General features: G+C 45.9%; 11 protein-coding genes and 1 long non-coding RNA gene across 34 annotated transcripts in view; 8 read left to right on the top strand and 4 right to left on the bottom strand.

The window, feature by feature from the left end:
* rab3gap1 (RAB3 GTPase activating protein subunit 1) overlaps positions 1–977 on the top strand; it is a 30,880-nt gene extending 29,903 nt beyond the window's left edge. For all 3 annotated transcript variants that reach the window (XM_086220937.1, XM_086220938.1, XM_086220936.1), the window contains one exon: positions 1–977. This exon is cut by the window's left edge and continues 201 nt beyond it. In XM_086220937.1, coding sequence (XP_086077063.1) covers positions 1–45 — 45 coding nt within the window. In that variant the 3' untranslated portion in view covers positions 46–977.
* On the bottom strand, positions 581–7,579 carry LOC147252580 (uncharacterized). The gene is made up of 3 exons (XR_015118773.1): positions 6,889–7,579; positions 1,670–1,941; positions 581–1,378 (listed from the first exon to the last, which is right to left on the bottom strand). It is a non-coding gene; the product is annotated as an uncharacterized LOC147252580 (long non-coding RNA).
* On the top strand, positions 6,374–7,739 carry LOC147252579 (trace amine-associated receptor 13c-like). 3 transcript variants are annotated; one of them, XM_086220944.1, is made up of 2 exons: positions 6,374–6,452; positions 6,925–7,739. In XM_086220944.1, the coding sequence occupies exons 1-2, from the start codon at positions 6,374–6,376 to the stop codon at positions 7,737–7,739; spliced, it is 894 nt and encodes a 297-aa protein (XP_086077070.1). The 3 variants fall into 3 exon arrangements, with proteins under 3 accessions (XP_086077070.1, XP_086077069.1, XP_086077068.1); XM_086220943.1 differs by having other exon boundaries at positions 6,374–6,549; positions 6,926–7,739; XM_086220942.1 differs by having other exon boundaries at positions 6,377–6,582; positions 6,926–7,739.
* A 17,850-nt stretch (positions 7,740–25,589) lies between these two features.
* Positions 25,590–27,310, top strand: LOC147252578 (trace amine-associated receptor 13c-like). 2 transcript variants are annotated; one of them, XM_086219361.1, is made up of 2 exons: positions 25,590–26,096; positions 26,498–27,310. In XM_086219361.1, the coding sequence occupies exons 1-2, from the start codon at positions 26,007–26,009 to the stop codon at positions 27,308–27,310; spliced, it is 903 nt and encodes a 300-aa protein (XP_086075487.1). In that variant the 5' UTR covers positions 25,590–26,006. The 2 variants fall into 2 exon arrangements, with proteins under 2 accessions (XP_086075487.1, XP_086075486.1); XM_086219360.1 differs by having other exon boundaries at positions 25,590–26,182; positions 26,494–27,310.
* A 4,385-nt stretch (positions 27,311–31,695) lies between these two features.
* LOC147252577 (trace amine-associated receptor 13c-like) lies at positions 31,696–33,041 on the top strand. Of its 6 annotated transcripts, XM_086219354.1 has the most exons (3): positions 31,711–31,891; positions 32,018–32,034; positions 32,229–33,041. In XM_086219354.1, exons 1-3 carry the CDS (start codon positions 31,711–31,713, stop codon positions 33,039–33,041), a joined length of 1,011 nt encoding a protein of 336 aa, XP_086075480.1. The 6 variants fall into 6 exon arrangements, with proteins under 6 accessions (XP_086075483.1, XP_086075480.1, XP_086075482.1 ...); XM_086219357.1 differs by lacking the exon at positions 32,018–32,034 and having other exon boundaries at positions 31,696–31,883; positions 32,225–33,041; XM_086219356.1 differs by lacking the exon at positions 32,018–32,034 and having other exon boundaries at positions 31,711–31,797.
* A 2,566-nt stretch (positions 33,042–35,607) lies between these two features.
* eef1akmt1 (EEF1A lysine methyltransferase 1) lies at positions 35,608–44,729 on the top strand. Of its 2 annotated transcripts, XM_086220934.1 has the most exons (5): positions 35,608–35,759; positions 35,915–36,108; positions 36,309–36,391; positions 36,862–37,151; positions 37,824–44,729. In XM_086220934.1, exons 2-5 carry the CDS (start codon positions 35,965–35,967, stop codon positions 37,955–37,957), a joined length of 651 nt encoding a protein of 216 aa, XP_086077060.1. In that variant the 5' UTR covers positions 35,608–35,759; positions 35,915–35,964; the 3' UTR covers positions 37,958–44,729. The 2 variants fall into 2 exon arrangements, with proteins under 2 accessions (XP_086077060.1, XP_086077059.1); XM_086220933.1 differs by having other exon boundaries at positions 35,613–36,108.
* il17d (interleukin 17d) lies at positions 39,267–41,325 on the bottom strand. Its single transcript, XM_086220935.1, has 2 exons — positions 41,018–41,325; positions 39,267–40,319 (listed from the first exon to the last, which is right to left on the bottom strand). Exons 1-2 carry the CDS (start codon positions 41,323–41,325, stop codon positions 40,004–40,006), a joined length of 624 nt encoding a protein of 207 aa, XP_086077061.1. The 3' UTR covers positions 39,267–40,003.
* Positions 42,501–63,321, bottom strand: ift88 (intraflagellar transport 88 homolog). Of its 6 annotated transcripts, XM_086220926.1 has the most exons (26): positions 63,159–63,321; positions 62,233–62,295; positions 61,839–61,898; positions 61,440–61,493; positions 60,638–60,701; positions 60,424–60,493; positions 59,773–59,863; positions 59,263–59,367; positions 58,538–58,640; positions 57,654–58,000; positions 57,184–57,254; positions 56,983–57,069; positions 56,442–56,541; positions 54,492–54,578; positions 54,133–54,319; positions 53,244–53,352; positions 52,955–53,105; positions 52,737–52,852; positions 51,611–51,663; positions 51,108–51,173; positions 50,895–51,001; positions 46,562–46,625; positions 46,305–46,352; positions 45,551–45,577; positions 42,839–42,940; positions 42,501–42,637 (listed from the first exon to the last, which is right to left on the bottom strand). In XM_086220926.1, the coding sequence occupies exons 1-26, from the start codon at positions 63,237–63,239 to the stop codon at positions 42,516–42,518; spliced, it is 2,535 nt and encodes an 844-aa protein (XP_086077052.1). In that variant the 5' UTR covers positions 63,240–63,321; the 3' UTR covers positions 42,501–42,515. The 6 variants fall into 6 exon arrangements, with proteins under 6 accessions (XP_086077052.1, XP_086077053.1, XP_086077054.1 ...); XM_086220927.1 differs by lacking the exon at positions 45,551–45,577; XM_086220928.1 differs by lacking the exon at positions 46,305–46,352.
* A 315-nt stretch (positions 63,322–63,636) lies between these two features.
* cryl1 (crystallin, lambda 1) lies at positions 63,637–89,762 on the top strand. The gene is made up of 9 exons (XM_086219353.1): positions 63,637–63,771; positions 64,697–64,804; positions 66,541–66,667; positions 69,406–69,567; positions 70,350–70,445; positions 70,652–70,750; positions 83,738–83,846; positions 86,795–86,901; positions 89,316–89,762. Exons 1-9 carry the CDS (start codon positions 63,746–63,748, stop codon positions 89,418–89,420), a joined length of 939 nt encoding a protein of 312 aa, XP_086075479.1. The 5' UTR covers positions 63,637–63,745; the 3' UTR covers positions 89,421–89,762.
* A 2,032-nt stretch (positions 89,763–91,794) lies between these two features.
* gjb8 (gap junction protein beta 8) lies at positions 91,795–96,055 on the top strand. Its single transcript, XM_086220925.1, has 2 exons — positions 91,795–91,971; positions 92,771–96,055. Exon 2 carries the CDS (start codon positions 92,804–92,806, stop codon positions 93,599–93,601), a length of 798 nt encoding a protein of 265 aa, XP_086077051.1. The 5' UTR covers positions 91,795–91,971; positions 92,771–92,803; the 3' UTR covers positions 93,602–96,055.
* A 317-nt stretch (positions 96,056–96,372) lies between these two features.
* Positions 96,373–102,877, top strand: gja3 (gap junction protein, alpha 3). Of its 2 annotated transcripts, none has more exons than XM_086220924.1 (3): positions 96,373–96,774; positions 97,368–97,429; positions 98,776–102,877. In XM_086220924.1, exon 3 carries the CDS (start codon positions 98,811–98,813, stop codon positions 100,215–100,217), a length of 1,407 nt encoding a protein of 468 aa, XP_086077050.1. In that variant the 5' UTR covers positions 96,373–96,774; positions 97,368–97,429; positions 98,776–98,810; the 3' UTR covers positions 100,218–102,877. The 2 variants fall into 2 exon arrangements, with proteins under 2 accessions (XP_086077050.1, XP_086077049.1); XM_086220923.1 differs by having other exon boundaries at positions 96,373–96,861.
* Positions 102,878–115,683: 12,806 nt separating this feature from the next.
* Positions 115,684–139,654, bottom strand: part of zmym2 (zinc finger, MYM-type 2) — a 28,987-nt gene continuing 5,016 nt past the window's right edge. For 4 of the 6 annotated variants that reach the window (XM_086220919.1, XM_086220921.1, XM_086220922.1 and 1 more), the window contains exons 2-25: positions 135,022–135,708; positions 133,885–134,053; positions 132,958–133,109; positions 132,205–132,353; positions 131,549–131,711; positions 130,159–130,371; positions 129,369–129,519; positions 127,884–127,999; positions 127,249–127,371; positions 126,915–127,065; positions 126,477–126,649; positions 126,210–126,375; positions 126,046–126,074; positions 125,745–125,886; positions 125,488–125,609; positions 125,122–125,272; positions 124,765–124,908; positions 123,033–123,157; positions 122,751–122,943; positions 122,485–122,636; positions 120,667–120,781; positions 119,944–120,186; positions 119,262–119,406; positions 115,684–118,340 (exon numbers count right to left, since the gene is read on the bottom strand). In XM_086220919.1, the coding sequence (XP_086077045.1) occupies positions 118,115–118,340; positions 119,262–119,406; positions 119,944–120,186; positions 120,667–120,781; positions 122,485–122,636; positions 122,751–122,943; positions 123,033–123,157; positions 124,765–124,908; positions 125,122–125,272; positions 125,488–125,609; positions 125,745–125,886; positions 126,046–126,074; positions 126,210–126,375; positions 126,477–126,649; positions 126,915–127,065; positions 127,249–127,371; positions 127,884–127,999; positions 129,369–129,519; positions 130,159–130,371; positions 131,549–131,711; positions 132,205–132,353; positions 132,958–133,109; positions 133,885–134,053; positions 135,022–135,708 (4,200 nt within the window). In that variant the 3' untranslated portion in view covers positions 115,684–118,114. The remainder of the gene's footprint in view (positions 118,341–119,261; positions 119,407–119,943; positions 120,187–120,666; positions 120,782–122,484; positions 122,637–122,750; positions 122,944–123,032; positions 123,158–124,764; positions 124,909–125,121; positions 125,273–125,487; positions 125,610–125,744; positions 125,887–126,045; positions 126,075–126,209; positions 126,376–126,476; positions 126,650–126,914; positions 127,066–127,248; positions 127,372–127,883; positions 128,000–129,368; positions 129,520–130,158; positions 130,372–131,548; positions 131,712–132,204; positions 132,354–132,957; positions 133,110–133,884; positions 134,054–135,021; positions 135,709–139,654) is intronic. The other 2 variants (XR_015118771.1, XR_015118770.1) reach the window with 2 other exon arrangements.

Raw genomic sequence — 139,654 nt, 5'->3', positions numbered from 1 at the left:
TTCAGGCTGGTGGGGGCCTTCTCTTCAGACACATCCTTCTTTTAAGACCAAGCCAACAGTTGCTTCATCTGAAACTGTGTTCTTTTTGACAGTTACTTTCCTTTTTTGCATCCAGAACAGGAAGTGTCTCATTAAGAAGCTTCAGCTTTGTTAGTGCTTCATATGTCAGGTTTTTGTTGTGGCACAAATGCTTGTGTATGATTTAGGCATTTCTGGATCGGCTCCGTTGCATCCTTATGAGACGTCTCCCCGATGGACCACACACCTCTACCTGCATCTGCTTGTCACTCACCTGTGTGTTGTTCTTGACGATATTCCAAGCAGATGTGCGTCAGCACCATGTTGTTCTCCGGAAACACAGACAGTAACAACGACATGTAGGAATTCCAACTGACTTCCGACCTGTGACACCACGAAGCTACGGTGCTGTAGTGTGTGTTTATAGTTCCAATAATTTGCATTATAGGAGAGTTTTTAATGACGTAATATAAAGTGTCTTCATTGGGAATTAAATGAGCACAAAGAAAAATGTCACCTGGGATCATTTATACTCTATTTCAATAGAATTTATTCACTGTCATACAACTGTTAGTTCAGACCAAATGATTTGTTTGGACAAGAGGACTCCCAGGAGTGTCGATGAACAACGTCACTGATGTTCAGCTCCTCGCATCACTCTGCCTCCCTGATGTTCTAATGATTGTGAAGCAGCTAATCATTAGCAGCCGTGCTATGTCTGTGCTACATCGCTAGCTTCCATTGTAAAAACCAGGAATAACATTTGAAACGCAGTATAAACGGTCTTCAGAAGGAGAAGGACAGAAGCCCGGAGACATCAGCTGACTAATTAGAGAGGAGCAGAGATGGCGCTCGCCCGCTGCCACGCGCTGAGTGAGCTGGTGTGCTTGTTTGTGTTGCTCTGCGACTGTCCAGTTGCATAAGTATTTGTGTTAATAAATGATCATTAAACAATTCAATTGTTGTTGATGAGTGTCAATTAATTAAACAACATTGATCGATCTGTAGATTACGAGCCACCCCACAGTGGAGGAGGTGGTCCTCTGGATGTCAGTCAGACTGTGGTGATCTTTGGCTCTTTGCCGTCTCAGCATCACAACCCTGCAGATACCGAGCACAACAGCACCCCCAGTGTGGCGCTGCTGAATTACACAACAGTTGTACTGCAGTTCACTATCACGTCAGTAGTTAGTTCTGAATGGCTGATGTCACCAGATGAGTTATTCCAGTCGTGTGGATGTAGAGCACAACGTCACTGGGGTGCTCAACTCCTCGCATCACTCCGCTTCACCGATGTTCTGACAACTGAGAAGCAGCCCACCAGTTGCAGCTGCTCACGTCAGCTGGCATCGCTGGCGTCCTGTGGAACACAGCAAAATAAATGATTTAAAAACAAAAATCAAAATGTTTATGATTGTCAACTAAGAAATGGTGCTAGTAGAACTGATAAGAGCAGCATCACGCTGGAGGTTGTGCAGTTGGACTGAATATCAGTTCCGCTGGGATGTGGTCATCCGCCTGTGCGACATCGCTGAACTGCTTTTGCAACTTTTGAGTCGCTCATTAAATAATTTCAATGTTAATCATTACAATTAAGCTGTAATATCAACTCTGCAGGGCGGCACGGTGGAGCAGTGGTCAGCACTGTCACCTCACAGCAAGAAGGTTCTGGGTTCCAGTCCTGCCTCGGGCACAGGGTCTTTCTGGGTGAGTCTCCATGTTCTCCCTGTTCCTGCTGGGTTCTCTCTGGTACTCCAGCTTCCTCCACAGTCCAAAGACATCAAGAGGGACCAGGTTAATCCAGACTCTAAATTGACCGTAGGCGTGGCTGGGAGAGCCAATGGTTGTCTGTCTCTATGTGCTGGCCCTGCCATGGACGGGTGACCCGTCCAGGGTGAACCCCACCTCTCGCCCATAGCCACCCTTAACAGGAGTAAGCAGAAGAAAATGGATGGATGGATCAGCTCTGCAGTACAGATCGTCTTTCCTCATAGTCATTTATTTACTATTTAATCTTAGATGGTGGTGAATTATTTTAATGAGTATTTTAGTATCTCTGGAGCTTCATGTCAAATGATTTAAATCTGGATATACAGCAAAATGTTACTTGTTTTGTTTATAACGGCTTAATTTAACGCCATAACAGTTAATACGTGTATTTTCTTTGGACTTCCAAACCTTCCCTTCATCATTTGAATTATTAAAATGTGGGCGGCATGGCTCAGGGGTAGAGTGGCTTTTGCAACCAAAGGGTCGCTGGTTCGATCCCCGACCTCGGTGACCATGTCGAAGTGTCCTTGAGCAAGATACTGGACCCATAATTGCTCCTGATGAGCCTTGCATGGCAGCCTCCACCATCAGTGTGTCAGTGTGTGTGTGAACAGGTGAATGAGACGACACTGTAAAGAGCTTTGAGTACCGCTAAGGTAGAAAAGCGCTCTATAAAATTGAGTCCATTTACCATTTTAAAATCTAACGTTGCAGAACAATAAATCGAACACACCGTTTCACTGGCACTGTTTAGGGAGTGAAACGAGATGCAGAAGTGCAGTAGCGTAGATTGAGTTACAGAGGCGTCCCCACCACCACCATCACCACCACTGGGAAACAGCCACAGTGAGTTAGCTGCAGCTAAAGCTAACACCAACTAGCAGCTGAGCTTGGCACTGATAGAAACAGCATGAGGTTTCAGAGGCAATTCCGAAACAACTGATGAGGTCACGTGTTGTTAAAGATGATGTCATGTTAGCTAACAGGTTTTCAAGCTAACTGACGGTGACTGGTTTTGAATGCGAGTTTTAAAAGGAAGCTCTTGTCCCCTTTGTGTAATGCTACTGAATCTTTTTGTGGTACGCAATAGCGGAGCATACCGGCCGACTTATATCCTGAGTGTACTGTCTATAATGTATATTATAAAGTATGCTTTATGAGCTGCAGTCAATTGCTTTCCACTCAATGAACTCTTTCACCCACTTGCTGTACCCTCCTTCCTCAGCACCCATAAAATACACCAGTACAGCTGGAGAACAGTCTCAGAATTGTATTGGAGGTCTGCTGTGTGTGAGGTGAAGAGGAGAGGGGAAGAGCACAGCCCCCTGTGGTTCTCCTGTGCTGCTGGTCACTGAGGGGGCGTCAACACTGCCCCCCAATCTGAAAATTTTTTTGTTTGCCATTCTAGTATTGAGTGATGGATGGGCTGGATGGTGCTGAATGTGAAAACAAAGCCTAAACTGCTGGACAATCCTGTTCACCATCAGCCTGGACGTCATTCCAACGTGGGCCTGTTTTTCTTTGGTTATTTCTAGCCACAGCCTCACATGTTGCTCCTCTCATGAAGATAACCATGTCAGTTAGAAGAAAATATAATTCCAAAACATGATTCTACAACCTGTTCACAGACTTGATTAGCTGAATGGGAGATTGTTATAGATTGTTATAGATAGATATGTTATAGATTGTTGTGAATACTAACAGGATGGTGGTGCTCCAGTAGGGTATTTATAGTTAATTAGAATAATTAAAGTTTTAATATGTACACTTTCATAGCAAAGAGGAAAGTAGATTTCTCTCCACTTCACAGTCTCTCAAAGTGTTGAGTCTCTCTGTGGAATCCTCTTCACACCTGCAGGAATTATTTATAACATTCCCCAACCCAAAGGCGCAAGGAAGCAACCCTTTCATCCACTGGGTTGAACCCCAACGTACAGTCAGAGATTCTGGGGGCTATCAGAAAGCCCAGCCCGACCCTCCACCTCCCTCCTGGAGCAACTCCAGCAAAGTAGGAAGTCTGGCCCCTCTCAAGGACTTGAGTTCTGGAACCAGAGCTATGTGTCAAGGTGAGGCCGACTATATCTAGCCAGTAACGCTCAACCTCTTCCATCAACTTCGGCACCTTCCCCGCCAGGGAGGTGACATTCCATGTCCCAAAAGCCAGCTTCCTTTGCCCCTGCCCCTGCCTTTGTCTGCTGCCCAATCCACAATGCACCAGACCTTTCCGGTTCCTCCTGCGGGTGGTGGGCCCATGGGGGAACAAGCTCATGCATCCATGGGTCCAGGGTGCCCCTGGGAACACGGTCATAAGCCTTCTCCAAATCCACCAAACACATGTGGACTGGTTGGGCAAACTCCCATGCCCCGTCCAGCACCCTAGCGAGGGTGAAGAGCTGATCCATGGCCGAGACAAAAACCACACTTCTCCTGCTAAATCTGAGGTTTAACTATCGCCCGACCCTCCTCTCCAGTACCCTGGTGTAGACCTTTCCAGGAAGGCTGATAGTTGGAACACACCCTCTGGTTCCCTTCCTTAATGATGGGGACCACCACCCCAGTCTGCCACTCCAAAGGCACCGCTGCCGATGTCCACGCCATGTTGCAGAGACGTGTAAGCCTCGACAGCCCCACAACATCCAGAGCCTTGAGATACCCAGGGCAGATCTCATCCACCCCTGGAACTCTGCCAAAGTTGTTAGCTGCCTCTGCAACTTCTCCTCCGGAGATTGGACGACCCCCCCCCCCCCCCCCCGAACTCTGTCTCCTCCACTGTAAACAGTGTTGGCGAGATGCTGCCTTCTCCAAACTCTTCCCACGCCCAGGTTTTTGCCTTGGTGACCATTTTGGCTGCCTATGGAGACCAAGAGGCCAGCCATGCCCTGTCAGCCTCCTTCTTCAGTCTGAGGGCTCCCCTCACCTCTGGTGTCCACCAGCAGGTTCGGGGATTACCGCCGTGACCGGCTCCAGCATCCTTACGGCCACAGCTCTCAACAGCCTCCTCGACAATGGCGGAGCAGAACATGGCCCATTTGGACTCAATGTCCCCCACTGCCCCCAGGATGTGGTCAAAGCTCTGCCAGAGGTAGGAGTTGAATATTATCCTGACAGGCGTTCCCAGCAAATCCTCAGTACTCGTTTGGGCCTGCCAGGCCTGCACGGTGTCTTCCCCTGCCATCTGATCCAACTCACCACCAGATGGTGATCAGTTGACAGCTCAAGTCCTCTCTTCACCCGAGTGTCCAGAACATGTGGTTGCAGGTCAGATGATACAACTATAAAATCGATCATAGACCTATGACCTAGGATGTCCTGGTGCCATGTGCACCGGTGGGCATCCTCATGTTTGAACATGGTGTTCGTTATGGCCAAACTGCAACTTGTACAGAAGTCCAATAACTGCCCACCCCTCAGGTTCAGGTCAGGCCTGCCGTTCCTGCCATTCCTCCCAGTCACGCCCCTTCAGGTCATGTTGTCATTGCCCATGTGAGCGTTGAAGTCCGCCAATAGGACAATGTTGTCCAGTCAGGGCACCATCCAGCACCCTTCCCCAGGACTCCAAAAACGGTGGGTATTCTGAACTGCTTTTTGGCGCAAAAGGAGAGAGTCCAATCCCTCTCAAGGACTTGGATTCTGGACCCGGAGCTTTGTGTTGAGGTGAGGCCAACTATATCTAGCCGGTTATGCTAAATCTCTTCCACCAGCTCTGGCTCCTTCCCCACCAGAGAGGTAACGTTCCATGTCCCAAAAGCCAGCTTCCATGCCTGGGGAACAGACAGCCAAGGTCTGCTGCCCAAACTACAAAGCACCAGACTCTGTTGAACCGTTCTTTGTCTGGCCCTTCCCCTAGGACCAGTCTGCCTTGGGTTACCCTACCAGGGGCAAAATACCCCCGAGGTATTGTTCACTCAAACTCCTCCACCACGATAAGGTGATGGTTCCAGGAGGAGAACTAATAACTGTTTCCAACCTGAAATTTAATAATAGTTGCCTACCTATTTTAAAAGTAGGTTACCTCAAACGTAGCGCCTAATTTCAGTGATGATTTATTGCTGGTCCCATGGTTAAATAAGCACTGCAGCTCTTTTGGGCTGGGGTTAGTACCGCTACCCCTGCCATACCCATGAACGTAACAAACCCTAAAAAACATATTGTTACGTTTGTGGAAGGCTAGTTTTTATTACAGTTGTGGGAGATTTACTATGTTTCAGGAACTATTATATTAAAAAGTATAGATTTATGTTAGGTTGATGGGTTAGTATGTTTATGGGAAGTTATTACATTTTCACTATCTGTTTCGATTACTTGTGACGGGAAATAATAAGGAATAAATGGACTTCCTTTCACACAGTTTTCTGTCTACAGTGAAAATAGAGCATGGAGAAAAATAAGAGGAGCTCAAGAGCGAAAGAGGGAGGGGCGGTCGTGAAGGTGATGAAGATGATGAAGATGTAATTTGAGAGGTGAGGGAGGGCGGACAGCACAACAGCTAGACTGAGAGAAGAGAGGAGCAGGAAGATGATAAGGGGGGAGGTATAAGGGTTCCAAATCAGTGTTGCTGAGAGCTGCGCCTCTCCTCAGATCGCTGATGATGGACGTCCAGGACAAAGCAGAACTCTGCTTTCCAGAACACCTCAACACTTCCTGCAGGAAGCCGACCACAACGTCATTGTCTGAAACTGTTCTTCTGAGTTTTCTGCTGATTATCTCTCTGCTCACGGTGGTTCTCAACCTGCTGGTCATCATCTCAGTCTCCTACTTCAGGCACAGATGCATTATTAAATACACACACCATCAGCTAAACTTATGTTAAGAACTGAGCTATTATGAGCTTTTTCTATGTAATGTTGTATCTTGTCATGCTAGATTCATGTTTTAATTTATCAACACAGAATAGATATCAAATTTCTGACACTTACACTGGAGAGAGAAGAGCAGTCCTGTCTCCCTTCAGGCAGTGATCCGTCTGCACTGGAACCTTGCGACTAGTATTTATTTACTGTCTCATTTAATCATATATAACTAGATGTGGCAGATCAGAAAACTCTCAGTGGGATTTTTACAATATCTGCTTGGAATGTGTTGTCATTTAGATGGACTTACTGAATTCATGGTTGTTTTATTTTTTTTCTTCTTCCAGGCAGCTCCACACTCCCTCCAACATCCTCCTCCTCTCTCTGGCTGTCTCAGACTTCCTCGTGGGCCTCCTGCTGATCCCGGGAGAAATGCTACAGATTACAGTTTGCTGGATTTTTGGTGATCTTGCATGTATTCTGTATAATTATGTGTCCTTCATCATTACATCTGCATCAGTAGGAGACATGGTGCTGATATCAATGGACCGTTATGTGGCTATTTGTCATCCTCTGCATTACACCAGCAGAGTCACTTTAAAGAGAGTTAAAATTTGTGTTTGTCTGTGTTGGCTCTTCTCCTTCCTTTACTGCAGTATTCTTGTTACGGGTGATCTGACTCATCCAGAAAACTATAATTCCTGCTATGGCGAGTGTTTGATTGTCATTGATAGTATTTCAGGCATTGTTGACCTCATCCTTACCTTCATTGTTCCCATTCTTATCATCATAACTCTGTATATGAGAGTGTTCATGGTGGCTGTGTCTCAGGCCCATGCCATGCGCTCTCACACTGCAGCTGTCAAACTCCAGGCTTCTGTCTCTCTAACAACTAAGAAGGCTGAGTTGAAAGCAGCCAGGACTCTTGGTATTGTGTTAGCTGTGTTTGTGATATGTTTCTGTCCATATTATTGTGTGTCTCTAGCAGGAGATGATTTGCTCAATGCTTCATCTGCTTATGTGATCCATGTGTTCTATTTCAACTCCTGTTTGAACCCTGTCATATATGCCTTGTTTTACCCCTGGTTCAGAAAAGCTATCAGACTCATTGTCACTCTTCAGATCCTTCAGCCGGGCTCCTGTCAGGCCAACATCCTGTAGATAGGCCGTGCTGTTACCACACAAAACGTTGACTGCACTTGCCACTGTTGGACATGTTGAGTTCTCCCCTGCTGTCAGAGAGGACAAAACAGGATTTTCATTTTCCATGGTGATATAGTATTTCTGAGATTGTATGTGTCTTGAAATCAGCCAATTTAACAACAGCTAACACCAAAAATAACAGAAAAAGTAATAATTATAAACAATTCGGCTAATGGGCAAGTTATTCGCATTTGCTTAATCAATGATTAAGTCCACACATTTTTTTTCTTTTTTTCACATTTCTGAAAATCAGATGTTTTGAGTACAGCTGGTTGACCTTGATTCCAGGTTTAAACTCTCGACAAATTATTCTTTGAAACCTGAATGGACTGAATGAAAGTTAACGTCAGAGACAGAGCCATCACATAACTATTCTCTTTTCCTCGGAAGTGTCCCTCCTGTCCTACTTGTTGCAGTGTCGGCTTATTCACCAGTTGTTGGCATGTTTCCTAATTACAAAACGATTTTCTGCTCACTTGTTTCATCTCCCTGATCAGCTCTCTGTGTAACTATCAACTCTGTAGCTGGAAGTCACTGCTGTATCCTTAACATTCGGTGGTTTTGGTGTTTGTGATCGTCTGCCTTTGGTTCAAATAAAGCCTCTTTAGTTTCTAACTTATCCTGCGCTTCGGTCCAGATTTTCTGTTGCGTTGGCCAAACTCAGTCTGTTGACATCCCTGCTTCAGCCACGGCCCAGAGAGAAACCACAGTTCTGCTGCCTGCTCTTCAAGAACTTGAAGACTTTATGATAATCATTTCTGATCATTTGAAAATGTTTTTCAATAGTTTCATTCACTGATTCAAGAGACAAATTGAACTTAATATCAGCAAATTCATTCAGCAATTGTCCTTTTACTATAATTGTTGCATTTGTCCCAACACTTCAACACATTTTAATTCTTTGCTGTTCGACTTCGTATTCAGCAAATAAGGTAAATCATCTGCATTGAAAGAGGACGTTTCCGAGCTTCGTTGTGTGAGTCTCAAGGTTTCTCTCAGTGTTAGAAACCTCTCTTCAGAGATTTAAACTTAGACTTTGTGCCTACGATGTCCTCAAACAAAGGTTTTTGGCCGCTGGTCTATACGCAAACTTTTTCCTTGCAGTTTTGATATTTATGGCCTGGAAGACCCCAGGAAATACAGTAGGTTATGTAACACAGAAAGACCGCACAGGTTCAAATTATAGACTGGGAGAGATGCACTCCCAGCACAATTTTCTTACAACAAAAACAAAAACACACAAGCTCGCAATTTTAAAGCTTCAGAGTCTCACTCTTGTATTATATCACCAGACACAGAGTTGAGAATTAAAGCTGGTCAGACTGGCGAGGAGGAAAGAGTAGGTGGTCAATGAAATACCACAACAAATCATATTGCAATCACCCAGTGTGTGAGGGAACTTCAGGAGTAGGGGATGGATGGCCCCTTACGAAGGGGCAATGTCTCTACTGAAGGAGTAAGAGCCTGGTTTGCGTTGCCAGCAGTAAGTCAGACTTGTTCCCAGTGAGGGTTGGACTCTGCAAAGTCTGACTTTTATGACCGGTTCTGTTCATAACTTTTATGGACAGAATTTCTAGGTGCAGGCGGGTGGTGGAGGGGGTCAAGTTTGGTGACGGAAGGATGTCATCTCTGCCTTTTGTGGATGCCATGGTCCTCTTAGCTCCATCAAATCACCTCCAGCTCTTGCTGGGACAGTTCCCTGCCGAATTTGAAGTGGCTGGGATGAGAATCAGCACCTCCGAGTCCAAGGCCATGATCCTCAGCCGGAAAAGGGTGACCTGCCCACTCTGGGTCGGGGGGGGGGGTCCTACCTCAGGTGGAGGAGTTTAAGTATCATGGGGTCTTGTTCACAAGTGAGGGTAAGATGGAGCGGGAGGTTAACAGGCAGATTGGGGCAGCATCCGTAGTGATGCAGGTGCTAAACCAGTCCGTTGTGGTGAAGAGGGAGCTTAGCCAGAAGGCGAAGCTCTCCATTTACTGGTCAATCTACGTTCCAGCCCTCACCTATAGCATGGGCTTTGAGTAGTGACCAAAAGAACAAGGTCGTGAATACAAGCAGCCGAAATCAGTTTCCTCCACAGGGTGGCGGGGAGAGACAGGGTGAGAAGCTCAGTCATTCAGGAGGGACTCAGAGCAGAGCCACTGCTCCTCCATGTCGAGAGGAGTCAGTTGAGGTGGTTCAGGCATCTGGTGAGGATGCCTCCAGGACACCTCCTTTGGGAGGTTTTTCAGGCTTGTCCAACCAAGAAGAGGCCTCAGGGCTGACCAAGGACACACTGGAGGGATTATTTCTCTCGGCTGCCCTGGGAGCACCTCAGGATTCCCAAGAAAAGCTGGTGGAAGTGGCTGGGGAGAGGAAAGTCTGGGTTTCCTTGCTGAGGCTGCTCCCCCCGTGACTGGGACCCGGATAAGCGGAGGAAGCTGAGACAAGAATGCCCTTGGTGCTCTATAAATGTGATAGAGTACCATTATAATTGTTATCATTATTATCATGAGAACTAAGGTTGTGCTGAGAGTACCAAGATGTTGGTACTTTAGAGTCAGATGCATGCCCAGAACTTCCTTTGACGCAGCAAATTTAAATCACAGTTGTAAATTCTGTCCACAAAAAATGTTTGTTACTGACTAGAAGGGCAAAGCAGGTTCCTTTAGTGAATTAAAACTGGTGAAGATGAGCTGGAAACTTGGATGAAACAAGTATGTCTGCGAGTGATGAGTATGCAATAGATCAGGGGTGGGGAACCATGTGCCATGGAGGGCCGTGTGTATGCAGGTTTTCCTTCCAACCCAACACTTCAACAGGTGATTCCACTGATTAACACACCTTCAGCCACAGAAGAGTGTTAATCAGTGGAATCACCTGTTGAAGTCTTGGGTTGGAAGGAAAACCTGCATGGGCTGCACGGTGGTGCAGTGGTTAGCACTGTGGCCTCACAGCAAAAAGGTTCCGGGTTCGAGTCCCGCCTCGGGCACGGGATCTTTCTGTGTGGAGTTTGCATGTTCTCCCTGTGTCTGCGTGGGTTCTCTCTGGTACTCTGGCTTCCTCCCACAGTCCAAAAACATGCAATTGGGGACTAGGCTGATTGAATACTCTAAATTGACCGTAGGTATGAATGTGAGTGTGAATGGTTGTTCCTCTCTGTATGTTGGCCCTGCGATGGACTGGCGACCTGTCCAGGGTGAACCCCGCCTCTCGCCCGTTGACGCTGGGATCGGCTCCAGCCCCCCCGCGACCCTTAATGTGTAGGAATAAGCGGAAGATGACGATGGATGGAAAACCTGCATACACACAGCCCTCCATGGAACATGGTTCTCCACCCCTGCAAAAGATCAACAAAGCAGGTGCTTCTGTTAAAGCGGGAACCACTGCATCATCTGAAGGTCCACAGTCACACTGTCAGTTCATTGAGATATGAATACAAAAAAACTAGACCTGTCAGTCGATTAAAAAAATTAATCTGATTAATCGCATGGTTGTCCATAATTAACTCACAATAAATCACATATTTTTTTATCTGCTCTAAATCTTCCTTAAACTGATATTTTTTATTGTTTTAATTAACATATCAACATGGGAGTGGGCAAATAGTTGCTTTCTGCAAATGCAGCATGTTTATTAGTGTTGGAGCAACGCACTGTCCAGAAGTACAAACAAAACAAAGGATCCATCCATCCATCCATCGTGGGGGGGGGGGGGGGGGGTATGGAGCCTATCCCAGCATCTACGGGCGAGAGGCGGGGTTCACCCTGGACAGGTCGCCAGTCCATGGCAGGGCCAACACATAGAGACAGACAACCATTCACACTCACATTCATACCTACGGTCAGTTTAGAGTCTGGATTAACCTGGTCCCCTCTTGATGTCTTTGGACTGTGGAGGAAGCCGGAGTACCAGAGAGAACCCAGCAGGAACAGGGAGAACATGGAGACTCACCCAAAGAGATCCCATGCCAGAGCCAGGACTCGAATCTGGAACCTTCTTGCTGTGAGGCGACAGTGCTGACCACTGCAACAACGTGCAGCCCCAAAACAAAAGATACACAGGGTAAAATTTTTTTTAAAAAAATGATAAACTCAAGTCCAACAAATATAATAGCAATGATTACTAGTACTAACTGAAGTACTTGAACTATTAAGCCATTAACACAAAAGGATGACCCTTATGCATTGCATCAAACTGTGATGCACAGAATAAATTGAATTAAATAAAAACAATGAATAAAGTGCACGTTAAACAGGGGGCAGTGCAACACAGAACAGGATTCAAAAGACAAAGTGGGGCTATTGCGTGGTGGACGCCTCCAATGGCCTCCGTCGTGCCAAACAATCCAGCGTGGAGCGGAGGGCTCTCTGCATCAGCTGTGTGCTTAGCGGACAAGTGATACTTAAGACTGCTGATACTCCGGTGGAGGACTTTGAAGTTGAACTCTCCATTAAAAACTAACGTATTCTGTTAGTCCTACTTTAACGCTCATCTGCTCTCAGTTTTGTTTTTTTGTTTTGTTTTGTTTACAAGCTGCAACCGGCTGCATCTTGCGTGTGCGTTGAGTGGTGCGTTCACTTCTGGTTTTCTGCAAACTATGGCATGGTCAAAGGATAAAAAAGAACCGTGTGCGTTAATCACGATAAAAAAAATTATCGCCAAAAAAAAGGGACGTTGGATTTACTTGTTAATAACGCGTTAACACTGACACCTATAAAAAAAAAAACACATCATCTGGCCTGCAAATAAACAACACTCAGATTTTGTATCTGTCTGACCCGGCTCGACCACCTGTCTTGTAGCATTCGTGTTTCTGCAGGTTTTCCCACTCGGTGACGTACCCGCCTACAAACCAACTCTGGTCATTGGAAGTTCCACTTTGAGGAACAGGAAGTTAATGACACCAGTGACCACAGTTGACTGTCCTCCAGGGGCCAGGGTGGGAGACGTCGAGTCAAACCTAAAACCACTGGCTAAAAGTAATGGCAAATACAGAAAAACTGTAATGTACTGTTTCTGGGTGAGGACTGCTGATGACATTTAGGTTCTTGAAGGGCTGTCCCTTTTCATGAGGGGAGATGTTTTCAACCCCTTCCCCTTTTCCTCTAAAAATGAGAAATAAGATTGGAACTACATCTTCTCAAGTTGTAGATTTTGTTCACTGCTAAAAGAAAATCCTAAAATCCAAGAACACGATGAAGGTGGCAAGTTTTCATATCAGACTGAACAAGTGTCACTTCCATTTGTTCCCTGTTGGTGATGCAACTTTTGCCGCTGTGGCTGTAATCAAACTCACTCTCCTCCCCTGATGTGTAATTAGACAACAGTGTTTTGCAACCTCCAGCTTCTCCTAATGGCCACTTACCAAATCTCTCTTCACACCTGCATGAATTAGTGTCAGACAAAAAGACTGCAACCTCTGAACCACACTTGCAATCAAAGGTGTGAAGAAAACAAACTTCCAAACACACGATGCAGCCGCTACACGTCAGCATGTGATGCAATCATTAATCATCGCTTCACCGAGTCTTTTTTTACAATTAAACATTTTATGAGTTTGCAAGGTCTTTTATTTCACCATCAGTGGCTGCTGATAGATTATAATTCCATACTGTTAAGAAATAAATTTTAAAATGTGTTCATCATATTTATAAGCAGCAAATCCCCAGTAATGGCTACAATCCATGAAGTCAAACTGCTGGTGAACTTAGATTGTTTTTATGTAAGGAATGATAAGCATTTGCTCTCTTTAAGTTAATAATCTAAATAGGTTTATAAATAATAATTTAAATAACTGGTTTTTAAGTACGTAAAAGATGTTGAGGTCAGAAAACTGTGCCTGAGTGAGGAACCTCTCTGCTCATCCATCTGTTAATCTTTTAATCGTCCTATTTTTTAAGCAGTGTCATTATAGATACTCTTGTTCGTATGTTCTGTTAGCGATTAGTTTGGTTCTGTTCACTGCTAAATTCTGGTACTATCTGATTCTGTTTTATATTTCAGCATTTTGGAACCGTTTTGACTGTTGCAAATTCTAATTCAGGATATTATCATTTAAATTTAGATAAAAGTTATTGTGGTATGTTATATATGCCGTCTATGTAAATGTTAATGTTTTTATGCTTATCTGTTGTATCTGTTGTAGAGCTAGCCAGCTCCCATCAGCTGGAGAGGACTGCCCTCGCTTAGCTCCTAACTTAGTACCTAGCTTTGCTCCTTGCTTAGTTCCTAATTTAGTTCCTAGCTTAGCTCCGAATTTAGTTCCTACCTTAGCTCCTAATTTAGTACCTAGCTTTAGTCCCTACTGTCCGACCAGAGCACTCCGCTCCCAGAATGCAGGTCTTTTAGTGATTCCCAGTATCAATAAAAACAGACTGGGAGGTAGAGCCTTTAGTTACCAGGCTCCTCTACTGTGGAACCAGCATCTCTCCATGGGTCAGAGAGGCAGACACTTTAACTACGTTTAAGTCCAGGCTTAAGACCTTCCTCTATGACAGAGCCTTCAGTTAGGACTGGTTCAGGTAGCTCTGAACCATTGATAGCTATGCTGCTACAGGCTTAGACTGCTGGGGGACACATCAGGTTACATGGAGCCCTTCCCTCCTCTCCTCTCCTCTCCCCCTCTCTCCTCCTCTCCTCCCTGCACATTTTTGGAACTGTCATTACCATTACTTGTTGCACTTTGTAGTTTGGCCTTGGTGTCTCGCAGTCTCTCTGTGTTTCCACAGATCCACCAGAGCCCCAACCGCCGCCTGCATCGCCCCTCTTATTCCCTGCTGTTACACCGGCCTGCGCTCCCCTTCCATGAACCAGTCTACCATCCAGTCCCCCATCAAGCTGGCTTGCTCTCCCTGCCTCCCCTACCAGAAGCTTCCTTCTTCAGCTGTTATTAACATTTCCATGTTTCTCACATTCTGCATTGTAAACTGTTTTCTTGTCTGTAACAACATCGACTGCACGTCTGTCCTCCTGGTGAGGGATCCTCCTCTGTTGCTCACCCTGAGGTTTGTCAGATTTTTCCCTGTTAAAAGGGTTTCTATGGAGTTTTTCCTCAGTCGATGTGAGGGTCTAAGGACAGAGGACGTTGTTATGATGCCATGTGAAGCCCTTTGAGACAAACTGTTTGTGAAAACGGGCTCTACAAATAAAATTGCCTTGCCTTGCCTTGCCTTTGCTCCTTGCTTAGTTCCTAGTTTAGCTCCTAATTTAGTTCCTATCTTAGCTCCTAACTTAGTACCTAGCCTTGCTCCTAGTTTAGCTCCTAATTTAGTTCCTAGCTTAGCTCCTAATTTAGTTCCTAGTTTAGCTCCTAACTTAGTTCCTCACTTTGCTCCTAGTTTAGCTCCTAATTTAGCTCCTAGCTTAGCTCCTAATTTAGTTCCTAGCTTAGCTCCTAGGTTAGTACCTAGCTTTGCTCCTTGCTTAGTTCCTAGCTTAGCTCCTAGCTTAGTACCTAGCTTAGCTCCTACCTTAGTTCCTAGTTTAGTTCCTGGCTTACCTCTGACTGGCTTTCCCCCCAGCAGCTCCCGAGCAGCCAGGAAACCAGGGCACGAATGATGGAAATATAAACATTTGATCCAGCGATCAAAGCTGTGAACTACGGAAGCGTATTGCATTCACTTGGGGAAAAAAAGCTCCGTTTTTCAGGGTATTTTTTTCCCCCTGTTTTTCTGAGTAATTTATTTTTTTCTGTTTTTCTGAGTAATATTTTTCTGTTTTTCTGACAAATTTTCCCCCGTTTTTCTGTCTAACTTTTTCTGTTTTTTGTGTTTTTTTTTTTTTTTAAAGCCCTGTTTTCGTTTTTTTCTGAATTATCGCGATACTTCGAAATCCCGCGAGAAAACCCTGCAAGAGACTCCCGGTGAATGTATGGTAACTCAGGCTACTGCCCCGCCTTAGCTGCACACCGTGTGGATCCAATATTTTCAGCAGCCTCCTGATCGTCTCTTGGGTCACCACGTTGCCTGCCTGAATGCATTTCAAATGCATCAGCTTGTATCCATGGAGCATGCCATATATGTCCAACTGATCCTGGAGAAACATCGCTATGTCGAGGAGATCTGAATGAGCTTTCCTTCTGAACAACGGCAAAGTCCTCAGGTGCCTGTGCAAAGTGGACAAACTAATGGTAATAAAATCCATGTGACTTAAAGACAGAACTAACCCCCAGTGTCTTAAACCCAGGTCTCCCGGAAGAGCTCCTGGAAGAGCTGGTTGAAGTGGCTGGGGAGAGGGCAGTCTGGGCTTCCTTGCTGAGACTGCTGCCCCCGCGACCCGGACCCACCGGATAAAGAGGAGGACGACAAAGACGAAGACGAAGAAACCCAAAAAATAAATTACTCAGAAAAACCGGAGGTTTTTTTCCCCCCAAGTGAATGCGATACGCTTCCATAGTGAACACACCTTTAGTAGTGATTTGTTCTTGTTTTGTGGCATCGTTGGATCTGGTTCTTCTTCTTCTTGCAGATCTCAGTCTTTATTTGGCAGCCATATTTTGTTCTTTGTTTCCTGACAGATGTGCTGGATTTCTCTCCTTACTAATTTTTTAATGTCCTTGTTAAACCACGGTTTATCATTTTTGTAGTGTTTGACTTGTTTGAGTGGTATGCACAGGTCCGCACAGTAGTTGACGTATGACATCTCTGCATTGGTGACGTCGTGGAGGTGGCCTGCAGGGTGGAAAACATCCCAGTTGTTGAAACAACCCCAAAGTTCTTCGATGGCTTCAGGGGGCCAGGACCAGACAAGTTTTGTTGGTGCCTTTTACTTTTGCCTGTCTTGTGAATTAGCAGCAGCATTGCGTGGTCTGTGCCTAGAGGAGCCCTCAGGAAAGCACGGAGAGCCTCTTTGATGGTGGTGTAGCAGCGGGCCAGCGTGTATGACAGCGCAGTGTGATGGTGCAGAATTACAGTGCAGTATAATAGTGCTGCATAATAGGGCAGTATTTTTGTGCAGTATTATAGTGCAGTATAATACTTCAGTATAAGAGCACAATGTTACAGTGCAGTATGAGAGCGCAGTATGATAGTTCAGTATAATAGTTCAGTTTAATAGTTCGGTATAATAGTTCAGTATAATAGTTCAGTTTAATAGTTCAGTATAATAGTTCAGTTTAATAGTTCGGTATAATAGTTCAGTTTAATAGTTCGGTATAATAGTTCAGTTTAATAGTTCGGTATAATAGTTCAGTTTAATAGTTCGGTTTAATAGTTCGGTATGATAGTTCAGTTTAATAGTTCAGTTTAATAGTTCAGTTTAATAGTTCGGTATAATAGTTCGGTATAATAGTTCGGTTTAATAGTTCGGTATGATAGTTCGGTGTAATAGTTCAGTTTAATAGTTCGGTTTAATAGTTCGGTATGATAGTTCAGTTTAATAGTTCGGTTTAATAGTTCGGTATAATAGTTCGGTATAATAGTTCAGTATAATAGTTCGGTTTAATAGTTCGGTATCATAGTTCAGTTTAATAGTTCGGTTTAATAGTTCGGTATAATAGTTCAGTTTAATAGTTCGGTTTAATAGTTCGGTATGATAGTTCAGTTTAATAGTTCGGTTTAATAGTTCGGTATGATAGTTCAGTTTAATAGTTCGGTTTAATAGTTCGGTTTAATAGTTCAGTTTAATAGTTCGGTATAATAGTTCAGTATAATAGTTCGGTATAATAGTTCGGTTTAATAGTTCAGTTTAATAGTTCGGTATAATAGTTCGGTATAACAGTTCGGTATAAGGCAAGGCAATTTTATTTGTAGAGCCCGTTTTCACCAACAGTTGCCCTCAGACCCTCACATCGACTGAGGAAAAACTCCATAGAAAACCCTTTTAACAGGGAAAAATCTGAGAAACTATTATACTGAACTATTATACCGAACTATTAAACCGAACTATTAAACCGAACTATTAAACTGAACTATCATACCGAACTATTAAACCGAACTATTAAACTGAACTATTATACCGAACTATTAAACCGAACTATTAAACTGAACTATGATACCGAACTATTAAACCGAACTATTATACTGAACTATTATACCGAACTATTAAACCGAACTATTAAACTGAACTATGATACCGAACTATTAAACCGAACTATTATACTGAACTATGATACCGAACTATTAAACCGAACTATTATACTGAACTATTATACCGAACTATTATACCGAACTATTAAACCGAACTATTAAACTGAACTATCATACCGAACTATTAAACCGAACTATTATACCGAACTATTATACCGAACTATTAAACTGAACTATTAAACTGAACTATTAAACTGAACTATCATACCGAACTATTAAACCGAACTATTAAACTGAACTATTATACCGAACTATTATACCGAACTATTATACCGAACTATTATACTGAACTATTATACCGAACTATTAAACTGAACTATTATACTGAACTATCATACTGCGCTCTCATACTGCACTGTAACATTGTGCTCTTATACTGAAGTATTATACTGCACTATAATACTGCACAAAAATACTGCCCTATTATGCAGCACTATTATACTGCACTGTAATTCTGCACCATCACACTGCGCTGTCATACACGCTGGCCCGCTGCTACACCACCATCAAAGAGGCTCTCCGTGCTTTCCTGAGGGCTCCTCTAGGCACAGACCACGCAATGCTGCTGCTAATTCACAAGACAGGCAAAAGTAAAAGGCACCAACAAAACTTGTCTGGTCCTGGCCCCCTGAAGCCATCGAAGAACTTTGGGGTTGTTTCAACAACTGGGATGTTTTCCACCCTGCAGGCCACCTCCACGACGTCACCAATGCAGAGATGTCATACGTCAACTACTGTGCGGACCTGTGCATACCACTCAAACAAGTCAAACACTACAAAAATGATAAACCGTGGTTTAACAAGGACATTAAAAAATTAGTAAGGAGAGAAATCCAGCACATCTGTCAGGAAACAAAGAACAAAATATGGCTGCCAAATAAAGACTGAGATCTGCAAGAAGAAGAAGAACCAGATCCAACGATGCCACAAAACAAGAACAAATCACTACTAAAGGTGTGTTCACTATGGAAGCGTATCGCATTCACTTGGGGGGAAAAAAACCTCCGGTTTTTCTGAGTAATTTATTTTTTGGGTTTCTTCGTCTTCGTCTTTGTCGTCCTCCTCTTTATCCGGTGGGTCCGGGTCGCGGGGGCAGCAGTCTCAGCAAGGAAGCCCAGACTGCCCTCTCCCCAGCCACTTCAACCAGCTCTTCCAGGAGCTCTTCCGGGAGACCTGGGTTTAAGACACTGGGGGTTAGTTCTGTCTTTAAGTCACATGGATTTTATTACCATTAGTTTGTCCACTTTGCACAGGCACCTGAGGACTTTGCCGTTGTTCAGAAGGAAAGCTCATTCAGATCTCCTCGACATAGCGATGTTTCTCCAGGATCAGTTGGACATATATGGCATGCTCCATGGATACAAGCTGATGCATTTGAAATGCATTCAGGCAGGCAACGTGGTGACCCAAGAGACGATCAGGAGGCTGCTGAAAATATTGGATCCACACGGTGTGCAGCTAAGGCGGGGCAGTAGCCTGAGTTACCATACATTCACCGGGAGTCTCTTGCAGGGTTTTCTCGCGGGATTTCGAAGTATCGCGATAATTCAGAAAAAAACGAAAACAGGGCTTAAAAAAAAAAAAAAAACACAAAAAACAGAAAAAGTTAGACAGAAAAACGGGGGAAAATTTGTCAGAAAAACAGAAAAATATTACTCAGAAAAACAGAAAAAAATAAATTACTCAGAAAAACAGGGGGAAAAAAATACCCTGAAAAACGGAGCTTTTTTTCCCCAAGTGAATGCAATACGCTTCCGTAGTTCACAGCTTTGATCGCTGGATCAAATGTTTATATTTCCATCATTCGTGCCCTGGTTTCCTGGCTGCTCGGGAGCTGCTGGGGGGAAAGCCAGTCAGAGGTAAGCCAGGAACTAAACTAAGAACTAAGGTAGGAGCTAAGCTAGGTACTAAGCTAGGAGCTAAGCTAGGAACTAAGCAAGGAGCAAAGCTAGGTACTAACCTAGGAGCTAAGCTAGGAACTAAATTAGGAGCTAAGCTAGGAGCTAAATTAGGAGCTAAACTAGGAGCAAAGTGAGGAACTAAGTTAGGAGCTAAACTAGGAACTAAATTAGGAGCTAAGCTAGGAACTAAATTAGGAGCTAAACTAGGAGCAAGGCTAGGTACTAAGTTAGGAGCTAAGATAGGAACTAAATTAGGAGCTAAACTAGGAACTAAGCAAGGAGCAAAGGCAAGGCAAGGCAAGGCAATTTTATTTGTAGAGCCCGTTTTCACAAACAGTTTGTCTCAAAGGGCTTCACATGGCATCATAACAACGTCCTCTGTCCTTAGACCCTCACATCGACTGAGGAAAAACTCCATAGAAACCCTTTTAACAGGGAAAAATCTGACAAACCTCAGGGTGAGCAACAGAGGAGGATCCCTCACCCAGGAGGACAGACGTGCAGTCGATGTTGTTACAGACAAGAAAACAGTTTACAATGCAGAATGTGAGAAACATGGAAATGTTAATAACAGCTGAAGAAGGAAGCTTCTGGAAGGGGAGGCAGGGAGAGCAAGCCAGCTTGATGGGGGACTGGATGGTAGACTGGTTCATGGAAGGGGAGCGCAGGCCAGTGTAACAGTAGGGAATAAGAGGGGCGATGCAGGCGGCGGTTGGGGCTCTGGTGGATCTGTGGAAACACAGAGAGACTGCGAGACACCAAGGCCAAACTACAAAGTGCAACAAGTAGTGGTAGTGACAGTTCCAAAAATGTGCAGGGAGGAGAGGAGGAGAGAGGGGGAGAGGAGAGGAGAGGAGGGAAGGGCTCCATGTAACCTGATGTGTCCCCCAGCAGTCTAAGCCTGTAGCAGCATAGCTATCAATGGTTCAGAGCTACCTGAACCAGTCCTAACTGAAGGCTCTGTCATAGAGGAAGGTCTTAAGCCTGGACTTAAACGTAGTTAAAGTGTCTGCCTCTCTGACCCATGGAGAGAGCTGGTTCCACAGTAGAGGAGCCCGGTAACTAAAGGCTCTACCTCCCAGTCTGTTTTTATTGATACTGGGAATCACTAAAAAACCTGCATTCTGGGAGCGGAGTGCTCTGGTCGGACAGTAGGGACCAATGAGCTCTTTCAAATAGGATGGAGCTTTATCATTGAGAGCCTTATAAGTTAGCAGAAGGACTTTGAAGTCGACTCTAGATCCTACAGGAAGCCAGTGGAGAGAAGCTAAAGTGGGAGAGATGTGTTCTCTCTTCTTAACTCCCGTCAAAACCCTCGCTGCAGCTTTCTGGACCAGCTGGAGACTCTTTAGGGAGTATTTAGGACATCCTGACAGGAGAGAGTTGCAGTAGTCCAGCCGAGAAGTGATAAATGCATGCACCAGTTTTTCAGCATCACTCTGGGAAAGGATATTCCTAATCTTAGCAATACTTCGCAGATGGAAGAAGGCGGTCCTGGTCACATGCTTTATGTGGGAGTTGAAGGAAAGGTCCTGGTCAAAAATGACCCCAAGGTTCCTTGCAGTTGTACTCTGAGTTAGGGTGATGCCATCTGGAGTAGTGATCCGATTCAAGAGCGTGTCCCTGAGGTGTTTAGGTCCAAAAATGATTACCTCAGTTTTATCTGAATTGAGCATTAAGAAGTTAGAAGACATCCAGGATTTAATGTCTTTCAGGCAGTCTTGCAGATGAGTAAGCTGGCTTGTGTCGTCTGGCTCCATCGACAAGTAAAGTTGTGTGTCATCTGCATAACAGTGGAAGTTGATCGAGTGCTTCCGTATTATGTCACCTAATGGGAGCATGTAAAGAGTGAAGAGAATCAGTCCTAAAACTGAACCCTGTGGTCCACCATATGTAACTCTGCTGTACTCAGAATGGTCATTATTAACATTAACAAACTGAAACCTATCTGATAAGTAGGACTTAAACCATTTTAGGGCAGTTCCTTTAATCCCAATTTCATGGTCTAGTCTCTGTCGCAGGATGCTGTGGTCGATGGTGTCAAATGCAGCACTGAGGTCCAAAAGGACAAGCACAGAGACAAGACCTCTGTCTGAAGCTATAAGAAGATCATTAGAGACTCTGACCAGTGCTGTTTCAGTGCTATGGTGTTCCCTGAATCCAGACTGGAAGGCTTCAAAGAGCTCGTTGCTGTGCAGATGTTCATGTAGCTGCTCCAGGACAACCTTCTCAAGGATCTTGGAGATGTAGGGGAGGTTGGATATTGGCCTATAGTTGGCTAACACATCTGGGTCAAGAGAAGGTTTTTTTAAGTAAAGGGTTGATGACAGCCACCTTAAAGGCCTGTGGCTCATAACCTGTGACTAAGGAAAGATTCATTTGATTTAATATAGAAGTGTTGACTAGAGGGAAGGCATCCTTAAGGAGGCTTGTTGGGATGGGATCCAGCAGACAAGTGGCTGACTTGGAGGAACCGACTGCAGAAGTTAATTCTGACAGGTCGATGGGGGAGAAGCTGTCCAAGTATGCACCAAGTCTGGGAGGTGCTTCTATGGGGACTGTAGTCTGTCCTCCATTACTGGCAATCTTCGTTCTAATATTCACAATCTTTTCAGTAAAGAAAGAAAGGAAGTCGTTACTGCTGAGAGTTGGGGGGATGCATGGCTCAACAGCTCTATGGTTCTTGGTGAGCCTGCCCACGGTGCTGAAGAGGAACCTGGGGTTGTTCTTATTCTTTTCTATCAGGGACGAGTAGTAAGCGCTTCTGCCATTACGGAGTTCTTTTTTATATATTAATAAACTCTCCTTCCAGGCTTGGCGGACTTCCTTATGCTGGCTGGAATGTGTCTTCCTTTCCAGTTGTCTGGTCTTCTGTTTTAAGCCGTGCAGCTCTGGGCTGTACCAGGGAACTATTCTTTTCTGGTTGATAACCTTCTTCTTCAGGGGAGCTATGGCATCAAGTGTCCTAAGGAGTGCTGCTGCAGTGCTGTCCACAAGATAGTCTACCTGCGAGGGGGTGAAGTCTACCTGCGAGGGGGTGAAATCAGCATAACTGCCCATTATATCACTACAAGATGTGGCAGCAAGCTCTGCTGGAATAAGCTCCTTAAATCTAGAAACAGCAGTGTCAGATAGACTTCTACTGAAGCGGGACTTTTTCCCAGGTAGGATATAATTTGTTAAAGTAAATTCAAATGTAATTAAGGAGTGATCAGACAAGACAGGGTTCTGAGGAAGAACTATGATCTTCTATCCAAAAGTGAGTACTAAATCAAGGATGTGATTAAAAGTGTGAGTGGGTTTGTTTAGTCTCTGACAGAAGCCAACAGAATCAAGAAGCGACTTAAACGCAGTGGCCAGAGAATCATCATTGACGTCCACATGGATGTTAAAGTCACCCACGACAATGACTTTGTCTGAGTTCAATGCCAAGTTAGACAGAAAGTCAGGGAATTCTTCTAAGAACTCAGAATAAGGTGCAGGAGGACGGTACACCACAGCTAGTAAGAGTGGTTTCTCTGCTTTCCGGTCTGGGTGGGAAAAGCTGACAATAAGGCTCTCAAATGAGTTAAATGAACTGTTAGGTCGAGGGTTAAGCACCAAATGTGACTGATAGATTGCAGCTACTCCTCCTCCTCTGCCAGTGGTGCGAGGTACATGGTAGTTAATGTAACCAGGAGGGGAAGATTCATTTAAACTAACATACTCATCTTGCTGTATAACAGCTTATAACAGTTCAGTATAACAGTTCAGTATGATAGTTCGGTATAATAGTTCAGTTTAATAGTTCGGTATAATAGTTCAGTTTAATAGTTCGGTATAATAGTTCAGTATTATAGCGCAGTATCAAAGTGCAGTATTTCAGCACACTATAATAGTGCAGAATATAGTGAAGTATTATAGTGCTGTATTATACCACAGTATGATAGTGCAGCATTACAATGCAGTATTACAGTGCAGTTTTACTGTGCAGGATTATGACTGGTGTCAGAGGTGGTCTTAACCTGGTCCTCCTCTGAATCCTGCTCCAGCTGTCGAATCTCCTCTGTGATTTGACTGGTTCACTCCCTGATCTCTCTCACTCACTCACCCACACACACACACACACACACACACACACACACACACACACACACACACACACACACACATGCCACTTATAGGGCAGTTTGTAAAACTTCCACAGAACTGAAGAGGCCTCTTGATTGCAGGAGGAACTGGAACAGTCCCACTGCTTATGACACAGCACTTGAGAGACACCAGCACCAGGAGGACTACTCGTGCCGCCATCTTGGAAATTAATTGTTAAACTCTGAACCTTGCTTGTTTTTTCACCTCACCTTCTGCCTCACCTTTTTGGATACCTCTGCCTGGTTTGACTGCTCACCTGTGCTCCGACCTCTGCCTGGAATATACTATGTTTTGCTGCCTTACCAATCTGAGTTGTGTGTTTGAGTCCTGCCTTTCTGCGTCCAAGTTCACGACAGTACCACTCAGCTGAATAACCATCAGTGCCTGGGGATTTGCCTCAGGTCTGCTCATTGCTGCTTGCAGTTTTTTTTGTTGTTGTTCTTATAGCATTGGCTGTTGGTTTTGCTTTTCATTGTGAGTGGGTGATGGGCCCTGCTACGGGTCCAGGGTCAGCACTGTTGCCTCCCACCACAAAGATTCTGAGTTTGAACACAGGGTCTTTCTGTGTGGAGTCTGCACTTATAAAACACATGTTTTATCCATCCATCCATCCATCCATTTTCTCCTGCTTATCCTGTTAAGAGTCACGGGGGGTGGAGCCTAACCCAGCAGCCTTCCCCCTGGACAGGTCACCAGTCCATGGCAGGGCCAACACATGTCGTGTCTTTAAGTGGTAGAAAAGATGAGACGTATTTGAGTCGCTGCTCACAACTTGTAGGCGGCATGTTTTGCAGATTAACGTTTTCCGGTCGGTGTCTGACTTTTTAAGACCAAACCAGCACCAAACCATGGAATTTCGGTTTCCTCTTTTTGGCACCAGCTCCTCTTTTGGTTCCGTTTCCGATCCATTCTCCACGTCTGCCATGTTGCATCCATGCTCGGCTTGCAGTGCTGTACCCTGGTACTGGCGGGTGATGTAAAATGGTACCGCAAAATAGGAGCGTTGCTTCAATTACATGAACCCGACCTGCATTTTCTACAGCGTTAGTGTGGCCTCAGAGCCAGACCAATACCCCAGATGTCAAAATGCAGATATAAATGACAGAGAGATATTTCGTACGGTCGACGTTTTTATATCGCATTACGATATATATTGTAATATCGCACAGCACTAGCGTGGCTGGGAGAGCCAATGGTGTCTGTCTCTATGTGTTGGCCCTGCCATGGACTGGTGACCTGTCCAGGGGGAAGGCTGCTGGGATAGGCTCCACCCCCCCACCCCCCGCGACCCTTAACAGGATAAGAGGTAGAAAATGGATGGATGGATGGATGGATGGATGGGTGAACATTATAAAATGTTAAAGGGATCATTCACGTGACAACACTTTTTCATTGAGTTAGTGACTCAGTTATAACTGAGGACATTACTGCAGATTATCTCTCCTTATTGGCCCTGATTGAAATCCCTCAGAACCCTGAGTCAGGTTTGGCTCATCGAGGGCAACAGTTCCCTTTATCCAGCTCTGGATGTTGGCCCACCTCAGCTGAGCATTCATGCTCTCTCACTGGCTCTCGTTCTCTGACAGGTCTGTGTCTGAATTCTTCAGGAGAATTATTTACAGTCATGACCCCGAATATTCGGGTTCGCCCAAGCCTTCAGGCTGACCCAGAATCTGAGTCCATCATTATGTCTTTGTTTCATTTTATTTTAATCGTTTTACCTTCAGGAGTCTGGTACAACAGTATTTTGCTCTGCTACGTGTGTTTACTGTGATCAAGAGACAGGTCCCCAGATACACCCCCCTCCACACACACACACACACACACACACACACACACACACACATGCAACTGAGTATAGTTCAACTCGACTGCTGCTTCATGGGAGGACACACATTTACGTATTTCATGAAATGTCATCATGATATTTTTCATTTTAGTTGCTTTGAAAGGAAAATGTGGTCAAACAGGAAGATGGAGGAGAGGCTGGAGATGACGGCAAGTGAAGGAGGAGGAACACCAGAGTCCAGCAGCCAGTGGGAGGAGTAAAGAGGATGTTGTGAGAGAGAGAGAAGTGAGTGGTCTGACTGGGTTGCTGAGAGCTGCACTTCTCCTCCGACCTCTGATGATGGACATCCAGGAAGAAGCAGAACTCTGCTTTCCAGAACTGCTCAACAATTCCTGCAGGAAGCCAATAACTTCGTGGACTAAAATGGTTCTTCTGAGTGTTCTGCTGCCTTTCATCTGTCTGCTCACTGTGGTTCTCAACCTGCTCGTCATCATCTCAGTCTCCCACTTTAGGCAGAGATACATTTCTCAGCAGATTCTACATCTTTGACATACATTCAATAAAAATGAATTGTTGTCCTTAAGCCAGTTCTGTGCAGTGTTGCGCTAAGCTAGTCTAGATTTGGATCTCAGCTTGCTGCTCATATTTTTGCAACTCAATAACTGTTCATCTTTGCAATCTTAACCAAGCAGCTTCTGATCTCATCTATCATGATGCTAACCGTAGTTCTGGCAGCTCAGAATCTCTCAGAAGTTATTTTTTGGGAATATCTTTTAGGGTTACAAGCTCTTGGTGATTAAATGACACGTTTCTCCTCCTGCAGGCAGCTCCACACACCCACCAACATCCTCCTCCTCTCTCTGGCTGTGTCTGACTTCCTGGTGGGCCTCCTGCTGATGCCAGGAGACACCTTCAGACAAACATCATGCTGGTATTTAGGTGATCAACTGTGTTCTCTGGGTAACTTCATATCTTTAAGTATCACCTCTGCTTCAATAGGACACATGGTGCTGATATCAGTGGACCGTTATGTGGCTATTTGTGACCCTTTGCATTACACCAGCAGAGTCACAGTGAGGAGAGTAAAAGGCTGTGTTTGTCTCTGTTGGCTCTGTTCTCTCTTTTACTCCAGCATCATTTTAAAAGCTGATCTGAAAACTGCAGAGGTGTATTTCTCCTGCCACGGACAGTGTGTTGTTTTCATCAACTACATCTCAGCGAGTGTTGACCTTGTTGTTTCCTTTTTCGGTCCTGTCACGATCATCATAATTCTTTACATGAGAGTGTTTGTGGTGGCTGTGTCTCAGGCCCGGGCCATGCGCTCTCATATGGCTGCTGTCAAACTCAACGTTCCAGTGTCTGTAACACCAAAGAAGTCAGAGTTAAAAGCGGCCCGGACGATTGCTGTTGTTCTGCTTGTGTTCCTCATAATGTTTTGTCCATATTATTGCGTGTCTCTGGCAGGGTACCACTTGCTCAATGACACATCTGCTGCTTATGCGCTGTCTGTGTTTCTTTTAAACTCCTGTTTCAACCCTCTGATCTACGCCCTGTTCTATCCCTGGTTTAGAAAAGCTATTAAACTCATCGTTACTCTTCAGATCCTGCAGCCGGGCTCTGATGAGGTCAACATATTATAATCTGAAACAATCATGTCTCGATGAGAGAGTGTGGCAAAGCCCCCTGACTGCATCGCCCACAGCAGCCGTAGATTAATGCTATGAATCCATGTGATGATTATTTTTAGATTCCAGTGATTCCACGTCACGTCAGCAGGGTCCTGACACCCTGATATCAGACACCAACCTCCTCACACATGAATTAGGATCAGAAACACTCTGCTTTAGTTATTATCAGATTTTTGTGTCTGCTTCCAGTTTTACATGATCTGGTTGAACCATGATTAACTTTCACAGACCCTGAACTCATCAGCTTCAGCTGGAACTCCCAAAGGTCTGAGAACCATGAACTGCCTTTATATGTGATTTCAAATGTTTGTGGTGATGCTGTTTTTAGTTTATTAGTGTCTCTTGTAGATGAAATATTAAAGTATTAAAAGCAATCCAGTGAAATGAGTTTTTTTGTGTGCAGTTGAAGAGAAGTGACTCTGTGTGTGTGTGTGTGTGTGTGTGTGTGTGTGTGTGTGTGTGTGTGTGTGTGTGTGTGTGTGGTCTGATCCTAGATTTGCCCCTGTGAGTCCAGATCAGACACTCATGTTGAATTATATACTGTCCCCCTCACTGAGGCGCCAGGCTTGATAAACCATTGTGTCCAGCCTGTTTCAGCATCGCTGGGAACGACTGATGAAGAGACTCACATGAACTGAACTGTTCCCTCTTCAAATGATGAATCTGCTTCAACTGAGAACAACAGGGAACATTTAATGATAACACAAATAATAAAGTGACAAACGATTACAAAGAAATTTGATGAATACATTTACAAGTAGAGCAGCACGGTGGAGCAGTGGTCAGCACCGTGGCCCCCCAGTAGAAAGGTTGTGGGTGGAGCCCCGGCTGGAGCACCGGGTCCTTCTGTGTGGAGTCTGCATGTTTGCCCTGTAGATTAAAACGCAAGGCAAGGCAATTTTATTTGTAGAGCCCGTTTTCACCAACAGTTTGTCTCAAAGGGCTTCACATGGCATCATAACAACATCCTCTGCCCTCAGACCCTCACATGGACTGAGGAGAAACTCCATAGAAAACCCTTTGAACAGGGAAAAATCTGAGAAACCTCAGGGTGAGGAGGGGAGGAGGATCCCTCACCAGGAGGGACAGACGTGCAGTCGATGTTGTTACAGACAAGAAAACAGTTTACAATACAAAATGTGGGAAACACGGAAATGTTAATAACAGCTGAAGAAGGAAGCTTCTGGAAGGGCAGGCAGGGAGAGCAAGCCAGCTTGATGGGGGACTGGATGGCAGACTGGTTCATGGAAGGGGAGCGCAGGCCAGTGTAACAGTAGGGAATAAGAGGGGGGGGGGGGGGGCGATGCAGGCGGCGGTTGGGGCTCTGGTGGATCTGTGGAAACACAGAGAGACTGCGAGACACCAAGGCCAAACTACAAAGTGCAACAAGTAATGGTAGTGACAGTTCCAAAAATGTGCAGGGAGGAGAGGAGGAGAGAGGGGGAGAGGAGAGGAGAGGAGAGGAGGGAAGGGCTCCATGTAACCTGATGTGTCCCCCAGCAGTCTAAGCCTGTAGCAGCATAGCTATCAATGGTTCAGAGCTACCTGAACCAGTCCTAACTGAAGGCTCTGTCATAGAGGAAGGTCTTAAGCCTGGACTTAAACGTAGTTAAGTGTCTGCCTCTCTGACCCATGGAGAGATGCTGGTTCCACAGTAGAGGACCCCGGTAACTAAAGGCTCTACCTCCCAGTCTGTTTTTATTGATACTGGGAATCACTAACAGACCTGCATTCTGGGAGCGGGGTGCTCTGGTGGGACAGTAGGGACTAATGAGCTCTTTCAAATAGGATGGAGCTTTATCATTGAGAGCCTTATAAGTCAGCAGAGGGATTTTGAAGTTAATTCTAGATCTGACAAAACAAGTGCTTAGAAGGAAAATAGATGTAAAATAAACCAGTATCTAAACTTTTAGAGTTGAAAATGTGAGCACGTGGTTGAAAACAGGGAGCGAAGGGAAAGGAGCTCCAGCCAGGGGAGGCGTGAGCCTGCGGCCCGGGTCTCATGTTCCTAACACCCGCTTTGATTGGGTGAATGCAGTCCAGCGTCCCTGCAGCACATGTGCGTTAGTGCCCCCTTGTGATGGACTTGTGTAACACACCTTCTGACTGTCTACCCAGCTCGCTCGGAGCAAGAAGTGACAATGACTTCTTTTCCTTTGTCTTTTCAAAAAGTTTGATGTTTGATTTATAATATATGTCATCAAAACTGAAAAATAAAATACTATCGAATCGTTGGATGAGATTGTCAAAGTTCTAATCTGAAATTAAATGAGTTCCATGGAGAAGGGATTTCTTTTCATCAGTAGATTAATTATCATACCATATTTAATGTGTACATCGTCCAGGTTCCACCCCTGCTGGACGAATCAACGTATTATCAGAAAATAATAAGACCAAAGGTCAGCTTTTCAAAACTGTACCTAAATTGTCCTGCAGTTCTGGAATGACTCACATCCCGACACTTGAGTGTCTTCAGATGTGAAACGTGGATCCTTTTGCCTCCAGTCTTGTCTGGAATGCTGCTGCTTAGCCGGCGCTCAGAAGTCTGCTCGTCAGCAGTTCTGCTGCTCTACAGTTCTGTAGATTCTACACGCACAGTGGGATTTCCCCTTGAACCCAATACGGTTTACTAGTTTGTGGAAAATCCCTGGCCACTCTGACCGTCCTCCACCTGCCACAGCGGGAGGAGCCTCAGAGTTGATGTCAGCACTCGGGTGACCTTTGCTGACCTCCAGAACAACGAGACTGTCTGGTCTCATGTGGATGCAGCTTAGTTGAGGTTTTGCAGTTTTGAAAAGGGACTGAGGTGATTATGATTGAAATGAATTTACCTTTGTTGGATATTACAGGAATAAGAAACATGCTCAAGCAAATATCTGCTGTTATCCTTTGTCTGGGAGTTGGACAAACCAGGTCAATCAAGCCTAGAGAGAACTGGACCTGGACAGAATGCAGAGCCTCTGAGGTTCTTCAAGACTCTGGAACTAGACAACTGTGAGCAGAGCAGCAGTTTTTCTTCTCGGTGTCCCAGAGCCCAGCTGCATCGTAGTGATGATGTCACAACAATGTTTTTTCAGAATATTGACTCTAAAAATGGACTTGTGTGAGGAAAGATAATATTAAATTGATTATGAATTGAATATAAATGTCTTTGGAGTTTATCTGTTGGGTTTGTTTTAATATTGGTGACTTTTTGATGTCGTTTATTTAATCTAATCTTGCTTATGAAGATGTGAGCCAGTGGTTCCTACCTGCATGGTTGAAGCTCTCCTTTCAGCTCAGCGTCTAGTTAGAATCTCCATCCATCCATCCATCCATCATCTACACTTATCCTGTTAAGGGTGGTGATGGGGGGTGGAGCCTATCCCAGAAGCCTTTGGGTGAGAGGTGAGGTTCACCGTGGACAGATCTCCACTCCTTCGCAGGGCCGGAAGTGAGGATTGTACCAGCGACTCTTCGGTTGCTAGACGGCCACGTGACCTCTGAACCAGTTATAATCTCATCCTGGTCATTTATTTTATTTAACAGGGTCAGGATATGATCATCATTTCGTAATAATAATTTCGTAATAATTTCAGTGTAGTCAGAAAAGATGGTGGAATATTAGCGGGGCTTCTGCTACACATCCTGCTACGTGTCCTTAGCAAACTTAGAACTTCCTGTTTACAGGCCAATGAGCTTGTGATTTCCATCATGACAGGAAGATGAGGATTTTGCTTCATATACAAACAAGCAGCTTTCCATGGGAGTGAATTTAGGCCCCGCCCATGAGGCTGTATCCAGTTTTCTTCATCCATCCATGTTTGAGTGACAGGAGCTTGCGTGCAGTGCATCCTGGTACATGTAGGCACTGAAAAAATGGCTGCGTGAAACTCTGTCTGTGGTGGTTATTGCTCCCACTGACCACAAGAACATCAACATTAATCAGACATCCAACAGACATAAGAACTGTCAAACTTTTCCTTTGGCCTGAAATGTTGCTTCTCGTGGTTTGCAACTGGTTTGAGTGGGGCACAGTACTGGGATCACACTAGCTCACCAGCAGCGGTAGCTCACCAACGCAAGAAGACCTATGACATCACCTTCTAGCACCATTTGTTTCTCTCTGACCATTTTAGGAAGGAGGAAGTGAAACCCTGAGGAGACACCAGGAACAAACATGAGGGAGGAGAAGAAGTGCAGTAGTGCAGGCTGGAGCGAGACAGAGACAGACGAAGGTGGGGGCGCGGGCGGGGATGGGGGGGGGGGGGGGGGGCTGAAGGAAGCGGCAGAGATAAAGAGAAGCCAAACCAGAGAGCTTTAGAGAAAAAGCTGCTGCCCTGGCTGCATGTTCTCTGCTCCTGTTGGGGATCATGGAGACCCAGGAGGGAGCAGAGCTCTGCTACCCTCAGCTCATCAACATCTCCTGCAGGAAGCCAACACTTCACTGGAGCGAAGGTGTTCTTCTGAACACGCTGCTGGCCTTCATCTCCCTGCTCACCGTGGCTCTCGACCTGCTCGTCATGATCTCAGTCTCCCACTTCAGGCAGATACGTTTCTCAGATTTAACCGTTTTGAAACTCGTTCTAAAACATGAAAAGCTGAACGTGCAAGAGAAATCCCCTGTCAGCTCGTCCTCAATAAGATGAACCGTTTCATGTTGCAGGATGAAGCTCACAGTTCTGCATTTTTACAGTGTTCTTGTTAAATAAGGCCAACAAGCCTGACATGTCATCATGGAGCTCTTCTCCCCTCAGTTGCCAGTGTTGGTGTTGTCTATAAACTTTGATCGGTTTGTTCAATAATCCTGGAGAACATTGATACTGTTTTTTTATTTCTGTCCATTAAGTCTTGTTGTTTTACTGATGTACGCTTCTCCTCCTGCAGGCAGCTGCACACTCCCACCAACATCCTCCTCCTGTCCCTGGCCGTCGCAGACTTTCTGGTGGGCCTCCTGCTGATGCCAGGAGAAATCTTTCTGAACACGGCCTGCTGGTCTCTCGGTGACTTCATGTGTTCTCTCTATAATTACATCTTCATCACCATTGTCTCTTCCTCAGTCGGACACATGGTGCTGATATCAGTGGACCGTTATGTGGCTATTTGTCATCCTCTTCATTACACCGCCAGAGTCACAGTGAGGAGAGCTCAAGTCTGTGTTTGTCTCTGTTGGCTCTGTTCGGTCCTCTACTGTGGTATTATTGCAAGTAATGATCTGAGTCACCCGGGCAAATACAGTTCCTGCTATGGAGAGTGTCTTTTTGTCATTGGTGTTGTCGCACAATTTATTGACCTTGTGGTGACCTTTATCCTTCCCCTCACTCTCATCATAACTCTGTATATGAGAGTGTTCATGGTGGCTGTGTCTCAGGCCCGGGCCATGCGCTCTCACACTGCAGCTGTCAAACTCAACGTCTCAGTGACCGTGACGACCAGGAAGTCGGAGCTGAAAGCAGCCAGGACTCTCGGTGTCCTTGTCGTGGTGTTTTTAATGTGCTTCTGCCCATTTTACTGTGCCTCACTAGCTGGAGATGAATTACTTAATTCTGCATCTGTAACTTACATGATTTGTCTTGTCAATTTCAACTCCTGTCTAAATCCCATAATCTACGCCTTGTTTTACCCCTGGTTCAGAAAATCTGCCAAACTCATAGTCACTCTCCAGATCCTCCAGCCTGGCTCCTGTCAGGCCAAAGTATTGTAGACCAATGCAGGAACGGACTGATCCATTTAACGTTCCATCCCTGATCTGAGAGATCCAGGCTGAGAACCTTGATATGAATGTGCTTTCATTTTCAGCATCGCGTCAGGACCCCAAACCCTTGGATTTTCATCTGCACTCCAAACGTTCTGACGGTGGAGTTTTTTTCTTCTATCACTGATGAGGTGGAGTTCATGTACTTGAGAAAATACACTAATACCATGTGGCTGCCCACACACACGCACACTCACTCACACACACACGCACACACACACACACACACTCACTCACTCACACACGCACACACACACACACACACACACACACACACACACACACGCACCCTATCTCCTGCCTTGACTTCCCCTCTGTTTAAGTTTCATTTTTATTTGAGGTTCCATCTGATATACGTGGTATTTCCTGTCTGTCTGTTCCTGCCATTTTATATACATGTGTATATATAATATTTATATATATGTGTGTGTGTTATAAAATGACACACACACACACACACACACATATATATATATATATATATATATATATATACTGTATATAAACATACACATGGCAAACACGCTGATTGTATCATAAACGTAAAACTGTGTTTTACATTTTATTTGAACAAAGCACAGGAACTCTCTCTGTTTAATAGTTAAAGTCAATCTAGAATTGTAGCCACCGACCTGAAAATAAATAGAATACATCCTGAACAAAGAGACAGCTTCAACATTTGCTTCATTCCATATTTGGTCCTGCACTCTTTAGCTTGACCACAGCAGTAGCGGTTGTACGAACGGTCAAACTCTTTGTCATTCATCTCACTGAAGGCTTGCAGGATTTTTCATAAACTAGAACGTTCACCTCTTTCCAGTCACAACAAATAGAAGCAAGAAGCAGTGAGAGGGATGTTTCTTGATAGCACAGGGCCACTGGCAGGTTTAGCCAACAGAAAAAAAGACCCAGACCAATACAGATGTGGTTGGTGGCTGGTTGTGTTCCCACCTCGTCCCAGTGTCACCTGCAGATACGGCACCAGGCTTCACTCAGCCGGCAGCTCTGATCTCGTCACACGGCGGCATGTGGCAGCGTCTTATCATTCCAGACTCTGATAGTGCAGCAGCACTCCCTGATACACAGGCTAAATATCATGAGCCTCACTCACTGTGTGTGTGTGTGTGTGTGTGGGGGGGGGGGGCTGCTTCACTGGCTCTCACTGTGGAGATTCTGGGGGACCAAGTTGTTCCACAATAGAGAAGAAAAAAGTAGATGAGCTGTAAAAAAGCAGATCTGTCACTGTGGGAGGCCCTGATGCTCAGGTTCCAGCCACCATGCAGTCCTGGAATAGTTGCTGACAAATCAAAGATCTTACTGCCTTCGCCATGACAGGAGGAGCTTGTCAGTGGAGGAGAGGGATGGATTGAAAGCACAACACGATCTAATCCCTGAGATTAACTTAAACTAGTGTCTCGACCCTGCTTCCAGCTGAATAACACAAAAACTCCATTGCATTCTGACATTTTCCTCTGTGGAGGAAATCCTTCTTATGTGTGGAGTTCTGTCTCACACGTCAGTTGTCAGAGGTGTGCATGTATGGACACGTTCATGCTGATCCTCCACTCAGCTCATCACATCTGAGAACACACGCTGAGAGCAGAGAACCTGAGAACAGACACTTGAGAACAGAGAACCTGAGAACAGACAACTTGAGAACAGAGAACCTGAGAACAGACAACTTGAGAACAGAGAACCTGAGAACAGAGAACCTGAGAACAGACACTTGAGAACAGAGAACCTGAGAACAGACACTTGAGAACAGAGAACCTGAGAACAGACACTTGAGAACAGAGAACCTGAGAACAGACAACTTGAGAACAGAGAACCTGAGAACAGACAACTTGAGAACAGAGAACCTGAGAACAGAGAACCTGAGAACAGACACTTGAGAACAGAGAACCTGAGAACAGACACTTGAGAACAGAGAACCTGAGAACAGACAACTTGAGAACAGAGAACCTGAGAACAGACAACTTGAGAACAGAGAACCTGAGAACAGAGAACAGAGAACCTGAGAACAGACAACTTGAGAACAGAGAACCTGAGAACAGACAACTTGAGAACAGAGAACCTGAGAACAGACAACTTGAGAACAGAGAACCTGAGAACAGAGAACAGAGAACCTGAGAACAGACAACTTGAGAACAGAGAACCTGAGAACAGAGAACAGAGAACCTGAGAATCTGAGAACAGAGAACCTGAGAACCACTCCCACTGCATCACACAGTCTGGTATGGAAACCTGCCATGATTAATATTTGTGTTAAAATGATGAACAATGATAAAATTTGCAGATTTATCTGTCATTTCCCTCTGTTCTTTGTTGAGGGTAAAACACCACATAAAAAGTACTAGCTTGGGTAACATTTTAACCACTGAAATAAAAGTTGCCCCAAATCGCAATGATTCCAAAGCCTTGAACATAAATGGATGTTCCACTGTATCACACGCTTTATACAAGTCGAGACGTTGGGGGGGGGGGGGGTACAGTGGTCTTGGATTGGCCGGTGTGACGTCATCACCGCGCGACATCTCACACGTCAACACTGCAAGCTGGAAGGAGCTCTCGCCGCCGGGTCCGTGTGGCTCGTGTTCTGGTTTCTTCTTCCTCGGTGATCTCGTTAACTGCAGCTTGTTGCTGCCCCTCCAGCGGCCTCGTGTCCAGGTAGCAAAGGGAGCATCCGGGCTCTGGACTCCTCACGTCTGCGCGGGGTTGATGAACGCTCCAGCCCCGCTGGGGTCATCTGGTCTCCGCCTCTCATTAGCGCGTGGAAACCTGCAGCCCTGAGCCCAGTGTCGCGTGGTCTTCCCTCCTTGCAGGCACCTGGCCCCCCTCCCTCCTGACCCCGGCCTCGTCTGACCTGGCAGCCATGAGTGACAGTGACGATGACGTCCCCACGCTGTCAGCTCACACGCTGGCTGCCCTGCAGGAGTTCTACAGCGAGACCAAGACTGGCCGTCATGGGGAGACCCTCCCGGACCAGTTCTCAGTGGGAGCAGTGGAGGAGGACTGGGTGAGCCCCCTGCTGGTCGTAGACCTCAGCGGCACGTCCGCTTGTTAGTGTGTGTTAGATGATGTTCCCAGAATCCAGAGAGACACAACCGTCCTGGACACTAACTTCCCTGTTGTTGTGTGTGTGTGTGTGTGTGTGTGTGTGTGTGTGTGTCCGTGTGTGTCCGTGTGTGTCCGTGTGTGTGTGTGTCCCTCCACCAGCGGATGAGCCAGTTCTGGTACAGTGATGAAACAGCAACAAGGTTAGCAGAGGAGGTCATACATGAAGCTGGAGCGGGAGGCAGGTAAACTACACGTGAGCATGCACACACACACACACACACACACCAGCTGTCTCACTGAGGTGTGTGTGTGTTGACCAGACCCCCACCACTCAGAGGCCAACCCTCCCTTTAGACCTAAACTGAAGGCTACGACTCAGTGTGGACGCCCCATCTCAGGAAGCGACCGCCGTCTCACTGCAGTGGAGGAAAACTCAAACTGGGCCTCTGAACCGTCCAGGTTCCTACTGGGTGGCGAATCCAAACACGTGTCCAGATGTTCTGCCTCATCTGTCTTTTGATTTCCTGTAGGGCTTCATTCTCATTGTCACCTGCCAAACAAGGCGGAGCCTGTTCTAGATGAGGGTATCTGTGGTCAGGTGGACGTCTCCTCCGTGATGACCTCACTCCTAGTGACTGAGGTCATTTAGAACCGCAGCTCCAGGTTTTCCCTCTGATGCCGTGTGAGAGTCTGTGTCTGTGTTGGCTCGCAGGGTAGCGTGTGTGAGCGCGCCCAGTGTGTACCAGAAGCTGAAGCAGGGACGGCTGGCCGGTTCCGACCAGGTGTCTGCTGTCGTGTTGGAGTACGACCGCCGCTTCGCTATCTACGGTGATGACTTCATCTTCTACGACTACAACGAGCCGCTGTCGTTCCCGGCCAGTGTGGCGCCTCAGAGCTTCGACATCGTCCTGGCTGACCCGCCCTACCTGTCCGAGGAGTGTCTGAGCAAAGTGGCCAAAACCATCAAGTACCTGACCAAAGGCAAAGTGCTCCTGTGTACAGGTGAGAGGGCGCCACATCCTCACCCACAGCGCGCGTCCTGGCTGGCGGCTCCAGCTACAGAGAACTACATCCAAATCCAGATCATGACTGAATTTTCTTTCTTTTTTTGTTTGGTTTATCCCCTTAAGTCCCTTTTTAGTTTTTCTTTACTTGTTTTAACTTCCACTCCACTTCCCCGGGTTGTTCTCCTCAGTCGTCCGTGCCCGGGTCAGCTCACCAAGCTGTGCTGCTCCAGCCTCTGTCCATCCAATCAAAACTAGTTCGTATTTTCCAGAAAATTGATCCAGACTGAGAATAACGTCAGGTATCTCAGCTTTCCAAACTGCCGCCACTAGGGGGTGCCAAGGAAGAAAAGAGGCCAAATTGTTTATCCCTGCACATGTAAAGGCTTTAGATTCTGTATCTGTGAGCTCGTCCTCCTGTGTGTTTGGATAAGAATGACGAATCCCGGCCAAAGCCAACTGCGTCCAGCACGCAGGCCAACGAGCCAGGTCACGGCTGGGCTTTGCTTCTGACTGGTTCAGATTATCGTCACCAGAGGACTGGAATTCCTCCTTCATCTCATGGATGCTGCCGCCAAGTTTTTAGCTTTAAATGTTAGCCACTGACCTGTTTGTCATTCCTCTGAGGAGTCTCTCAGGTGTGTGTGTGTGTGTGTGTGTGTGTGTGTAGGAGCCATCATGGAGAATCATGCCAAAGAGCATCTCGACATAAAAAAGTGCAGCTTCCTGCCGCAGCACAACAGAAACCTGTCCAATGAGTTCTGCTGCTTCGTCAACTATCCGTCCCGCCTGCTGACATGCTGAGGGACGACATCACGCCTTCCCGGGTGCTTCGCCGCTGCCCCAGTGTTGACGGATGAAGGGACGCCTGATGACATCATGAGTCATTTGTGTCAGTGCAGCTGACAGCTTCAGGGTCTTTCTGTTCTCATTTCACGTTCACCACCTAGAAAGCTTTTTTTTTCTGCTGTAGTTTTGGAGCAGCTTTGTCAAGTCCAACTGAACCTCTGAAGATGTCATAGTCAACCTAGCGGGTCTTTTAAATTAGGGTTTTGAGACTGGAAAGTCCCGGTTAGTGTTGGTGAGCAACACACCGGAGGTCCAAGTTGTCCTCGTGTCTTTTCTAGAAGATCCGTGTGGTTTTGATGTCACTTTGTGATTAAAGTGTGTCAAAACGACAAGTTCCTGAACCCAACAGACGGTGGCAGTGTTGATCAGCTTATTAGCTCTGAGGGTTTCTCTGCTCACTGTTGAGTTTCATTCATCTTGCTGGGGGGGCCTGGAGGATCCCTAGCTTCAGTCCACTTTTCAGCAGTCATCAACCTCAACAGAACCATTCAGGCCCGTTTAGTGCAGGTCCTGCAGGAGGTTCTGCACCAGCTACGCAAAATAGATTGGAATGGAGGGGTGGGCTGGTGGGGGTCGGCCCCCTCCCTGCCCCTCCGGCTCCACTGCTTCTGCTGACTTGCCTCAGCGTTAGCACACCTGCTTCACAGCTACGTTTCATTCACTTGTGAAATCTATTTCTTCTATGTCGTTGATGGTCTGGTCTCGCTCGACCCACATCATCGTCTGAGTTCGTTTGAGCGCTGCTGTGAGACACAAAGAAGCAGACAAGTTTCTCCTAAATCAACAAGTCCGGGGTTAATTTCAGCTTGGTTTCTCAACGCGGGCCCTGGGGTCCCCCAGCGGCCCCTCAGCTGCTTCTAGTCAGCTCAGTGAATCCACCAACATGATGATCGTCCTCTCAGATCAGACGTCCAACGCTGAGTCACCTGACAAAAATGAGACGGGGGATTGTGGTGCGGTGGATTTCAGTTATAAGAGAGCAAATTCCTCCAGCGAGGAAACTCAGCCAAACCCAAATGTCGCCAGGAGGTTGGTGCTGTGCAGCTTTGGTGCTCCTCAAAATGTCCTCAGCGGCCAAACGCTGCCGGTGCGTCGTGTAGGAATCGTCTCTGAGCTTCTACTTCAGCATCGAAGAATTCAGCTTTTTTTTTTTTTAATTTTCCAGAAACAGAGAACCTGCTACTCTGAAATGATACGCAGGAAGGAAGCAAACGTCATAAAAACAGCTCAGTAAATTCTGATTGTTTGAGAGCAGCAGGCCCGGCTCTCCGTTTGAGTGGAGGAGGAGGAGGAGGAGGAGGAAGAATCAACACAAGACACTCCAGAAAACTGAATGACACTCTTTATCTTTACTCTTCCTGCCCAAAGCTCTTAAATACGAACATTTACATGAAAGAGAGAAAACCTGAACAAATGAGCGGCAAAGGTGGAGTCGAGAGACGGATGGTGTGAGCCCAGAGCAACCCGGCGGAGCACCTGTGGCGCTCTCCCTCCATCGCCACGCCGTAGGATCCTCTGGAAGAAAGGCGTTCATCCCGAGTGGACTTGTAGACTCAATGACACCCTGAACCTGCTCTCACCCAACTGAGAGGCTGCTGGTCTCTCCCTCCGTTTGTCACACATCTGTTTGTACCTAACCCTCCGTATTTCTTCCTATTGTATCTCCACTGCAACACTTTTGCATCTCTCCCTCTCAGAAGTTGCTCTTCCTTCCTTTTTAGCAGGACAACATGAAACAAAGATGAAACACTTCCTCATAACTGGAGGTAAATAACCCACATTTCCGAGGCAGTTTCCTGTCCCTCTGTTCTGGGTTCACTCCAGTTGTTTGTTGGAATGGTTCGGTATCAGTGGTGTCACTCCTGGATCCCGCCTCAGGTCCAGAGATCAAACCCAGGATCTAATTCTACTTTCCAGGTCAGATCTCTTCATATTGTCGTTGAAGGCCAACTAAAGCCTCCAGCTGGAGGAAGCCAGCCTGAGCGCCGCAGTCCTGCTTCCTCACGCTCTCTTCCCCGCTGAGGTCCGCTGTCGGGCTTTGGGTCTCTCCAAGCTCTGGTTGCTTCTCCGGCCGTCCCGCTCTTTCTCCGTCCGCGGCACGCAGGTGCAGCCCACGGCAATGGAGACGTAGATCTCCATGTAGGAGTGGCGGCCGCCGACACAGGAGCCCGTCCTCCTCAGAATGACCGAGGGGGCGTAGACCGGGGCGCTGCGGTACTGGTCGCTCTCCTCCCCGAACGATCCCATCAGGCAGCCGTCGCACAGGCAGTAGGCCTCGGGGATGTAGCGGGGGTACCTGGCGGGGTCGTAGGAGATCCTGCAACGACGTATTAAACACGTGATGCGATTTTTACGATCACCACAGATTGAGGCAGGAGCTCGGAGGCGTGCGCCTCATCATCCGGTGCAGCGTCTGCAACAGGTCCCCAAGAGGAGACGTAAACCTGTTTACTGCAAAACAAGCTGTCAGGCAGTTCTTCCATCGTTAGTGATATTAGTATCAGTATTACGGCACTTAAGACTTCATTTCTAGCCGTTTTTGGATCACGTTTGGAGTCTCATGACATTAAAAACTTCAATCGACACTCGTTCATTCTTTTTCTCCTCGGTGTCGTTTTTTGTTGTCCTGCAGTCTGACGGTTCCGCTGCCGGGCTCCTCATCTCACCCGGTAGCCACAGGCTTTTGATGCTGCTTTAATTCTTAAACACAAAGAAAGAAACACCGACTTTTTGAAAAGTCCTTTCAATCAGAGAAAAGGTTTTATTTTGTATTCACATCTTGTATAATTGTTTGTCTTGGACCATGATGAGACACAGTTTGGCTGGATGCGTTCAATTCCAGTAAACATCATTAAAAAATAATGTTGAAGTGTTCCAATGAAAATAGTTATACTTTGGTCACGTGGTCTCCAGGTGTAAAATGTTTGAATTGTAACTGAAACACATTTTCTATCCAACACTCCCCCAAGTTGCCAGGTTCCATTTTCATATACTTCAGTGTCGGTGTGCCCTCACCTGTAGGCCCAGGGGGAGATGCTGCGCAGGTTCACGGGGAGGCGGGTCTTGCTGTCGCCCGGAGACCACGCGCTGGTCGGGCAGGTCAGGTTCAGTTTTTGCCGCGGCTCCAGCTGCAGGGCGTGATGGAAAGCACTCAGAACTCCGACCGAGAGTCGCCCGAACATTTGCTCCAGGATCTCCTCCGGTAGATCGAGGCAGGACCGCGTCCTGGTGGCCTTCTTCCGGACCCGGGCGGCCCCGGCCGCCCAGCCCAGCAGCAGCGCCAGGTGCAGCAGCAGAAGAGGGACGCGGATCCGACGCGGCATCGCTGCAAGTCCTGGTGCGTCAACTGTCCAGTGAAAAATGCTCTTGACCTGCGGGCAGCTGTTGTCCGCTTCGGCGGAGGGAGGACGGATAAATCCGGACTCAAGCGAGGTCCTGCTTTGGATTGCAGCTTTACTCCAGCAGGGTTCCGTCCTCTGTTATAAGGCAACGGAGTGGCGGGCCGGCGACACCGTGGCGGCGCAGGCGCTGCGCCAGCGGAGCTGAGTGAACATCTGGCGCCGCCGGGAGGAGCAGCGGCGGCAACTTACCGCAGAGCCGGAGCGTCAACACCTGCTGCTACCGGGGTCACGCTCACCAACACCAGCAGCTTCCAGAGGAATGTGACCCCGCGCGGCGAGGGCGAGATCCAGCAGGCAGAGTCGGACGGACCTGAAACGCTACCAGACCGACTGGTGAAAGTGACTTCGTCTCCTGGCGGATTGGGAGGGACTGGGAGGGACCGAGCGCTGCCTGCTGTCCTGCTGGCTGATGATCCCGAGTTACGTCCAACTGCTGCAGAGCTGCATTCTTGTGGAGCCTCGAACACGGAGACGAGGCTCTCTCTACCGGTCTGTGCGGGACCGTAGGCACCGCCGTCAGTCACTTCATTTTGTCCAGATTTATGTGTTCTTCCCAGCAGTTTAAAGGTGGGAATTCCAAATGAGAAACTCAAAAACCACGTGCTTTATCTGAGGCCTTTTATCTAAAATTTCAACCTCTTCTCCCCTTTCATAATAGTGAACAGAAGAAACAGGCAAATAGAAACAGAACCAAAAAAACGATCTGGAGTGACATAGGAAAGGTGAAGGGACCTGACAGGACCTGAAATGAACGGCTGCACAAGTCTGGTGCTTGGGGAGTTTCCAGAGAGCTTGCAGGCTCACACACAGGAACACAAACTGATGGTTTTTATTGTTTTGGCTCCGTCCTCCAGAGTTTGAGATGGAGAGGCGAGCGCGAGGTTGAAGAGCAGACTTGCTACGACCCACGGCGGAGGGCTTGAAGCCTGCCTCAGCCGCAGAATTCACAGTGTGTATGTCGAGGTTTACGATTTCAAGACACGGGATCGGATGTGGATGTAAACAGGCTTCCTTTCTGAAAGCGTGTGAAAGCTGGAGCAGAAGCAGCATCTCTGTGGCGAATCCTGGAGCCAGTAAGCGTTTGAGCAGACGCAGCCGTGAAGGCCGAGACGTCACTCTGGCAGCAGGTCGTCTCCCAACTCTTCATCTGCAAAGTCGTCTTCCTCCACTCGTTTCTTGGCTCCCGTCTTTGGTCTGTCCATCTGAGGTCCCAGGGGGTCGACATAGGAAGCATCTACACCAGAGGAGCGAGTTTTACACAGTATGGTGACTCGGTTAGTGGGTTAGCAATGACCATCGGTCTGATGCATTCATCTCATAACTAAAGATCAGACCGACTGATGAAGAGTCAATGACCTCTGAGAACACAGCAGACAGCAAGAGAACCTTTACATCAAGGGAACGATTAAAGAGAGGAGATCAAATGGCTTCTCACCGAGTTCCTTGGGGCTGCTGGCCTCGTAGGGCTCGTTGGCACCAGGAAGTGACCTCACCTTGGCGCTCAGCCCCTTCGTGCTGCTGCTGCTGTGGCCGCTATCTGCACCACACACAAGCACGCATTTGTCAAATTAGGTATTAACTTTAAAAGTTCATCGACATCGCACTGTTTTATGTTCACTTGTCAGCCTGTAAAGAGGAGCGCATGCTTGGATCATCTGAGAGGGAATCCTGGGGATCAGGGGAACTGACACACCTACAGTAACCTCTCCGTGAGATGTTTCTTTCCTTAATGAGGTCTCAAGTACCAAAACAACTGATTATATGTTACCGTCCTGGTCTTCAGGGTTTTACAGTTTCATGTGAAAGTCTCAAGATTTGCAGTGACAAACATCTGCATCCCAACGCCATAAACTCAAAAACTACACAGAGGTCAAATACGAGCCAAGCATTTTTCTCTCACCCCATGAAAAAGTCAACTTTTAAGACGTGACATTCTCATCTCGCAGAGAGAGTATGTTACGAAACATCTGGGTGTGTCTGCTATTGTGCATCGGGGACTTGAAGCAGTTTCCTTTGGAGACGCTGGATGAAAGCAACAGCTCAGTATCTGAGGCCGCAAGCTGCTGCCTGCTAGGTGGAGACGGCTTGTGCTTTTAGATAACAGGCAGACGAGTGAGCTGAAGGACAGAAATGATTACTGACAGCAGCAGCAGCCACATCTGGCTGCCAGGTAGCCTTGGAAAGCAGAGAGCAGAATAACAGCAGGGAGAGCTGAGGCCTGATATTCCACCTTCCCTCACAGTCCCAAACATCTCGCACATGGCTTCACAAACTGCTGGCAAACTGAGACCTCCGCTGGAAAATTTACTTTCCTCCCCCAATTTTTTTTTCCTCCTTTCTTTTCCTTGGACGGTCTGAGCCGTGGTTCTCGTCTCAAATGCACAACTGGTAGAGAAGAGGGATGACAAGACAGGTCGGAGGCCAGACTCAGAATTAAACGTTAGGTGTGTAACAGTTTCCACAATTAAAACTCCAACAAGTATAAAGATGGAAATGTTTGCAGAAGGAGCTGATAGAGGAGCAGCGCTGATGAGTCAACATTCTGGCTTTTATAACCCACTTTCCTGTTCATTTGGAAAAACAAGTGGAGGATTGCATGAGCATGAGATGTCAGAAATACAGGCCAGATGTAATGACTGGTAAGAGCCTTCCCAACCCTGCAGAGGGAGCAGCCTTGACTATCAACAGAGTTTGGTCATTTGCATGCTGAGGATTTCTGAACTGAAACACACAAAAGAGAGAAGAAGTCGACTATAAAATATTCTCTCTGAGGTGGGTTTTAGTGGACGCGCACAGCTTTGGGTACATGGGAAAACACACCGTCAGCCTCGCAGCACTGCTGCAAATATGCAGACTTTACAGAACGGAGGGAAAACTCTCAGGTACATTAGAGGTTTTCTGAAATATCTGGGAGCAGTTTTCTCGCCTCCTCAAACCCTGACCACAGTGCAACATCGCAGTTGCCTGCCAAAATATTTCTGGACCAGGTTCACCTGTTTTGACCATAATGCCACAGTCAGATTTCGTGATGAGCGTCTACTTCTTTCTGCCACAGAAAACTGTTGTAACCACTCACCACCGCACAACACAAACACCCCTCAGGTGGTTTCAGCCCTGAAAAGATCACTTTTAGCTGCCCGAGAAAATTTAAAACCTGTAAACGTTTAACTGAAGACTACATTTACATAGTTGGTGGGTTTATGGCCGTTTGTCCACAAGCTCAAATAACCTACAAACTCAAAATGATCCAAAAGTTCTCAATTTGTTTCCTACATTAAAATATTGAGTTGAATAAATGCAAAAACCCTGTCTGGTTGCAGATTTAACTGGTCTTGTGCTTTTTCTCTGTGTTTTATTCCCAAATGGCTACCTGACGCAGAGGTTCCCAAAAACCCCAAAAAACCTGACTTATCGTAAAAATAATGAGGTGAAACATTTGCCAATTTTTCAATATTCAGGCTTTACTGGTTTTAGTTTGGGAACACGCACTTGCACAGCTGAGGTTTACCTCAAAACCATCACTGCAATGGGGCTCATTGAAGGAAAATTCCTCCCCAAAAACAGAAGCCACAATCAGGAAGATATTGCTGTGGTTAGAAGGCACATAAATGCAAAATATCCATCAACACTTCGGCATTAATGAAAAGGTTTTAATTCCTGCGAGTTGACGTGCCTGCCCTTTGGAGCACGTTAGTGGCCATGACATTCAGGAAGCTGCTGGAATGCGTTCAAATCAAGTCGAACACCTACAACTCGCAGGTCTGCAAAGTGCTGCACCCGAGAGGAGAAAGAAGATTTCACAACAATATTTAGTAGAGCCAGGCGGCGACGTGGCTGAAGTTTCAAGTCTCTTTTCAAGTGTTCAGAGGTCTGCACCCTCAGACTCTCCACTGCTGGAGAGTCTGTGTGTTCCGCTCTCGCACCGTTGGACGGGTTTGTGTACCTCTCCCTGACTCCTGCAGTGGTCTGAGATGTTTAGTGTCAGAGATGGAAGACAGCACAACAGAGTGGTCAGAATACAGATGGAGACAGGAGATCCAGAGACACACAATGACAGGGAGGAAGGGACACAGAGACTGAAGTCTAGGGTGTGCAATGACAGCTGAAAGTGTGTTCTGTCAACGTGCTACAAGCTTCCCTGTCTCACCTGCTTTAGTGTCCACATCTGATGGGCCTTATGAAAGTAAGAAAAGAGTCGTGGGTTTAGCTGAAACACTTGCATGTGTCATGAGCAGTATTCAGAGGTTTCACATGATCAAACATGTCAGATGGTGTGGAGGTTTCCAGTAAATGTTCTCTCTAACAGGTTCTGTTTCGGCGCTGGCACTGCCAAAGACTGAGACAATAAAACACACAAGTTGGATGGATTTTCATCCAAATTATGGAGTCACTGGGGAATGCAAGTCGTGCCAGGATGTAACAGTAAGCCCACTAGCAGGTGTCGGGATATATATACACATCCATAACTCTAGAGTGCAGGATAGCGTCCACATTCAGCTGCACAGCAGAGCAAAGCTGGGCCTCATTAAAGGTTTTGGCAGCTCAGTAGTTCATATCTGGAATATGTTAGGAATCTTATGATGAGCCAGCTCTCCAGAGTCACAGCTCGGGTCTGTGTGCGCAGTCACGCTGAAGCCTGCGGACGTTCGTTTTATCATGGTCGTCCGTGTCATCAGGACGCCCAACAAAGATGCCAGGCTCCTGGCTTTTGTCATTTGCAAGGAACTTTTCAACACTTTGGCAAACTTTTCTTTGCAGGAAGCTAAACGAGAAGGTGGATACTCTTCTCATGTCTGTATGACTTGTCAAGGGATGAACTGGTGGAGCTCCCTGCTCTCTCTGTCACAGGCTAATAAAGGGGCAGACTTCTACTCTACGCAGTGAGGAGTATGGAGGTGTACCAATAATGTTGCTCTTCACCGGAGAGCTGAGGACGGACGTGGAGGCGACTACCCAGCAGCATGTTTGAACGACAGATAGAAGACACGCATGAGTACAAAAGACAATAATGACAATGCTGATAATGACAAGCTTCAGAGGACAACACACAAGTTACACATTTTGGTTTATATTCCACATGAATGCCAGAGTTTTGCAGGGTGCGTCAAGAACTTTATGTTGACTATCAGACTGGTGCAAAGAGGGGCGACTGACTCACCAGCACTACCAGCACTGCCCTCTCTCCGACCTCTTGCACTGCCCTCTCGGCCCGACTTCACCCTCTGAAAGAAGAAAGAAAGACAGAGAAGAACAAACATTTTACAGACTGACTTACAGCAGACACGTCATGTGAAGAAAAGGACAGGTCTGATTTATTAAAACTCATGAACAGAGGTTAAGCCATGAAAATGTGACACTGACCAGGACCCACTCACGGCAAAATGGAATTGAGAGGGTCCACAGTAGCGCCGTACAACTGACTCCACTGTTCAGATGCTTTGCTTGTTTACACACTCAGCCGACTTCAGCTTGCAGCCACCACAGCATATGAGATGAGTATCACAGCATTCTTCAAGAGACAGGCAATGTGTGAACAGAATATTCTGAGGGAGCTGTTCCATCACTCCAGCGGCCCCATCACACAGCTGTTGCTCCTGTGCTATTTCTACCTCTGCTGGTGTATCAGAGGCACAACATTCCATTCCATCTCTGTGCTTTTATACAAATGGAGTAACAGGGGTGTAGCAGAGACAAAATGTTCCCGTGCTGTGTAAAAGGGGCTGGAGGGCCTCATCTATGGTCATAAGTGTTGGGAAGTGACAAAAAGGATGAGATCTCGAATACAAGCAGCTGAGATGAGTTTGCTCCTCGGGTCTGCTGGGCTGAGCCTCAGAGAGACAAGCTGAGGAGCTCGGCGTAGACTTGGTGGACTCACTATCCCCTCTGGAGGTACAAGCGGTGTTAGGAGAAGGACCAGCCGGCCCTAAATGAGTACAATTCCTATAAATGTCAAGTCCCTATAAAACTATGTAGGGTGTAGGGACACTGGTTCCTCTGGTCCCACAGGGTCTCTGGGCTGAAGAGCAGGTGGTTGTGATCCGCCCAGCTGATCATCTGTTCCTAGCTCAGAGGATTTTGTTTATAGGGGAATCTGGTTCGCAACTGAACCCTGACCACTGCCAGTGCTGTAGCTGATCAACTCAGACACAGGCCTGTCATCAATTAGGGGCTGGACCCAACATTCAGGGGCTAAAATAGAGGCTCGTTCACACCGAAGATCTGAGCAGAATTTGTAGATAAAGAATTGAACACAGAATCCATTCAAGTCGAGTGATATTTGGTTGATCCTCAGCAGCTCGTTTGGGCTACAGCCCTACTACTTTCCCAGTCCATCCAGATGTTTCAGGTAAAACTGACCAATGGGAATATACAGAATCAAACCTGCCCTACAATTCTCAAATGCACAGTGATTGTTTTTCAAGGAGCCAGAATGGGTGTAAGCTAGGTGCTGGAGAGTGTGTGCTCCCCGGACACCTCCGTCTCGCTCTGGGAAAAATCAAGGCAGAACAAAAGTGCTGTTTTTCATGCATTTCTGGAGCTGCAGGGACCACTGACCCACTTGGCAAAGGGACAGACACATGTTTTCCATCAGGGTGAGGGAGAAAAGACCAGAGGAGGCTGAGACACTGATAAGAGCAGATGATGAAGGAGAGACTCTGGCAGCTGTGATGTAAAACGAGCTGCATCCTTTTATCATCACACTGGTGTATTAAGAAGATTGGGCCTTATTCCTGAAATGTTCCTACACACAAACTTGCTTTTACACTTTTTTGAGCCCTTGATTTAGACTTACAGGCAGAAAGCACAGCCTGACGGCTCCTGGCATCTAATGTGTGGTTCTCTTGTAACTCGCAATCATCCAGGCTGGCAAAGACTTTAATACAGGAGTTGCACAATAGATGTCAGGCTTCACTTCCTGTTTGTAATACTGAAGTGGGAGTAAAAACAAACCTTTATTGTCTTTGCTCAGATTGGAACCAAATTTATTGTACCTCCTTTGTATGATTGGCCTCCACCTTTGTTAAACATTGTAATTTGAGTTGGTTCCCGCGCCAAAATGAACACTGTCACCTTAAACAATATTTTTCTGTCTTGATAAATCATTTAAATCCCCGTGGACATTTTCATCTGTCAAAATGAGATATTATTCACTTAATTAGGGGGAGCTAATTTTTTTGTTGGTGTCACTCAGCCTGAATTTCAAAATAATCTTTCACTATTATGTAATTTAAGTGATCTGAGAGAAAACTAGATCTCTGCAACTCCTCCTTGAGCATATCTGGCCAGAGATGGGAAACTCTGACCAACAGCAGGTCAATTCAGAGGGAGGGAGCTCCTATTGGCTGTTTCACTGAGCAGCTGCGTGTGCACACAACCCTTGCGTGGGAAGCTTGAATCAATGACAGACAACCCCCCAGGAAAGATTGCTATTCCAGCATTGGCAGTACATTACAAACTAACCTAAAAAGGGGAGACATCCAAAATTACATGTCTAGAGCGCTGCCTTCGATACAGTAGATCACCAGATTCTATTAAACAGACTCAGACACCTGGTGGGCCTCTCTGGTACTGTTTTTAACTGGTTCAGTTCTTGTCTCTCAGATCGATCTTTCTTTGTAAGTATGGATACCTGTTCCTCCAGAACACATGAAATTAAGTGTGGGGTGCCCCAAGGGTCAATTTGAGGTCCAATACCTTTTAATCTATACATGCTTCCCCTTGGGGACGTCATCAGGAGTCACGGCATCAGCTTCCACAGTTACGCTGATGATACGCAGCTGAACATCGCCGTGTCTCCTGATGACACAGGGCCTAGTGAGACCCTATTTAACTGGATCTTAGATATCAAGTCATAGATGGCAGAGAACTTCCTACAGCTCAACCAGGACAAAACTGAAGTTTTAACCATTGGCCCTGAAGGCAAGAGAGAGGAACTTTTACCAAAACTAGAAGATTTTAAACCTTCACAATCTGTAAAGAACCTGGGCGTCATTTTGACTAAGATTGGTTTTTATCATCTTAAGAATATAGCCAGAGTCGCCCGTTCCTCTCTCAGGCCAACATGGAGGTGCTGATGCATGCTTTTACTTCCAGTCGTTTAGATTCTTGTGATGCCCTGCTCTCTGGTCTTCCCAAAACAACCATCTATAATCTACAATGACTCCAGAATTCTGCAGCACGTGTGCTGACGAGGACCAGAGGGCGGGAGCTCATTACACCGGTTTTAAAATCGCTGCATTGGCTCCCCGTGTGCTTCAGGATCGATTTTAAGGTTCTTTTAGTAGTTTTTAAGTGTCTTCATGGTCTTGGCCCATCTTATTTATCTGAACTGGACCCTGAGGTCCTCTGGCACCGGCCTTTTCGTCGCTCCAAGAGTCAGAACTAAAACTCACGGGGAGGCTTCTTTCAGCCATTATGGCCCAAAGTTATGGAACAGCCTGCCAGAGAACATCAGGACCGCAGAGACTGTTGATGTTTTTAAAAGGAGGCTCAAGACTCACCTTTTTAGCTGAGCTTTTAACTGACTTAGTCTCTTTTATCCTTTAATTTTATCACTATATTTTATTGTTACTTTTATCTTTTAATTATTTTATTCTACTTTTTTATTAGCTCTTAAACTTTTAGATTTTATATATATATATATATATATATATATATATATATATATATATATATATATATATATATATATATTTTATGTCATTCTGATATGTTAATATTATTGTAATTTCTGTTCTTTCATATTCTACCTTCTTTTAGTCTTTTAGTTTTTAGCTCTAGTGTTTCCTCGTGGGGGCCCTCCACACTGGGAGGTGTGTCTGGTCCGCCCGCGGGAGCATCGTCCTTGGGATCATCCAGGCCCGGAGAGCTGGGGGGCTCCGCATTATATGTGGAGTGTACCTGGTCTGTCCGGGTTGGGGGGTCTCGGTGGCGGCGCTCCCTGTGGTTGTGGGCTGTGGCACCTCCCAGTGAGGATGGCTCCCATAGGTGGTCTTTCCTCACTAGGATTTTCAGTGCCCTGCCATGTTCCTACTTACAGTCAGTGTGTGGTTGTGTGTATGCCTGTGTGTGTGTATGTGTGTGTGTGTGTGTGTGTGTGGGGGGGGGGTGCATGCATGTATGGAGTGATGTGGGTTGGGAAGGCTGGGTTCTTAACATTTATTGTATTTTTTTATATTTTATTTAATGTTGCCTGTTTTTCTTTTATTTCTGTTAAGCACTTTGTGTTGCAATTTCTGTATGAAAAGTGCTGTATAAATATTAATAAACTAAACTAAACAAGAGTCTGGCAACATGTATGATAAAAGACATGTCAGTGTAAGATACTCTGGTGTGTGTGCAAACTATGATGCTGACACACACACACACACACACACACACACACACACACACACACACACACACACACACGTCCTACTATAGCCTCCAGCCAAACTACGTGTAAAGTTGTAAAGGATCAGTGTAAAAGAAGGGGACTCCAACATGTGCACCTGTTCTCTGAGCTCCTTCATCTTCTCCACCTTCTTCAGGCTTGTAGCGTATTCCTGGACCTCCTTCAAACCCATGTCAGTGCCCAGCCTCACAAGGAAACGTAGACCTGAAAACACATGCGCACACGCGCACACACACAGGATTGATTTCCTCTTCACACTGATCTGTGGAGCAACAGTCCCATTGAGATTTGTGTCACAAACAGGACTCACATTCAACATTTTCTGGGAAGGTGCAGTGGATGTCTTTGTACGTTTCCAAAGCTTTCTGGTAGTTTCCTTGTAAAAAGAAAAGAAGCAAAGTTCAGGGCATTATCAGATTAATAATTGGCACACGAGCTCGTCTTCTCTGCGAGCTGTTCTCAAGGCTATAGTTGCAAAAGCGCGTTGCATTTTTTTGTGCCTATGAGCTCAAGAAAGCAACAGGCAGCACTACATCTTTAGGTTGTCCATCATTCCATCCATCCCGTTTTTCTTTGATAAAAAATGTCTGGAACAACACCAAATATCTAAATACAGAATGAACGGTCGTGTCGGAACAGTCGGAACAGTACTGCTAGTTCCACTAGAGTGTAATTACAGGTTATTTTCCTCTGTTTTATATCATTTCCATCTTCAGGTCAATGAGATAACATTTACTTAGTTTAAATACATGCACGTGTGTTGATATGTTGCAGGTTTGGGATTAAGCACAAGGAGAGTGAAGTGATTCTCACCACTTCTTCTGTAGCAGCTGGCCACCATTAGCTGCCACTTCACCTGGGTTGGTCTGAGAAACACAGAACAGGTTCTTTTTGGACTTTTCCGGAAAACTGGTACCTCTCAATCTAAAAGGATCTGGTTGTAAAATGTTACTTCCACCTGTTCAATGTAAAATTTTTGCAAGAGATAAAATATCTTCACGTGCAATTGATGAAGTAGCTTTAAAAAAATTAAAAGGTCATGTTTTGTCATGAAATGGCTTCTGTACAATCAATCATATATTCAGCTTAAAAAAATATCTAATCATCCATTTGCTCATCCAAAGATAAGAAGGGCTCAATGAAAGGGTAAATGAATTAATCAATAAAAATGTTCACAGCAAAACAATGTGACACAAATCTTTCGATGAAGCCAGAAAAGCACTGAACTCATTCTTAGTGAGATGATAGAAACACTTCTGCTGCTACTGCAACCACGACAACCTGGCAGACAGGCATCTTAAATAATAGAGAGGTGAAGGAATGAGTCCTACAACCCCGGGGTCAGTTAGTGTTGTTGAACGTTGGCTTGCCTCTGGCAAAGTCACTGGGTTTTCAGTTAAATGCCTGAAATAAGGTCTGCCGGCATTTCAGCATTTTATGGTGGAGCACTAAATATATGAGTAAACACCAAACCGCTGATTTTTGAAGTTTTCTGTGTGTCTTTAAAAAAGGTTAATAAGTGTCTCTGCAGAGGTTGTCACAGATCCCAAAAAAAAAAAAAAAAAAGTTATCCAGGTGAAGACAGAAAAGTGAAGCTGGATGCGGTGATGCTGAAATAATGTGTCGGTAGTGTAGCTGTGTTTATTTGTGGAGATTGTTGTGTGAAACAAAACATGGAAGTTTCACAGTTTTGTTTGCCACATTGTTTATTTTTTATGCAATAATCTCACATCCAATATAAAAATCCCACTGGTTTTTATTCCAGGGAACCCGTGATGACGCCAACTACCCCACTAGGTTGGCCTTCAGATGTACAGGATGTCATCACTGCAACACTCGACTCCAACATCATAAGGTCCTTCTCACTTTTTGGCATCATGTTATCTCATACATCGGAGCTGGCTGATGATTAATGGTACTGAAAGGAGGAGCAACTTACTGTATGAGTGTGGCTCTTTCAAAGTACAGAATGGCCTTCTCACAGAACTGCGTCTCGATGTAGTAAGCTCCCAACCACTCAATCACGTCGATATTAGAAGGGTAGTGCCTGAAAGACTGGATGGCACCACAAGTCAACAGGGTCAGTTTACAGGTAACTACTGAACGAGTGTTACATGGGTCGTTTAGTCCACAGACACCGAAACGCTCCTCTCACACCTCGTAGTAGTACTGAAAAGCTTGGGACTTGTCCCCCTCGCTGTCATGCAGCTCTCCCAGTTTGGCCAACACATGAGGGTCGGTGGGAGTTACACTGATAACCTGCATCAACCACTCAATCGCCTGCTGTGGATCCTCCATCAGCTCATAGCTGAGACCAAGGTGTCAAAGACAAATAGATTCTTACAGGACAGTAAGCAGTCCCAGCAGCAACGACTGATGCACCATCACGTGAACCAGTGAGCTGTCCCGATGCCAACACACACCCAATCAATAATGAGAAGGATACAGGTTGGCCAGCTGATACATGACTTGGGCACTGTTCCTGAGAATGGCGTGAAGCTTGAGGAAGCAGTCCAGAGCCTCCTCCAGGCGATTCAGTTTCTTATGCGTCAGACCTGGGACAGGGACAAAAACTGTGAATCAACTCTGAGGCTTTGGCCACTCCACCAACAACCTCATTATCTCCAGATATCCCCTGACACATGCAGCGGACCAAGCTAAGGCTACGCTACTGGAGCTGGACCAGAGGGGCACTGCACCACATTGCTTTTTTTGTTTACATTAGCTTAGTTAAAACTTAGGTTGGGCCTAGTTAATGGTCAGCCAACAGTTAACCAATGAATAGTAATCATTTACTAATGGTATGGTCATGATGACTTTACTCAGGGGGTACATTATCCCCCATTTGGACCATAAAGGTCTAAAAGAGCTTTAATAAATGCTTATTCAGCACTCCTATATTAACAAACTGTTATTAATGTACCTTTATAGCCTGGTTGTTCAGAAGTTATACAGTAAATCTAGCTGACCTTCATGAGACATCGACCAGTTTCTCTGGTCGTTGCTGTGTGAGATCATCCCAAAGTTGTTCAACACGATTGATGTCAGCGTTTGGTTGTAGCCAGATAATCAACCCAAATGTCCCTCCCATCACTGAATGAAGGAACATTGTACACTTATCGAAAATGTTGTACTCTTAATATCAGAGACAAATGGTTTTTTTTAAACTCTATGGAACCTGTTTTTGTTTTTTGAGTGTCATGCACAGGACACGATACATGGTCCCGCCAATGCTTTCATACAATTCTGGAGCTTGGCGAGGGAAATGCATGCAGCACCTTGGGGTGCTCTGTGTCTGTGTCAATGTCTGAACAGTATTAAACCAGTTGGTGTACCCAGGTTGTAGAGGGCCTCAGTGCAGGAAGAGTCATTTCTCAGAGCTTCTTTGTAGAACTCTGCAGCTTTCTCATAGTCCTGTTTGACAAACACTGTGTTGCCTTTGTTGATGAGAGCAGCTGGGTTGTACCGATCAGCATTCATGGCGAGGTCAGCATAGCGGTCAGCCTGGTCATAATCCTTCTCCTGAGACAGTCAGAGGAGAATCAGCTACACCTACTGGTAGCAGGGTGCTACATCCATCATCATTCCTCCATATTTCCAACACCAACATTTAACTTTGACACCTTTTGAAGTATTTCACGTCAAAATATTCATCATGTTTGATTCTCTCAAGTTTAGTCATGATGAGTCTCACCAGGAAGTACAGGAAGGAAAGGTTGGTAGAAGCGGCGCTCTTCACTCTGCTGTCCTTCTTCTCAAATGTCTTCAGGGTTTCCACAGCCTGATAACATAACAGAACTTTTTATCAAATGTCTTCGATTCTGATTTTTTTCCTCATCCTCAGTATTTAACACACCTACAAAAATTAAAAACCTGAGTTGTTAAATGAACTGCATTTTTAGTGCTTTTCTAGTCCATCAGCCACTGAAAGCGCCTATCAACTCAGCCATACGCTGACGGGAGGCACAGCAGGAGGCGTCTGAAGGAGCCCAAAAAAAAGGAATCCTCCAATTACGAGCCACTCAACCTCCAGTGCTGTGAGGATTGTAGAATTGGACATTTTTTAGATCAGACCAGGGGGTGATCAGTAATTTGTGGTTCAGCAGACTATGCCGTGCCGTCTTCAGCATCAAAGAGAATACAAAGAGCTTCAGCTTATTTACAGTGCAACACCACCTGAGAAGTCAATGCATTTGTATGTTGAATGAAAATGTTCAAGATGTTTAGGAACCTGAGAAACTACGCCCCCTACTGACAAGGTTATTCATTGTGCCAATTCATGACCATCTACTCGGTTAAGTGTGTAAATAACACAAGTATCACTGGAATTCCTGAATTTATTCGGTTCTGCAGAGATGGACACAAAGCGTTTTGAAACATTCAGACGGTTGTTTAACAGCTGGGGGAGTTTTGCAACAGTATTAGTGTGTAATTAATGACATAGTTAGCCAGGCAACAGTTGCAGCTATGCCGCAGGTTATACCACCACCATGTGTGACAAGTATGAGCACCATGCACATGCAACAAGACCTAAAGCCTGAGAGCCCAAATAAGTTGGTTTTATGTAAAACCTTGGAGCTGCCAGAGATGGAACCACAGCAGCTCCACTGACAGTGCACCTCCTCCACAGCTAAGCTTGATACTTAAGTTACAGAATAAACATGTCATTTTCACTGCTTCTCCAATGTCTGTTAGCAGTGCTGTTACTCAGAAAATGCATGCAACAAAAACCACACACATTATCAAAATGTAAACATGGAAACAGAAGACACACATACCTCAACCTTATGCATGCAGATGGGGAGGAATCAAGACAAAAGAAAGAATGGAGTCAATGAAAAGGGGAGCTGAGTAAATATATAAAGGCAGTCTGATGCTGCTCTGCTGGAACTGCCTCAGCAGGAGAAACAGAGACAGTTGTAAAAAAGATGAAAAAAACAACAGCATAAAAGGACACCAACTCCAGTCATTCACATTACAGGCCCTATTTTAATTGCGGTGTAAGCTGGCACTCAGTCAGGCACAAGCATCATTGCTTGTTTAAAACTGGCACAAATGTCCTTTTCACTCCAAGCGTCCTTGCCTTTGAACTAGCACATGAACTTGTGCTCCACCCACACCAACAGGTGCAGAAGCACATCAACGAGGCTGCTCTGGTGGAACCATGTCGTTTTGCTATTTCGGAACACCAGAAAACGTTTATGCCATAGACCGAGAAGAGGCTAGTTTCTTATCAATGGCCTTGTGTGTGCAGTGCTATTTAAAGGGCCCATCAATCAGACAAGCAGATGTGCAGTGTAGAAATGTGGTTCTATTGACGTCTGGCAAAGTGGAAACACTGGACGCCACCTCCTCCAAGCCCTTTTTCATCTCCGATGCCTAACTGGCTTTAAAGGAAATGACACAAACTATTCATTGGTTTTTTTAGTGATGTCACGCCTGAAACACACCCCTGAATAACCAGGATGGCCTCTTAACGCTGTGGTTTGGCCTCTGATTACACACCCTCGAAATACCAAAATGAGGCTGAACGCGCCCTGAATGCACGGCACACATACCGCCATCCGCCAATTTCCTGGCGCCATAGATCAATTAAATAGGGTCCAACGTGTTTAAGAGGAAATATGAGCTTTTCAATTCTCACCTGGTTGAAGTCCTTCTGTCTGAGGTAGGTGATGGCTTTGTTTATCTCCAGATCATTGGCAAGTTCAACATACTGAGAACTCTTCACCATGTCAACACACCTTAAAAAAACAAACAAAAAAAGAAATTTCTACCTCATTCTCAAAGACAAATCCGCTGCTCCACGCTAGAGCCTTACTGCTGCCGGTACTTTTCTCAGTCACACGAAACCTCAGGACAGTTGTCGAACCAACTGTTGTTGTCGAATGTTTTGTTGTTGTTGCATTTAAAAGTAACCTTTACAGTGAACCATGATGGTTTCAATTCTGGTTGGTAGGATAACAAAAAATCAACATTGTACTTCTGAATTTCCTCCCAAAAACTAAACACTTGATATTTGTATTACTCGTTCAATTCTGTATCTGCTATGATATCCATCTATTTGCACGGAGATGTCAAGTAACACCTCCACATCTATGATTCTGTTCCCTTCTCACATGGAGACAACTTCAGTTTGTATGCCCTCTGGTGTTGATTTAAACAAAGACAGGCAAACAACCAACCAGTCAAATCCAGTGGCGAAAGACGTCTCAATGGCTGGAGCAATAAGCTTAGCAGCTGTCATGATGTACTTCTCAGCCAGAACTTTCCTATGTGACAGGAATCAGGGAGGGGAAAACTCATTACTCATTATGAGTGATCAGACTGCGTCTGTGTTTTGGTAAAGAGACGAACGTGTGTCGGGGGGAGAATGGACTTCTTACAAATCTCTCTCCATCTGGTGAAGCTTGTCATTCTTAATGGCCTCGATGACCATGTTGGAGCTGGCGTCATCCTGACAAACGAGACACGACAAGGTTGAACTGTCTATCAGTCACAATAACTTTTCCCAGAATCTCAAGAATACTGAACAAATGAAAGCAATGACTGCAAAGATACTTGACCAACGTACTTAAAGGATTTTTAAGGACTTCAAACCTATGAAAACAAATTGTTGTAAGAGTTCCAAAAAATGCTCTGGTTCCAGCTTTGCTCCATAGAAGAGTTCCTCCCTTTTATTTGCACTGTGAGGTTACTTTCATGTAACTCTGGTTCTCGGATTAGCATGAGGGATAAGATGAAGATAAAGATTCCGAGTATTTGTTGGCCATAATTACCTAGAAAAAAAATTGTACCTTGATCTTCACCCTTTACTCAAATATACACAACAGTTCACATAAATACTGCCACTCACACTGGATGAGATGTACTTTTCTTCATCGTCGATGCCCAGGGGGACAGAGATAAGTTTCTGAAAGGCCTTCTTCATCCTCTCCCTATCTCCAATGGCGTAGTAGCACAGGATGAGGTTGAAGGCAGTCTTGATGTTGGGACTTTCACTCATGATGTGCTCGAAGGACGTGATGGCGTCTGAGTACTGGCCCATGCGGACAAAGACAACACCGATATTCTGCATGATCTTGATCCTCATCTCCTTGTGAATGTTAGAGATCTGGTCCAGCGCCATTCGGTAGAATTTAACAGCCTTGGGGTAATTCTTCTGTCTGAAGTAGATGTTTGCCATGTTGACTTTAAGCCGGCCTGAAGAAACGGCACAGAGAGTTTGAGAGAAAACCACAGCGTGACTACAACTGAAACTACAAAATGAGTGCTCAAAACCTACTAAATCAGTCCCAGCAATCATTTCCCTTTTAATGACATGTGATATCCATCGGGACATCAGCTCAACACGAGGCCAAGCAGGCTGTTTCCAGTTAAGGCCTTTGCTGATCAACAACTGGCGCTTTTCAGCTTCAATCTTGTTAAAATACTTTGAAGTCTTTGTCATGAAAACATTCGCAGACTTTAATACTTTTTGATTTTGATTTTTTACAAACAATGTAAACTCAGCAGACAGTCAAATATTCCTGAATCATAAGCTGATAAATTCAAGTTAACATGACCACCCTTTCAAACATTCACTGCATTGCTAATTGTATGTACTCGTTATGTTTGTAGCCTATCCCTGTAGTGGGTGGCATGTACTGGGAGATATGACAACAATACACACAGGTTTAAAAATAATCTATTTCCCAGATACAATATATGATACATGAGTGTGACTTTGTGTAGCATCACCTGCATTGTTGAACATCTTGCTCTTCACAATGACGAGGTAGCTGTTGAGGGCCTCCGGGTACATGTCATTGTTTTCATACTGGTTAGCAAGGTTGAGCAGAACCTGTCAGTGACATGAGTCATCAGTGCTTTTTCATGAAAATGATAAGAAAGACACTGAATTAAGGATTCATAAAAACAATCCCAGAATGTCAGCTATGCCCACCGGCGACACACACCAATCTTGTGCCCTGCTGGCTCTGCACACATTATTGTGTAAACATAAAAGTCAAGACAGGGATGTGGACCCCCGCCCCGTCCTGACGCCTCACTAACCGGGCGTGGATGTGTACGTGAAAATGTGAATGTGAAGTGAGATACGTGGAGTGAGTTTTGACCTGGACTACAGAACTTATATAAATGCTGTCTATCGAATGCACTCTGCATTCCTGAGCACATCTGGTGGAGACATTATATAAATACTTCAATGGGACAATGTCCCATGATGACCAGATACTTGAGGCAGCTACAATGCAGTCTAGAAAAACAAGAGGACTTATTCTGAACACCAAGAATAGTAATCAAGTTTTTTCATAATCCTACAAGATCAAAAGCACTAACAGAAAATAATAACTAGTTTAATTACTGCCCTTTCAGGAGAACTTTTTTTTTTTTTAAACGACAAAATGACAAATCCGTGCTTTTATTTCTTTACGTGAGCTGAAAAACGGAAGCTTGACTCTTACAGAGTAGGTGAGGTCTACATTGATGTGGTCTGCATTGCCAGACTGCTTCCTCTGTCTCATCAGCGCTCGCTCCATCCTCCCAGCTTCTTTGGCTTTTTCAAGAGCCTGTATGAAAACACACAGACACACAGACACACACACTATACCTCCGTGTCCTAAATTAGCAATATAACACAATCGTAAAATGCACCTTTGGCTGATGAACAACTATCACTGACCAAAGCTGACACGTAATCGTTTGAGAGAGTAAATGAGTGCTTCAACTAATTGTCATGAATTTCTGACATTAAACAACAAACTTCAAACTCAATCAACTGCATGATTCTGTAAATTTTCAAAAATGACAAGCAGTAGAACGAATATTAAGTAGAAGCTTCTGACTACAGATGTGAGCCTCGGAGTCAGTGCTTCATTTCCATGGTTGTATCTGATTTAATCACTGTGCATTGAACGCCTGGAGGCTCTCCTATCAAACTCAACCATTTATGCCAGTTCCAAAGCGCATCTGACCAGTTGTAAGGTTCCCATGCTCTGTGCCACGCAGCTCTCCTCTATCAAGTCATTCACTTTCTTCTCAAAGATTTTGATCTTCTCCTCAGGCCTGTAAGAAGAAACACACAGCAAATCATGAGCTTGACTGCTTAAAAGACAGCTTCTGTTTAGAGACGACACTGTGTGCACGCTAGAAAAGCCTTCAACTATAGTCTGGAGAATTCACCCTTAATCTAAATATTCAATGCAATACACGCTGAGAAATACCACATTAACATGTTGCTCTTTACTGATTTCAAATGCAAAAATAAGTCACATTTTCCTTCACTGTGACAATGATGCCATAATTGGCTTATGAATCTTTACAAACAGACATTAACAGGTGGTGTATAAAGCACCTGAAAATGGATTTGTCACAGTCTTAGTCGTCAGCCTTCGCTGTTGAGGGGGATTTTTCAGGGACAAGAAGAAGAATAAGAATAGAATAATAATAAAAAGAAGAAGGAGAAGAAGGAGAAGAAGAAGAAGAAGGAGAAGAAGGAGAAGAAGAAGAAGAAGAAGAAGAAGAAGAAGAAGAAGAAGAAGAAGAAGATGAAGAAGAAGAAGAAGAAGAAGAAGAAGAAGAGGACCAATTGAAAAAGTCACTTTGTTTGACGAATGGAGACTCACGTGTCCTCATTCTTTGCTTCAAGTGGAGGTGCAGGACCTTTGGACTGCCCCAGAGGGTCAAAAGTTGCGCCTGAACATACAAATGAACTAATTATTCCCATAATGTAAGAACTACAATGTTTCTTTATCAATAATTTAATAGATAATTAAAATTAGAGTTCAATAGAAAGGGTACATAATCATAAGCTGGAGAGAGTGACTCCCTCAAACTCACCACGGGTCAAGGAGGAGGTGTAACCTGCTGCTCTGACTGCAGTCATGGGTCGGGCTGCTCCATCCTGACACACACACACACACACACACACACACACACACACACACACACACACACACACACACACACACACACACACACAAACAACAAATTCCTTGTATGTGTAAAATCGTACTTGCCAATAAAGCTTTTACTGATTTCTGATTCTGAAGCTAATTTGTGGTTGGGAGGGGGGGGGGGTGGAGCCTATCCCAGCTGACATTTGGCGAGAGGCAGGGTTCACCCTGGAGGAGTTGCCAATCCAGGCCATCGGGAGCAATTAGCGGCTCAGTATGTCACGCAAGGAAACCTGGACATGGCCACTGGGGGAAGTGAGGATCGAACCAGCGACCCTTCTGTTGCAAGAGAGCGACTCTTCCTCTGAGCCATGAACCAACCCCTAGAAACATGTGGTATTTTCAATGACTCTCTAAAGTCATGATTGTTGCATGACACTGAGGGGGAGATGTGCACTGGGATGTGTTCTACCTGCCAGCAAAGGTGGGGGGCAGATAGGGGGGTGTTATGAGGTGGAGTGGGACAGGGGAGCGTTGGACCTTTTGTTTTTATCAACAGCAATAGAAAAATGCTACTTATTGGGCACTTCATGTATTGACTTGTTACATTCTTTGCGCAATAACATGTCTGTATTGAAGGTCCAGTAAAACCCTTTTTTTGCATTGATATGCTGCATGTCATGTCCACTCATTAACATTTGAAGTTGTTTGAGGTTTTATACAAACATAAAGTTAAGCTCTCTTACCTGCACTGCTCCAGTCACGGGTCTGCCAAGCGAAGAGGCCAGAGGGACGCGAGACTACATAAAACAAGACTTCATCAACTTAGGGGTTCCATTTAACAAGGAATCAAGTCATTTAAAAACAAACATTCCAGCGATCTTCACCTCATGTCAACACCCCGTGTTTCTGATTCAGGTGTGAGGTTCCATAATCAATTTCAATCACTGTGTGACAAAGGTGCTTTTGTGACTTGTCGTTTAATTTACATTCATTCTTACAGATAAAGACAATAAAACTGTCGGACTGACCGAATGAGCAATTAAATTTGTTTGCATGCATCCCAAAGTAATGCAGCTGTAATATAGATATTTTAAGTAGTAGGTGACAGAAAATCCAACATGATTCTGTTTTATTGTACTTACTCCAAAAGAAGACGCTAAAGGCCTTGCACCAATGGCAGTGCCAGGAAATTTAGCAGTCATCTAGACAATAAAAGAAGAAGAATTAGAGGTAATTTTTTACAAATATGATCAAGCAAGCGCATATATAACATAATTCACATTGTCCTCTTCTCTCCCACACTCAGCTGTGTGACAATCTCTTCATAGAACTTTATAATACTCTTCTGAAAACCTTTAACTACCCTCACCAGTGCTTACCTCACCTTAAATCTTAACAAAATCTGCTCTACAGGTGCCACAGTGACAAGTTTGTATCCCTACATGAGTATCACCAGATACAAGAGTTACTCGACATGATACACAAGCAAAACCTTGACATACATGTACAAAATATAGGGTGGAAAGAGATACTAACTGGGGGTCTTCTTCCATGGCTGGTCCTGACTGCTTGCTGGAAGCCCACATCATTCTCCAGCTCCTTCAAAAGGTCAAATAGTCAATAATCTTTACATATAATTGTCTGTTGAAAATGTACATTTTATAAGCATACAAGCTGATTAACCAAATGAAATAGAATGCTTTGAAAGTATCTTTGTAAACTCGCTGCAGTCCAGTGCAACTCAGAATTTAAAAATTCTGAGTTGTATGAACAACTTTCATTCTGAAAGTCTACCAGTGCATAGTGGAAAACGTGCAAAGCTTCTATACTGCAGGAAGAGCAGAAATACATTAAGATAATAGTACTCTGAAAATGTCTCCATTCAAAAGTGCACTTCAGTAAAGGTAAAGCCAGGGGAAACACTGGCTTCACATTATCAAATACATTCTCAGCAGGCTTTGCCATGATTTCAATGCAAAGTATTTTTCTTTACAGTAAAAGCTGGGAAGTAGTAAAGCATAAATAAATATCTGCGTTGATAAAACATAATTTAATGTTTACTGTAGTCTAGTAAAGGTACAATCTCCGCTAAAATGCTATCAGCAATACTTGAGAGAATACTTGGTGATTTCCCAGCATGATTTGTATGCTTCTTTATCAAACACGAATCAACTGGAACTGCAACGATGATGTTGTCACCGCACGTTTCACAGCACAAACACTAGCAAGTAGAGTAAAGCTGATGCAGAGGTACTTCTACTGCGTGTGGGTCGCCGTCTGTGTATCGACGCAATCAGGCTTAGTGGGTCTTCTACACCACTTGAAAATTCACGTCGCGTTTGGTGTGAATACGCCTTAACATTAATTTATGCTAGCAGGTAAAAAAAAAATACGAAGTTTGGGCTGACTAGCTAGCAACCGAACTCTGAACAACCTAAAAAAAAAAAAAAAGATAAACTCACCTCGGAGTCAAATGTTGGGTTATAGTCGTTATATCCAGAATAAAGGTCGTCCTCCTCTACAGCCAAATTCACATTTTCCATCTTTGCTTTCTCCTATTAGTTCTTTGAAGAAACACCCGAGTGCGACAAAATAAAGCTCAGTTTGTTGTCCTCTCATGGGAAATATCCCACAATTCAACGCGAAGTGGGCGGGACGATTTTGTTTTCGTGTCACGATTGGTTATGTGAGCGTCAGTCATCGTCTAGCGTCACTACGATTGGCCAGACTAGTGGTTGCTAGGATACAGCCGTAAGCCATATACTTTCTGAGTAGTTTCATTTCGCTGCTCTGATTAAAGCTCTAGATATCCTCCATTTCACTGCTTTTTCCAACATTATTTAATTTACTGCGCAAACAACTAACGAATGACTGTGTTTTATTTGTTGTGTACGTAATCATACGTAATTACAGGTTTATTTGGGTGCTGTGGACCCTTGAGGCTACCGTAGCAGGTTTCTACAGCGTGACTGTAAAGGGGCGGGGCAAAAAATCGAATCAAAAGTACTCGGAGGGTTTGTTGTTTAAGTACTGAACGAGCTCCTTAAACATGAAGACCGTTACTATTATAGGAAGGTGAGAATAGATACAAGTCTTCGTTCCATTTTGCCTCCACCCGTGTGAAAATGGCGTTTTCTTGCATGACTGATGATTGATGCCGTTATAACTTCTGTGATTTTGCGCGTGGTTTTAGCCAAAGGTAAGAGGCTATCGTCTGAGTTTATGTCGATGGCCGCACTGTGCGTCCTCGCGTGGAAGCTGACATCAACATGCAGGACGAGCATATAGAGTTGCCTGACCTCATGATGACTTTGCATCAAATCCTGGCTGTTGTAGACAAAAGTGTATTGTTTCGGTCGGACAGTATCATTAAAGCCCTCACAAAGCCTGTTTTTGTAGCCTGTTCTTTAAATCAAATGACCTCGCTGAACCTTCACTTCGTCAAGAGTTTCTCATCAAACCCTACAAGAGTAAATACTAAATGTCACAGTCAGATGGCCACTGCATGAACATGCAAAATTATCACAATGCATTTGTACTGCAGGATAATGAAAATTTGAAGTGAACAAAGTAATACACTGGATTCTTTGTATTATGTACAACCCCAACCACAACCCTCAACAGATAAGCAGTGTATTAAATGGATGGAGGGACTGACAAGAACCAAACTCCTGAGCTGTCATTGTGGTGAAACAGAGCTCATATGCACCTGTAGAGACATAATAAATTCATTCTATAGTATTAATGATGACTTCTCTGACTTCCTGATCTGAACAGCCACTTGTCAGGGAGCTGCTCCAAGGGAAAACGATGCACAGGAAACATGGAGGTGTAGAAAGTACAGAAACACCACAGGAATCAGTTCTGAGCAACCAAGATGAAGAACAGTTACAGAAGGAAAAGCCTGGAATAATTATGACTCTGAATAGGCAAATCAAGAATTAAAGTTGTGTGTGTGTGTGTGTGTGTGTGCGTGCGTGCGTGCGTGTGTGCTCATCAGTGGGCTGATCGGCCGCTCCTGGGCCATGGTGTTTGCCAGTGGAGGCTGCACTGTGAAGATCTATGACAACCAGCCGGGACAGGCAGCCAACGCCATCGTAGAGATCAGGTTCGTCCCAATCAAGTCTTTGTCCAGGGAAAATGATACTCCAGTCTCTTTACTTAGTAGTTTCATATTTTCATGTGCATTTAAACTGCAGTACCCATCAGGCTGTGTGTCCCTGAGCCTTGGATATGCTAATGTGAGACAGCACACCTGATAAGTGCTCTAGCTAGGCTTGATTTATCTCACATAAAACACTTTGATCTGAAAACATGTCTGTTATGTCACTACCAACTTGCGAGTCAGTTTATTTTATATCTGATGTGAAGGCTATTTGAGGCTTCAGCCGTGTCGTCAATCTGAACGCCTCTGTTGAGCTTTTCAAACGTGGATTGTTGGTGATCTCATTGGTTGAACACACAGGGGTTATGCTGGGAAATAATCAGCTAGGTTTACATAGCACCTCTCATACAAGAGTTGAAAGATATTTACATCTAAAAAGCTGCACAAGAAAAAAAAAAAACAGTTTTAGCAAAATAACAATCAGCCACATTACAAACACCTGGGATTTTTGATGTTCTTAGATTTTTAAATAGTTTTCAAGCCAATGTGCATGTGTGTCTTTTCCTCCGGGGGTCTTACACAGTATGTAGTTGTAACCCGGTATGTAACCTGGTACGGTAATTATTTAAACGTCCACAACAGACTCATTGCTGGCCCATAATGGTAATTTTCCTACAAAACATGACTTGAACATTAACAGGACTTTCACGTGAGCCTTCATGTTCTCACAAAGTGTTATAAACTTAAGGTGCTCCTCCCTCCGGGGGTTGAGAAGACGGCGCGTGGCCGCTGCATGGTCAGCCTCTTCACACAGCCACAGGGGAACATGGGAAATCATTACGGCCGGAAAATACGTCCATAGTCGTGTCATCGCTGGTTAAACATTACAATGGAGTGACAAAGGACTTTCTGTAAAAGTGGTACAGTCTGAAAATTCTGCCTGGAGGAATATTTATAGGTAACTCCCAGCACCCTTGAAGGAAGCCCCATAGCTCCACCATGTGGTCAAGCTCTTCCATGTGTCTGTTGTGTGTCAGGCTGCGGTTCGGCCTGTAGCAGGTACAGAAGATCATATCAGCAGGGGGTGTTCTTGCATCAGACCTGAGGCTCCTCGGGTCTGATTCTCAGCCGCAAAACCTGTGAGGACTGCACCTAGTGGCACCTGCCATGTTTTTGACTTTTTTTTTTAAGTGTACTTGTATGTCACTGTATTTTAAGAAATACATCTCAGAATACTCAATATCTACGACTGCGTAACCATGAGGGTGTTTGGGGTTGTTTGGCAACAAATGTAACAGCGTTCGGACATCCAGCCACAGACTAATGTGTCCTTGTATTCTTTCACCTTATAATTGTATTTGCTGAAGAACTCACTTCACAGCATGTAGGAATCGAGACTGAACAGTTTTGGAAAAAAAATCCAGTTGGTATTATTAGGACTTATAGGGTAATTGTGATAAGAAGTTGAAATAATAGAAGCACACAAAGTGGTGAAAACACAACATAAACATTTGATAAAAGCTCCAAGTGCAAGTTGAGTCCCAGTATTAGAAGGAATTATCATTATGATGTCATAATTCACACTTTAATCGAAGAAGTGTGATAGTGGTGTGAGTTTAGCAGGGCACCCAACAAATATGTTCTCTTAAGTCTGAGGTTGTGTGTGTGTGTGTGTGTGTGTGTGTGTGTGTGTGTGTGTGTGTGTGTGTGTGTGTGTGTGTGCGCGTGCGCGTGCTCAGGAAGCAGCTGGAGGAGCTGGAGGAGGCCCATATGCTGAGAGGAGAGCTGAGCGCCATGAAGCAGCTGGCCCTGCTCAGCAGCTATGACGACCTGGCTCAGGCGCTTGAGGGAGCCTTCTTTGTCCAGGTATCACACCGGTCTCACCCCAGAATCTGAGGGAGACAGACAGATTGGTCTGCGCTGACCTCGAATGGAACTCTTTGCCTCCCACATCGGCTGTGGAGGATTGTCATATGAATATCAAGCAGCCCAGATATTTGGTGTTGGTTTGTTCTTTAGCGCTTCCATGCATCACATGTTAAGTTTAGCGGGATGAGCAAAGTTTGCAGTGGTCACTGTGAGTCAGTGCATCGTGTTTGTCCTGCCACTTTCAAGGTTAATAGCGACCCTTCAGTTTTTCCAAGCGTGACTCACTGGCCAGGAGGTGGTTTTCTATTCAGTGCTTAAGACTACGTGTGTCCTACCCTGTGGAACACTGCACTTCTTTTGACGTTAGAGTCCACTTGTGTCGCTGTTCTGAACGCTGTTTTCAGCAGTAACATGGCGGCGGAGGAATGGTCACTGGTTCCCTCCTGCTGAAAATATTTCAAAGTTGTGTTCTACAAAATAAAACGCTTCAGTAAATGTGACACTCCTGATTTTCAAGCCTTAAGTGTGTTGAAAGTGCAGTTGCTAACAAGTGGCTAAGCAAGACTACAAACGTGTGAAGGCAGTCGGGGCAAGGTTGAGGTCAAGGGTCACAGCTTTGTGCAAACAACTGAATTTACATTTAAAAAAGTGGCGTTCATTTCTAAAGGCTATCTTGCTTGTGCAGTGATCAAAAATCTAAAGAAAACACCCCTCTGGCTTTTGACTGAGGGAAACCACAGCGGTGCCACCCTCCAGATGGGCCGACTGCTGCCCTCTAGGGAGTGAAAACAGTGGGGCGTCTGCCAAGCAAGACCCAATAAAGACCATTTGTCACAATGTTAAACTGAGCTTGACTGGCTCCTCTCTGGCCCAAGATGCACCTCTTCACTCTCTGCCTCGTAGCCTCTAGGAGACCACCCATCACTCAACTTTCACAGCTAAAAGGCCTCCTGTTCCCTTTACACTGTTTATTGTGAGTCAGGTGATCCAGACAGGGAGGCCCTCGTCTAATTCCTTATCTAGAATTTATAGTGAAACCCTGTTTTCTCACCCGAGAGACTCTGAAGTCCGTCAGGATAAAATCGGGGGAATCCAAACGTGTCGGCGCTGTCTTCCATCTGAGTTTAAAAGTGAAACTGGTGCTCCTTGCTGATTCTGACGTGCTGTTAAAGTCCTCAGGTGACATCTTATCTACACATCCATCATCTCACCTTTGTTGCACAAACAACACAAACACACACGCACAATAGACACTTCCTTATCTCGACTCATGTATATCACCACTTGAGACGAGGGACAGCGTCTTTCATGTCCTCCTGACGGTATGAAAGGGGATGACAGTGCTCTTCTGACAGCCGTGGTACTCAGAGAGCAGCGAAGGACAAATGAATCAATAACCTCTGCTGAGTTGCCTCCGCCATGGAACAACGGAGCCCTTGTTAGGTACGAGGCACGTTAACTGATTGCGTGACATTAAGTTATTATTAAGTTTCACCCAGTCATTGATCAGAGCCTTGAACTCTTGGGCGTTAAATTACTGGGTAACAGAACATGTCAGTGACTCAGAGAGAGAGACACTAATTCATACTGATTTGTTTCCCTCAGAGTTGTGTACTTGTACAGGAAGTAGTTTTAGATGCCAACGGCTCACCCGCAACTTCTTTGTTTTCTTGATAGCTGCTCGTCATATCTGACAGAGGACAAGTAAAATGAATAGTTCCCTAATGAGGGAGAGGAAATGTTATCTGCTGGGGATGGAAGGAAATGACAGAATACCGGAGGGTGGGACGTTTCAGAAAGAAAGACACGATTAATAGTCTATAAAAGTAGACTGTTGAAGAATAAAAGACACTGTAGATAAGTATATTTATTAAAGATAAATGTACTATTGATTGTTCTATGATTTAGTAGCTTGAGTTCATTTTATGGATTACCCAGCAGATTATGTATGCACACACTCCCTAGTTAGCGCATCTTCACGGCACTAAGCTGACATCCAGCAGGTATGTTGCTCACCCAGCCAGTTATTGCAGTTCCACACACTTGAAGAATGTCATTTTGAGAGCATATTAGCACGACTGCGTTTGACAGCCACACCTTGTCAGCATCACAGAAAAAACATCAGCAGCTCTTTTGAGTGAGAGAAGGTTTACACCGCCCTTGAATTAAAGGAAGTGCCATCTGTTGTTATGTTTATCAGTAAAACTACCAGTGTGTTGACAACAGAGTGAGACGCGCACTGCATAACCACAACGTCGGTGTTCTTCCCTGGGAGGGAATCTTTCCTGTGTGTTGCTCATCATCTGCTTCTGTCCTGTCTCCACTGTTGTTATTCTTTAAATAAAAGCTTAAAATATCCCCAAAAATGTATATCCCCCCCCAAAAAAAGCCTAAAAAAGTTGTGACATCAGAAAAGCTCAGCTGGGTGACTGCTGATCAGCGTCGACACTGTGGGAGCGAACCTGCTGTGCTTGATTTGTCTTAATGACTCTTTTCTCCACCCCAGTTCTTCACGCCACATAGCAACACAGGATGAGTGAACAATGCACACACCAACTGGGAAAACAACAGGGTTGTCACGAGTGTGAGAGGCCTGATCAGGAAGATTGTGTTTTACTGTCTCATTAAAAGACTGCGGCCCGACGATGTTAAATTACGGTGTGACAGAAACGGATTGCGTGTTTGTTTTTGCACAGAAGCCATTGTGTATGTGTGTGGTTGTGTGTGTTTTCCAGGAGTGTGTATTTGAGCAGCTGGAGGTGAAGCAGAATGTCTTCCAGGACATAGAGCGTCTTGTGGGAAAGAACGTGATCCTGAGCAGCTCCACTTCCTGTCTGGTGCCAAGCAACGTCTTCTCCAAAGTCCAGAACAGGACTCGTTGTCTGGTCTCCCATCCGGTCAGTGTCTGGGGGGCTGAGGTTTCAACCTAATACTCTACAAACTGTTGAGCATATTACACACACGCACGCACACACACACACACACACACACACACACACACACACACACACACACACACACACACACACACTTACATCCATTATATCTTTGTGAGAACTTTCATGACATAATACCTTCCCTAGCCCCTCACCCTCAACTGACTGCCTGACCCTAACCTTGACCCCTGACCTAATCAGAACCTGATTCTGACCTTGACCCTTAAACCAAGTCTTGACCTTCAAATGGCTCTTTGAAGATGTGAGGACCGGCTAAAATGTCCTCACCTCAAAAAGAAGAAAGTACAAGAACACACACACACACACACGCATATATATATATGTATATATGTGTATGTGTATATATATATATATATATATATATATATATATATATATATATATATATATACATACATATATACATATATATATACACATACATATATACATATATATATACACATACATATATACATATATATACACACACACACACATATATATATATATATATATACACACACACATATATGTGTGTTTATATATGTGTATATTTCCATATACCTATGATTGTGTGTAGTAGGATTATTTTAGATAAACGAGGCGCTGATTGTCTCTGAAGACAATGATGGAGTGTCACCCCAGTATTGAGAACCTAACCTGCTTCCAGGACTGTGACAAGGAGGTGTCCCATACCTGAGGCCTCTCAGCTGTAATGAGTGATTGTCTTTGCTGCCCAGGTAAACCCACCCTACTACGTCAAACTAGTAGAACTGGTACCTCACCCAGAGACGGCAGAGGACACTATGGACACCACCCATGCCCTAATGACCAAGGTGAAGTACCCAGATAACATAATCTTCAAACGGTTTCTGACGCCTCATTTGACATCACTGCATTCTCACTATTCTTTTATATTCAATAACAATTAATTGAAATCAAAGACTTCCTACAAAACCTGGTGTAGATTTAGATGTGATTAGCGATGTAAGAATTTGTATTTCATTGTCTAAAGGATTGCAGGATTGTCTTTCTGGTCTAGGTTGGCCAGGCGCCCGTCCGTTTGAGGAAAGAGATTGACGGCTTTGCCCTCAACAGAGTTCAGGCCGCCATCATCGCAGAGTCCTGGAGACTTGTCCAGGTTAGTGCTTGGCTGCTTTCAAGGGGTCTTGATGGGGTCTTGTTGTTGTCTTTTACAGTTTTGTTTTTTTCCCCAGCCAGATATTCACATTTCAGGCACACAACCTACTGAAAAATGTAATTTCAAGAACCATATCCTATCTGCTTCTTCTTTTTGGTCCACTATTTTTTATTTTCATTCTTCAGGTGTGTTTCGATGTTTGTTCTTTGGGACACTGTTGTGCCATCACACCAGCGAGTCGAGGCTGCAGGCCGAAGCTCTCAGCTTTGTCCGTTTGTCACGTGCTCTGGGACGCAGTATCTTAGTAACGCTTTGAGGGACTTGAACATTAACATGGACTCATGGATGAGTAGGAGGGCCCTGGACCAGGTTACCAGAGATTTCACTCATGAATTGAAATCAAAATGATTTATTAAGGATGGAGTGGTGAAAGAGGACATGGGGATTCATGGTGGTCTTCATAGGGAAAGCCCTTCTCTGCATTAATCTGCTGACTAAAAGGGTAAAGTCTTGTCGCTTGGGTACAAGTTGACCTTAAGTGCCCCTCAAATATATCTGTAATCTTTTTTTTTTTTAAGGAAATGGCTCATTTCAATACCAACAGTTTTTGAAATCATGTTTTGGTGCCAAACGACACTGCTGAAAAGCATTCTAGGGTTCGCAGCTTGGTGAAACCCACTGAGTCAGTTTTTGCAAAGACAAAAGTCTTGTCACCTTGTCTTATGATGCACCCAATCCTAGATTACAGCCTCACCTGTGATCAATAATTGATCAATCAATTAGTGGTTGCACATAAAAAGAACACCAGCACACCAGAGCTTCACATCAGCTGCAACTTGACCTCTGACAACATGCCCAAGATTCACCCTGAGACCAAAGTGATGATTATCAAGAGGCTGAAGACCAGATCCACTGCTGAGGTGGCTGACACCTTCAATGTACCTCAGTGTCAAGTACAAAGAATAAGAAAAAGATTTGAAGAGACTGGAGACCAGGTCCGGCAGAACCCGCAAGACAACTGCTCAGGAGGACCGTGTGTTGGCTTGAAAACCCAAGGCCGGTCCCTTTTCCACTGCAGCAGAGCTCCACCAGGCCTGATCACCTCAAGTCCCCTAGTCAACCAGGACAGTTTGTAGAATTCTGTCTCGAAATGGCCTCCATGGTCGAATCAGTGCCCAGAAACCAGCACTAAGCAAAAGGCAATTAAAAAAATGTGTGGCATTTGCCTGCTAGAAGGATGGACGCTGGAAAACAGGCCGAAGGTGGATTTCTCCGATGAATCTTTGGTTGCAAATATTGCAGGAGACCTACTGGATCCAAGATTCACCCACAAAACAGTGAAGTTTGTTGGTGGAAAAATCACAGTCTGGGGTACATCCAGTATGGGGGGTGTGCGAGAGATATGCAGGGTGGAAGGTAATATCAGTAGCTTAAGATATCAAGAAGTACCTCTTACATTCCTAAGCTTAAAAGGGGTCAGGTTTTGCAGCAGGATGGTGCTCCATCGCATACTTCGAACTCTACATCAAAGTTCCTCAAGGCGAAGAAGATCAAGGTGCTCCAGGACTGGCCAGCCCTGTCACCAGACATGAACATCATTGGGCATGTCTGGGGTAGAATGAAAGAGGAAGCATGGAAGATGAAACCAAAGAATCTTGACGAACTCTGGGAGGCATGGAAGACTGCTGTCTGTGCCATTCCTGATGACTTCATCAATACATTGTATGAATCAATGTCGAACCGCATGGATGCAGTCCTTCAAGCTCGTGGAAGCCAAACAAGATCAAATAGATAATAATTATGGATCTCACAGCACCACTACTTTATTCACCGATGTTATGCAACATATTTTTGCATTTGAAGTAAATTATTCCTTCAATTTTCAAATTACTCTCTGTAGGCGACAAAACTTCTGTCTTGCCAAAATCGGACCTTTCGGTGTTCATTCAGTGATCAACCTTTTGATTTTAGTACATTAAACATCATTTGGGAGGGCTTTAGCTTTCATATGAGCCATTTCTAAAACCAATGGATTAATTAAAAGTCAGATTATAAACTGTTGATTCTACAAAATGGATAAATGACAAGACCTTTGTCAGGGACTGTATATATACGTGTGTGTGTGTATATATATATATATGTATGTGTGTATGTATACACACCATCAGCCATCAAAAACCAATCCTAACGTGGGAGTCGGGGAGCTCCCCCTGTCACAATAAAACAGCTTCCTCTCAGACGCTCAGGCTCCTCTCAACACACTCAGTGAGCATTCGTCTCTCCTCCTGTATGAATTAAAAAGAAGAAGTCATTTCAAACTAACGGTCTCAGCGAAGCCAGTTGACACCCTCCAAGGGGCCAGGTTGACCGGCCCGGGCCACGCCGGGACCTGCAGAGAGACACAATTGTCAGAATTTAGGTTTCGTTGTCATTTTGTATTTTTATTTATTGACCTTTAACTGAACCCAGTGTTGAGGTGAGCAAAGAAGTCAGTGTTATCAAGCAAATGTGTATCGGGGACATTTTTACAGCCGGTTTCACAGTCGTGGGAAAAAAAGAGAAGTTTCTGAGAATTTGTGGTACGGTTTCTGTGTGAATTCGATGTAGTTTTAGTCTGATTAGCATGTGTTTAGCGGGGGAAGAATTGGTTTTACTGGTGAGAAGCTCGGGTGATTGACCACGAGTCGGAGGTCTCCATCAGCCTGTCCCAATTTTTTCTTAAGAAAAACAGAATTTCTTAATTCAGGCGATTCCGTGTCATCATATGTGCTCTGTTTCACCAAGTCGATATTTTGACTCGGATTTAACTTGGAATTGCCATCAAGTTAGTTTAGAAATGTTTTTAGTCTCATTTTCCACTTAACTGCATAACTTTCATAATTTTTGGGGGGTTGAAGATCATTTAGCCTTCCTTTGTGTGCTGTAGAAAGAATCCCTCAAGCAAAGCTGTGTTCCCGCAGGAACTCTCCCCAGGTAGCCGAGCGCCACGGTAGCCGAGCGCCGCGTCAGCCGAGCGAGTTTAACCCTAAACCTGCTCACACATTTGTGTTCAAATGTTTGAGAATTTCTGTGTCACAGTTAAAACCATGGCAGTTGGAGCACCAGTGAGGCAAGGCAGTTTTATTTGTAGAGCCCGTTTTCACCAACAGTTTGTCTCAAAGGGCTTCACATGGCATCATAACAACATCCTCTGCCCTCAGACCCTCACATCGACTGAGGAAAAACTCCATAGAAAAACCTTTGAACAGGGAAAAATCTGAGAAACCTCAGGGTGAGCAACAGAGGAGGATCCCTCACCAGGAGGGACAGACGTGCAGGAGATGTTGGTACAGAAAGGAGATGCTGTGGATCCCAGACTCTGTCTTTGAAAGCCACGCATGCACGTATTCAACAGATCTTCACCTGGTTCATCAATGTCATTGTCATTTAAATAAACAAATGACATAAGTAAACACACCTCTTGTGTGTGTGTGTGTGTGTGTGTGCGTGCGTGCGTGCGTGCGTGCGTGCGCGCACGTGTGTGTGTGTGTTAAACCAAGAGGTCCTGTTCTCAGCGGGACGTTGGTCAGGTGTGGGGCTGCTGATGGTTGGCTGATCGAGACCGGACGGAGGAAGCTCCCCTCAGCTGTTGTTCTCCCTCCAAAAAGGAATTGAGTGACAGTAACTGAGCTTCTCCTGTAATGACAGGAACCATTACCTGATCATGCCAGAGAAAATGAGCTGCGTGAGGAAGAGGGGCAAGACTGAGGCACCAGCGTCGGGGCCAGTCCCAGCTCCTCATGCCAGTGATGGCCAGTCTTTTATCAGAGAAATTATTATTATTGTTATTATGATTATTATTATTATTGTGACGTAATGGCTCCTTGAAGATACAGTCGGAGGCTGATGAGTGGAGTTCTACATCGACTGGTCATCGGGCGTAATCTGTTTGTTCTTCCCGTCGAGGGTCTGAGCTTCACTGTGTTCCTCACGTCTGTGTGAGTGTCACACTAGGAGGCTGTTTGGTAACATTTACAGTAACAGGACATTAAGAATGGCCTACATGAGTATAAGAGTGTTTTAAAGATTTTATTTTTTTCTCTTTTGACTCAAGTTTTTCTGAAGCACTCAGTTCTATACACCGGTTATAAGAATGTACTTAGAAATGTAAATAAAGTTAAAATACATTGGCGTTTGAGCACAGCCAACAAAATGGACTTGATTAATAGATATGTTTCATGATGATGATGATGATTATCATTATTATTACAACATTACTACATGATAACAGCGCTCAGTGATTCCAACTGTGAAACTCTCCAAGCACAGTTCAGTCACAGGCCAACCTGGACACTCCACTGACTCATGTGACTTCACACTCAACAGATTCTCGACAGCACTGAGGAAGGTTAACGCGCCAAGGGACATTCCTGCTGCTCGCCGGTAGCAGCTTTGCTTCATCACATGCATTCACGCACGACGTGGGCCCTCGTTATTGCAGATCGATACGCCTGAGCCTGTTTGTGATTGTCTCTCATCGGAGGATCCTTCACATTTTCTCATTATTCCAACGAAACACAGTTGTCTGTATGAGTCAGGGTTCATTTTCAAACCCAGTGCGGTCAACAACTAGAACCTGTTTGAAGAGGTTGAATCAGCGCTCACAAGTGTCAACAACTGGAACAAATAGGCATTTTTGCAATCTGTTCAGCTCCAGTGGCGTCACATTTTTCTTTTTTTATAGTAAATCAAATCATTGAAGCTGCGTGACCAAGATGTGAAAGATCATCTGACATTTTTGACAGATTTCAAGGAAATGAGTCAGAGAGTTTATGCTTTGTTTGTTGAGATGTAGGCAGAACCTGCTGGTGCGCTGCCTTGTGCTTGGGGCGTTCACACCTTCTGTGTGGTCTTCAAAGTCCATCCTTTGCCGGAATGTCAAGACGCATCAAACGAATAATTGCTTTAAAACTAGAGTATGGAAGGAATGCAGCTACTTGCTAGTTAAATGGACCTGGCAGGGGAAGACCTTAACCTCCCTGATGGTTTTGATTGGTCGCCTGTGGACTGGATTCCTCCCTCCCACCTGGGTCATGTTTCCAGCAACGTATCTAAAAGTACATTTTGAAGTATGTCATCAGGCAAGGTAGTTGGGGACAGCAGGATGTGGATAAAATGCCTCCAAAGATTATGCAAATGAACTCACTTCCCCCTTTTGTTGAACTGTGCTGTTGCTCACATGACCGATCAGCTGTTTCCTGACAAACCCAAACTTTGTCTTCACCCAGTTTATTCGCTCCCTGCACAGCAGCTCCTCTCACTAGCGGCACCATCACAGTACCTGGCTAGTAGCCTGGTGTGTTTCCAGGCCTCTCAAACAGTTAGAAATGAACTCAGGAACCAAAACTGTAGATTGGCCTGTAAAACATCCAACATGGATTCATGGATGCATCCTGAGTCTCTCGTTAAAGATTCTTGATGCGTTTAAAACGGGATAATTGGCAATGATCAATGATAACCTGTACTGTGATAGGACTAGTTTTTATCCAGTTGCAGAAGTGTGTGTGTGTGTGTGTGTGTGTGTGTGTGTGTGTGTGTGTGTGTGTGTGTGTGTGTGTGTGTGTGTGTGTGTGTGTGTGGGGCACGCACCCTTTTGTGAGTCGGAGTGAAATGTGATGTGGTGCAGCCGTTGGTGTGGCCCTCAGAGGGGAGGAACTGTGCTCACGTCTCTCTGACTGTCTCCTCTGACATCATCATCAGGTCAGATTTGTCATTTGTGTGATTCTTGGCGACATCAACCTACGATGCTCTTTACAAGTGTCGATGCATGCTAACACAGTAAACAGGCTAGTTGTGTCCTGCTGGACATGCACGTTTCCCATCCCTCTCTCGTCAGTGCGGCCCCTCTGACACCCATGGGGGTGTTTCTGGGATGAACTGCTGCAGCTCACAGCCCTCTGAGCTGCTCGCGTGGCTGGAGACTCCTACTGAAGCTTGAGTTTGGGGTGTCTGGCTTGTGTTAGTTTTTCTTCTCACTTTAGAGTGAAACAGGATTGTTACACTTTTGTAAGCACTGGAAAAAAAAAAAAAAACACTTGTTGAGAGGTTTAGGAAAACTTCAAACTTTACAGTGCCAGAATGTGTTCCCTTTTCTCAAGTGACTCTGAAGTCTCAGTTTCTGCAGGAACTTTTTGCTTCACTGATGATCCAAGAGGGCCTGATGGGGTGAACATCCTTGTGAGTGCGGTTCATCACACACACACACACACACACACACACACACACACACACACACACACACACACACACACACACAAGCATATTTACAAGGAGATTTCGCTGTCTTCAGTTCAGTGTGCCTCATGAAGAAGGAGCATGGGCTCCTGCACCGCTGTATCATATATGGCCCTGTCACACAGCCCGTCGAAGGCTGGAATCTCGCGCCTGTTACATGTTCCATAAAAAAAGAAGCAAGGTGAAATGGGGACGATGTCACGCTCGGCAGACGCTCTTCTGCTACATATCACGCGTCTTATTTGGGACCACCGCCGTGCGATCTAAATTCACACATCGGGGCGGCATGATTCATCACAACCAAACCAAGTTTCTGGCTTATTCTTAGCAGCAGTGTTGAGGAATCTGAGTAAAATCCATGAGCGTCCAGCGTCTTCACACACACCTGTCGAAGTTCAGTCTTCTTGTGAGGCTCCTGTGGAGGAGAATTAACCCTGAGGGTAGCATTAGGTCCCAGCTGACGAAAGTGACACAAAGCTGTTAAAGTGTCAGGCTTTGCTCTGGTGGAGCTCGTCACGGCGCGTTGGGATCGCCTGAAACTCTACAGTTTCAACACATCTGACATGTCCTCATCAAAACCCACACATGCTGAGAGGAATATCAAAGCACACGAGGATTCACGTAAACTGTCCTTCAGTTCTGCATTTTCAGAAGCATCGCATTTGAAATCTAAATCTTTGAAAGGGCAAACTAGAAAACATCTTTCAAGTGTGCAAAAAAGCTTTTACGCTGGCTTGAGATATTTTCTTTTCCTTTTGTGGAAAACCAGAAAATGTGCAACGTGGGAGCTGGAAACTCCTCCTAATGATCGAGTTCTGTGCCGGGGTGGGCAACATCTAATGAGCATCTCACTTTCGGCAACATTTTGATGTTTTGTTTAAAGTTTGCTTGACAATTAAATGGGAATACACCATGACGGTGTACTCGAGTGGAACAGCCCCCACTCCATCCCTCCGCCAAGTGTCATGAAAACCAGCACGGCCGTTTTCTCATAATTTCCTGCAGTAAGAAAAATTAAAAAGCTCTGAAAACGAAAATTCCTCAAAGGTTTCTATTAAACCTGTAATGATGATAACGACCTGTAATTAAGCAGAAACCAAATGTCACAAAAAAATAAACTAAAGACACTACACTACAGTCACTAAACTCCTGTAAAAACCTTTGAGTTAAACAGACACATTTGAAAGCACGATTTTAATCGATACAAATATTGTTAGAAGGTTCACACACACACACGCACACGCACACACACACACGCGCACACACGCACACACACGCACGCCCATGTTGGGTTTAAGACTTGGGTGATGAGACAAAATACAAGCTGGAGCCTATGGAGATCAATCTGAAGTGCTTGATGCACTTTGTCACGCCCGTCACATCTCGTGTGCATGAGGGAAGTGAGTCTATGAATGTGGCGCTGCTGACGGAACTCTGTCGTAGGACAAAGCCAGCGATGATGCACACAACCAGGATCACGAGATCTGCATCACCACAGCCGCCCCTGTCCTTGTTCTCATCCCTCAGACAGGATGGTTCTCCAAAGCCACTGAAAAAGATTGTACCCGAGAACTCGGAAACCCGCCTGCCTCTGTAGCGCCGACGGTGTCTGACTGTAGTCGTCCTCTGTCACGTCAGTTCTGCTCCACTGACATGGTTTGGCTGCCTGTGCTGAAGAGGATCCAGGGGTAGTTGGAGTGTTTATGATCGATGAATCTGTACGATTTTATGGGAAAACGGAGTCGGATGGGTTTTAAATGCTTCGGCTCACTTGTTGGTTGATTGTCAGAAATGTGCGTCTAATTTTGTTGATTATCCAGACACAGTGTTGATCATCACTAGGGTCCCATTTCTCCTGCACGTGCTTGGTTAAACAGGCAGCAGACCGATAAAAAAGAACATGGTGTTTGAAAGAGTGACAAATCCCAGCTCTCACAATGATGTTGAGTCTTTAGCCAACCAAGGTCAAACCTGTCGGACAGGAATGGTCGCTCAGCGTTTTCAGCAGAGTTGATCAACAGGTAGATCTGGAGCGCTAATCAGCCTCTGTAGTGAGCGTGGCGTTGGAGCCTCTTCAGTCGGGGTTATAGAACCTCCGAGTGACTCAGCGGAACTCATCACAAACAGGCAGCAGGAAACTGTTGTGTTCAAGTTCCTGTCTGAAGCAGTTACCGAGTATCCTGGATCGGTCCTGCCTCTTGGTTCTTGTTCCGACAATGACCTGAGTCATCATAGAGTATACTGACAGTAGCGGTTGACTAAGTACGTAGGGTCTTGTCTCAGTCGAGATTCAGAACCATGTTTGTGGTTTCAGCTGCAGATTTGGTTTTTGGTTGGATTTCTACTTCTCTCGGTGACAGAATTCTGTAGATCTCTCCTGATTTTAAGGGATTTTCCTTTGAGTTTGACTTAATTTGATGAATTTTCTTTATTTATACAATGTCCTTTAAAAACAATGTAAGGTTGCACTGTTTAGTTGTGTGTGTGTGTGTGTGTGTGTGTGTGTGTGTGTGTGTGTGTGTGTGTTCTTCTAGCGCTCAGTTATGTGTTACATAGGTTGTACACCTTCAGTGCTCGTAGTGACTAACTTCCTGAAGATTTAATCGATATTTTCGATCAGAGACCTGAAACCAGAACTGAAGCTTGCCTGCCTTTGTCAAACGCTGAGCTTCAGCTCTGGCTTCTGTTTCCTGATTGAAAACGTTGATTGAATGTTCATGAAATTCAACATTTTTGACGTCTGAATTCGGACATTTCAGTCCAGCCTGCAGCAGCAACGCAACCATCAGACCAAATCATCGCCCAGGGAATTTTTTTTTTCTTGGTTTACAGAACTGTGGAACAATGGACACCAACAGCCCTTGAGAAGAATTTTCTTTGTAAAACCCAGTTATGGTTTTCACATAGAAACTGAGACTCACCATTGTTTCATGAATTTTCCTGTTTGATCAGTATAAATTGTATTTATCTCGTTGCAAACTAAAAACCTTTCGGTCGTGGACTGAGACGTCCCGCTGTGCTCTGAGGAGGTTGTCTTGTACGTGGTAGAAGTAGTGAACAGTGAACGCTTGGAGGGAACCAGCTCCAACGTCGTTAAGGAACTGAATTATTCTATTCCATGTCTTGTGTTTTGTTTTATTTTGGAGGACTGCTTCTCCCTGAGCTGGAGTGTGGGCGTGTCTGTCCAAGGGCGGGGGCGGTAGAGTACATGTGAGCTTGGTAGATAAATGAGGACACATGACAGCTGTTGAAACAGATTTAATCTGATGTGTCTCAAAAATGTTATTGTGCTGACTGTGTATTTTAGCGTGCTGGGATCCAGGAACAACAGCTTGACTCTGGTCTTCCCGAAAGACGCACAGTCACATTTCATGATTGGCACTTAACCAAGGAAGTATTTCTGATTCTCCTCCAGCGAGGTTGATAATGTTCCTGTCCTCAAGTTGGTTCCATGTTTAGAAAAGCAGGTGTTCTCTCGCAGGCGTGGGTCACTGCTGCACCGTCACGTTCCAGTGCCGAATGAATGACCTCAGTTCAGGTTTCACTTAAAGTGATATTTCCCCGACAAAGACAGTCTCCCACCTCTGCCACTTCTTTGTGAGGACGGGAAGATTCCACCTCGTGCATGTAGCTTGAAGCTGATTAGCCTCGTAGCAACCAACGACAGTGACTGAAGCATCACTGCAGGGCGTTTATGACAGGCCAAATAAACCCTCTGACTGACGCCATCACTCACGACCCTGCAGGACACCTGAGTGTCTACTGGCTCTGGGTCTGATCAGTCCTGATGAGTCTGTGAGTTTGTGGAGTTAAAGGTGAAGCACCAGGAAATTAAAATAAATCCAAAACCAGGAAGTCATCATGTCTCCTCACACGGTCTTTATTTACAGGGCTTATGAGGGTTTGCAGCATGTGCGATTATGTGCATTGGAGAAAGGGTATAGGTTTTTTTTCGGGGCTGCAAAGGTTCTGCACACTTCGAGCTTTTCTTCCGTCTTCAACCACGCGTTGAAGCTGTCTGTTCAGTTGGCAGGATGAAGAAATGCCCTTCGCCTAAAACCACACACTTCATCATTCCAGGGTAGAACTGCTGGGAAAGGCTGCTGGCTGCGTCCTGTCCTATAACAGCAGCACAGCCTCATTTCCTCATTCAGTCACCTGTTTTCTTTTCACCTTTTAGATATCGTTTGTTGTTATTGTCAGCTTGCGGGATGGCTGCCGCCGCTAACAAGTGCTGCTTTGGTCATCTTTGATTACCGAAGAGAACCAGAATTACCGGCTCATGGTTGTCTGTCCATTTGCAGGTTTTCCAGATTGGTCTAATTTACTGTATATTAACTCACTGGATTAGAAGGTTTCAGGGTTTTGTTTTTTGTAAAATGAAACTGATCATTAATCCATGAAGGAATTATTAAAGATGTCTTTGGACCCAGCCAGAAGGTTTCCCATGGAAGTTAACCTTTGAAATTTATGATCTAAAATTTCCTGTCCCATGAGATGTGCTGTTGTTTGAAACTTTGTCATTTTTGATGCTTTCTTTCTTCATTAATGGCCAAAAACACGCTGCTGACTTGAGTCAGCTTGAGTTCAGACTTTTGCTCAGAATTTACTGAACTGTCGCCGACCCAGATTCCTGTCCTGGCTGCCACCAGCATGGCGGCACTGGGATGTGACAGTGTGTCGATGGTGTGACATCAATTTTGACATGTGCTTGTGTCAGCAATAAAGTGCAAATGAAGAACTAATCGGAAATCTTTTTCTTTTTTCTGCCTTGTCAGTCATAATTCTGGATCAGTTGCCCTCTTAATCATGTCCACTGACGCGCCTTCAAAATAAAAGCAGCCATGTTTTGTTTCTGTCATGGTCTCATCAGGTTTGGCTTTGAGAGTTTTGTTGCCCCCCACCCCCTGACACACACACACACGGTAGGACGCACAACGCCTTGCTCCAGTCCGTCAGTCTCATTCAGGGTGTGTCTGTTGTGCAGCACTGAGCAGAGCTCCTGCTCCGACTCATGGCGCCTTCCATTCTGTTGCTTTTTGCTCATCGTGGACTTCTGTGGCTCGCATTCCCTCATTAGAAAGGGAACAGTTTCCCTTTGCTTCAGTGTATAAAACTTTGTTGTTCTTTCCGTCATTAACAATGAATGTTGAAAAAGAATTACACTTCAGCCTAGCATAGCATTTGTGCAATATGAAATGTACCCTGTATTTATCTATGTAGTAGAAATGTGTGTGGAACAACGAACCATAACACTGGTGGAAGTCAAAACTTTATCACTCACATTTCGGCAATTGATGATAAAGATAGTAATTAAAAAAAAAAGATTTGTTTTCAGTCACCTTTCAAAACACTGTTGGCAACACGTTTGCAAACTGACCACATGGACAAAATGCAGCAAACGGAGGGTTGAGCCTGTCTGGTTGGTGTGGTCAAGATTGACATCCTGAATGAAATGCTAGCAAGCTGTCAGCATTGCCTGTTTCACAATCACACACACACACACACACACACACACACACACACACACACACACACACACACACTCTCTCACTCACTGCCAGACACAGACATGATCGTAATTACTTCCTATAACTAATAAGATCATAAATATCAAACATGAGTGCAGCTGAATTCAGCATTAAGATCTGTGGTGTGAGAGCGTCCTTGTGGTCCTTCTTACGTAACAGGGACCCCCTCACTCCTCCTCACACACACGCGCACACACACACACACACACACACACACACACACACACACACATACAGTGGTCCTTGAGTCAAGGCCAGGGTGGAAAGCAGAGCATCTGAGAAAGCGTCTGGTTGACCCCGGTGATTATTGTGGAGCAAAGCCCCGCCCACCACCCCACTTTGCTGAGATAACAGGCCCGTTGTTGAGGGCCGGCCCAAGGACAAAGACGACCCTGTCCCTCTCCTCTTGCTCACCCCTCTCAATGCATCTGTATCGGAGCTTTGATTTCCTCCACGGTTGTTCAACAGGTATCTCTAAACCAAAGATACCCGAACCACCTCTCCCTCCATCTCTCCTTCCATCCATCTCTCCATCCTCTGCCACTCTCCTCCCTCTACTGCTTACATAATCCTGAGGACATAGAACTGGCTGATTAGAGGAACCTGATGCGGTGGGACATGTCAGATGAGATCAAAGGGAAGCGAGCAGGTCCAAGCCCTTTAAAAGATTAAAACATCAGGCAACAATGTGAACTAAAATGTATTTCTAACAGGAATAATGTTTGTTTGTTGGAACTGATAGTGTCAGAACCATACATCTCTGTGCAAGTGGTTCAGAACAACCTATGAAAGCTCAAAAAGCCCCAAAAGATGATGACGCTATGGAAATGTTTTGTCCTCCAAGCTGGCTTCTGGTGTCAGAATCAGGTCATCGTCCTTTCAGGACGTTGTCCATACCAGACGGGGACCCTGTCTCTGGAGATACTCAGCCTGTTTAGATGAGAGATGTTTCCCTGCAGCACAGCGAGTCCAATTACACTGTGGTAACAGAATCACTTAGTAATTTGTTCATAAAAAAGCACGTTGCAGTTCCTTGAGTTTCTCTTGATTCCTGCTTCAGCCTCGTCTTCTTCATTTGTCCCTCGTCATGACGGCTCTACTTCAGGCGCGTGACTGAAAGCTGCTGCAGGGAAGCAGCTCCAGACTGATTTTTCACCCTCTTTATTCTCTCTCACCCCATTAGGATGGCATCATCTCGGTCAAAGACATCGACCTGGTGATGTCAGAGGGACTGGGAATGCGCTACGCCTTCATTGGTCCCATGGAAACCATGCATCTCAATGCACCTGAAGGTAATGTTCCCATTAGCGTCAGCCTGCGTAAACACGACACAAAAAGTGCCACTTAATGAAACATACCAACTTTTTGGGAAATACACATAACTGCTCTCCTCCAGACCAAAACACAGATCCGTTCTCTCCTCCAGGAGGGGGCTGAGACCAGCTGACTGCTGGTTAGCGCAGACCTGGAGTTTTCAGTAAAAGCACAAGTTCGTTTCTCAACATCCACAGAGAACTTATTCAGTACAGACAAATGTATTCCTGCAAGAGACGTAGCATAATTAATATGGCCGTGTAATTTAATACAATTGTAGTCCACCAGTTAACATTCCAGTGCACTGAGAGCCTCTAATTACTGTAAGAGGTTATAAAATTGCCCAAGTGCTCCATACATGTACTGTACTGTATTGTGGCATTCCTGTGTGTGTCAGAGAATGAGAGTGAAACCTCAGGGAGATGGTGAATATCAAAGGGGAGTGTGAAAGCCAGAGAGTCCCCCTGACTGTGTACACACACCGAAAAACGACGCTTTGGCTGAACAAAGCAGTCTTTTGATGAGTGGCTATGAATGCACTCCCTCACACCAGTAATCCAAAACTCACAAAGCTAACATCGCAGCCTGTGAGTCAGGTGCCAACTCTACCTGTAGATACGGTGCCCGGGCTTTCTGACGGTTGTATTTTCTGCTCAGGAAACACTAGTCTGATGACATTGTTAGCACTGGCTTCCCATCTTAACAATGGAACACTGAACATCCAAATTCGCAACACCATCACTAACGTCGGGTATATTTTACCTGATATAATATTCCTGATAAAATATGGTTTTCATCAAAGTAGATTAAAGTGCGACACTGTATGCCGAGTCGAAGTGCTCTTCTTTATTCTCCCAACAAGCAATGTCACATAAAATGAAGAAGGTACGACGAGAGAGCCCATAAAATGACGTGACAAGAATCGTGTGGGTGAAAATCAGCCGACGTTAGGGTTCCAGGCTGAGATCAGTCGAGCCTGATCCTGGAGTTCTCGCTTGCTCAGCTGGGCTGACTTTGTCAAACATTGGACAGTTACATGTTTTAAAGAATATTTTGAATGCTAAATCGTGACTCAGGTTCAATAACATTGAAATGTCAACGGATATACAATCTTAATTATGTGTAAATTGTGTTGAAATCCCCCCTCGAAATGCAGTAAACTCATGACATGAAAACAACTTTCTGTTTGAGCAACTGGAGCAATGAGACCCAAACTGAGATGTTAGTGAACGGCGTGTGGATTCAGCACCTCCGTCTCCAGACTGGGCTCAGTTTTAAAAACATGCATCAGATGTAACTGAGAGGAACCAGCGGTGACAAGAGCAGCAACCCGCAGAGGACGAGGCTCAGCGTGACGCCCGGGGGTCAAACTGAGAGGAAGGCTCGTCCACATCTACACCAACGTTGGCGGCGTGTGCTGCTAATATAGATGTCAGTGTAATTACCATGTACGGCAACCTTGAACTGCAAAACACCACTTTAAGTTAAGTAGGGCGACTGTCATGATGCAGGGATGTCCTGACCTACATATCAGCTTTTGTGGACTCATCTTATCACATAATCACGTTCAAAGCCTTTGCAGCTTCCTAGTTTCAAGGCTTTTCTCGACCAATCTCTGGCATATATTGTTTGTCTGTGTGCATATTTGTATGTATGTATATACTGTATGTGTGCGTATGTTTGTGTGTATGAAAATGCGTGTTAAGTGTGAAACCTCAGTGTCTGACAGCCTCTGGGCTCTCGAATCAAAGAGCTGGTCTGAATTCTTTCAGAATGTTTCACCGACGTTTCAGCATTTCAGAGATCTACCTGTCATTCCAGGTGTCTCTTATCACAGGAATGTCAACAAACTACATCATTGGCCCCATTTTATAGTATCCTGACTAATCATTGGCTGGTCTGAGGTCCTCATTGATCCTTCCATGTGTGTTGGTAGGGCCTGATGAAGTCACTGCAAATCAATAACCGCCGTTTTAACTTGAATTACAATTAAGGAATATTTATTCGATCCTCTTTTTCACACTGTCCCTAATAGTTTTCTAACACACTTATTTAACCGAATTAAGCCTAATGAGCAAAAGTCTGTGTGAGGTTCAACATATTATATTATTATATACATTCAACATGAAAACTATATAGAAACGATGATGACGTGGGATTTTTGTAGGATTTTTACGCCTTTCAAGTGCTCACAAATGGGTGTCTGGAGTTTCCATAGACACTCTACCCTCCTGCATCCCTTCTGTGTGGCTCCAGAGTGCAGGAAGAGCCAGCCATGTGTATTTAGCTTGGAGCTAACGGAGCCTGATGGCTGACAACAGCCAGTGTGCCAAAATGTCAGTTTACAAACTCTCAAGGTCGTCGTTGAGCGTAATCCATGTCTTCCTTACCCACCCGACACTTTGATTTAACCTAGGAACAAACGAACTATAACGTTGGATATACAGTAACTCTGCAATTACTGCAGTGTTTGCAAGTACTTGACAGGAAAACAACATTCAGTGGGTGAAGTACAAGTGTTGGAGGGTGTTCTTAGTCCCAGTCATGTTACTTAAGAGGCCCTGACTTGTTTTAATTTGCCGTTTACGCCCAACAGGTGCTGCCATTCGCCTCCTGGTCTTGACCTGTCAAAGACGGAGACGTTGTAGACAGCAGGGGGACCAGCAGCTCACTGAGCGAAGGAAAACCAGAAACCTTCATTTATTAATCGTTAACAGCTCATTTGTCCGGCACATTAATCATTGATCAGCCTCCATCACAAAGAAATGACTTGATTGACAAGCCGCCTGTTGATTAATATTTCCCCCCTCATGCAAATGAAATGACTTTTTAAAGGATTGTTTTTTAAGTCTCTCTCCAGCAGGGTTGTGTGTGCATCTGTGCCGTTGGCTCTTATACATCAGTCTGATCAGCTGTCCCCCCTCAGGTTTGGAGGACTATATGAAGCGCTACGGGGAAGGCATACAAAGGGTCCTGAATTCCTTTGGGCCCGTCCCAGAGTTCTGCGGCGAGGGGGCCAGGAGCGTCGTAAATGTGAGTATAAACAGAGGCGATGGAGACCGGCACGTTGACCGGAGGCCAGACTGACTGATGGCACCTTGTTGTCTCATAAATTTCTTCACTTATTCACCGAATGTTTGTTGATGATGCCCTTAGTTCTGCAAGACTGCATTCCTCTCACTCCTGCACCATATAACTCCCTTTACGTAGTCACATGCTATCGCTGGCTGTTGAAACGTTAGCCACAGAAGGTCAGCGTGCGAGGACACCCCGAGCCACAGCAATAAATAGCTGGCAGGTGTACTGGTTTAAAGGTAGAGAATGTAACATTTTTGCAGCCACCGAGCGAATGCATGCAGTAATGTTACTGCGTGACTCCACACACTCAAGCAGTTATTTCAGTACGATTGTTCAGTGCCTAGTGCTCGCAACTGTAGCCGTGTGGGTAGGGGACAAATCAAATGTTACTGAGTTAGCGTTATGTTAGCGAAGTTGCTGCGTTACATCATAACGAAACGATATAATGAGACTAGGACGACGCAGGTGTAACTTATTTAAATGACCTTTTCAGATTTATGGATTTTTTTCAGGTTTACTGGAAATGTTTTGTTTGACAGTGAAGACAGCAACTCCCATGATCCCACTCTACTTTACAGTGTGATCAAGCTACAGAGTTACATCAGAGGTTCACAATAACTCCCTAAAGATCTTTTAGCATTTGGTTCTAAAGCATAAAAAGTCAGTAAATTCCAGACTTTTGAAATCCAAAGCATTTATGTCTTTAATTTGGCAGCTGGGGACAAACGAGACTATGGTGGCATAACATTCGCTTTGGTTTGAATAACAATCGTATTCACGCTTCAAAATCAGACACGTGGAGTTCATTAGCTAAGATATTTCTTATGAAAGCTTGTCTCGTAGACTTGTGTGGTCCCTCTGACGCACCAGCAGCTTTAAATAGACATCCGTCAAAAGAAAAGCGCAGGATCCAACATTCCATGGATTCGTTTTTTTCCTTTTCCCTTTGTGACCCTCACCAAATGGCCCCCACTCTCGGGTCGTGACCCACCAGTTGAGAACCACTGGCGTAAACACATGCTTGAACGTGTAAGATGGCACCTCCCGTTGCAATATCTGTTAAAAATATGTCAGTCGGAAGCAGTCTGGACTGGTGCAGGGTTGGCTGTCCACTGCTGCTACCCCGAAATGTCTTTTTGCATGTTGTCATTGTGTGATTTCCATTGTTGCGCTTGTCATCGTAACTGCGCCACTAGAGGGCAGCAGTCACGTAAATGTCAGGGTTGTTGGGGTGCTTACACTCCATCCAGTTGTTTTCCCCGGTAGCACCATCTCCTGAAAGTACTCAGCATCGAGCTTTACGTGCTGCACGCGTGGCTGATGTTAATAAGACAGTTGTCTAATTGTCGCTGCCTCCATCGAAGTGACAATAACAAGCAACATCTAGCTAATCGCTCCTTCCGTCTATCATCACCTTTTGTCCACCAACTTTCCTTTGAGTCTGTCCGTTAGTTTTCCCGATATCCTGCCATCAGCAGCGCATTGCCTGCCTGGCCGAGATTGTTATCCACTACACTTCAGCTTGTCAAACTGGTCCTGGTGTTTGAACGCTCTGGTTTCCATCCACGTGCCATCTTGCCTTTAGCTTTCTTCTCAACTCCAAAGCATTAATTCAGATGTGTCAGTTTTCAATTCTGGGAGTCTTGAGTTTAAAATAAGAATCATATCTTTGGCACAGCCGATGTTTGAGTTTTACTAGTAACACGAGTACGAGTGACACCAGTTTGTCCTGCAACTTGAGCTCGACCAACCAGAGGCACTGAGGGAATCAAAGCTTCGGCTTCGTGTTCGGGCTCAGGCTGTTGAACTGTTGTCCAGTTCACAAGTCAGACGTGTTTGCAGGAGGTGCTGCGTGTGGTCTGTGACTTGGTTGGGAGACGGTGCAGATTATTAGTGTCACTCGTGCGTTTGATGCGAAAGTGAAATCGGTCCTCTACAGAGCAGTGAGCGGCCGTGTGAGGCGCCCGGCGACAAACTCCAGAACTTTCAGCCAGGGCAGGAGCACCGACAGGAGTGTTTACCTGACATATGTGTCTTAGACTGTGGGGGAAACACAAGCAGAACCTGCAAACTCCACACAGCAAAGACCTGAGACGGGCCGAACCTGGGACCTCGTCACTGTGGGGCAACAGTGCTAGCCACTGTACCGCCATGCAGGTCAGAAAACAAAGAGATGCGGGGAAGTGGTGACTATGTTTAGCGCTGTCACATACTACACCCAGATGCTGCGTCGTAGCTGCGGCCGTCCAGCTAATTACCACCACGTAGTAGCAGAACTGCAGTTCGATGTACGTTCTGTTGGTTTCTGAGGTTCTAAGCCCTTCACCTGAAAGCATTTCCTCTCGTCTCCCCTCCCCTGATATCGACAGGAAATGTGTGAGCTGATTCCCAAGGACCAGCAGCACCTGTCGGCCCGGAGAGAGAGAAGAGACCAGCTCCTCATGGGCCTGGCCGAGCTGAAGAAGGACCGCTAGCATGAACGCGCGGGACCCAGCCAGGAACACCAGCAATCCATGGCAGACAGTGAAAGAACATCTGATTAGATACAGAACACATGACATGTCAGGCAGGAAATTACATTTAGCATTATGACATTAATATAGAGCCTTGTAATGAATGTTACACCTCTTACACAGAGCAGCAGGGGTTGTGGCCTCCAGGGTCGGCGGCGTATCTACAGCTGACTCGCATGATTCTGATGAAGTGACTGAGTATCCAATCAATTATTACTTGAATATTGTAGCTCCTGTAGAGAGCAATGCTTTGATAAATTAAAAAAAAAAGGATTTCTATCACACATTTACAGGAGAATAAAACCATGATGTTTCTTAGAGCGGTTGATGTGTGTTGCATTAATCGGTCACTGATAGTTTCCTGAAAGGCAGCAAACACGCAGGATGGAAACATGTCACGCGCTCTCCTGTGACATTTTTGCGTCGCCCGTTTGCAGAGTTTGTTTCACAGTGATGCCAGGGGCCGCAGCCTGGGGCCCGGGGGCCTGAGCGTCTATGAAATCTCTGTCGCGGCTGAGTGAGTGGAGGAGTTTATTGTTATTATAATTATTCTTACGTAATTAATACGTAATGTCCACTCACGCGCTCCCGAGGACATTCACACCAAGATTGAATAAAAGCCATCAAGGACGATGTAGTAAGGACCGCTTTCCATTTGGTCCTGGGTTTTTAAATGTGATGTGTCCTTGAACACACCATAACTGAGTGGAGGATCCAGAATGATGTCCTGTGTATTTCACTGTATCAGTGTGTCTTAGCATGATGCTGTACTTTGTAATATTTTAGCAACTGCTAATCAGGGGTGAAAGTGCCTTAAAAGTCTTGCCCTTTGGGCGTGCGTACAGTTTTCGGGTGTCTGTTCCCCACACAACTGCAGCCCCCATAGCCCCGCCCTTCCCGCGCTACCCCTGGAAATGCTTTGAAAACTGCTTTTGACAGTAACTGCCCACTACAGCGCCACCAACAGGGAACAGGCAGACATGAAAACACAGATCATCAACATCAATCAATGATTTATTTAGTAAAATATCAGTTTACACTTTACAGTGAGTGACACAACACAAAACGTGGAAAATTTCAGGAACAATCTCTAATTTGATTTTGCCCTCTGTTTTGTTTTCTCTCTCTTTTTTTCGTTCCGTGAAAGCAGAACGTGTGGTTTTAACCAATCAAAGCTAACAATGCTGGTAACGTGACCCACGTGTCGTCTGTCAGCCAACCAGAAACGCCTCGCCTGCGGAGATGCGCTCATGGACAAGACTCCGTTTCAAGGCGGTTTCACACTGAACGCGCAAGGCGCAGGCTGCGCGGGGGAAGTCCATTCATTGTGTATGTGGGCGCGCTGTGACGTCACATGAGCGCGAACCAAGCCCAGCACCTCAGTAGCGCTGCGCGTTCTTGCGCCCCACCCCGCGCAGCGCGCCGCGTCTGCCGCGTTCAGTGTGAAACCGACTTCAGACGTTGTTTCCTTTATTCAATATGGGATTTTGACAGCTCCCTTCTCCTCCTTTTTTTACTGGAACTGTGTTCCGGCTCACTTTCACCTCTGGTGGGAATGCATTTGAAAGGACATTGTATTTTTTTAATCAGATACACTCAGAAGATGGAAACATGCGGTCTCATTCATGGAACGTTCAGACGCACAGATTTGTTCTTTGTTCATTTAAAGCCTCACTTGAGTCGTACACACGGGAAGTTAACCCGTTGGCGTTTTGTCACTGCTTGTCCGTAGTATAAGACGTGACATCAGCAGATTCTAGTACTTTAGAGTAGTTAAAGAGAAAAACATAAGAATGCTGTCTAACTTGATGGATACAGTAACAGCAGACCTAATTCAGTTTTCAAAAGGAACAGATTCCTTCATCAGTCTGGAACTGGAGGGCTGAGTACATCCCAGTGTCGTGCAGTCGCCCCCAAAGGTCTGACGCATTCATCAAAGTACCTGAGTTCTTCAGAAAGAAAGAAAAGAAAATGCAAAAATAATCAAATTGCTTGATTTTTAGTTTGGTTGAACGTACTTTGAATATAGCGCTATATAAAATTGAGTCCATTTACCATTTTCCAAACTGCTGGAGGTGAGAGGAGGGAGCTAAACAAATGCTAATTAAACAGGACTACAAATGCAGAGCAGCCGGACTACATTATCCATGATCCTTCCCCGAGTGAAACTTTGGTGGTGGATGTTTCTTGTTCTGATGATGACTCACTAAATCTGCTAATAGAGCAGCAAATGATGCCGTAACAGTGACCCCTGCACTAATGAGGGACCTCTGCTGGCCCCGCCCCCTGCCTTCCTGGCCCCGCCTCCTGAGGAGAAGAAGGCTGCTCACCTGCGTCTGGAGGAGTTTCACTCATTCCCAGACCAGACGACCTCGACCAGCCGAGTCAGTCTCGGGTGTTTGAACGACGGGGTTCTTTTCTTCAGACCAGAAACCAGAGGACTAAAGATCCACGTGTTTTTGCCCTTCATGGAAACCTGCTGGTTCTGACCAGAGTCGCTCCACAGACGCAGGTGAGTCTGGTTGCGCTGGCGAGCTGAAGGTTGATGAACTCGTTCAACTTTCGCCTCTCCGACATCACGAGAGCTCCACCAAGTACTGCAGGTATCAGCAGCGACAGCTTCAGCTCTCGGTTGTTCAGGCTTCGTGTTTGGCTCAGTCTCGCAGCACCAGAGCAGCCTTTTCATGTTCTGTGTGCCTGAATAATGAACTGAAGGTAAAACCAGCGGAGGGTCTCGTCCGTATCTGACGCCGTAGTTGAGGATTTATTTTGGAGGATTGAATGAAAACAACTGAAGTAATTCAGTCTCTTAAGAAAGTTGGAGGTTTGATGGAAACTGTTAGTGATTTTCAGGACTAACAGTTTTATAACAATCACTCAAATCTATTTATCCGGCAGACCCAAGCCCATAAATGTAGGCAGGAAACAAGACAGCGAGAAGAAAAAAGACACCGAATATTAAAAAAATATCTACACATAAACTTGTAGTCTACCAGCAGCACAGCCAGAGCTGTCCTGGTCAGGAATCAGGAAGCCTGAGGACCACGTCAGAAACAAACCCAGAATTCTTCTCAGAGCTTCCAATAAACGATGAATCGATTGTTAAAATATTCATACAGTAAAGGCAGACATGAAATATGTTTTTTTGGTCAGGAGGCCAAACAGGAAGTCTCAGGCTCTCTCCTTGTTATTAAACTTCAGCTCCTCCGTGATGGCGTCCCTCAGGGCCGCGTCACACGCACGGCTCAGAGCCCTAAGAACCCACCAGTTGCTCCAGTCTAGTCAGTCTAGAATGTGCTCGCTGTTCACAGGTCACCTGATCATTCAGCGGACTCCTCGCCACAATGACTTGGGGGGCTCTCTATGCCCAGCTGGGCGGCGTCAACAAGCACTCCACCAGTCTGGGGAAGATCTGGCTGTCCGTCCTCTTCATCTTTCGCATCACGATCCTGGTCCTGGCCGCCGAGAGCGTCTGGGGAGACGAGCAGTCTGACTTCACCTGCAACACGCAGCAGCCCGGCTGCAAGAACGTCTGCTATGACCACTTCTTCCCCGTGTCACACATCCGCCTGTGGTGCCTGCAGCTCATATTTGTGTCCACCCCGGCCCTGCTGGTGGCCATGCACGTCGCCTACAGGAAGCGCGGAGACAAGAGGTCGATGCTGGCCTCCAACGGCACGGAGAAGACGATGGACACTGACCTGGAGACGCTGAAGAGGAGGCGCCTGCCCATCACAGGCCCTCTGTGGTGGACGTACACCTGCAGCTTGTTCTTCCGTCTCATCTTTGAGGGTGGATTCATGTACGCGCTGTACTTCGTCTACGATGGCTTCCAGATGCCGCGGCTGGTGAAGTGTGAGCAGTGGCCGTGCCCCAACAAGGTGGACTGCTTCATCTCCAGGCCCACGGAGAAGACCATCTTCACCATCTTCATGGTGTCCTCGTCAGCCATCTGCATGGTGCTGAACGTGGCTGAGCTGGGCTACCTCATCGTCAAGGCCCTCATGAGGTGCTCCGCCACCAGCAAGAGGAGACACTACGCCTGCTCAGACCAGGTGGAGCGGCAGAACATGCAGAACCAGAAGATGGAGAAGCTGCTGTCCTCCTCCACAGATTCATCCTGCAACAAGACCGTGTGTTGAAGGACGGTCAAGTAGCTCCCGAGGGAGGAAACACCACCACACACACACTCTCATACTGTGTGTGTGTGTGACTTTTTTTTTTTACAGGCTCTAAATCAAAGGTGAAGCAGAGTTTGAGTCTGTGAGAACTTCTACCCCACAAATTCAGATTTTCCAGTTGCGAGGGCCTCTTTTCTGTCTCTTTAGGAGGGAAATCATTTTACATTTTGGCAGGAGGAAGATCAGTGTGTTGTCGTTAAATTTGCCGGTGAAAACAGATCGTCCTCAACGTTGCCAAAAGAAAAAATCCAAACTCGCCTGCGTCAAACAGTAAAATGTAGGATGACCACAAGTGAGTGTTGCTGTGAGCGTCGGCTCACTTTTCACACTGGATGATTGACAGACTTTTTTCTCCTTAATTTATTAATTCTGATTCAAATTTGCATGAATGTGCAGTCTGTGAGCCAGCGGCTGGTGAGTGGATGGACACTGACATCTAGTGGTTTACAATGGAACTGTTAATGTGAACCGACCTGGGCGATGAGGGGAAGGACAGAGAAGAAATGAAGTGGAGGAAGGTGAAGTGAATAAATGTGATCATGTTGTAGTTTCTAGCTGACACGAGCTAACACTTGATTTTAAATGTGTCGGGATTCATGTTGATTGATGGGTAAAATGGGGGTCGCCAGAAAACCATCATGAATTCCTGATTTTTGTTTTTGTTTTTTTGTCAAGCTTAGCTGGTCGCTGAATAACTGTAATAACCCGACTTATCACACAACGGTAGTTTAGTAGTTGTTACGTTGCATATCTTGGCTGTTTTTTGTGTGTTTTTTTTGTTTGTATTAAACCGGACAAGAAGAAGCACCTGAAAGCGGCGAGGACGCCGCGGTGAATGAAGGAACAAGCACAAGCAAACAACCCTGAGAATCAGGTTTCCTGTAACGTCCATAAAGCAGACGAGCAGATTTGTAACGAACGTTCGTTCCTCCCCGTTTAACTGTGAATTGTTTTAAACACTCAACAATCCACCGCCATCATTGCAGAGGCAACGATCAGCGTTATTTTTTAGCTCCGACTCAATTTTCTTCTATTTTATCTTTTTTTTTTTGTCGTTATGTTTAAAGTTACTTTATGAGGCTGCAGTAAACCACACAAGCAGACAACATCAAATATACACAACAGTTCAAACTGAAATGATTTGGCGTGCGTTGATCTCAAATGATGACGTGGCGGTTTCAGGATCCTGCACAAGCTTGGCGTGATTCTGGACCCGTGCCGTCACTGCCGTATCCGACCCCTGGACATTTTGGATCTGTTATCCCGTCTCTACTCGTGACGCCGAAACAAAGACCAAACATTCCAACCGAGTCAGAAGAAAACAGTCGGCAAAGGTGCAAACAAATCGTCACGCTCATGTCCAGCTAAAAACTAGTTGGAGGAAATTTAACTTCTACTTGAAAATACTTCAAATATATTTCTTGACATGAATTTATTCCGCAAATATCAAGAGGTTGCGTATATTCGCACACCGGGGGATGGCGTGTTGAGTATGTTGTGACTGTGCAGGCTAGAACCTCCCTAAACGCCATGTTGTATAAAAACAGATGAATGTGAACCGTGTACTTGAAGATGAAGAGTCAAACCCTGTCGGAGGAGACTGAAACATTTGGGGAGGTCATTTTAGCTTCAGCTTTAGCAGCGTCACGAGTGAGTCGCGTTCCGGTCGTCATGGCTGCAGTTTTGACTCTTAAAACATTTGATTTGGCGGAGAACTCAGCAGGAATATTGTTTTGACATTCAAAGGCACACACTCTCTTTCACAGTTCCCGTATGATTTTAATCCTGTATTACCATCCAGAGGCCGGGCTGTGTGTGTGTGTGTGTGTGTGTGTGTGTGTGTGTGTGTGTGTGTGTGTGTGTGTGTGTGTGTGTGTGTGTGTAGCCCAGCTGGCTGTATCAGCTTTCAGCATGTGCCTTATTTTAGCCACCACGCTAATCGCTGCTGGCCCTCTTGATGTGAGGAGCTGAGTCTTTGTCCTCCCTCTGTCCAGGAATAGCTGAGCAGGATTAGTCTCATGTGCGTTCACCTTTCTGTGGAACACAGATGAGAGGTCTGTGGCCTGGAAGACGCCGACACGAGATCACGTTCTGTGACGCAGCACAGGGCCAAAAAACCGTGCGTTCTGAAGGCGTGTGCACGAGCCGTTAGAAAGCCTTGCTTGCTGTACACGGCTGCTCTACGTGAAGTGACCTTCGACCTTTGACTTCCTCTGAAGGCTGATTGTTCAGATTTTATCTGTATTTTAGATTTAGTAGCTGACTTCTGACAGCAAAGCCTCCTGAACCAAAAAACTGAAGAGATTGCGTGAGTGCGTGATTCTTGTGTTTTGTTGGTGTTTTTTTTACTACACTCGCACTTTGACCTGTTAAGTCTGATTGTTACATTTTTTTCCCAATAAATCAAAAAAATAAACGTGCACTTGACTTGTTTGTGTGTGTGTGTGTGTGTGTGTGTGTGTGTGTGTGTGTGTGTGTGTGTGTGTGTGTGAACACTCTACCACATATTTTTCTTTAACTCTTTCGTGCTACGCTGCAGGTTCCACAGTTCTCGTGTTTGATTGGTAAAATGTGAGTTCCTCAAATGAATGCGCGCACAAAGACGGTCGCTCCAGTTTGGAATTGGCGCATATTTACAGCAACTTTTTTTTTCCGCACATTTGGGAAAGGTTTTGGGGATGTTGTCAGGGGCGTGGTGTGACTCCGGACAGGCTGATGACTCTGTGGATTCACTCATGCATGGTCACACAATGTGACAGTCCAGACATGGCTGGAAACGAGAGGCAGCTCCGTCTAACAGACGCACATCTGCGACTCCAAGCTGCCTCCAAAAACTAACAACAACACCGGCGGGAAACTCGCGCACGCTGCCGGGCCCGGGACACACAGACAGAGAGACAGACACGCAGAAACAGAGAGACCGACAGACAGACAGACAGATCATCTGCTGAGAGTTGTGCATGAATGAGTTTGAGGGGCTGCTGTTAAAAGTTGCTGCGCGGTGAGAGGGGCGGCAGGTCTGGGATCGGGGAGGCAGAGCGGGTCGCGGAGGTGTCTGAGCCCGCTCAGGTGACGGCACATGGATTTGCTTTTCCTATCTAAGTAGGCCCGGCCTCGACATCTCCAGTGTAAAGGTATGAGGGATACACACTGTCAACACTACCCTGCACTTTCATGGGCGTGAAGTAAGAGCAACTTAACGAAGAGCACCTTGTTATCAGGTAATTAACTCACCGTCGATTGCGTTGTACGAAACAAGCGTGAGACAAAAGCTGACAATGCTTGTGGCCCCTAAAGGGCGTCTGGGGACTCTGGTAGCCTCGGTATTGTCGGGCTGGTGGGTACGGCTTTGTACTTGAACCTGTCCGTTAACAGTCATCATAAACGCCAAAAATACCAACGACGGGCAGAGCTTTGTCCCCAGCCCCGGTACCGGGAATCACAAGATCAGACGGGGTTTGCTGACTCGTAGACTTCAACAATACCCCACGTTTCAAGTGCGAACTCTTCAGAAGATGTTGGTCGCTGTAGTCATTCTTTAGCAAACAAACAAAAAAGAAAAGAATGCTGATTTCTTTAAGTAAAACATGATCACGGATTCTACCTGAGTTTGGGGTTTCTGAGCCCAGAAAGTGCACAAACCTGTTGTTTGTTTTGTGTGTTGTTGTTTTGTGGCATTTCAAGTTCATGAAAAGCGCATCAACTGCTGTTGTGTTCTTTTTTGCAGGTGTCCTACATATTGTGAACCCCAGTCGATGGATTTATTACCTTTAATACAAATTTATTTTAGTAAGTTTCACCTCCGTGTGTGTGTGTGTGTGTGGGGGGGGGGGGGGTAAATAAGATTTCTGGGTTTTTTTTGGAAAATACTGAGAGGAAAAACAGGTGCTACTTTGCTCAAAACACATTTAGCAACTGTCTTTCATAAAAGAGGCAAAACTCATTTCCAAATTTGTTCCATTAAACTTGATTATTAATGATCAATTTTGTTTTTGTTTTAAAGTCCGGTCATTAATGCATCTGGTAACGTTCTCATCTGGTCTAGACTTTGTAAAGTCTTTCAAAATTGTGAAGTCGAATAAGAGATTCGGTGATGTCCCTGATAGCGGGGAGGTTGAACTGATAGCCAATAAATAAAAACAGAGACATCTTTTTAAATAATCAATTCATCATTCCGTTCCTTTATTGAATTGTCTTTGACTTTCTGACAAACCCAACATTTTCAGGGTGTCGCCATCCTCAGGAGAACTGAGGCTGACCACTTTGTAACGTTGCTGAGACAAAATCAAGGTTAAGAGATGAATTCATCGTCATTAAACCGTAAAGTGTTTCCTGACTGAATTGACAAGGTTTTCAAACTCGGCCTGGACACTGACATCTCACCTGCTTTCGTTGTTGGATTGTTAGATTGATCATTTACACCATGGGATTAAAATAGTTCTGTTTGATTGGCGTGGCTTTATCAAAAGGAGAGATAGACATGAAGGGAGGGTGGTGTCACAGTTTGTTTGTGCGTGTGTGTGTGTGTGTGCGTGCGTGTGTGTGTGTGAGTGAGTGAGTGTGTGTGAGTGTATGTGCCACACCAGAGCTAAATGCTGTTTTCGAACATTATAATGTTGATCTCAGCACATGCCTGCTGGGCAGTGGAGCGAGCAGGTGAGAGAGAGAGAGACAGGCTGGACATAGAGACAGAGAGAGACAGGGAGAGAGACAGAGAGTGAGACAGAGAGAGAGAGAGAGGGAGAGTGAACCAGGGTTCAGTCCAACAGGTGGCCTACACACTACTGTATATGAGCCGCTAAAAAGCGCCTGTGTTTGAAGCAAATGCTGTGTTTCGATTTGTTCTTGATGTCCGACGCCTACCCAGCAGTTTTCTATAAAGGCCGCTTTGGGCGAAGCCTTTAATGAAAAATTGAAATATGTCCGCGTGTTGTGGACACCTCCTCTCTCAGCCATGTCCTTGTGTCTTGTGTGTTCGTGTGTGTCGAGTGTTTGACGTCGTGGTAAGGCCTTGTACTGCTGTCACACATGTCCAATTCCACTTTGACTGCAAATTCTTTGGTGTTTATTTCTCTCATGCTTGCCATCCGTTTCTCTCTCCCCCGTTCACCCCTTCCCCTGTTTGTCCTCTCCAGCCTGTACTTTCTCCATAGGCTAGAAATCTTGAAGCATGGGTGACTGGAGCTTTCTAGGGCGGCTGCTGGAGAACGCTCAGGAGCACTCAACGGTCATCGGCAAAGTCTGGCTGACTGTCCTCTTCATCTTCAGGATCCTTGTGCTGGGGGCCGCCGCTGAAGAGGTCTGGGGTGACGAGCAGTCTGACTTCACCTGCAACACCCAGCAGCCCGGTTGTGTGAATGTCTGCTACGACGAGGCCTTCCCCATCTCACACATCCGCTTCTGGGTGCTACAGATCATCTTTGTATCCACGCCAACACTTATCTACCTGGGCCACGTCCTGCACATCGTCCGCATGGAGGAGAAGCGGAAAGAGAAGGAGGAAGAGATGCGGAAAGCAAACAGGTTCCAGGAGGAGAAAGAACTCCTTTATAGAAATGGTGGAGATGCTGGTGGTGGAGGAGGTGGCAAGAAGGAGAAGCCTCCAATCAGGGACGAGCATGGAAAAATCCGTATCAGAGGTGCATTGCTACGTACCTATGTGTTCAATATTATTTTCAAGACCCTGTTTGAAGTGGGTTTCATTTTGGGCCAGTATTTCCTCTATGGCTTCCAGCTGAGGCCCCTGTACAAGTGTGCACGTTGGCCCTGCCCCAACACCGTGGACTGCTTCATATCGAGGCCCACTGAAAAGACTATTTTTATTATATTTATGCTTGTGGTGGCTTGCGTGTCTCTTTTGCTGAATTTGTTAGAGATCTATCACCTTGGATGGAAGAAAGTTAAACAGGGCATGACAAATGAGTTCGCCCCCGACCATGAGTCGCTGCGCCGCGCTGCCATCGCAGAGCCTGAGTGTTTGGCCTCAGCCTCCAGAACTGCCCCCTCCAGCCACAGTTATCCTTCCAACTACACGGATGTGACGGCGGGCAGCGGGGCATTCCTGCCGCCTATGCGGCCGGCAGCTGTGCCTCCAGCAGTGGAGTTTAAGATGGAGAACCTCCAGCAGGAGGAGTCCCTCCGCCAGCACTCCCCTTCTTCCCATTACTACATCAGCAACAACAACAACCACAGGCTGGCCACGCAGCAGAACTGGGCCAACCTGGCCACCGAGCAGCAGACTCGGGAGATGAAGGCCACCTCCCCCACCCCCTCCTCTTCCTCCACCGACAACGAGCAGCAGCAGCAGCCTGTCGACTCTGCGCTGCTCCTTCCCACCAGTAACACCAACAGCACCAATACAACTGCCGCTGCTGCCTCCAGCAGCAGCAGCCCAGGCCCGAGCTCCAACGCAGGCAGCTGGGGTGGGGGGAAGAGCGAGCCAGAGGAAGGCCACGTCACCACCACCACAGTGGAGATGCACAAGCCTCCAGTAACGGTCACCACAGACCCTCGGCGGCTCAGTCGGGCCAGCAAGAGCAGTAGCATCAGGGCCCGGCCGAACGACCTCGCTGTCTAAACCTCTCTAACAGTCATTCTGACATAAGAATAAAATCACACACGTGAATTAAAAAAAAAAAAAACACAAAAAAACAACAAAAGAAGGCAAGACAGCAAGAGGCAGCAAAGCATTACACGGAGGCAGAGGAGGAAATGACTTGATGAGCAGCAGTCGAGGGTTTAGTGCAATCGGTGAGTTGTAGACGAGTTGAGGCGAGGTTTGTTTGTTTTTTCCATGGTCTTAAATCATGCATACAAAATGGGATCATGCAGTGCTGGACCGTCAGAAGGCTCTGCTCGCTGCTGGACTAAAGTGACATTGTCACTATTTTGCATCAACATGGACAACCTGTTTGGTTTTGGGGGCGGAGCTCACGGTGTTCCTCGTTTTTTTTTTTTCCTCTCTTAGTCGAGCTGAACGGACTAATTCCTTCAAAGGAAACTTGTCGAAGTGATTTTTTTTTTCCAATCTCGGACGGAGCCGAGCGTCGTCACTCCGTGTGCAGCCAGACTCAAATTTTGTTCATCCTTTTTATCTGGTTGCACCAAGCGGCAGCACCGACGTGTTCTGCGGTACAGGTCAGCCTTCTCCAGCCTTTGACCTTTGACCTGACTCTTCCTGAAACTTAGCAAAACAAATGCCTTTTTTTTTTTTTAAACAATACTTCATTTAGGAAGTAGTTTTTATCAGCAAACATTAAATGTTTTGTGTTCCTTGTGGTTGTGCATGCCAGCACACGTAGAACTACAACTCACCGATTCAACGACCTTGCACGCTGACGTTGGCTGCCGTGGTTTTACCCATGATCCCCTGCGGTGCTTCACGCAGAGACTGAGGCGTAATGGACTGATGTGATTTTCCCTGGAGTCCTCAGATCAACAGGCACAAGTCAGCATGGAGAGGACATGGGTTCAAAACTGATAGAGGTCATCCGTGGGATACCCAGAATGCACCTGGGTCTCTACCAACACTACACTGTCCTCATCATGGGGATTCAAACGTTCCAGCATGCTGTTAGTTTACAAAAGAAGAAAGTAGGAGCTTAGTTCCTGACGCACGCCTCTGTCACTGTCACCTTCACCAACATGTCTGACAAGAAAAATGCTCTCCAATAATGACGACTGACAAAATGTTGCCTTTAATACGATGATAGTGCACTGATAGCTCAACTCCCAGCCTCCATAGTTAGAATCCGAAACAATTCAGACCCACAAACGCCTTTTCTTCTGATCAGAGAGCAACTTTAGGAGTTCAATGTTTACCCTCATACATTTCATATGCTTCTTCATTGGTTTTATTCTGAAAAGTGCTATTTTTTTAAAAACTGAATTGATCTTTACTCATAAATTGCATACTCGTGGTAGTCAGTTTGTGATTGCGAAAACAGCTAAAAAGTGAAAAAAGGATGAAACGACTCGCGCGTATCAAAGTGCCGCGGTGAAGTCGACCTCGATGGCTTCTTCTTTTTTGTTGTGTTCCTTAGAAGGTTTTTTTTTTAGTTTTTTTTTTTTTTTTTTTTAGAAATTCAAACTTTTAACTGAATTCATCAGCAGCTGCAGTCCTCTGTTTCTGTTGTGTTACTGTGCTGTTTGGTTCATTCACAACCCAGGCACTCACTTAAATTACAACCTTAATCCACTGAGTTCACCTCTGGGAAAGAGTTGCAAGTACACAGTAAAACTGTAATACCTGGATTAGAAATATTGCACTCACAGGGCATGACAACAGAACGCAGTACTAATATGTCTGTATCTTATCGGTTTCAGAGCAGGTAACGTGCAGGTTCATCCACCGGAGGAAGAGCAGTGTAACGTGGCACCAGCTGCTTTATTTTTATTATTTTGCAGGAGGCTTGAAGATTGACGGCACTCGATGGTGTGTCAATATCGTTCCATCAGTTTGTGTTCATGACATCCAGTGCAATTCTAAACACAAATATGAGAAAGTGCAGCAGCAGAACTCAAAGGCTTGCCTTTCCTGATACCTGTTCCTTGTTCAAAATGACAAAAAAAATATTTGTTTCCTGCATTTGTTTTTGATTCCAAAAGTTTACATTTTGGTAGTTGATGAAGATTTGCACATTTAGGAAAGAAAAATGCTGTTCTATGATAAATAATATTGGTAGCGATAGAGAGAGAGAGAGAGAGAGAGAGAGAGACACCAAAGGAAAAATGTCTTAAACCCAACATGCAACAGCACATTCAAACATTATCTCAAGGTCATTGTCAGCAACTGAGAATGAGTCTGAAGATTTAAAACCAAAGAGAGGGAAGTCTCTCCGTGTTCCCTCCGCGTGTTCTCACTGCTCCCTCAGACGCCTCCACTGTCAAGTGAATGTTATCTGGGTAGCTGGCCCTTCCCTACACCCCCACCCCACCCCCACCCTCACTTCACCCGCAAATGAAGCCCTGACAGGATGTGTTCACCCCCCACACCCCACCCCCGTGACTCCTCCAAACTCTCTCCTGGTATGTTTCATGCAGAGCATGATTTCTCTGGCTCGTCAGGGAGTAGGAACCATCTCACGATGCTCGGAACAGCAAGCTGTTTTCAACGCTGTCTTAAACAAGAGAAGTGCCTTGTGTATGAATGATTCTTTTGTAAGAACAAGTTGATGTAAATGTTTATTTACCTCAAATGTTTACAAAACTGTTACTAAATAAATTTTTTGTACCATATTTGTTTGTCCCTGTGTTCGCTTTTGTTCTGTTCCTTCCGTCTGTGGCAGAGATGTCGAGAGACTGGAGCCACACAATGAGGACCTGCTGAGACCTGCGGGAAAATATCTGAGTTTTATTCTGGTAAAAAAACAAACAAATACACGTATGTACATATACATAAAAATACAGAATAATACAACAAGGGGGTGGTTCAGAGATTGAGAGGCCGTCTGGCAACCGAAGGGTCGCTGGTTCAATCCTCACTTCCCCCGGAAACCATGTCCAAGTCCTTTGAGCAAGATTCTGAACCTCTAATTGCTCCTAGTGGCCCTGCGATGGACTGGCAACCCGCCCAGGGTGAACCCCGCCTCTCGCCCAATGTCAGCTGGGATAGGCTCCACCCCCTCCGCCTGTGACCATTAATGGATAAGCGGTACAGATAAAGGGTTGATGGATGGAATCAAACAAGTCGTGCATACACTGGTACATACCTTACATGTGAGGCCTTTGGGGAGAGCTCTCAGTCGCTGAGACCAAACCCGGGCCAAGGTGGAACGCAAATAAAGACACCAAGTACAGCAGGTGTCGCACATCAGGGCAGGATGCTTATAAAGACAGTCAGGAAACACAGGAAGTGAACTACAAAATAAAAGAGGGACCAAGAATGACTGACAGCAGAACCGATCCATGATCCAGGTGGAGGAGCAGGTTCTGTCGCGATGGCACTGAGACATGAAATTTATAAATGAAGCTCAGTCATTTGACCCCCATGAGTCCAAGGTTTATGGCTGATGTAGTCCTGCGGTCAAGAGCCCTGGCGGAGGGGCGGAGCAGGGCCACTTTTTCATTTAATTTTTCAGGAAATGTTAAATGGACTTTTTTTTGGTGGCTTTTAGTCGTGGAAGCAGATGCGTTTCACGACAGCCACACAACCTTGAGACGGACAGTCTTCTGATGCCTCGCTGCGGTTCCCTCAGCTGCGACCTCAGAGCTGTGCCGGACTCACACGATGCGGTTTTACAGGTGAACATCTACCAGGACTGCAAATCCTGCACCTGACGAAGAGAGTAAATAGGAATTAACAAGCTCGCCAATAAAGATATGGACATGTTTCCCTGATCCTGATGAATGCCGCAGGCCAAAACCCGTCAGTCTAATCGAGCTGCTCGTTTAACTACAGGCATTACTGGAGCTCTTTGACCTCCTGCACCTTGGACGTTGGTGACGTTGTGCCAGAAACCCCGCTCTTCTTCCCTCTGTCCCACGTGTGTCTCCTTCTCCTCTTGGGTCTTTTGCTTTCCTGGTGCCGGTCGTGGCGTCCCTGCCTGCCAGCGCCTCTCTCAGCTGCCTGTCCCTCCGCTGCTCCAGCCAACGTTCCACCTCTGTCACGAGACGTCTCTCCGCTGTCCGTCTGCTGTTTCACACAGACAGAACCAGCTGGTGAAACAGGCAAACTGGAGGCTTTGAGGTTGAAGTCTCTCGCCTCAAAGGGCGTTTGTTTAGCTTGTGGCAAGTCAAGGCTGGAGGTTGAAGCCACCATGTTCACTCTTGGACCAGCACTCTGTTAGGCAAGGCAAGGCAAGGCAATTTTATTTGTAGAGCCTGTTTTCCCCACCAGTTTGTCTCCAGGCTTCATGGCATCATAACAACATCCTCTGCCCTCAGAGCCTCACATCGACTGAGGAAAAACTCCATAGAAACCCTTTGAACAGGGAAAAATCTGAGAAACCTCAGGGTGAGCAACAGAGGAGGATCCCTCACCAGGAGGGACAGACGTGCAGTAGATGTTGTTACAGACAAGAAAACAGTTTACAATGCAGAATGTGAGAAACATGGAAATGTTAATAACAGTTGAAGAAGGAAGCTTCTGGAAGGGCAGGCAGGGAGAGCAAGCCAGCTTGATGGGGGACTGGATGATAGACTGGTTCATGGAAGGGGAGCGCAGGCCAGTGTAACAGTAGGGAATAAGGGGGGGGGGGGGGGGCGATGCAGGCGGCGGTTGAAGCTCTGGTGGATCTGTGGAAACACAGAGAGACTGAGAGACACCGAGGCCAAACTACAAAGTGCAACAAGGACAGAGCAATGAAATATTTTGCCCTTTGTTGCATCGCTGCACTATGGTGAAAATCATAGTGGTAACCAGGGGTGAAAGTGGCTTAAAAGTCTTGTCGGAACTCTACGCACGTGTTAAAAAAAAGTGCCGACCAAGTTTGATGGTTGTTAATTGGTTTTGGGTGATTTTTATTCCAGTTTTCGGGTGTCTGTTCCCCACACAACTGCAGCCCCCATAGCCCCGCCCTTCCCGCGTGACCCCTGGAAATGCTTTGAAAACTGCTTTTGACAGTAACTGCCCACTACAGCGCCACCAACAGGGAACAGGCAGACATGAAAAAACAGATCATCAATATCACTCAATGATTTCTTCTTCTTGTAGGTCCTCATTGGCAGACTCCTCAGAGACAGTCTGTCCCTGGAACTCACTCTCATCAAGGAGTGGCTCTGAGTCTGAATCTTCCGTGGGTCTCATTTTGATAACTTTTTCTCCTGCTTCTTCAACTCTGTCACATTTTCTCTTAAACATGACCCTTATTTGACGTTGCATTGTGCCAAAGCAGGTCGCCAGCAGCCGAGTTCTTTCATTTTGCCCTCTGTTTTGTTTTCTCTCTCTTTTTTTCGTTCCGTGAAAGCAGAACGTGTGGTTTTAACCAATCAAAGCTAACAATGCTGGTAACGTGACCCACGTGTGGTCTGTCAGCCAACCAGAAACGCCTCGCCTGCGGAGATGCGCTCATGGGCACGACTCCGTGTCAAGGCGGTTTCACACTGAACGCGCAAGGCGCAGGCTGCGCGGGGGAAGTCCATTCATTGTGTATGTGGGCGCGCTGTGACGTCACATGAGCGCGAACCAAGCCCAGCACCTCTGTAGTGCTGCGCGTGCTTGCGCCCCACCCCGTGCAGCGCGCCGCGTCTGCCGTGTTCAGTGTGAAACCGACTTCAGACGTTGTTTCCTTTATTTAATATGGGATTTTGACAGCTCCCTTCTCCTCCTTTTTTACTGGAACTGTGTTCCGGCCGTGAATATTTTACTGGATATTTTTTCTGGCCCGTTCCGGCTCACTTTCACCCCTGGTGGTAACACCATCCATCCATCCACTGTCTTCTGCTTATTCCTACATTAAGCAATGCGGGGGAGGGGGTGGAGCCTATCCCAGCGTCAACGGGTGAGAGGCGGGGTTCACCTGGACAGGTCACCAGTCCATTGCAGGGCCAACACATAGAGACAGACAACCATTGGCTCTCACAGCCACGCCTACGGTCAATTTAGAGTCTGGATTAACCTGGTCCCTCTTGATGTCTTTGGACTGTGGAGGAAGCTGGAGTACCAGAGAGAACCCAGCAGGAACAGGGAGAACATGGAGACTCACCCAGAAAGACCCCGTGCTGCAGCCGGGGCTCCACCCACAACCTTCTTGCTGGGGGGCCACAGGGAGGACCACTGCTCCACCGTGGTGCCTCATCATAGTAACAGCATTTAAAATAAAATCTCACAGTCTTCACGGTGACATATTATTACCATTATCGTTACTGTTATGATTATAATTATTGGTTCACTCTTGTGGATCTCTAAGGGTTTTTCCTAGCAGGCAATGGTTTTCAAAGAAATTACTGTAAAAGCTCCCCGGCCGCTAAAGAACTGGATATTTTCCACGGGTGTTGGTAGAGACCAAAGCAGAGCTGGAAGGGAGTGAAACTAATTCTGCAAGTTACATTTGTAACTAATATAATCTACTGCTTGACAAAATGTTGCTATGTAACTGCTGAGTGCATCAGCAAGAGTTAGCTAACAAGCTAACAAACTCAATGTATCAACTTAAAAGTTGACGATATATCAGTCACGTGTTTACATCTTGTTTGCACTGCCACCATGTGGCCAAAAACAGTAAAGGCAGGTTTAATGATAAAGAAAAGAAGTCAGTATGGCTTTATACTGTAAACACGCGAGCCCTGAATTATACGTTTTTATTCAGTTATCCCATGATTATTAGTCAATGCCAGTCATTGTAGTTGTTGTTTAATTTGCTAAGCAAATTTGATTTTAGAATCTTTTATAATTGGTGCCTGCCGTGTGTTTTACCCGTGGGGTTTTCTAATCTCCTCCATGTCTTTTTGCTCATTCGTGCCCCACATGCCAGCGTTCTGTTGTGTTGATTTGAAGCGCAGCAGCAGGAGAACCTCGGAGTGTCTGCCACTGCCCTCTTTGTAGACTCTTTGACCTCCAACCACTAAGTCCCTCACTCGGCACTCCAGTGGAGAATGTCTGAGGGTGACGCTGAGACACACACACACACACACACACACACACACACACACACACACACACACACACACACACACACACACACACACACACACGGCCAAAACCACTTCATAACCACATCCAGGAATAATTAAAATGAGACAGCTGTGTCAGTCTTGCACCTATGAGTCACTTATCACAAACTCAGGCTGCACCGTCAAAAGAAGTGAGCGGTGATTGACAACACTGTGCAATACATGATGGAGGGGGTTGAAATATACAGTGGGAGTGAACACACACACACACACACACACACACACACACACACACACACACACACACACACACAACAGACAAACAAGCAAAGGAAAGAAATTTTTAAAAAGTTTAAAGAAATGGGGGATATTTGGTCTCTAAAACTCACGTCTGGCCAAGACCACTTGAGGCAGAGTTCACTTCCCCCCCAAATGTGAGCCACTTCTTTACCTCCATCTCAAAGTCTATGTGCCAGCAGAGAACTTTCTTGGGGTTTGGACTTGGTTGGACCGTGCAGCACTCAGCAGGCGGTGAACAGTGACTTGAGCTGGGTCAACCTGAGCTGTGTGGTGACATCCACACTGTGTGATGGAGAAATGAAGCTGGGAGGAGTTCCAACATCCGTCAGATAGTGCGAGGTGAAGCCTGTCTGGTGGTGCATGGAATCAATGATGCAGTATTTGAACAGTATCTGGAGCTGTGACAGCTCCTCCCTAGACACAGCTAATCACTTCAAGCTAGACGCCTTTTAGCGATGGAGTTCTGAGGAAAGACGAGAGGGTTTGAGGTGGCTGAGAGCCAAAGATGCACCGACGCACCATTTCTGCTAACCAGCTTACTCATGTATTTCAGCTTGTAGGTACATGATGCTGCGTACAACTGACAGGCAGCACCACCGACATGTCACTGTATGACTGACTGGAATTGCTTGGTACCTGCTCAGGTACGCACACAGCACACTTGGCTTTAAAGAAGGAAGCCCTGACTGGATGAACTCAATGAGTTGAACTGAGCGCTAGCTGGTCACCCTCGTTCCTGCTGGCGCCAGAATCAGAAGAGTTCTGTCTGGAATACTTGTGGTTCTATGAGTGGATAAAGAGAAGTCAGGTCATACTGGATGAGTTGGACGCGTTTAAGAGTTTGTAACTGGATGTTTTGGACAGTTTTGCTGTTGTCAGTAATCAGTCTTCATTAGCTTCAAGCTAATAACACGTGGCTGGTGTTTCCTTACTTACATGTCATACTCGATAATTTAGACTGTGAGCTGAATGATTTATGGGGGTGTAAGACTTTGGAAGGGTGACTGAGCGCAGGATATTTGGCGTAGGCTCCAACAGGAGCAAAGTACATGAGTGCCAGGCTCTTGGTTCCAGTGGCTGAGGAGTGATGGGAGCCAGTCGATCTGCTGACACCACCGAGCCACGGCCCCCGCCTCCACACTGCTGCAGAGCACACAAGCCGGAATCAGAGGCCTGTCACAGCCGAGGAGATGCTGTGGCCTCAGGGTCTGAGAAATGGGATCTTAATGTGCTCATTACTTTTCATCATTTATCTGCATAGTGAATCCCAGGGCGGGTCGTGCCTTGGGGGTGCCTTGCTGCGAGTAGGGTCAAAAGTTCAGAGGTCAAGCTGTACTACACACTCGCGATGTTGCGCTCACGTCCAGGAGCTCAGCGTCATGAAAGTGTACGGCACAAAAATGAAACAATAGAAAAACTGCAGCTTTAAGGCAGGGCGTGAGGCGCCGGCTGACAATATTCTCAACTGAGAACTGGAAATGTTGGACCGCAATCATCCTGTGTGACAGACGTTCATCTTTAAAAGAAGATTTTAATGCAAAGACACAACAAATTAATATGCTCTGAGTGTAAAGTACATTTAAATGCCATATTGGTTTGAGAGTTTGTTCACTTTGAAGTTCCTGTTGTGGAAAAGTAGCCACTACAGAGAGGGAACGTCTGCCACCAAGTCAGCAGGCTGCAGACAGCCGGCTATATTTAGCCTTTAATCACCGAACAAATTCACACTCAGCCCACAGCACGAATACCTCAGGCCCTCTTTATGTATTTCAGGAGTGTGATGAATTTGTTTCTGGGGGGCCGGAGCCGCTGGCTCACGGCGGCCGGAGCTTCGTTTGACAGCGGCGTTCCTGGTTTGGTTCCAGACTGTAAAAAAGGGATCCGAGTGCTCAAAGTTGTTCATCAAAGCCCTGAGAACATCGCAGCGGCTCAGAGGAGAGCAGGCAGAGATGGAGAGCCTCGGAACCTGGAACAGAGTTCCAGAAGTTCTGTGGAGACTTACAAAAAAAAGAACCGGTGTAACACCAGAAATGGAATTCCGTCATGAGTGTTTCGTTTATCATTCTTTAGAAAATGTATTTGTTCCCCTCATGTGAAGAACAGGGATTCATGTCAAACATGAAATCCTGTCATTTGATCGGAACTTTATTTGTGTAACATAAGAAACTTTAAAAACCAAGCCTGCAAATGTAACTCATCACCTGGGATCACGAATGAATCCTTAGAATATCAGAAGTATTATTGCACTCCTTAAATGAACCCCCGATACCTCAGGGCTACATTTGCCTCTGATCCTGTTCATTTGTGGGTGACTGGAGAAAACGAACCGGCGGCACCACAACAACCCGCTGGTCAGAAAGTTGGGAACCTCCTGAGAGATTTTGCTGACGCATTTTTTCTCAGGGTGTCGATTCTCCGAATGATGTAACGTTGCAGCATTTCTACAGTGTGCGGTCGTGTCGGGCTTGTTTTGACTGTAGGGTCCATATGGGGGGTGGGGGGGGAGGGTCGGGGAGGAGTGAGGGACTGGTGGGAGGCAAGTTCAGATCTGCGGGGACACCTACAGGTCAGGCGAGGGTATGGACCCACAATGCACCGGGGCACATCCATCCCCACTGCTTGTTGAGTTCCTAAGAAAATCCCTGTTTACACCTTCATAAGTGTCTTCTCCATGTTCAGGGGTGATGTCATCTTCTGGTGGGCGTTCCTACGGAGGCTGGGGAGGGCCATAACCGGACCGATGTCTTCAAGAACAGGAATTAACTTACATCCGGACAACAAAGCTGGTTTTCCTTCCATGACAGACTCACGTGACTGAGGCAGCTGTTAAAAGCCGCCGCTGCTCAGGTGTTGGAGGCTCTGCAGGCTCCGAGCTCCGTCAGAGCCCAGCTGCTTCATGCTGGAACTCCTTAATCTCATGGTTTCCTCGTCGTTGTGAGTGATACAAGATATGAAGCTCTGAGGAGCCTCCGGATTGGTGGACTCGTTCAAGGGGATTTTGATATGTTTGTGTGTGTGTGTGTGTGTGCGCGCGCGCACACTTGGCACTTCAGCGTTCGTTTACAGTTTGTATTTATTGTATTTTGTTATCACATTTTCATCATATTTTGTTTTCAGTCAAGATCCATGGATCAGGGGTTCTCAACCTGGGGGTTAGGATCCCCAAAGGGGCTGCAAACTCATTTCTGGGGGTCAACAAATGACTATGTGGGGGGAAAAAACTGTTTTTTTGTTTTTTTTTTAATTCAGTTAGTTGCTTGTTACAGTGATGCTTTGAAAACCAAAAACTATGAAAACCAAATACCTGTAAGATACAGTGATACTTTTGTTACATTAGTCCCAGGTACTGCAGTACTTTGTTCTTGCAGGCTTGAATAACACATGTAGACTCTGACAGGACAGTTTTTACAGAAATTATCAAACATAAATCTAAAAGCAGAAACATTATTATGGGGGGGGGCAGTGGGGGGGTCGTGACCTCCAACCTGTTGGGTCAAAACAGTTGGGAAGATCAAGACAACAAGTTTTGGGTTCAATTGAGGTTAGAGGATCCAGGTTAGATGTGTACAAACCTGTGTGTGTGTGTGTGTGTGTGTGTGTGTGTGTGTGTGTGTGTGTGTGTGTGTGTGTGTGTGTGTGTGTGAGAGAGAGAGAGAGAGAGAGAGAGACATGGGAGTGTTTTGGAAAAAAGTGAGTTTGGTGACTGTACTTCAGTAAACAGGGTTCAGCCACCCTAAATGTGACTTAATCCCACCCCCCACCACCCACCCCCCCCCCCTCCCCTCCTCCCTGTGAGTGGGAGACACTCCTCATTTTCTCCTCCTCAGTCTGGAGGAGGCCATCTTTTGTGCACCCAGCACAGTTGAGGGTTGTGGCACTCAAGCATCCAGCAGGACGGGAGGGAAGCTGTGGAGGGATTTGTGCTGCTCTTCCACCCACATTCACTTCGTCCCAGCTGAACTGGTTCCCATCCTTCAGTCGCCTCTGTGCAGGGCATTGAGGCACACAACCTGAGAACTGCAGCTGTCATCCATTCCTGCCCTCCACCCTGCACAGAGGACACACACACACAGCGCTTCTCCCCTCCCAGTCGCTGTTGTTTTATCATTAAATAGCGACATTAGTTCATATCATGTGATTCATTGCACATTAGAAGGCCTAATCGCCACCTATAGTCTACCCCCCGCGCCTCGACCACATGACCCCGCTGAGCACAGCTCTTTCTTTATGCCCCCTGAAAGAGCTGGGGATTGAGCCCAAACAAAAAAAAACCACGAGGGTGAAAAAATGTTTTTACACCCGTCCCGCTCCCTTGCAGGCCCGGCTGTGTGGCTGCACAGGGCCGTTTTAGCTTTAGATCAATGGGACAAGTTACTGGAGTCTGGCCAACTCTGACAGATAGCACAGAAAGAAAAAGCTTGCCTCTTCAAAAAATTGGGTTTTGTCACCGTGTTTTGTACCTCCACCCGTCCTCGTCCCCGAAAAAAATGCGAAGTGATATGGGAGAGTGTTTTTTTCCTCAAAGTCTCCCAAGTATGTGAGCTTTCATGCGGTGTTTCTTGTGTGTGGAGGGTGAGGGGGTGAGGCTGAGGGGTGGGGAGCGCCACAGGCTTATGGAAGGAGAGGGGAGGCCGCGCCACGTCAGCCGGCTGCCCCGGACCTCAGCTGGAGCTCCCCTGACAGCACAGCCTGGTGTCACAGCCTGTCCTCCTTTATATTCCTTGCATTCTGGATTTTTTTGATTAATAGTCACTCTGCTGTTACGCTCGCAGCTCGCCAGCATGTCTGCTGCTGGTGGCGATGACGACGGCGGTGGAGCTGATCCACCAAGAACTCAGGAATACCCTGCAGGTCACCAGGGAGGGGCTCATAGCGAGGGCATGGCGCCCCCCGTCGGAGGAAACAGGGCAGTGACCACCAAGACAGAAGCCTGGCGCTCCATTTCTGTCTTTTTTAAAGCGTAAAGATGTTGAGGGTCTGCACTTTTATTCAAACAAAAGCATGAAAAGTCCAGCAGCCACAGTCGAACACCAACCTCATCATGTGACCTGATTCACCTGGACACCCACCTGCCTCCATCACACACCTGCTGCTGCCCATTCAACCACAGCGCCAACGCTGAGGAGCCCTCCCAGTTACTACTACAGAGCCCAGGTATTTGGGGATATTTTCAAAGTAGAAATACACACATTGCAGTTGTATGACTCCAATGTGTGACTCTTACAGTGACCTTTGACCTTGATTCTTTCAGGTCTTCCTTGAGTCCCAGTGGATGTTTGTAATGTATTTGAATAAATGTTTTTGAGCCGTTCCTGAGGTGCTGATTTAAGCCGGCAGTGACCTTTGACCTCAGAAAACTCTTTTTTTGAGGAAAATTTGATTCGTTTCCCTGGAGTTGTTCAAGAGATACGACAAGAACGGAAGGGACGGACCACCTGGAGACGGAGACATACGAGATAATACATATAACTATATATGACTATATATATATGTGTATGTATATACACACACAGTATATATAACTGTATATGTGTGTGTATGTAAATATACGTATATATTACATATATACATGTACATATATATATTTATGCACACATATATTTGTACACACAACATGTATATATATATTTATACACACATACATTTATACACACATGTATATATATATATATATATTTATACACACATATATTTATACACACATATATTTATACACACATGTATATATATATTCATACACACATATATTTATACACACACACACACACACACACACACACACACACACACACACATATACGTACGCCTTGCAAATACAAAAAGGAGAAGAAACAATTATTTGTAACTGAAGCCATCTTGTAAAAGGTTCAGGCCAGAAAATAACCATCAAGGTTTCTTGTACGTGGACGACTTCTGCACCTCAGCTCCCAGTGAAGGAAGTGGCTGGTTTTCTTGTGACAAGGATCAGGATGCTCCGCCCCCTCATTAACATAAAAATGTCAGCATAGAGCATTAAATATTGCACGTCACAGTCCACGTTTCCAGTCTGTGCTCCTCTGTCAGGCTGCTGTCTTCAGTCCACCTCCATGAGAACCAGGAGAAGCCCCCGGCTGCTGCGGTGTCACCTGCTCATCACCTCCTCCGGTCCGTCTCCAGGACCCTGTGACCGCCACGCTCCCGTCCGGCGCTTGCACGGTCAACGTGATGTCCTCCTCACCTGCTCAGCTTCCTGTCTGGTGACCCTAAGCCTCTCCTCTCTGGGTGTTGCACTGACGCCCCTCAGGTGTTGATGGGCCACATTTCCCCCCACCCTGTTGTCTGTCACCTCCCAGATAACACGCCTGGCACCTTGGTAACTGGGACATGATAGTGAGAGAGGTCAGACCCTGACACACTGAAGAGGGTCCATGGTCTCCACCCAGGACTGGGCCCCCAAAACCCAGTCCCAGTGGTTCCAGGATGATGTAGTCATGGGAACTCTCAGATTTCTGGTCGTAACTTTGCAACTTCCACATTTAACTTCACATTTCCTTCTTTACCCTGCTGCTATAAGTTTACAGTGAAACATGTCGAGGTCCTAACAACCGTGTTATGGATGGACTCACCCCCCCCCCCCCAACACAGAGTTATTTTGAGGCCACAAGATATAACTTATTCCCTCAAAATCATTAATTCCTGACAACAACATATCAAACGACTAAGTTGTGAGAGCAAGTTGAATCTTGCGGCTTTGTGGCCTGCCCACAAGGTACATGTATTTCTCTCTCTGGCCACTTGAGGGCGCAGTGAATTAAAAACAGAGCTGCAAAATATGTAATTAATTTTAATTAATTGAAGAGAGACGGACAGACAAGGGCTTTCAATTTTGTTTGTTTGTTTTTAATACAAAATTTGACCTTAAAAGTCAGTTTCAAATTTGAACATTAATCAATTATTGATTATTGACAATATCACATTTTCACGACCGCATCTGATCGAGTCGGACCTGCTTGGTTTATGACACACAACCCACACATCGTCGCCATCTTAAAATAAATCACCTACGTCATTTTTTCCAAGTTTTTCAGAAAACAAAAAAACAGAACATGAAAAGGAGTTGATTGAAGCAACAACAAACTTAAAAAAAGACAGGTAATTATTTTAGGAAGGTTTGTAAAATCCATTTTCACATCATCTGATAGAACATTTACAAAATAACAGGCAACTGCAAACGTTACAGAATGACTGGACAGGGACAGTCGGGAGTCTGCTTGTGGAACGTCTGACGTAGCTGGGCTTGCTGAGCCAGTGTGACGTCACCCGCTGTACTTAACCATGGGTGTTATCACGTGTGTGCACACCTAATTTAGCTGTAAAGTCACATTTTGATTGATAGGTGTGTGTCCTTCAAAACTCTTTACTAGGTTTCCTCATTGAGGGTGACAACGGAAAGACACCCACCCACACCATCTCATTCTGCAGTGGTACCGCACACCTGCTTTGAGTTGCTGTTTCTGGGGAACCCACGTGGCTTAGAACATAGTGCCCTGAAGGAGTGCAGGAGCAACGGTTCTTTACAATGTTGCATGAATTGTTTTGTTTTTTCTGGAAGCGTCAGAACAGATTTACTGCATGTAAAACCATCCTTCATCTGAAGTCGCAGCTTTTATTTTGAAGTCAGGGATCTTCTTCGTGACACTTGCCAGAACCATCATGACGACCGCGTGTCTCTCGCTTTGCTTCACCTCACCGAACGAGCTGAGCAGATTCACACTGTCGTGTCCCAACTGTGTCTGCTAGCTTCTACTGAACCAGGGGCAGGAGCAGCAGTGTCTTCCTGGGCTCCCAGGGGGGTACGAGGGTCCAATCACTCAGGGTTTGAGGCACAGGTGTCAGGCTGGTCCAGTAGAGGGTCGTGAGGCTGCAGGGTCTCACTCCAACCCAGCAAAAGCAACACCTGAATCAACTTAAATCAATAAAGCTGTGTCCTCACTGCTCGTTTGTTGGATCAGGTGTTGCTTTTGCTGGCTTGGAGTGAGACCCTGCAGCCTCAGGCCCTCTACTGGACCAGCTTGACACCCCTGGTTCAAGGGGAAATTTAAAAACAACAACAAAAAAAGGCACAACCAAACTGCGTCTTCACCCTCATCACGTGATGTTAATCCGGGTCTGGTGACAACACAAGGAAATCCAAGCATGGCAGGAGTCTGGTTAGAAAATGAAATCATTTATTTAACATGACCGTATCAGCAGATCAGCCCACACACAAAGCATCAGACTCACTCACTGTCAGTATTTACAGTTAGGCACATTCACATTCGGCTCTGACGCCGGCCGCAGCCTCCAAGGTCGGCTGCTGCCTCCCAGTCCAGAAAGGAAAAGTCCGCTGATGACGCATCAGTTCTTACGTCCAGTCACGTTTAAAGGTTTGCATTGTGGTCTGAGACGCCAACATCCGGACCAACGTCGTCCCTCTTTACCCAAGTCTCAGTTCTAGACCAGGGAAAGCAGTCAAGTGGAGAAAGTAACAGTAGCAGATCGACTGGGGGCTGGCCGGTGAAATCCTTCTCAGCCAGGAGCAGCAGAGCCTTGTAAGAAGCATGAGACGAGTCGGACTTCAACCCGGCGGGATGCGAGCGGTGCTGTGCAGCAGCTGGGAGGTACTGGTTGTGGAGTCTCGCAAGCTTTCGGTTGTTTTCTTACTCAAATCGAAGTCAGAATACCAACAAAAGCCTCATACAACCCTCAATTTCATCCTGATGACATTTATCCAATTCATTTAAACAAACCAACTTCATGGTTAAAATGCAAAGTAAAAAAAAAAATAGGGTGGGGCGAGGGGGTGTGGGACTTGAACCACAAATAAGAAAATCAATTAAAACGAACTCAGAAAGTAAACCTGAGTTTAGTTCAAGAGGGGAAATAATGGATCAAAATTGAATTAAATAATTACAACACAAGCTTCAGCAGTGCAGTCACCCGGGGGAAGATGAGGGCGCCTCGACCCCCACACCCACGAGTCGGAGGCCCAGGAGAAACGGCAGGAAGATGCAGACGCGCAGGAGCCCTGGGGCGCCTGCCGTCCTTCAAGTTTAACAGACACCTGCGTGTTTTTACCGCCGCGCGGACACGGAGGAGGCCGGTGAGCAGGACCGCAGCTGGTTTACAACGAATGAGGGTTGTGATGAAAACAGCACCCATAAAAATAATCCATCCAAGAAGCCCATGGAACGAATAAGAGGAGAAATAAATAATCAGTCTTACAAAAAAAAGGTCACGAGGGCAGGTTTTTGAGCTGCAAGTTGTTTCCTAAATTTCAGTTTCGTTTCAAACACCCACCTAGTTTTGGAGATATTTACACTTCAACGCAACCCAACCTGGGTTTAGTACACGTAGAATGCTACATCACACAGAGGTTCCCCTAGTGTCCCAGCAAGAAATGCAGCATGTCGGTAGGTCGCCTTTCTCCCGCACCGCCTCCAGGTTCCGTGCTCACCGTGCAGGAACAGGCCGAAGTCATCTGGGGTGCAACAGTTTCACCTGAGAGCTGACTGAGGAAGAGCCGTGATGAAGGAAGAGGCGTGATGTGAGCGTATGACAGCAGCCCAGTTAAGAGAAGGTGTGGGACGTCCTGATGGTGAGGAAGAGGCAGCGAGCCATTAGAACGTTGGGAAATGTGCAGGACTCTGACCGAGCAGTCCCCCACACACTCCCCGTTCATTTACCTGATTAGCTGTGGCCTGGCCACCGCGGCCACTGCCCATCCGTTCCTCTGGGATCGTTTACTTCTTCTTGGTGTTTGACTTTGGTGAGAGAGTTCCTTCTGATCAGATTCACAAACCTGCCTGCTTGAAACTCCTGAAAACAAATACTCTGCTTCTACTGACCCCTTGTGGTTTGCAGCTGTAAGATACAGGTGACCTCGGGCCTCTGACATCACTTGTGACCACACCAAACTCCACCCAGCTGTGGTGAAACGGGCTTGAAATGTCAGAACTGAACAGTAAACCTCATCTGATGGGGCCTGGTGTTTCTTGCTCCTTCAGCAACACAAAGAACCTGATTCTAGTTATCAAAGTCAGTGCAACGATGTTTAAAGGATGTAGAGCAGCAGCGGCGGCGGCGGCGGCGACGCGCAGCAGCAGCTGCTCTTCTGCCACATGACAGGAGAAAAACAGACTCCTGTGGACTGTTGAAGATGGGATTCAAGCTACCAACCAGGGGTGCGTCCACCTGTGTCGACCTTTTCTCTCCTCCGTCTTCCACAGGAGGTGAGAGGCGGAGGAAGTAACGGCATGTTTCTGTGCCTCTGGCGGCCTCCAACGGCAGGACATCAGGTCCGTACTTTTGATCTACTTATCTTTGCGTCTCCCGACCAGAGAACATCCAATTATAATTAGCACAGAGTCATTTACCAGATTCTTGTTATCACAGGAACAAATAACAGCACCTCCTCCTTCATCCTCCTCTGTCATTAGCAGAAACGCACGCCGGAGCGGCTGGTCAACACCCTCTTCATCCTCCTCCTCCTCTGTCGTGGACGTCCCTCACCAGGAGGACACAGCAAGACAGCAAGGAGAGGGAAGGAGGACCAGATACACACACTACTCACTAGTACCATCTTCCCACATCAGTCCAAAGCTGCTACTCTCCCCCCACTTGTTCTCTCCCTTCCTCCTCCTCCGGCTCCCCCTCCTCCGGATGCTCTTTGTCTGTGTAAATGTCCCGGACCAGGAGGACTCTGGTGAGGAGGCTCTCCAGGATGTGTCGCTCCAAAGGTGTGGAGCTGAACCACAGCGGACCGTCGGGACTGCAGGCTGGTTCTGGCTGAAGGTAGAGGACGTCCAGACGCTCCCACAACAGCGCCGGGCTGCAGGGAGGGAGGGGGCAGAGACATGCATGAATGTTTTGTTGTGGTTGTGTTGCTGTGTGAGGTTGTTGTACGGTGAAGTCCTCATCACTCAACAGTCAACACTCGGCTTCAGGATGTGAACAGCAACGAGTTCTAATCACAGGACTCCAGCTGGGGAGGAAGCGGCCATGCGTCCCCACTAAAACGGAGCAATTTACTGAGACTGGAATATCTTTGGCTGATATTTTACGATTACTTTGACCAGAACCAAGACATCTGATATTTACTTTTGTCTCCATATTAATATTAACACATGTAAACAGTTCATTTGAAAAAACACACTGACTGTATTTCCAAAACATTTACAAAAGCCAAGAAATGAGGTTTCCCGCATCATTTAACTGCCTGCCATCAGACTGAAAGTGATGATAACTCTGGTGCATCAGTCTCTGAGGGTTGTGCTACACCTCACGGAACAGCAGCAACACCCGAAAAGGCAAAAATAGACCTTTTAATCTCTCGCACATTGAAGTTTAAAAGTGAATTTGGAGGTAAAGGATGTTGACTTGCGCCGGGTTAGAGTTTCATGTGAGCCAAACATTCAGAAGTCCTCAAGAACGATTCAGAGCGACTCGGCTGGCACAAACGGTTCGTAACAAAAAACAACAACAACAACAATAAATAATAATGATTTACGAGCATGTAGAACTGCAATATAAAGCCAATCAGCAGCCAAGTATAGGAGCATCATCCCAGCTTCCAGAGCATCCGCCTCACTCTTCAAAAGGAGCAACTCTCAGATGTGAACTCAGCTGATTCTGCTCTAAACTTCTGAATCCACTTCCTGTGTCAAATGATTCAAGTTGAATAAACGGGAGGAGGAACGATGGCCCAGGTTAGGAGCCCAGTTAGACAACGTGAAAGCAGAGCTGAACCCACCACTTGGACCTGTAGAGCTCGTATAGGCGGCACTCGTGCTTCTTGACAGGGCAGCGGATCGTTGACCCTCCTGAGTCGTCATCGGGTTCGTAGTCCGGCTCGCCATCCTCCAACAAACGCTTCCTCTTCTGAGACTCTGTTTGTACTGAGAGAACAAAACATGGATCACTTTTATTTACAATGGCTCGAACAGGACGCTTTAACGTCTCCACACAAGCTGAGCGACAAAATGCAAGACCAGTGCTCAGTGGTTACTACAACGGTGATGAAAACAGCAGGACAAATGTAGAAAGAAAGGGTTAAATACGAAGCCGCTTGATGACTGGATGTCCCAGAGGAGCGCCATCTTAGATATTCCACTTTAGATTGGAGAGGAAACGACACTGAGCTTTAAATGTTGGCCGACGTTGAGTTTTGAGAGTGTTTGCAGTGTTTAGGTTGATTACAGGTGATTAAGGTATACGATTGGGACACTGTGCAGATATTCTTACAAATATTTGAACTGACACACAAAACACCAGATCTTCTGTAATAGTAGCCAGTGCTGTCTTTGTGTAGGACATTACGTCGCTGGACAATATTTTGTGTGTTCTTTAACCGTGTGTTGGGGGTGACTGATGAGCGCTAAGAGTGACTCGGTGGGTGTTAGCACAGGTGTCTGCACACACAGGTCAGGCCTCACCGTGGTGATCCTGAGAGATGGAAGGCACGCGGATGCAAACGGTGGTCTCCTTGCTGACAGGATGGACCGTGTCAGCGCCGTAGACGTTGGCGAAGGAGAGGCGCAGGTGCTGCTCCACGGTGCGCAGGCCGAAGTATTTGGTGTTCAGGTAGACCAGAGAGCGCAGCAGAGCGCCAGGACTCTGCTCGCCAAGCTGCCGGCTGCTCCACAGACTCTGCTCCTCCACGCGGCCCCACAGCGAGCCTGGAGACAGCAGCCATCATGACACTAGCTCTCCCCTATCCAAGACTCTGACCACGTGTCCTATTTAAGATCTGATGGGGCAAAATGGCACTTTTTCTTATTTATGTTTAGAAATAAAACAAATAGTTACGTGGTCACAGTGCAGAATGGGAGGTTGTTACAAATCTAAGAAAGCGTGTGTCCATCTCACCGGCTCAGTCAGCACCGACTGTCCTCATATAACATTACATTGCAATCACAGCATTCAGGATGTGAACAGCAGAAGAGTTATAATCATTGGACGCTGCTGCTGGTCTGGTCTGGTCTGACCACTCCCCCCACCCACACACACCCTCCCCCACAGTGTTCATTCTATTTGTTAGACCTAACCCTGTTTTCACTGTCGATCACTGTGATGGTTTAAAATGTGACCACTTTTTTTTTTTTTTTTACAGAGTAGGTATACATTGGTGATCTGTGTGTGTGTGTGTGTGTGTGTACCATCAGGAAGCACGCTGGGCTGCCAGTCCTTCAGAACTTTGTTAAGCTCCTCCCCAAACTGCTGGTAGCAAGGGTCACTGAAAAGGTCATCCTTTCGGCCTTTGGAGTGCAGATGCTGAAAACACACGAAAACACCCTTTTAGAAGAATGGCCGGTCAACATTCGCCGTGAGCAACGAAGGCTTGAGAAGATCAGAAGCGAGTGTCCTCATACTTGAACCGTCATCACCGTTTCTCAGGATGTGAACAGCAAAGAGTTAAAATCACTGGACACGAATCTGGGGATTCACGCTCCGCTGGAACAAGAGAAACTATTTACCGGCCTAAAGTCCTCAAAGAGGATCGGGCAGAGAGAAAAGCTCTGCTAGCTCTCTGCTAGCCTGCAGCAGACCCACAAAGCCGTGAGGTCTCAAGCTGCGACCACATCAGACTCCCAGACATCAAGCGCACCTTTACAAGGTTTTCCAGTTTTACAGAAAAGATGAAAGTTTCCTTACGTTTCACTGCCACAAACATCAAATTCCAGAAGACGTGGTTCAAGCCTGCGCTCCACCCTGCAGCCATGCTGCTGCTCACATGTGAGGGCAGGAGGGGAACCCTGCGCACTAGTAAGCCTGTCCCACTAGAAACAATCCCCACAACTTTGGTTCCTACCTCCAAAATGGCATTCAAGGGACTTTAACAGCACAAGTAGGGAAGGTAAACCAGGTTCATTTCTTGATGTGTTAGCAGGAACATTACAATACAGAACTGAGCTGCTATTTTGTGTCACTTCAGGACATTTAGCACTTTTAGTGAATTAAACAATCATCAACAATGAATACAAATTTTTACTGCGATTGGAAGCACTAACATTAGTATGGTGATTAGCTTACGGGAAGCTAAATGACATTATTGACTTGCATTGCATGTGTTCATTTGCCTTTTTTGTCAGGAATCAATATTTTTCTGGGGCTTTGGCCTTCATTTGATTGCAGGTTGTGTACCGTTTACATTCCAACATGTATGGGTACCGTGACCACACAGAATTAGTTTCTTTTACTTTCTCTACAACAACATAAATGCTATTTAAGGCATTAACAAAAACAGAAGAAGCTGAAACTCAGTTTCCTGGCGTGCTGCTAACCTTAGCTGGAGCTGCTGTGTGGGAAACCTTTACATTCACACACTTCAGCTCTTAGATTCAGTTTGTGTTTGACCAGGTGTTTCCTCAGGTTAGATGTGCTGACATGGCAAACTCTGCCTTGCAAGTTTTGCTGAGGGTTTTGTCATTGCATAGCCACACTTGAGACAGATTTTGTTTCGCCATAGCCCAGACTACGGTCCCCTGCACACCTTCGCTCCAGATGGATCTACACACCAGGTGTGGACAAGACAAATGGGAGGGGCTTAAACACACTGCGGGGAGGATGTCACACGGTACATTACTGTCCCACCCACGTGTGCTGTCAGACAGTGAAATTTGGCACCAGAGCTTATTTAACCTCAATCAGTACTCAGTAACGCAGATGCTAGTGGGTCAGTACATTCAAAATTGACTTAATTGGTACCAAAACCTTGATAGCTACAGCTGAGGGAGTGAACAGTCGCACAAGAGAGAGAGATGGGGGATGACATGCAACACAAGTCCTGAGAAAGACTTGAACCCCTAAACCACCTGACACCTTTGGCAGCAGAAATCAGCAAACAATCAGGTTCTTGTTGGCATATATAGACGATGACAAATGAAAAGACAAAAAAAGAGTTTCCGCTGACTGGTACTAAACCAGTATCTACGCATCAAAGCGGTGTCGTGGCTGGTTCTGGTGTTGCTACCCACCTGCTGGATCCCCAGACAGAGGTAGAGGATGCTGTCTGGCGAGTAGCGCTCCCCACTGGGCCTGCAGACCTCCCAAACAAACCGGGACAAAGCCAAGTTCAGCTCCTCCGAACTCAGACACAACAAGTTGCTTTTTGACCGGGCTGCAGGAACTGAGAACACACACACAAACACTTCCAATGTGACATTTGAATTCTGATTTTCATCTTCAGTATTTAAACAGTAACACTGTAACCGCAGTGCCAGCACAGGATGTAAATGGTCACCTGGCTTGGAGCCGTCCTCTACTTTGGTTTCCCTAGGTTGGTCAGAGGGAGATAACGCCCAGCGTTTCCAGGCATTGACGCCATAGCGAGCTTTTAGAGGCAGAGAGCGTCCTTCCGAATGTCTGCCCGTTGCAGGAGAAGAAGCGGATGAAGCTAGACTGGATCCCCCCTCCACTGCCAGCCTCTTGTTCCCCTGCAACACAAACATGGCAGTTACTGGACATTCAATAGCCTAAAGCAAAGGCAACAAGCCACGTGTACGTAGATGTTTGGAGGGCGTACTTGTCTCCTGGGCTGAGGTCGAGGCGGTGATTCCTCCAGGTCATCCTTGTCCTCTGCCAGGACTGGAGGTAGAGTGAAGCCCATGTCCTCGTCCATTCCCTCCAGGACTGGGGCAGGATCTGAGCCTGACACAGACCACACATCTTCTGATGACTCGTTTCCTCGGTTAAAAAAAAAAAACTTTAACCACCGAGACGGGAACGATTCCCATCTCTATAGAACTCGGGGTCACTGACCCTCACCCTCAGATGACTCAGCATTTTAAAACCCATCAATAGCCGGAGAGCACTCGAGAGGAAAAAGATCTACGTCAAAATTACAGTCCGCAAGTGTTGGGTGTACACCAGGATGACTGCTGCGCTCCTGAGAGAGCGACATCTTGCAGAGACTAATTTCACACACAAGTGGTTTCCAACCGCTGATCCAATCTAGCCAGACTAACCCCTGAAACGCTGCATTACATCAGTGGTGCATCCTGGGGCTTTGAAGCAACAACACCGGTTCAGTCTGTTGTGGCCGCCACACAGCAGAAACAGAGCCGTTTCCACAGAGATTCTACCATCTTAAATGCTGGAGGACGGCGTGGTCACATGGCGAAGGAAGAACAATAAACCTGATTGCAACGACGGACCTGGTGTTCTTCGGCCTCGAGCACCGATCCCAGAGAGGAAGCTCAGGTTAGCCACCTGTGGTTGTGATCTCCTTGTCTCACTCAATATCCAGGGTTCAATAGTTGATGTACACAGAACATCAGCACTGAGCTGGGGCTCACCAGAGTGAACGGGTTCATCTTCCCATTGCTGGAATGTCTGTTCAACATCCTACAGTTGGAATATTTCAGTGTAGACGAGATGGACTGAACAGGGCGAGCTGGTACATCGAACTTTGGCCTCCTCTGGATTCAGTGAATGACTTTGCACCTCCCCTCTGAACACCAGGAGAAACCTCCTCCCTGCCCTAAGAGACAACATCAGCCCAAAATAACCAGAGGCAGGAATTTTAATCCCAATTACTGCTCTGATCCAATAAAACCGCACAGTGTCTGGTTATGTAAGAGCCATTTCACTGGTGCTGAGGACAGAGAGGCTGGTTTGGCTTCTGAGGGTGTCAAGATTTGGTCGCAGCAAATAACCGACAAGCCGCACTGAATAGCAAATGAGAAGTTTCTCAGTTGGGATGTTGGATCATTAGGATGCTAATCAAAACCACTGCAATAACACACACATCTATGGAAATAAAGTCTGAGAGGAGACCAACAGCTCTGCATTCCAAACAATACCAGGAAAGATGCTTTGTTTAACGGGGTTCTGTGCGTCGCAAATTATTGAAATGTGAATAAAAATGCAAATTCACTCAAAAATGCTCAGTCTCACAGTACAGGTAATCAAATAAAATGAATGGAAAAACCCTCGCAGAGGAGGCAAGGCTCGACTGGGCTGTGCGAGAGAAAATGGTTCAAAAGGTCTGTGTGTTCAGCTCTCAGTCATCGGTAACGTCTGACTCCATCACTCTAGCTTCACTTCTCCCCGTGTCTGCGTGTTTTCTCTCAGATACCAGGTTTGTTCTCATGTTTCATGGCCACCTTCAGCTGTTTGACACTCGTCTTAAGTTACTGCTGTGAAAACCCATCATTCCCTGATCTGGTTATCTATCATAGAAGCTTTTAAACAACACAACTCACATCATGAGTATTATTTTTATCCATCTGTCCATCACCTCACTGGCCATTTACCTTGAGGGAAGTCTGCCTCCAGGTCCAAATCAGGCTCATATTTTTCCTCCTCCTTCTCTCCTTCCTTCTCTTCTTCCTCCTCTTCCTCAGAGCTTCTGCTCTCCTCCCCCACAGGCTCCCTTTTCACCTTCACCGGCTTCATTTCTGAGAACACACAGTCACAGCATTTGTTATGCAATTTGAGTAAAACTAAACTATATAACCATATACTATATACAGTAGTACACCTGACAACTAAGAGTGCTACTGCTTAGGTAGCAGGCTCGGGTTGTACTGAAACATACTCCGTGACTCTGGGCCGGACAGTTCCTATCTGCTGTGTCTTTACTACATGCCTGATCTCCAGTGTTGGTGTACCTGGTTTCTGGTCCTCAGCAATCACCTCCGCCATAGACAGCAGGTCGGCCTCCCGGGGGTCAGAGGGCACCTTGGTTTTCAGCTCGTTGATGCTCTGGACAATCTGCTCAGCCCCCTGCAGGGTGGTGGGCAGGAACACAGGCACAGGAACCTGGGCGGGATGGGACACGGCAGGTGGTCATCAGATGGCTGACAATGGTAAATGGCCACTTTATTTGCTTGGCTGAAGTTTAATATTTAATCTTAAGAATTCTTTGAAAAATGCACAAAGTGTTCATAAAAGAGTTTGTCTGGTTGGTCACATCTACAAAAGCATCGTGGGTAAAAGTTCAGTGTCGCTCACTAGCTTGGGAGACCTGGCCTTACCGGTACAGGCACGGAGACTGGCATGGGAGTAACCTGGGAATACATGCTCATGGGCATGGGGATGAAGACGGGCACGGGGATGGGCACGGGAACATACTCCCTCTTCACACCATCATCCACGTCTGTGAAGACAGATATTGAGACACAGCCTCTTCATAGGGGGGCTAGGACGTTCATTTCAGGGTCATTCAGTCACGATCAACATGGATCTTTAAACATCGGGTCTGAACGGTTCCTCAGGTAGCTCGCAGTCTGACCTGTCTGTAAGAGTTTGCTCTGCATGTGTGGCTTGCAGTAGGTAGCCTTGGTCAGGGTGAGCGGTTTGCAGAGCACTGCCTTGTTCTTGACATCTCTCATCACTCCTCCGCCGGCGTACGCCAGCGTTCCATGGTTCACCAGCTGCAACGAGGGATATATTGTTCAGTCAGACGGTAGGTAAATTCAGTCCGACAAAACATTTGCTGCAGGTCAGCACGTGTAACTGGCGAGAGAGGGAGACATTTCAGAAGTTTTAGCAGATTAGTTTGACAAGGTAACAAGTAATGGACTCTTACTTACCCCAAGTTTGCTTCCCTGTATTTCAAGCCCTGGAGAAAAGAAAGTCAAAAAAGAACCACATTACATTTCAGCGAATGACAACAAATAAGCAGACACACATAATGACTCCTGTTCTCTAAAACAATGTTCCTTCTCTATTCTTTGACCCTCTAATAAGTTTGTACCCAGGCTGGTGTTCTCGGGGCCTTTCTGCGTGACCATGATGGGCTCGTTCTGCTGGCAGTAGAACTTGAGAAGACACTGCTGGTCACAGAAATGTTTCATCTCCGCTCGCCACATCACCGACTCTGTCAGATTCCCCTGCACCTTACAGCAGTCACACCGCGCCGCCTAGTGGCCACACAAGGACACGTTCCACAGAGTCACAATCACACAGACCTGAGCGCGCATGAGTTTTGAATCTTTGATTGAATCAATGGCTGCCAGCAGACCTTGTAGTACCAGTCGTGAAACTTCTTGGCGCACATCTCGCTGCAGAAGTCTCGAGTCAAACCGCCGAGCTGCCGGGTCACGCCTCTCTTACAGAGCTGATTGCAGTGGTTACAGCTGACACACTTCAGACCCAACCGCTTGATAAAATCCTGCTTAAATAAGAGTTTACAGCCTGGAAAGGAAACAGATGGAATAACAGAGATAAAAAGAAAAGCATAAATGAGGGATTAGACAGACGAAGTGGTCTAATCTGGAAGCAATGAAGAAAAATCCTGGACAGAAGAAGACAAATTAGCTAAAACATGCTGAAAAACGATTAAATGGGTATGAAATGGCTCAATCTTGACAACACCGATAATTTTGCGATAATTAGACGGTGAAAGATTTTGAGATCACTGCTCCGATTTCTCAGGTGTCCTGGAGAGGTGTGTTAGTACCTTCACTGCAGAAAGGTTTCTTTACCCCGGAGAACTTGACCGTCTCATGTAGCGTCTTCTCCTCTTGACAGTACTCACAAAACGTCACAATGCAGTGGAGCTTCTTATAATCCTCACAACACGCCTTGCTACAGAAGTGGTAGACTTTATCCTGAGGGGAGACACACGTGGATAACTATTCTATGTTTAAACGTTCAATCTACTGATGCAAGATGGAAAATGTCGAACAGAAAGCCGGCACTGCCAGCAGGGGACCGCAAATTCATACGATTGTGACTGACTGGCTTTTATTTCTACATAAAAATGTGGAGGCTGTTCATCGGGACCGTCTCACCTCCCACTCCAGAGTTTCAGGTTTCAGACTGAACGCTCCTCGACAGTAGTTACACTTCAGCTGGACTGCGTTGTTGGTGGAGAGTGGCGTCTGTCCGTTAGTGGTTGTTTGAAGAGTTGCATTCTGTAATGGTTGACACCCAGAAAATTAAAAACCTTGCAGATCGATGAAAATATATTGGCACAATTACTAACAAACTCATGAACACACTCCATGTCAACTAATGTGTCTTCATGTTAGTTTTTAGTAAAATGAACTAATGAAATAGTATCAGCGAACAGGTTTATGGTGCTGTCAGAGAATCTTTTTTTCATTCAGCTGAGCTGCTGTGCTGACATGCAAAACTGTTCAACTCAGTCCTAAATTAAACACCCAGATCCCAGAACCCACAGAGAGAACCTGGGGTTCCTTGGTTTTTGATATGAATTCCAATTTATAAAGAAGATGTTTCCCAATCAAGACACCAAATAGGCGGCTGATCCAACTTAGCCTGGACTATAATATCGGTACAACAGACTAAATCTCCAGAGGGACGTCATACAAGCGTAACCATTTCATCTGCATTCGTAAATGTATTTAGTCTTATCAAGACCAGGATTAGCGTCTTCTGCTTTGAACTGACAAGGAGTCTCCACCTGGAACTTGGTAACACACTGTGAGCTGCAGAAATTGAGGATGTTTCCCTCCGGCAGTGTGGCTTGGTACTGTGGTAGTGAATTCCTCTTACAGAAGTGACACGTGGGCTCTGCGTCTGCATGGGAAGACATTCAACTTTAACACTCCTGCCAAAACACACATTTATGCCTTTTTTGAAGTCTCAAAGAGTTAAGATATGACAGTTCATTTACTCCGCTTCAGATCTCACAGTCAAAGTCGCAGTGGAATGCGTGTTATGCAGGTCACCATGTGTAACTGGTATGGAGGGGGCGGGGCTGCCTGTAGTGTGTAGCTGAGCTGACGTCAGTCTGACATCTAAACATCTTACCGACTGTCCCACCACTGCTTCTTATTGATCCCTTCAGTAAACCTCAAGTGAGTCTAACAATTCCACTTCGACTGGGAGATGTTGCTCTGGTGTCACAAGTTAAGTTAGATTGCTGGAGGACTGGATGCAGATGTGTCAGGAGCTAGCTTAGCTTTAGCTTCACTGAGGAAGCAGCAGGGTGGAGCACCCGAGAGTGAAGGACAAGCTGGGAGACGGTGGAGGGCGAGGAGCATGGAGACAAATGATGTGACGGTAGCTGCCCAAGCTGGCATTCTCTGTGTGGCTCAGGATGGAAACAAACATGGCAGCGTTCCGCAGAGACATCCACAGAGTCGGGCAAGTCTGACTGCCCAGTCTGAACTGGTTTTAGTTTTACCCTACAATTTGTTAAGTATCCATTTAGTTTTCAACTCTTCCGTCTTGTGTGGGAAAAATGAAAGCAAATGTTTAAAGAAAATATGGATCAAATCAGATTCTATTCAAATGAAAACAAGAACTGATGATTCAACAGTCGGTAACAGACAAAGACTTGACTCAGTCAGTGTGAGTTCTTGGCTTAGGACTCCCCCTGCTGATGATCTGTTGCTCTTTCTGCTTGCAGCGACCTCTGAATTACAAGGCCAGCTGCTGGATACTCATGATGAAAGGACGTCCCGAGCAAGTTGCAATGAGGGTAATGCCTAATTATGCGAGACCACTGCTAACCATGTTTATTATCTGCTCGGTGTGATATAAATTCCCAGCGTGTGATACTTAATTACAGTATTCATAGTAGTTAATGCAGTGCAGTACAGAGTCCTGCTGCGTCTTATAGTGTGCACTCTTTTTCCTGGGCTGCTGTCCCTTGCAGCTTGTCCTCATGTTTGATGCTGGTCTACTCCACACCCACTTTGTTGTAAATGTTACAATGACAAGTATCTTGTCTTAAAACTGTCATAAATAATCTGCATGTTACACACCAGTACACACCGACAGCAAAGAGAAAGCCATCAAGCAGGTATTTGTGCTGATTTGCAGCGAACCACCAAAACAGAGGAAACGAGTGTTGTTGACAATGTCTGAGGTGTTTCCACGAGTGTCTGAAAACCATTGTGGCTACAGCCTTGGGAGAGGTGTCATGTTGCTGGTTACTCACTCTGGAAGGAGGTTGAGGCTAACTTGCCCTTATTCATGCAGTTGACTGAGCAGTAGGAACCCATGGTGCCGCCTGCTCCCAGGCTGTGGAGCACTTCGCCTGTCTTGATCAGCGTTTTGCAAGTCAAGCAGCTTGCAAGTTTACTGTGGGCCTGAGATAGAGAGGGAGAACATGTCAACCCTCTGGAAAAGAGAAAAAACTTCACCGGATCATTGATGAAGCATCATCATCATCATCATCATCATCATCATCGTCCGTGGAGCTAAGTTCTCCTCATCACTCATGCTAGCAGTTCTGTAGCCAAACTGCTAACATCAACATGCTCACAATGACGCTGCTAACATGTCGATGTTTTGGTAAATATGCTAGTGCTAATGACTAATTAGAAAGACCTGGTTACATGTTGCCAGGCAGAGGTTGAGGAAAGTGTGACCTTAGATGTGCTGGCCGGACAACAGGAGAAGACTTTAAGGATCAGATTCAGTCACTCATGAATGTTTGTGAGAAACTTCATGGATCCACAAGGTTTTGGTTGACCAACCGTCCATTTGTGTTACTGCAGCTGCCCTCCAACACTCAGTAAGACCAGAATCATTGTTGTATTGTCTTTATATTACAGTTGGAGCTCTGGGCAACATCCTGGCTGTGAGGAAGAGGAGAAACCACCACAGCTACATTAAGAGAAACTCTGATAGAAATCGAGGGTTTGGCTTTCAAAGATGAGCAACTTTAATATAAAAAACACACAAAATCAAAGAGCTGAGTTCTAATCGGGCAAAGTCCACAGTACCTGCTTGTACTCCCTGATGCAGTTCTGGCAGCAGAAGCGTTTCTGTTGGCCATCCACCAGCAGGAAGTGGTTGGCTGACGCTCGGCTGGGTAGGTAGTCGCCACATTGCTCGCAGCAGTTCATGATCAACCCGTTGGCCCTGCGGTAAACGTTGAAACATGTGTCGCTGCAGATCTTATGGGTCACAGTCTTAAAGCTAACCTCGTGCCGGATCTGTAGACAGACAAAAATGCAGAAGAGACACTGAGAGTGTCATTACCTAAACATCACTCACAATTCCGTTAAACCCCAGAGTCACAGTTTCTTTCATTCTGGGCGACGACCATCTAACTAGAAATACAAATATAAGTGTGTATTCAGATCAAGTTAAATACGCGTGTCACCCTGAGGGATTCTGAAGAGCCTCAAATGTGTCTGAAGTGACTTTTGCAGCCACGTTTGTGCTGTTTAATGCGCTGCAGCTGGATAACTAAAGTGCTGATGGTGGAAGGTTGGAGAAGAAGCACGAAAGCAGAGAAAACGATGCTCCTATGTTGTGTCGCAGCAGCAGTCCAGCTCAAGCGTCCTGAAGCGGGTCAGGAACACCCGGGTATCCAACAGGTTCAAAGAAAAGTTTTGTTACAGTAAAAACCAATTGATTTCTAAGAATCCACAGGTGCGGGCACGGGTACAAAAAATAACCCACATATGATTGTTTTATTGACTTTTTGAAAATCAAAATGACATTGTGTATTCTTGAAACATCAAAATCACCACACATGAAGCCAAGCCCAGATCGCAGGGCTTATCTCAACAAGTCTGGGCGGCTCTGGATTTGACTTGGTGAGAACTGCGGACAACAGGCCGGTACCAGTGCTGAGGTTTAGGATACAGGTGGAGGTGAGTTTATAGGAGTGGACCCATGCAGGACTCTGCCAGTGATTATTTAGGCCCGCCCCCCTTCTATCACTGACACGCTGACAAGTTTCAACCAATATTTGGACAGTGAAATACGGCAGGTCCTCTCCAGGTTACTGCGTGAACGGCTGCAAAGACGTACAACCGTTATGAAGATACGTTACAAATGTTCTGACTAGAACGTGGTTCCCATGGTCCCGGCCACTGATGCTGCATCATGAGGTTAGCAACGCCCCCACCAATTATGATTGGCTAACAGAAATGTAAACAAGATAGGGCTTTTTTCTACGACAGCAGAGCGACAGGTGGAGCAAGATGTTGGTGCTGCTTCAGAGTCATGGCGGCGGCGATATCACCAAGCTGTGACTCACTTATAACCGACTGCTTCTTTAGACAAGAAGCTTATTCTGCTTTCTGTTTGTTATTCTCCTTGAAAATCACCGATAAATGAACAGGAGCGGGAGGAATGTGCGTGTGTGTCAGACAGACTGACCTCTGTGAGTTTTCCGCAGACAGTACATTTGGTTTTGATGCCTGACTTGGGTGGGTTTTGCTTATTCTCGTATGCACCGAGACAGCCAGTGCTGCAGAATTCCTGGAAGGACTCGCTGGAGTCGACCTGGGCCACAATGGTCCCCTTCATGTTTGTGATGTCCCTGGAAAACAATGAGCACAGCTGTGATGTGAGCAAGAAAGAAAACTCAGACTTTGCTGTTCATAGGTGTGATTGGCAAAGGACAAAAAGTAGGAAAACACACGGTGCACCGACGATGACATGACGTGATGCGACCCCCCCCCCCCCCCAGTGACATTACTTAAAATATATTTAGCATTTAGTTGAAGCTCTACTTTTATTGAGCTAGCTGAGAGAGGTCGGGCAGGCACAGGAGGCTACATCAAGTTGGTTTCCACTAGTTTAGCACACCCAGCCGTGCACCCCGCCCCCCCAGCCGGAAAAAAAAAAAAATCTGATTTCCACGACAGCATCATTTTCAGGTTGAAAAAGCCGGCAAACACCGGAAAAAAGAAAAAAAAAAATCACACCCCTGTTGTTACAAAATTTCTTTCAAAAGCCCCAAAGCTTTGTGAGGCACCAGAAAGGCCGCGTAACTTCAAGTGCCGTTCCAGGACCTTTGACTTGAAACTCACTTTTTGCACATGGTGCAGCTTTTCTTGGGGGCTGGTTTGTGCGAGAAGGCGGAGAGACAGGTGGTGGAGCAGAAGAGATGCGTGGAGCCCTTACGCTGGTACGCCGTTTGGCCTTTCTTCAGAGGCTTTTTACAGTTAGCACAGGTCACCTGGAATAAATGAACTTTATGACTGCGAGGAAGTGTTACAATAACGGGTGATTGTCTACCAGAACAACTCGTCTCCTCCCACACACGCCAACAGATTCAAGCACGCTCAAAAAAGCCACAATGAAAATTTCATTCAATCACGTATTAACTAATACAGGAATTGTGATCTCAACACAAGAAACAAAACAGATGCTGGAGTGTTTCCACTTATTAAACAGATACATTTAGCATAATTTCAGCTTGTTGCTTTGTTTGCTCAATTAAGTCTAATAAATATATCTGCATGTACAGAGAGCTTCTGTTTGGCAGCACGCCAGTTGGATCTTCTACTTTCTGGGTCCTTACCTTTTCAATGAGCCACATGAGAGTTGCAGCAACAATATACATATTGTATCATAAAAAGGCATCAAGCGTGCGTACAGGTTTTGACATTGACACCCAAACCTGCTGAATACAGGTCGATTTTCCACTTGTCAATCAATCCACTACCTGACAGGTATTGTCAGTTACTGTTTTGAACCACGTTTTTTTTGGTGTCGTTCCAGCTGTGGGCCATCCTGCGGACTTTAAACTACACAGGACGGTACCGAGCAGAGTGAATCACCTTCACTGTCCTGGGCTGTGGCTGGGAACCTGGGGAGGAAGAGGAGGGAGACTGGCCTGGAGGCTTGGGCAGGGACGTGGCCGGTGATGGAGAGTCCACGCCTGTCTGCTTCTGGCTGCGTGGAACCGAAGCCGACTGAGAAATCCATGAGTCTGGAGGGAGAGAGAGAACCTAAATCATTAATATTCTCTAGGCAACTCAGATAAAATGAGTTGCCCGAGTAACCAGTCCTGGTAAAATAACAAGATACAGAACTCGTGACTTGCACAAATGTAGACTTGCAAAAAGTCAATCAAAAGAAAATCTAACAATTTGCAGCTTTTTGTCATTTATAACAGAGAATGAAGAGTCTCTGGGTTCTGGACTGTTGGATGGACAAAGGAATACGTCTGAATACGTCTTTGGGTTCTGGGACATCGTGACCGTCTCATCCGCTTTAGCCGACAAACCAACGTAAACAGTAACGTTCATTCTCATCCATTTAGCTTTGCCGTGACTAGTCTGACCGTTAGCTGTATGGGTACTGAGGTCACCCAATGGAAATTTAGCCAAGTTAATGTTAAGTTAGCCAACACTGATGTTTCATTCCAGTGAACTGATCTCAAGTTCATAAACGTAAAATGTATTAACTTTGAATACATTGTCTGTGAACATGGTTGTTTATCATTTATCCCAACAACTCCCATGAGCCCACGCTACTTCACATTGTGAACTACAGCTTTGGTTCTGGTTTTCATTCAGGGACCCCCAGCTGTGTATTTAAGGTTATCCATCAATGACATCATCAAGCGAATGAAGGCTAAACAGCAACAAGCAAAGTCTTGAAATAGGGCCCTGCCTCTTTGCGCACAAGTAGAAGATGGAGAGATGAAGGCGAGCAACGAGGCACAGCGATGCTGGACGATCGCTCCCAATTGAATACATTACCTGTTCTGTTGTGTGTCCCCGTGTCTCCGTTCTGTACTAGCTGGCCCACGGAACCTGAGCCCCGCCCAGGGTTGAAGGAGGCTGTGGGTCGACCAGATGTAGTGTTTGGATTCAGGCTGAACGTGCTGCTGATCTGCAGGCCGTTTTCCTCTGCCTGGCCGTCACCTGTCTACAGACGGTTGAGTACGTTACTTTTACTCTCCAACAAGATGAGATGATGAGGACCCCAAGACACGGGGACCTGATTTGATGTGCGGTTTATAGAACCTCTGCAACAAAATAGAGCTGCAAATTATACTTAGATAAGTAAATATGGAGTAAACACAGCAGTCAATACCAAAATATGCAGTAATTATTTTCCACACTAAAATTACTGACAGTGCCAACAACTGCTCTCTCCAGACATGCGTACCTGAAATACAACACAACTAACAAGAAGAGGTGCAAGTGAATTGAAACTAAAAAGGCAACATAAGTTGAGAGACAATATAATAAGTTACAGTGCTCAACAGCGCCAACATTTCACTCGCATTTGTGACTAAAAATAGATGTGAGATAAATGCAAATTGTACTTAAAAGCAGTTAAATAGTTGCACGTATGCTCCTGTTTTTGTTTTTTTTACACAACAACCAGGCACGGCTGCGTTATGGTGAGTGCAGTCAGAGATGATCGCAGGCATGCTAGACCGCTTATGATTCCACAAGAAGCAACGGAGAGCCTGCGCTGGGTCTGGGCGTGTCAAGCAGCGCTGAGCCTATGGAGCCAGAAAGGCAGACCCCACAGGAGTGGAACAGCGAATCCGGTCAATTTCCATGTTACGATCACAAAAACACACAGAAAAGGACCCCCTTTTTTACTACGTACTTTACAAACATGATAACAACACATTAACTACGAGAGAAGACCGGATCAGCAGAATCTCATCAAGGTAATGAAACAGGCAGAGTCGACCTCCGAGGAACAACTGTGACATCCACACGTTCATATGTTTCCTGCTTGTTGATGCATCATCCACACACAAACTCTACTGGTTTGCCTTTTGATCTCCTAATGTTGTTTCACTGAGTAAAAAAATCCCTCTCTTATAAATTGATAGTTGGGGAAAAGCGAGTGTCAGACACTCTTGTGGTTCTCACCAACGTGACAGCTGCTGCTCCGCCCTGCAGTGATGTCACAGAGGTTATCATCAGGTTCAGGTCAGCCTGGACTTCCACAGGATGTGGCGGCGTAACTGTGGAGCTTCCTTTTTGGCCCAGTGTGGTGACACTGGCGATCCGGATTTCTGAATCTGGCTCAGTGCTGCTGAGGGCAGCTGGTGAGTGGGATGCGGAGGAGCCTCCAGGGGGCGCTGGGGAGGAGGAGGAAGTGTCTTTCTGTTCAGAGTCCTCCTCATCATCAATGATGATGGGCTCTGCTGCTGTGGTTGAAGGATGAGAAGGTGCCGACACTGTGGATGTGCTGGAAAACGCAAGGGGACTGGTGGTCTTTGAAGGCATCTCTTCTGAGGACATGTCCATAGTTGCCACGGCAGCAGGCAGCTGTAGGCAGTCCGTACTGGGCGTGTCTTTGGAGAGGGTTGTGGCTGAACGCTGGGGAGCCTTCTCTTCTACCAGAACTACATCATCATCATTGTCCGCTGTGCAGCTCTTCTTCATGTCTCCATCTTCTGTTACCATGGAAACTGCCTCCCCAGCCACCTCAAAGGGGGGCGTGGTCTGTTGCTGAGGGGAAGAACTGGCATCCATGGGCTCCACTTGCTCCCCTGCCTCTTCTGCTACAGCAGGGTTTGGTTCCGACTCCCCATCCATCGCTAAGGCAACCACCTGGCAACGCAAACAAAAAGCAGAGACAATGAGGTGAATCCAGCAACAGCGACAGGTTTTATGGAGTCTGACAGATGTACAGGTAGCTCAGGTATCCCCAGAGGCAAGCCTCCCCCACAGAGCCTCCGCCAGCCTGATTAAGACTCATCACCGTGTTGCAGCTGCTGCCTCTGCTGTGCCATCGTCATCATTAGCTGGCTTTGACAGAAAGGGTCAGTTCGACCCAAATTGCCCGTTTAGCCTCTAGCCATGTGTGAGGTCTCTCAGCCTCTCAGTACCTGGCGGGGACGGACACCACCCCCCATTACCAGCAGGTGACTGTTTTGATGATGTAATTGAAAGCAACTGCCCCTTCATTAAAACATGTAATTTTCAACTTCCAGCACATCCCAGATATGAGCCTTTCATAACAAACCCCTGACCTCTTTTCTCCTCAGCACAGCTCCAAGGATGATTCGAATGGATGTTCTGCTTTCAGCTGAAGCCAAAATGGCTGCCTTGGTGCTACAAGGACACTAACGTGACCTTACTTGTAAGGTCATTGAGATGCGCACACTCCAAACATTTCAAAGTGATTCTAGTGTGTCACATGTGCCACCCCGAGGAGAAGGGAGACCAAAGACCCATTGATGGTTCCTCAGGCGTGTGAGGACATCCCAAACCTGAGACACACAGCTACAAATAGTACAGCAGAAAGGTTACATTTCAGGATTCTGCGTGAACTCCGGCTACACACACTTATTTTGGGGGGATGGGAATCAAGAAGCTGAACAATTAAAGAACCTGTATTGTTCACTCAGATGATGGAACATTCGGACGCGTCTGAGCTTTTCCACTCTCCTTATCAACACCAGCATGTTTTCTGCGTCGTTCATTGCAGGACAACGACGTCATTGTGCGTCTATGTGTGGAAAGGGAAGAGATGAATCTGAACATGCTCAGACCTTTTTTACTGTGTTTCTAAACTGTGGTCAGACTCAGGAGATAGTGAAATAGTTCAAAAAATAAAACCCTGAGACAGAACTCTTTTATTCGCAGTGAAAATTAATCCACCGTGGACGAAAGAATCTCAACAATAAGCAGAATTAACAGCAACGACGACAACGATGAAATGTTAATTCCCATTAGTGTTGTGCATTTTTGAGGAAAAAGTCAGATTGCAATTATAAAGTACAATACTGCAGTTGGGATCTACCAAATTAATGCTATTATGAGTGTACTTGCTAGATTATCAAGAAGAAAAAAAGTCAACCCTAATTACTGGTAATTTTGAAATGTTTAACACAAATTTAGGCCACCACACTAACATAAAAAATATATTTCTATAAAAAAAAAAAATTGTGGTGCTGTTGAAATAACAGTTTTCAATCCATCAAATAATTAGCAATGACAAAAATAAAGTCAAATAAACCAGTGACCAGCCAAGCCACGACGTGCTTCCAATTCCTAACTTGCCAAAGCACGCCACTTCCATCCCTGACAGACAAGGTGTCCAACTGCACAGAGCACATCAAGCCAGACAGGAAATCTCCTCACAAAGGCACTGAATAGCTGGTCAATATGCAAAATAATACACTGACGAAAAAAATGACCTGGAAATGACACAACATGAACACAAACTCTACGTGCAGGTGATAGAAACTCATTAATTAAGAGACAACGGCCGAGTCAACGGAGTCCGAGCAAGTTAACAAAGCCAGCCAGCAGCTGGAGATCGGAGCTGTGTGGAGGACCGAAGTGATCGGCGCCGCAGCCAGAACGTCGCAGCCATGCCCAGTGGAAATTCAAGGTCAAAGTCTCATTTTGTGAAACACATAAGGCCAAAATATTCTGTGAGGGAGGCACAACGAAAACTTCCTACACAATAAACCTAATCAGACACTTAAAACTCCTTCAGCCCAGTCTGAGGAAGCTAACAAGAGAACGCAGCTAAAGGTAACGGGCAGAGCTCAGAGCCAAGAACGAGCCTGCAGCCTCTCCCCTCATTCATGAGCTGCTGCATTTAATTGCTTTTGTTGCATAAGTCAAAGACGAACAATTTTATTTGTTCCTCTTTACAGCAGGGTAGCACTTTATCTACTGTAGTGTTGTTTCAGTAAGAAAGGATCCAGTAAAATAACATTTTCCATTGAAGAAAACTCCATTTTTCTGTTTTTTATCATATTCTGTCAAGAATAGTTCTTGTACAGATAATCAGAATCAACAAAAATCAGTATCGGCAGGTCCCAATGACAAAAAAAAAAGTCAATCGGCCAAGAAAAATAGAATCAGTGCATCTCGAAAGAAATGAAGTTTAAAGGGCGATCTGCTATTCAGCCAATCAGGAGTCACATTCACCGCAAGAAAACAGAGGAGGCTCAACAGATGGAACAGCCAAGGCCTCGTCTCCACTCACGGTCCAGATCAGCTGTGTGGCTGCTCACCAACATGGCAACTCCTCCTCTTCCTCGCCAAATCTGCTCCCCCTTTCTTCCCTGTTCTCTGTACTGCCTCACCCAACTAGCCAGCACTGCACTCCTCCTCTCACCTGCTGTCTCACCCTCCTCCTCGCTCCACACTCATACCACTCACTCTCGCTTCTTTCTTGTTGCCCCAGCAACCAGCGAAGCTACACCTTGGTTGCCGTAGTGACAGTCGGGCCCACCACCACAGGGAGTTGTTCTCTGTGCTCTACATTTGGGTGCTGTTCAGTTGGCCAATATAAAATACAAACAGTTCAGGTACCAGCCTCTACGGCAGAGTCAACTCCTTTATGATGCATGTTGGGGGGGGGGGGGCTGCATGCCTGCTGATCTGTTCCTGTCAAAATGTCCTTTTCATGTTATACAACAGCGAGGGTGGCTGTAAGCAGCGACACATCACTGCTGACAGCTGCAGCACAGAAAACACACCAACAGATGCAGAAGCTTACACACTGCTTGTGTGCGGACCAGATATGGGCCATTCTACAGAACTGGTTCAAGGTCGGAGGTGGAAGAGTCTTGAAATAGAGGCGTCTCTCCCCAAACCTGTTCATGTAGATGTACATTATGGTTTCCCAAGGGCACAGCGGGGTGGTGGGTGATGTTGCCAACAGCACCCTTGACAACAACAACAACAACAAAAAAACCCATTTCACCCAGAAAATGCTGGAGCATTCAGTTGAACCAAGCCGCTTGCACTGGCTTCACAGTGTCAAACCATATAACTGCTGGTTTTAGCTCAAATCAAAGAATTGGTGGGTTTCTGAGCATACAGCTGGATAAAGATGTGGATTAAACCAGATTACGCTCAAGGGTTTGTTAATGCACATTTTGTGGACAGTTTTGTTGCCGTAGCTGTTGTTAGCCATCAGTCACTGTTAGCTTTAAGCTAAATATACCCGACTTGCTCTTTCTGCATTCTGGAGTCACAAAGAAATGATGCAGAAGGGAAAAAAACACATCTATCAGTTAGAACTTGAAAGGCAAAAAACACCGTTTGGTTTGAGTGCCACTGCACCATCTCTTTGACAACTAATACTTTTTTATTTTTTATTTTAAAGATTAAGCATTGGCCTGTTGTCTATTTGTCCCCCAAAAACATGGTGAAGTTTAGGGAGACTCCCATCAAGAATCATGGACTGCACTCTCAAGTGTTTCTATTTCAAGACATGTTAAGAAAACAATTCAAATTACAGCGGTTCAAGCAGAAGTTTGCAGCTCAGTGTGCAGACCTTAGTGGTGTCGGTGGGCCTGCCCTGGCTGGCTATGATGCGAATGATGCAACTTTTCAGTTTGTGCTTCTGCTTTGTTGACAAGACATGAACAGGCACGCACGCACGCACGCACGCACACACACACACACACACACACACACACACACACACACTCCATTGTTAAAAAAACTTGGGAAATAAGGCTCCTGTCACAGAAGATGGCAAAGCAGAGAACTGGGTATTAGATTTGAGAGTTTTTACATTTGCATC

This window comes from Aulostomus chinensis, chromosome 12, assembly GCF_037954235.1.
Source record: "Aulostomus chinensis isolate RoL2024-O1b breed Wild chromosome 12, RoL_Achi_v1.0, whole genome shotgun sequence".
NCBI lineage: Eukaryota > Metazoa > Chordata > Actinopteri > Syngnathiformes > Aulostomidae > Aulostomus > Aulostomus chinensis.
This window is presented reverse-complemented; position numbering and strand designations above follow the sequence as displayed.

What these genes read in the sequence shown, in the direction of transcription:
- LOC147252579 (XM_086220942.1), top strand. Translation starts at nt 6,377, where the DNA reads ATGGACGTCCAGGACAAAGCAGAACTCTGCTTTCCAGAACACCTCAAC. An exon ending in ATTAAATACACACACCATCA is followed by an intron (nt 6,583 to 6,925) that starts GCTAAACTTATG and finishes TTCTTCTTCCAG; the next exon opens with GCAGCTCCACACTCCCTCCA.
- LOC147252578 (XM_086219360.1), top strand. Translation starts at nt 26,007, where the DNA reads ATGATGGACATCCAGGAAGAAGCAGAACTCTGCTTTCCAGAACTGCTC. An exon ending in ATCTCAGTCTCCCACTTTAG is followed by an intron (nt 26,183 to 26,493) that starts GCAGAGATACAT and finishes CTCCTCCTGCAG; the next exon opens with GCAGCTCCACACACCCACCA.
- LOC147252577 (XM_086219354.1), top strand. Translation starts at nt 31,711, where the DNA reads ATGGAGACCCAGGAGGGAGCAGAGCTCTGCTACCCTCAGCTCATCAAC.
- eef1akmt1 (XM_086220934.1), top strand. Translation starts at nt 35,965, where the DNA reads ATGAGTGACAGTGACGATGACGTCCCCACGCTGTCAGCTCACACGCTG. An exon ending in GAGCAGTGGAGGAGGACTGG is followed by an intron (nt 36,109 to 36,308) that starts GTGAGCCCCCTG and finishes TCCCTCCACCAG; the next exon opens with CGGATGAGCCAGTTCTGGTA. An exon ending in CAAAGTGCTCCTGTGTACAG is followed by an intron (nt 37,152 to 37,823) that starts GTGAGAGGGCGC and finishes GTGTGTGTGTAG; the next exon opens with GAGCCATCATGGAGAATCAT.
- il17d (XM_086220935.1), bottom strand. Translation starts at nt 41,325, where the DNA reads ATGCCGCGTCGGATCCGCGTCCCTCTTCTGCTGCTGCACCTGGCGCTG. An exon ending in ATCTCCCCCTGGGCCTACAG is followed by an intron (nt 40,320 to 41,017) that starts GTGAGGGCACAC and finishes ACGTCGTTGCAG; the next exon opens with GATCTCCTACGACCCCGCCA.
- ift88 (XM_086220926.1), bottom strand. Translation starts at nt 63,239, where the DNA reads ATGGAAAATGTGAATTTGGCTGTAGAGGAGGACGACCTTTATTCTGGA. An exon ending in ACCCAACATTTGACTCCGAG is followed by an intron (nt 62,296 to 63,158) that starts GTGAGTTTATCT and finishes GACCTTTTGAAG; the next exon opens with GAGCTGGAGAATGATGTGGG. An exon ending in TGAGGCCCTCTACAACCTGG is followed by an intron (nt 53,353 to 54,132) that starts GTACACCAACTG and finishes TCCCTGTCCCAG; the next exon opens with GTCTGACGCATAAGAAACTG.
- cryl1 (XM_086219353.1), top strand. Translation starts at nt 63,746, where the DNA reads ATGAAGACCGTTACTATTATAGGAAG. An exon ending in AGGGAGCCTTCTTTGTCCAG is followed by an intron (nt 66,668 to 69,405) that starts GTATCACACCGG and finishes TGTGTTTTCCAG; the next exon opens with GAGTGTGTATTTGAGCAGCT. An exon ending in GGGCCAGGAGCGTCGTAAAT is followed by an intron (nt 86,902 to 89,315) that starts GTGAGTATAAAC and finishes TGATATCGACAG; the next exon opens with GAAATGTGTGAGCTGATTCC.
- gjb8 (XM_086220925.1), top strand. Translation starts at nt 92,804, where the DNA reads ATGACTTGGGGGGCTCTCTATGCCCAGCTGGGCGGCGTCAACAAGCAC.
- gja3 (XM_086220924.1), top strand. Translation starts at nt 98,811, where the DNA reads ATGGGTGACTGGAGCTTTCTAGGGCGGCTGCTGGAGAACGCTCAGGAG.